The sequence below is a fragment of the Leopardus geoffroyi genome, chromosome B3 (genome assembly GCF_018350155.1).
Source record: "Leopardus geoffroyi isolate Oge1 chromosome B3, O.geoffroyi_Oge1_pat1.0, whole genome shotgun sequence".
NCBI lineage: Eukaryota > Metazoa > Chordata > Mammalia > Carnivora > Felidae > Leopardus > Leopardus geoffroyi.
Genome location: NC_059337.1, coordinates 138,230,122 through 138,369,946, shown reverse-complemented (window position 1 = coordinate 138,369,946; position 139,825 = coordinate 138,230,122). Strand labels below are relative to the sequence as shown.

Below are 139,825 nucleotides of genomic sequence, written 5' to 3'. Positions count from 1 at the left end.
TTTGATTGTGTTTATTCAAGCCTGACTCCGCACACTAAACGCGTAACCTATCCGTTCGCTAAAGAGTTCCCTCTGTAGGACATAAAAGTAATATTAAAAAAAAATAAAATTCCATGGCAGTCAGTGAGATTATAATCTTAGGAAGGTAATTTACAGGGAAGTCTTTGTCCAAGGCCCTCCTGTCGCCAAGAGCGGGGGGGTAATGAGCTCCACCGAGAAGACTGTCACAAATTCTTGTCATTTACCTTCAAAGAGGAGTCTCCATGCTTCTGGGGTAACCAACTATTAACAAGCGTCTGTCAATAAATAGGGACTTAGCTCTGCTCCTTTGTATCTTAGAGTGCTGGTGAAGAACATAGCACAAAACAGTCTAGATGTGGTCCGAGGGAACTGCAGGGGTTCTCTTTCCTGGGAGCTCTCCATGGGATTCTCACATCTCAGCCTTTTGACAAGCCTGACGTAGGTGACATTGGCCACTTTCCTGATGAGTCGAGTGGGAAGGGGAGGTTATTAGCGTCTGAAGTGTTACATGCCTGGGAAGAGTTGGGATGAGAATCCGGGAGGTGTGATCTTAGCTTCTGCCCAGTGCTTTGGCTGGTAAACCAATAACCTAACACTTCTTGTGACCAGTCCAAAAGGAATGGAGAAAGGGAATCCTTTGCTCATGATTTACATATTGCTTTTGAGCATGACGTCTGCCAGACGTAGGGGGTCCCTGAGCAAAGTTAGGAAGGCGGCCATTAGAACCCGGTATGATGGACAAAGGGGCTGGGAGGGAAGAGGGGGATCCGGGAGGGCTTTCGGGGCAGCGACCCAGGGAGGGTCACAGGTAGGGGAGTGAAGTGGCCCGTGAGGTGGCTGTGGAACGCCACCCTGGCTGAAGCTGGGACGAGGTCTTCGAAGCTGCGTGGACTTCCTGTACCAGCTCCTGCCTTAGACCCAGGCCAGACCTGCTCTCGGCCCAACTGCCCTTGGCCCACAGCCACAAAGAGACTATTCTCAGAAAGCAGGACCGGGTTCCCTCGGTCACCTTGTGTGTCTGCGCCTGGGCTTGAAAGCAGCTCTTCTCCCTTCCCCCCTCCCCCACTCACTCTCGCTCAAGGTGGCCGTCATAGCCTTCTTAAGTATAACTTAAAGCTGTTTTGGGGTTTACTAGACAATTCATAAGCAGAATATAAAATCTTTTTTTTTTTTTTAATCTATCGATTCAGCTACTTTTTTGACTGTCTAACCAAGATCTTTTTTTTCCTGTCGGTGACTGTCGGGAACAAAGTTGGAAGCTTCCTCGCCTCTGGTTTAAATTTACTTCAACCAAACCTTGCCAACACAAAGTTTATTCCCATGAACCCTGAGCACAATCTCCTCTGTCCAGGTAACAAGGGACTTGACCTCTCAAGATACACTTTCTCCCTAAATATCAAAATAAGCTATTTAACAAAGTTACAAGAATTCTCTCTCAAGCTAGGTGCTGTGGCTTTATTAATTACAGGAAAGCTGAATGTCCCGGATTCTACACATGTCAGTTCACTAGGGCCAGTAACAACAAACCCGAGAGACCTCTTAAAATCTGTCTGTCCTCAAGAATCTCCAACACTCACTGCTCAAATGAAGTGCGATGACATTTATGTAACCAGCTTAGGAAACAAAAACTACCTGAAATCATGCAAAGGTCTAAGCTTCTAAAACAACGTCAGCTACCTCTAAAGGGTCCATTAACACGGTACTTTGAAGCTGTGACAATAAGCCAATAAATCACAATGACACAAGCCAAATGTACTCTACTGGAAAGCTGGTGAAGCGGACCTTGCATTTCAAAACAGATGATGTGTGATATTGCTGTTTGTACAAGGAACTCTGGTGTCACTGTTGTAATTATCACAGTGAATTCTAATTATGCAGATCATTAAAATTATTCCCACTGACATAAGATAGCATCTTCAATTTTCTACTTGGTAAAGACTCGTTAAGCATATAGGGGAAAAAAAAGTATTAATTAACTTCTGGAAAGAACATTTCTGCTTCTGTAGCGCTTAGCGATTTCCTTAAACATTGAAGCTCTTGTGAAATTATTCAGTTGGGAACCCTTCCCCTGGTCCTCATATTCTGGGGGGCGGGGGGGGGGAAGTTCTCCCCACTGTTTCCATGCTAATCTTATCATTTCATTTTTCAGACAGACTCAAAGGGCATATAGGCAGATCTAAGGAAAAGCCAAAACAGGTAGAATTAGGTTAAGGTACTGGCTACACAGCACATCTGAAGGCGAGGACCAATTGCCATGTGTGAGCCCCACGGCCCCGGGGCTCATCCAGGGACAGTATGGAGCAATTTGCCGATGATCTTCTCTCCAAAGGTCAAGGTTGCAACCTTGGCTCTGCCTCCTCGTAGCAGCAGCACAGGGGAGACCTAGAGCCTTCCTCGTGTCTACACTTTGATTTGTAGAACAGGAAGGGTCACTTGGCTGAGCTCCAACCCCCTCTAGGGGGGTCTACGTAAACTCATTTTGAGCAGACACCAAGGCAGTGATGGGGTGGAGTGCCCAACTCATGTAATAAAAAACCTTGTGACAACAATCTGCTTTTCTCTCTCTGAAGCCCTGAGCTCAGAGACTGGCCAGGAGCCGCCCTCTAACCCGACTGGGCACTCTGGTCTCCAGTGCAGTGGGGGTGGGGCTCCCACTTTCCTTTCCTTTCTTTTGGGATCCCCAACACCTCTGCGGGAGGGATGGTGGCAGGAACTCAGCAGTTCCTACTTACGTCAGTCTGTTTTCAGAACTTTTTTTCAAGAGGCGCTCGAGCGGACTAAATACACAGAACAAGCTTCGAGACCGGCTCTGGGGAATGAGCCACACCGTCCTCGTCACTCCTGCCCTTTTCACAAAAACCTGCATTCTTTGTCCTTCCTCTGCCACCGGGAAAGATGCAATTCCAAGAGATGTTCTGTTTAAGGCCCTGGAGATGAATGAAGGCCTCTGGGGACACAAAGGCGCTTGGTGACAGGATGGGCTTTCTTCCCAGGAGCCACGGTAAAGCTCACCTCCAGCTCCGCCTCCAGCCTCAGGACAGAGACACATTGAGAGTCTTATAAAAAGATATCGTACACTGGAGGCATCTCTGCTAGGATCCCAATTAATCCCTTTTGTATAAAGACCTTTTTTCTTTTTTCATGTGCCAAAGCTTTTTTTTAATTCCAGTATAGCGAACGTAGTGTTAACATTAGTTTCACGTGTACAATATTCAACAGCCCTGTATATTACTCGGTGCTCATCAAGGTTAAGTATACTCTTCATCCCCCACCCCCACCCCATTTCACCCATCCCCCCACCCACCTCCCCTCTGGAAACCGTCAGTTTGTTCTCTATAGTTAAGAGTTGGGTTTGTTTGGTTTTTTGGGGGAGGGGGAGGAGGTCTTTTTTTTTTTTTTTTAACCCCTTTGTTCCTTGGTTTCTTAAATTCCACATAATAGTGAGATCAAATGGTATGTCTTTCTCTGACTTCGCTTAGCATTTACTCTCTACGTCCATCCACGTTGCTGCCAATGGCACGATTTCATTCTTTTTTATGACTAATATTCCATTGTATATCTATACATCTCCTTTATCCATTCATCTATAAATGGACACCTGGGTTGCTTCCATAATTTGGCTATTATACATAATGCTGCAATGAACACAGGGATGTATATATCCTTCCAAATTAGTGTTTTAGTATACTTTAGGTAAATACTCAGTAGCGCAATTACTGGGTCCTATGGGAGTTCTATTTTTTACTTAAGGAAACTCCATACTGTGTTCCAGAGTGGCTGCACCAGTTTGCATTCCCACCATCGGCACAGGAGGGTTCCCCTTTCTCCACGTCCTCCCCAACACCTCCTGTTGCTTCCTGCCTTGTTGATTTTAGCCATCGTGAGGTGGTATCTCGTGGTTTTGATTTGCATTTCCCTGAGGAGGTGATGTTGAGCATCTTTTCATGTGTCTGTTGATCATCTGGATGCCTTCTTTGGAAAAATGTCTGTTCATCTCTTCTGCCCATTTTTAATTGGATTATTTGTTTTTCTAGGTGTTGAGTTGTATCAGTTCTTTATGCATTCTGGATACCAACCCCTTATCAGAAGTCATTTGCAAATCTCTTCCCCTATTCAGTAGGTTGCCATTGTGTTTTGTTGTTTCCTTTGTGCAGAATTTGATGTAGTCCCAATGGTTTATTTTCACTTTTATTTCCCTTGCCTCAGGAGACATATCTCAAAAAACATTGCTATGGCTGATATTAGAGAAATTGCTGCCTGCGGCCTCTTCCAGGATTTTTACGGTTTCGCATCTCACAATTAGTTCTTTAATCCATTTTGAGTTTATTTTTGGTACCGTGTAGGTGGTCCAGTTTCATTCTTTTGCATGTAGCTGTCTAGTTTTCCCAACACCATTTGGTGAAAGGCTTTTTCCCATTGCATATTCTTGCATTCCTTGTTGGAGATTAATTGATCATATAATTGTGGGTTTATTTCTGGGTTTTCTATTCTGTTCCATTGATCTATGTGTCTATTTTTATGCCAGTACCATACTGTTGGTTACTATAGCTTTGTAACATAACTTGAAACCTGGAATTGTGATGCCTCCAGTTTTGTTTACTTTTTCAACATTGCTTTGGCTGTTCGGGGTCTTCTGGGGCTCTATATCAATTTTAGGATTGTCTGTTCCGAATCTGTGAAAACTCTGTTGGCATTTTGGTAGGGATTGCACTGAATGTATAGATTGCTGGGTTAGTGTTAGTGAGTTAGTTATTTTTGGTGCGATTATAGATGAGATTGTTTTCGTAACTTCCCTTTCTGCTGCTTCATTATTAGTGTATAGGAATGAAACGGATTTTAAATCCTACTTTTCTGAATTCCTTTATCAGTTCTGGTAGATCTTTGGTGGAGCGTTCGGGGTGTTCTCTATATAACATCGTGTATAGACCGTATTTTTTAAGAAAACACAATGCTCAGTGGATTCCTGTCTTTGGAAGACCGCTGGTGACGTCCCCCTGACGGTAGCGCAGCTACCAGATCTCAGGGGCGGGCGAGCGGGGCTGCCTCCTCCAGCCTCAGCCACCTCCCTTCTCCGCACGCCACCCGGGCGCCCAACTCGGCCAGTCAACACCACCCAGCACTCACAAGGCTTACCTTCCCTCAAGAAATTAGACCATCGCTTGATGGCAATTTTTATGTCAAATTTCACAGAAGAGTATGAGAATCACTCCGCATTTCTAAAAATGGAACGTCACGGGCACTCATAATCCACACTGCTACGGACTGAATGCCTCCCCTCAACATTCCTATGTTGACTCCAAACCCCCAGAATGGTGGTGTTGGCGGCGGGGGGACTTTGGGAGGTGAACTAGGGCAGGGTCCTCACGAATGGGATTTGTGCCCATTTAAGAGGGACCCCAGAGGGCTTCCTCATGAGGACACGATGAGAAGATGCCGTCAATGAACCAGGCACAGCCCTCACCTGACAGCTGGTGTGCTAGAGCCTTCATCCTGGACTTGCAGCTCCCGGAACCAAAAGAAGTAAACATCTGCTGTTCATAAGCCTGCCCAGACTGTGGTATTTTGTTACAGCAGGCCCGAGCAGAGGAAGGTGCAGTGTTCCTGCTATTCAGAATGAACGACTCACACACAGGATCCCTGGGTTGGCAGTTTATTTAAAAAAAACAACACCCCAGTTATCACATCTTCCTCCCTGTCCATCATTTTTTTTTAACAGAAGCAGCTACGAAAAATTTGGGGAGATATAATTATCTTTGCAGACTGACACATTTGCAGAGGATTCACGAAGAATGACTCAAAAGCTCCTCGTTTTACTCCTGAATCAGGCAAAGAGCAAATGACAACCTAAGAACAGATTTTGTTGACAGCAATATCGTAATACAACATTGAATCATTACAGTGCAGTGGTTCTAATGAAGTTCACAATAGAATATTTGCAGCCCCAACACCAGACACACCAAAATCGCCCAACTGCTTACAGACTGGAGAAATCCATGCAAGCAGCTACCGTCTGAAGAGTCAAGACCAGAATCAGTAAGGCTTGGCCGGCGGTGAGTCTGGGCACCAACAGCCCCTGCTGCTCAGGGAGGCCCCGGGCCGCCCTCACTTGGAGTCTTGGTCTTTCTTTTCATCCAGAAGGGCAGAGCGGATCCCCAGCTTTTTCAGTTCCTCCACCAGGTCCCCATTCTGGTGCATCTGCAACAGAATGTCACAGCCCCCCACGAACTCGCCGTTGAGGTACACTTGCGGGATGGTGGGCCAGTTGGAATAGTCTTTAATGCCTACGGGGAGAGAACATTTCAGTGTCATTTAAATGGTCAGAGCTGAACTTCTCGTGGCAAAATCTGTTTTCCACGCGCTCCCAGCAGGACATCCGGTGCTGTTCCCTTCTTGCTTCCCCCATCCCTGGGGGATGTGTTTGCCACAGACTCGGAGCTGCAGAGTCAACTGGGTCACGGTTCAAACCCCACCTCCTCCAATTACGAGCTGTGAGGCCTCGGCCAAGTCTTTCCACCACCCGCCTGTTTCCACCCCCATCTCGCAAGGCTTTCACGACGGGACAATCAGGTAGGCAAGGCTGTCATAGAATGTCTCTCACACACACACACACACACACACACACACACACACACACACAATCGGCAGGGATTGATGGCAGAGAACCGACCGGTTCATGTAAGTCACACAACACATACAGAGCCACATTCTCCATTCATTTGCCAGTCATGGTTTCAGTGAGACCAAACGTTAAAGAAATGCCAGGACTTCATTTCCAAGCGGACTACTTAATATGGGTCTATCATGGACCCACGGGTCCAACTCTGCCAAATGAGGCAGTCCCCGCCTCACGGTTTTTATGCCTATCTGGGTTGGTCATGGGTTTTTGCCTTTAATTCTTTGACCCAGAGAAAAATCTCTTTCCTAGGGCAGACTGCAGCCCTCGCCCCACTCAGCCCCTCGGATGGGCTCTCCACAGGGCAGGTGGATTCGGCTCAGCACAGAACTCGCAGCGACCAAGTCAAAGCAAGGAGAAGCCCGAAGCTCGCCTAAGGCCCATGTCCTGGGCCAGGAGCGGTGCCAGAGGGTGAGGGGGCCCCCCCTCCTCGTTCTCAAGCGCTCACAGAGGACAAGAAACCAACCAGCATGCACGGGATCAGTCCTGTGTGTGAGCGGTGTGAAGGACACACAGAGATGAGGCACATTCTAGGACAGTGAAGCCGTGTGGTTCTTCTGTTCAGCTCTGGACCATGAGGCCAATGGTCTTGACAACAAGGTAGGGAAAAAGCGTGGTTTCGATCTCAAGACAGAAGGTTGCTCTTTCCTCACATTCTTCGAACCATTCTACTTCCTTCCTACTTGTGAGCTGAGATGAGAAAACACTTCCAAAAACATGGCCTTCCAGCAAAACGTGTGTTGGCTCTATGAAAAACGGACGATGGTCAAAACCATGGCACATGACCATCAATCACTATATATTTGCCATGTTTACACTTCCATAGATATTTTCAAATGGCCAAAATGAGCAAACAAACAAAACAGCAAAGTCAACAGGCCGTTCAAACAAAACACAATACCGTGCAAATTAAAAGTCGTTCACGTGGGGGTTTTCATGCAAACCAATGAAAAATACTCGTGCTAAAAAGCTGGTCCTGGATACCCTATCATTTACCCAGCATTTATTTTCCAAATAAAAACACCAACTTGAGTGATGGCCCAAATCCTAAGATGCAATGCGTTTTTCTCTTTTAAATAAGTCACTGCCTTCTAAAAAACGGTAACTTAGCTCCTAACCACAGCACTAAAGACAGCCCCTAGCTGAGAGCTTTATCTTTCTTCCCCAGACTTCTAGGGAGATAATGGGTCCAGCGTTACAGGCCCCAGAAAGCACACTTAGTTTTTGTTTTTTTTTTGAGGTATAATTGACATATGACATATTATTTCAGGCATACAATATAATGATTTGATATGTGTATATATTACAAAATGATCACCACAATAAGTCTAGTTAACAGCTGTCACCCTATAAGGTTACAGAGGTTTTTTCCTGTGATGAGAACTTTCGAGATTACCTTAAAAGCTTACAAATGTGCAATACAGGATTGTCAGCTACAGTCACCATGCTGTACGTTATATCCCCAGAAAAGCACAGTTCTAAGCCACTTTGAGTGTCTTTAAAAAAAAAAAATCAGCTAGAGGTAGGGGGGTTACTAATAAAAGGAAAATTTCATTTAGCCTTCAGAATGTCTTCATAATACCAAATATCTAGATATGTTAGAGTATCTTGATGAATTAAAGTTTTTCATCATTCTGATACTTGATGCCACAGAGACGACTCAGCATAGGAGTTGTATTTAAAAAAAAAAAAGCTCCAGGGGCGCCTGGGTGGCGCAGTCGGTTAAGCGTCCGACTTCAGCCAGGTCACGATCTCGCGGTCCGTGAGTTCGAGCCCCGCGCCGGGCTCTGGACTGATGGCTCAGAGCCTGGAGCCTGTTTCCGATTCTGTGTCTCCCTCTCTCTCTGCCCCTCCCCCGTTCATGCTCTGTCTCTCTCTGTCCCAAAAATAAATAAACGTTAAAAAAAAAAAAAAAGCTCTGTCCTTAAATAGTCTATTAGAACGTATTTCACAAAGAAGCCAGTGATCCATCTTTTTTTACTTTCATGTGACCGAGAGTGGGTGTGGGAATTAAGAAATGTTTAAAGTCAACACGAATCTCTTGCAATTCTTTGAAAGCTTCTTAAGAACCTTCTGTATCGTGTGCATGTGCCACTAATGTGCGTGCTTTTACATCTGGGTCTTTTTCAATTGGTAATACATTGTGTGAAGCTTTCCAAGACAATGAATATCTACTGATTCTTTCGGTGAGTCCCTACAATTTTTGAAACGCACCATAAATGAGAGTAAATTTGCCATCTGAGGTCGCCCGAAAACCACACGCATCTGATCCCAAAAAGTAGTTTTTTTACATAAGATCTTTGCTAAGTAAAAGAATGATTTGCTTCCATCAATCGAATTTATAGCACCACACTCAATCAAAGCTTTAGGCTCGATTCCTTCATTAATTTCATGCTGCTGCAGATCACATGTCCAGGCAAGACAGAAGAGGCAGACACGCCACCATTAAAACTACCCAGCAAGTGGGCCTTCCAACCTTCCCGAACATCCCCCGCCCCCAGTCACGTGCGAGGGAGCTGGGACTCCTTCCAAACCCCAGAGTCACACTATCTTGCCCAATAACTTACATTTCAGGAACTCAGAAGCACCGCGCCTCGGAGCCCATGATGGCATTGTGACAGTGGCCAACGGGCCTACTAGCTGACAGTTGATCAAAACGAAACCTACCTGCTTCTTTGGCTTTTAGAGTAACAGAGGTTACAGGCAGCCGATAGCAAGGCAAAGCTTCAGCGTCTTAAAAAAAATACTATGTTCCTTTTTTTAGAAGTCTGATTACAAGTTTAAATATTTAACGAGATAACCAGTGGATTCCTATAGCACGAAGCGAGCAACTTCTGATAATGAGACCGCGGCTCACAAGTTGAAAATTAAAATGAATCCCATCGGCCCACCATTAATTGTTTAAACATGGCTACTTTCTCACACTTTTTAATTCTCAAAACCTGCAACATCCAGTGGTAGTTAACTTTCACTCCAAATAACTCAGGATCGGAGAAACTCGTGAAAATGAGAAAATCGTATCCAAGAGTGGATTTTAATGATAATGGTATTTTAAAGATGATAGATGACAATGATTCAATTTGGGACAAAAAGTACTGACTGCGAAGTTCTACAGTAGGGTGACACTAGGAACTTGGAGTGACGAAGGAGGTGGTCTTACAAAACCGGTTCTACCTCTACCGACTGCCCCACCAAAAAAATTAATATTCCAAAGCATCAAACCAGAGTGGAAAAAAAAGTACCTCCAGAGCTTTCGAAAGGGACTTTTCAAAATTCATCCCATTTCAGAACATTAGACTTCGTTCCCGGTTTGGACAACAAACAAATGATAAGAGTTTCCTTTTTTTTTTCCTGGTAGATTTTCACCATAGGAGCTTCAGAGTCTGATGCAGGTTAACTCTGCCTGGGGCAAGTCACATCACCTCCTCCTGAAGTCCTCCTAGGAAACAATGATGTCAGCACCCCCATGAGATCACCTGAGCAGAGAGAGCAAGGGAAACGAGACCCTCAACAGGGGAAAAGCAAAAGCTGGGGACAGAGTGAACAAAGCAATGGCTTTAAGGGCAGCCGGCTGTGGCTTGCTAGCTTGCAGATGTAGCTTCAGATAAATCTGCTCATGTCTCAGCCTCAGTCTCCCTACCTGGGAAGTGGGAAGAAATCCATGCCTCACGGATTTATTACAAAGATGAAATGAGACCTAATTGGTGAAAGGATTGAGCTTGCACATTCCAGGTGCAAGGCGGATACGCTCTCCTCTCCACCAATGCCCCCTACTCCACCCTTCAAGTCCTGCCTCTCTAGAAATATGTGCAACAGAGGACACCCAGGGAAGAATGCTGGAAAAATACCAATCAGGTGTGCCAGGCACTTGCTGATAGGGTTACTGAATTTCACATTCTTTTAAGTGTTTTCAATACATACCCTCACTTAACCTTTGTAAGAGTCCTTCCGGGAAGGCAATAATTAGTCCCTATTTATCAGAGGAAGAAACTGAGGCTCAGAGAAGTTCTTTAACCAAAGTCACAGTGCTGGCAAACGGCCAGGCCTGGATTTCCATCCGGGTTTCTAGGAATCCAAAGGACAGGTTCTAGACCTCCGCAGGTGGCCTCTGGCTGGCACGTCCCACCCCTGCCCACAAACCATACTTACAACTGACATGTGTCCGCAACACGTCGGGCCGTTTCACACCGGTAACGTCTGTATACACGAACGGCATTATGCCATGACTACCTTTTTTGCAACTTACTTCGTGACTGCACCGTGTAATTTTTGAGATTCAGTTACATGAGATACATCCAGAACTAGATCACTCTACCACAACTTAGTTTTCTATCGCCTGACTAAACCACAGTCTGTTAATCCAGTCTGCTAATAGGCCAAGATCCTCTCTTGCCAAGTTTTCATTATTACAAGCAGTGCTTCAGGGAATATCATTACATGCATCTTCTAACTCAAACACAGGGGTCTTCCTCGCTGGAGAAAGAGGTGGCAAACTACGGCCTTTGGGCCAAGTATGGTCCACTTCCTATTTTTTGCAAATCAAGTTTTATTAGAACTCAGCCACACCTACCTGTGTAGGTACCATCCCGACTGCCTTCAGGCCCCCAACAGCAGAGTGGAAGGGTCCTCAAAGACTGAAGTACTTACTCTCTGGCCCTTTACAAAGGTCGTCTGTCAACCCCCCCTTTATTTGTTTGTTAATGTTTGTTTATCTTTTGAGAGACAGAGAGAGAAAGAGCGTGAGTGGGGAGGGGCTCCAGGCTCTGAGCTGTCAGCACAGAGACCAATGCGGGGCTTAAACTCACAGACCACGAAATCATGACCTGAGCCGAAGTCGGACTCTTGACCGACGGAGCCACGCGGGAACCCCTGGCAACCCTCACTCTAGACTGTATACCCAGGAGGGAAGCAGCTGGTCACCTTCAACTTGACCCGGCACCGACAGTTACTCCTCCAAGGTGTTGGTGCGACTGGATTCTCTCATCCACAGCATGTATCACATCCATCACAACAAAGACCCAGAAACACCACCCCCTAATCTTTTCACATTTGCCAAGGTCCCAGATTTGTTACTGTTGCCCAAATTCCCTGATAGTGAAAAGGCTGTGCATATCTTCAAAGGCTTAATAAACATTCAACAATAAGATAATGGCTATTCATTCAACAGACACTTCTCCTCGTGAAAGCAAAGAACAATGGGGATCTGAACAGGCAGAAATTTAAGAGGGTTTGTTTTTGAGGAGCATGGAAGATGGTTTCCGATATGATAAATAAGAGAAGTATTTACTTATTCATTAAAATCATCACCGAAAGCTCGCGCTGCATAAGCAATATACAGGGTACTCAGGTAACGCGGTCAGACATGGTCCCTGCTCTCCAGAGGGCAAAATGCTAAGCATGGGCACGTGTGATCTCAAATGCATTTAAAAACAAAACAAACAAACAAAAACCCAACTAGAAACTAGATACAAATGTCAACGGTGTATGCAGAATTACAGGTAGTTTTCATTTATTACTTTCGGCATTTCCAAGTTTCCTCGGTGAGCATGTTACTTTTACAAAGGAAAATAAAAGACAGGCTTTGTTAAAAGGAGGATTTGGATATGCTGACATCTGTCTGCCGGGACCCGATCCCTTTGTGGCTCCCTTCTGTGTGTATTCCAGATAAACAGGAGAAAGAAAAGACCGGAGGAGGACCTCACAGTAGTCTTTGTTCCCCGGGTCACAGGTTGAGATCTCTCTGCATCACACCTTGGGAACCGGGCAGCAGGAACGAGACAGAGTCTGTGGGTGTTCTTCAGGCTCTGAGCCCTTTGCAAAGCTGTGGCACAGGGAGAAAGGAAAGGCAGTTTGGCAGCTGCCCCTCTCCAGTTACTAGCGGTGACCTTGGGTCTAGGAAAGGGGCACAGAGGTAGCTCTGACTAGCAAAAGCAACCATCAGACAGCCTGGCAGCTTCTCTTGGTAAAGTCAAAAGTGTAGAGAATAAAGAGATGAAGAGTCTGAATGTTTTATAAAGTCTTACCCTGGCTAAATGAGTCCCCACTGCGGGAACACGCACATACTACCCTGCTCCGATCTGCAGGTTAATATTTGCACGTGAGTTTATTTTTCTAAGCAACACAAAAGGTGGATGTTATGTTCAACATATATGCAACACATTTATCGACCAAGATGACAATCTGGTATGAAACAAAATGGGAATGGAAATGTTGAAACGCTACGGTCAAGAATTTAAAGGCTGGGGCGCCTGGGTGGCTCAGTTGGTTAAGCCTCTGACTCTTGGTTTCGGCTCAGGTCATGATCTCATGGTTTGTGAGTTCAAGCCCCACGTCGGGCTCCGCAGGGCTCTGCAGGGCTCCACACTGATTGCGCGGAATCTGCTTGGGATTCTCTCTCTCCCTCTCCCTGCCCCTCCCAGGCTCATGCTCTCTCTCTCATATATACACACACAAAATAAACAAATAAAGCTTAAAAAAAAAATAAATTTAAGGGCTAAATTCCTGTAGCTGTTGTCTGAACACCTAAGAAAGTGAGACTTAGGACACCTGGGTGGCTCAGTCAGTTAAGTGACCAACTCTTGATTTCAGTTCAGGTCATGATCCCTGGGTCACGGGATCAAGCTCCGTGTTGGGCTCTGCACAGACACCACGGAGCCTGGTCTCTCTCTCTCTCTCTCTCTCTGTCTCTCTCTCTCTGCCTCTACCCTGCTCATGTACATACACTCTCTCTCTCAAAAAAGAAAAATAAACTTGAGAGAGAAAGAGAGAGAGAGAGAGAGAGAGAGAGAGAGAGAGAGAGAGAGAGAGAGAATGTGAGAGATTGGAAACCAGACAGGTGAAACGGAAGCCAGGAATCCAAGTGCTATGAGTCAGCCTTCTGATTTCTGCTCCTACTTTGTCCTTACATTCCAGCATAGCCTATCTCCACTTGTATTCCACAGGAGAACAGAAACCACAAACCAAAGAGCTTCAAAACTTCGTACTAAACAAGCTGTTAACAACGCAACTTTTTATGAACGGCCATACTAGCAATTTGCAGGGGACCTGTGCTGAGGTCCCCACGGAAAGATTACAGAGTAGTTTCTCCTATCTTATCTTTTAAGTAGAGCAGCCACTGCTGGGTGAAGACCGCAGATACTCCCCGTACATAGAAAAACAAAAAACCAAAAACACCCCAAGGCCTAGTGACCGGTGGCATCCTAGCAGGAAAACAAACAGGGATCACGAGCATAATACACGGTAAGATCACATAAAGCTGGTAATGTTAACCTGCCTTCACTCCTCCTAGTTTCCACCCACAGAAACCAACAGTTTCCCAGGGATTAATTTGGGGGGGACAAATACTTTGAAAACCAAATATCCCAATAATAAAATAGCTACCATTTAGTGGGTGCCTTCTGTGTGCCGGATAAAATGAGGGGCACTTTTCTAAAAAGTTTGACTTTCTCTTTCTTCCTCATCAAAACTTTGTCAAGTCTGCTTTCCTCGTATCTTCATACGACTGAAAAGGAAAATGCAGGGATGGGATTTAAGGCTGCACAGCCGACTGGCTGCAGACGGATTACAACCCAAGACCTTTCCACCACAAGTGCCAGTCTCATCAAGCAGAAAGGACTACGACTGATCATTTCAACTGGAGAATAACAGTCGTAAATATGTAATAACAAAATGGGAGAATTCTAGTCTTGGGATAACAGAGAAGCTGGCCCCGTAAAACTGTTTCTGGAACACTGTCACTAAAGAACAGCCAGCACTAGGCTCAGGGAGGTGCCAGGATTCAGTCACTGGGAGTCTCCAACGGGAAGGCAGGACACCAAGCCACCCTCTAGGAGGTACATACAGCCTCCCCACTGCTCCACCAACTCTGACCCAGGACCTTAGCCAAGGGGCAGGTCAACACACTCCTCTGTCCTCTTCCTCCTCCCCCACAAAATAGGAGAAAGCATGTCAATAAGGTTCCTGGCACGGTGCTTATTAGAAGAAGTACCAATTAGCTGTCCGGGCCCTCCCGCCTCTACCTACCTGCTGCATCTGGCCCCAGACCCTAACTGGTCCCTGGTTCCTTCAGCTCCAAGCTTCAGTTACCTAGGGCATGGGGTTCATTCCTTATCTCTCTGTCCACAGGCCTCTCCATGCCCCAGCACGCCCCCCAATCCCAACCTGTCCTTGAGTAGCTAAAAACAAATTTCATGACTTTTTCTCCCACACCAAGTGATCCCAAGTAACACTAGTCTAAAAGCAGTGTCAACCCCCTCCTTGTGGCAACAACAAAGGATGGTTCCGGACAGCCCGAGCCTTGAAGCACCAGCCAGCCTCAGACAAAGGCAACCCCGGCCCTTCCTCCACCATCAACAGCACCGGCTCCTTATTCGTGAGGCAGGCCGACCTTCTCAACGTGTCCCCCAAAGTGCCTACCTCCTAGTGGTTCTTACTGTATTCCTTCTTGCCTCCCTTCCCCATCACTCTCCCCCCGACTGAGCCTGAGAGATTTGGCTCCGAAACGCCTCCCTGGGCTCAGCGTGGGGACCAATGAACAGCTGGGACTTACCCAATGCCCAAGTTGGCCAGAGAACCGGATGCCCAGATCCTCAAGATCCACTTCAAGCCAACCATGCCCCCCACTCGACCCCGAATACAGTGCAGGAACCCGCGCCCTTAGCCCCGCTCGAACCCCCCCCCCCCCCACCGACCTCTTGCGCGACACACCCAAGCCCCGCGGAGCGGCCCCGGCCCTTCGCCCCTCACCCGGCGGGCCCGCCTGACCTTGCCGGAGCTGGGGGTCGTCCAGCACATTGTAGGCCGCGTAGTCGCGGACGCCGTGCAGCCGCAGGATCTGCACCACTGCGTTGCTGAAGCCGCACTGGGGCTGCTCCGGAGTCCCCTTGAGGAAGACCACCACCTTGTCCTTCTTCACCAGCGCGTCCAGTTGCTCGGCTGAGCCGCCCCCGCCGCCGCCCGAACCCGCCGCCCGCACGCCTGGGCCCCAAAGGCCGCCGCCGCCGGAGCCGCGCCCCCAGCGGAGCAGAGCCACCGCCACCCGGCCCAGGGACCCGCTCATTCCCGCACGCTGGCCGGAGCCCTCGACGGCCCGGGACCTCGGCTCACCCCCGGGAGCCTTCCCCGGGCCCGCGGCAGCCCGGCCCGCCCCCCGGAGGCTCTCATTGGGCCGGCTCCGAGCTCCTCCTCGTGATTGGACAACGCTAGCCCGCACTTACTCGATCCTACCAATCGTATGACTCGCCCGGTCCCCGACAGGATGGAGGTGGTCCTTAAGCCCGCATCCTACAGCCCTTACTATTGGCCGCTGGCAATCGCTTTGTCAGTTGATTGGAGAGAGTGAATGTCCATCAGGGTCACGCTCCAAGGCGAGGAGAGGCGAAACCAGAGGGAAGACGACTTCCCTCCGGAGGGTAGACGAGCCTGCTGGGATACTCCCGGATGACTGCGAAAGGCAGTGGGCGGGCTCCGCCGTTCCGCGGCACGCCGGGAAGAGGTCACTTCCAAGGGAAGGTTCCGGTTCCGGCGTAGGCGGTGGTTGAGTTGCCGTGGCAACGCGGTAACCCGGCTCTGGGTTTCCGCGTTAGGGGCGGCGGCGGGGCTGGAGCCGGCCTGTGCCCGCCTTTCCCAGCCTGGGTGAGCGACGCCGGTACCTCCGTGCGGCCGCGGCGGAAAGCCGCCGTTCGTGGTGGGAGCGGGGCCGGGGCCGGGCGCTGGGGGCCGGGGCGCCCGCGTCGAAGCGGGCGGCCACGTGTCCCGGCTGTGCCTTGGCCGCGCTGCCCGCGTGGGAGCCGAGGCCCGGACCCGGCCCGGCGGCGCCCGCCTCTGGCGTTCAATTATATCTCGAAAATAACTTTTAAAATTGTGTAACGTGCTCTCGTGTGCATATCCCTTCCGGGTTTGGGGCTTCGTGGACTTTGCAGCCCGCCTCAGTCCTTTGTTGCCCAGGGAGCCACGAGGGAATTGGTTCCCTGGACAGACGTTTTCTGAGCGGGTGCTGCGAGCTAGGCACGGTGCCTGCGCGGGATGCCGGGACTTGGTGCCCAGAGCTCGTCAGCGGGAGAAGTGAGAAGCAGGTACAAAGCAGGGTGCGGGTACAGAGAGGAGGGCAGAAAGCCTCCCGGGCTCGTTGCTTTCTCAGTTTTCCATTGTACTTAGTGCACCTTGAAATATATATTCGCTAGCTCGTTTATTGACTCCCCCCTCCCCTTCCCGGCACTGGACTTTATTCACTACTGTAGCCTCAGTTCCTAGCACGGTGCTTGAGACGTGGCAGGTGCTCCTGTTGGTGGAATGAGCGATTCGGGGAGATCGGGACTCACGTGAAATCGAGACGTGATCTGTAGTCTTGGAGCCGCCCTGGGTTGGTGGTACCCTAGAGCACACCAGACTTGCAGAAAAAGCATACTCCAGAGGAAGCTGAGGCATGACTGCTCAAGAACCAGCCGTTCTATGTGCAATTTTCCTCTGATAGTTCCTGGGTGCTGTTGCCACGGTGATAATGACCGCGCCATGTCATTATCTATCGACGGACAGCAAGAGAAGCCTTGCAGTCGAGATATTGTTTAACAGACAGAGTGGTTTCTGTTGGACACTGAGTACTGCTACATTTTTTTTTTTTTTTAAACCTTACGTATTTTAAAAATGGTTTCGAGAGGTGACCTGTTTTGGAGGTTCTCAACTTTAAAATCAGAGAACGAGGCCGTGCTGGTAACAAGTAATCTTGCAACCATTCTGCCTGAAACTGGGACCCTGGTGAATTGAGAATAAACTCAAGATATTCCTCAGAAGTGCTCGTCCCTGACATATTTATTTCATCCTTATTGACGGTATGGATATGTGATAGTTTTCTGACATTGATCCGCTTCTTACAGAATCCTTTTTTCCCCCTCTCCCCAGCTTCATGGATTCCAGGTAAATCGGAGGCACAAGCATCATGAACAGAAGTATGTACAGGAAATGCCGTGGTGCTGAAGCCTAAGCGATGTTGCAGAAGTCCAGGACCTGGTGCGCTTACCAGTTGGGAATGTATTATTTCCCAAATCACCTAATTTTTCCTCATGCTTATAGTAAGTTGGGGTTTTTAAATAAATAAATAGATAGATTAAAAATATAAAAATATAAATATATATTTTTATATATATAAACATATATTTTTATATATTGGTATTGTATTGGTATATATGTGTGTGTGTGTGTGTGTGTGTATGTGTATCTATATTGGTAATTTGTTCCTGCAAAGCTAAAATTGTTCACTGCCTCCACGAAACTGACCTGTTTCTGCGTTGACTGGAATAGGGAGAAAAATTCGCAGACTTCTCTTCTGAGGATCCAGGGACGTAGAAAAATAACGCGAGGTGACACATCTCGTACCTAGTATGTAGCATTGGCTTGGAAGCTTAGTTGTCTTTCTTACTGTCAGATGTTTTATTGAGAACACAGCTGTCATCATAAGATTACAAGTAAACCCTGAGCAGGAAGAATACCCAGCCTGCGTTCTTGGAACTTACAGTAAGTCGAGTTGCTGTGGGCAGTAGAGCATAAGAACGCAGGTGAAACCTAAGGATATGAGAGAGCATGTCTGTGTTCATTCAGAACACTTGGTGGGGTGGCTTTGATAGCACGGTCAAGGGCAAGGTAAATCTAAACTTTTGGGTTAGGCATCGCAACCAAAGAAATTAAAACAATTTGAAGTTTTTAACAAAGCAGCCAAAAATACAAAATTTTATGGATGTTGAACATACTCCTTTCTGTCTTTGATTTGAAGCCACCCTTGTACTCTGGTTTCTCTTCAGATCAAATAAATCTTTCGCCTTCTCAAACCACCATTGAGGGCGCTTGGGTGGCTCAGTCAGTTGAGCGTCTGACTTGATTTCAGCTCCTGTCACGATCTCTCGCTCTGTGGGTTCGAGCCCCACGTTGGGCTCTGCGCTGGCAGCACGGAACCTGCTTAGGATTTTCTGTCTCCGTCTCTCTCTGCCCCTCCCCTGCTCACGCTCTATCTCTCCTTCTAAATAAACACTTAAAAAAATAAAAAATGAAACCACTCTTGGAGTATTGCCTCCAAACGTTGTGATTCAAAGAAACGAAGAACATGGTATGCGAGATATTTCTTGCGAAGCATCAAACTCTCACGTATGATTTGGCATTTTATTTTTGAGGTGTTTCTTTAGAAATCTGCTCTATTAATGCCTGAACCACTATATCGTACACCTGAGCCTGATGTAAAACTATACATTGCCTCTACTGGAATTAAAAGCAAAACTGTTTTCTATAATGAAAACATGACAAAAACCGTTGTCAGAGATCTGCTCTTATGCTCCAGTGTATTTTGGGCGTTTTGAGCACGTAAGTCAATGATCTTTATCAGTTCGTGATGTCTCCCATGTGAACGTTAGTAGAAGGTGGAGGCGGGAAGTACACAGAAAGTTATTTAAACCCTGGGATTTTGGTCACAAAATGTAATTAGACCACAAACTAAATAATCATGCCATGTACAAACATGCTGGCTCAGGCATCCTAAAAACGTTTTTCTCTCTGTGCTTATTTATAGATAAAGTTTTACTGTGTTCCGCACAATCTCTGCTTTCTACCCAGCCCTCCAAAAGCAAATTCAACATTGAACCTATGGTTACAAACCTGAACAAAGTTGAGCTGGTTTCTTCCCATATATCAGCCCTAAACGAAGAGTCCAGATTGTTGAACCTAAGACAATACGTTTTCGGAACGCTCAGCAGATTAGCGTTTCCAACTTCAGGTCTTAAGGTCCCTGCTTTATTCTTGCAAAGAAGGTGTGTTTCTATGCATAGGACAGGTGATACAGACATGTTGGTCCAAGCCGGCCAGAACATTCTGCAAGTGTCATTTTAAGAGAAAAGTGGCTGTTTGAGCCACCAGACATGCCTCAGCTAAAGTAAATAGCATCTGAGACCCCGAGTTCCACGGTCATGAGCTGGAACCTGAACCCTTTCGCCGTGGGGCACGGAGCGAGTATCCAGTAAGTTTAGAGCATCAGTGTGACCATGGAATTAAGTGGTTTCCCCAGCTGCCCTAAAAATAATGGAAAGTACGAGAAACCAAGACAATGCCCAGCCCTCTGAGAGAATTTTTGCTAATCCCTAATGCCAGACAGAAACGCCTTTGGGGGTTCCTAACCTCTATTTGACAAGACAGCTGGTTTTATAAATACTTCTCTGGCCATGGGAGTGGCCTCAGTTTTTCTAATCTCTGTTTCCCACATCTCGTGGGCTCAGCCTCGAGTCAGGGAGGAAGGCCTCGTTAGGACCCACCTCTACGGGTCCTGCTCTCCCCTGGGTGAAATGAAGAGAAACGGTGAGCTGTAAATTGGGTTAAGTTTAGTCCGGAACGGATGGGGAGACGCCTTCCCTGAAGAAGCATGCGTGGAAAGCTTGGATGCCACAGCAGAACCTGCTTCCCTCCTGGGATTTGGAATGTAGAGGTGTGACGTCACCGAGACGGGTTCCTTCTCGGCACTTTCCACCCCTTCCCACCTTCCCCTTCCCGGGTTTGTGAAAATTACGTTTGCGGTGTCTGCGAAGGCTTATGCCGATTTCAAGATGTCTCTATATGAGGGCTGCAGAGTTTTAAGGCCTCGATCTGTACTCCGTTCCTCTGCTTCAGAACATTCGCCGCCCCCACCCCCTGCCCCCAAATAATATCGTCTTGCGTGTGTCGCGTACCATTTTGTTCTTTCTGTGCACGTGAACTCGTTTGATCTGTTCGTTAACCCTAGGATAATGGTGCTCGGACGTTGCGGTTCCCAAATTACGTTCTCCAGTATTTGTAGATCACATCTTTTTGGCAGACTCCAGCACTTTGGGTTCCTCTATGTGTTTCGTTGCCTTGAAAGCACTTTTTTTTTTATTTTACTGCTGAATCATAGCCTCACAAGCAAGTCCCGCAGAAAATCAAATATTCCTGAATTATCTTTGCTGCATGTGTATATATTGGATACAGATGTGATTTTTTAGGCGCCCTGAAACTAAAATGGGAACAGTTTGACTCCAAAAATCCAATGAAAGAAAATATCAATATGGCTGTTCAGTTCAGAAGCTCTGTGCTCCTTTGTCCTCATGCTGCTGTTACACAGTGAGGCCCGAACTTGGGAGTAGCCCTTTAAAATGACACATATTAAAAAAAAAAAAAAAAAAAAAGGACACATATGCTGGACTTTGTTGAGAACCTCATTTTATTCAGAGGCAAAGAACCCAAATCATAACCTCCTATAAGGTAATAATAAGAATGCAGTGATGGGGCGTCTGGGTGGCTCAGTCAGTTAAGCATCTGACTTGATTTTGGCTCAGGTCATGATCTCATGGTTTGTGAGCTCGAGCCCCATGCCGATAGCGCAGAGCCTGCTTGGGATTCCCTCTCTCTGCCCCTCCCCTGCACTCTCTCTCTCTCTCTCTCAAAATAAACATTAAAGAAAAAAAAAGAAGTAATCAGAAACCGTGTTAGGATGAGATTAAAAGTGATAAAACAGGGGCACTTGGGTGGCTCCATTGAGCGTCCAACTCATGATTTCATCTCAGATCATGATCCCAGGGTCATAGGATCAAGGCCCTCGTCAGGCTGCGTGCTGAGCGTGGGGCCTGTTTAAGATTCTCTCCCCCCCCCCCCAACTCCACCCCATCCCTTGGTCACTCTTTCTCTAAAATATATTTTTGAAAAGTGATAAAAAAAATCTTGATTAATCTTGAGATAAAAGAATCTCAACCGTTTAATGAAATTTTTCATCTTTTGCATTATGTGCTTTTTTTTTTTTTTTTTTTGCCAGCAGATATTTTCCATAAGCTCAAACTGCTAACTACATTCCAACAGCTTCTGAGAAGCTGCCTGGACCCCAGACTGTGGAGAGCAAGGAGCCAGTGCTGTTGTGTGTCAGACCTGTTACGAGGATTTATCCGTTAGCAGAAGGTTATGTCTCCCTCTGATGATCACTGAGGTTGAGGCCAGACGAACATAGAGAAAATTTTCATTGTTTTCTCTTGAATGACTGCCAAGACGTTTTGCCAAGACCACAAATACTCTTTCCGATGAGTCAGAATTGCACTTTGTACTTCAGCCTTTGAGTCTGAACCCATGCCCTCGAAATTAAATCTTGCCATCACAGCGATCCAGTTCCGGCCTTCTGCAACCATCCAGCCAGCCAAGGAAGGGAAATTCACCCAGGGTTTGACAGAGGAAGGGGGTGGGGTGGGAATGGGAGGAGACATTCATTAACTGTTCGATTTCCTTTACAGGGAAAAAGTGGAGGATTTTAAGTAAATCCCCCCCCCCTTTTTTTTTTTTTTTGCTTTTATGGCCGGAAAGATCCCTTTTGTTAATTCTAAACTTTATACATTCTGACAGTGTAGCCTACCGAGATATAATTAATTGACATCAAATTTCTGTGCGTGGGAGCTTCAGAGTTTCAGGAAAAGACTGTATGAGAAACCAGTTATACTCTGTAAGAGAAAAAAAGGAGAAGTGCTTTGCAAAAATTGAGTGACCAAGAGTTGTGTATGAGAAACCTTGGGCAGAAGGTGACATATTTCAGGCCCGCCACCCTCTGCAGCTACACACGCAGCTGACCTGGCATTCTCACTTCTGCCGGGGGTGGGGGTGGGGGCTGTATCTGCGCAGCCCTGTCTGTGTGAGCCGGGTGGGGGTTGGGGGCGAGAGACCCCCACTGGTTCATCTCGTTTCCTCCCATGCAGCTGCAGCCCGGTGACAGTTCACACATCCCGCTGGCTGGCTGGCTGGGGACGGGGCCAATATGATACCCTTTTACTTGAAGGGATTTTTGCTCGTGTTCAAAAGTAACACACGTCTTTCAAAATCATTCTTTCTGTCTTTGGAGAAACTTGGAGCTCTTCCCTAGTGCCTGCCTTTCCCGGCAAGGCAGGTAGGGGGCACTAGTCCTTCTAGGAAGGCAGGGCAGTAAGAGCCAATACCTGCCGTCCCTGTCCCTCCACAGAGTGGGAAGTCTTCTTGGCCAGATTTTTGGAAGAGCCCCTCCGTCCTCCCAAGGCCTGCTCTTGTTTTAGGGAAGGCCTAGCTTGCTTGCTTTTCTCCCATTACAGCCACAACGCATGAGAAGCAGTAAACTTGCAAGGCTAACGCTAAATGCAGGAGGAAGCAAGGACTACAAGGCCAACAGGAGATTGCAAAAATTAAGAGGCCAAAGCTGACCGTCTTTGGGATTTGTTTTAAAGCAGCTTTCTGGGAGCATTTGATGTGAGTGGGGCCAACAGCCCTCACATGGCACTATGCCTTGAGCGTTAGAGCCTGGTATAAAAATTCCAAGTCACCAAGAAAAGACTTACGATCCATGTGCTTTGGTGAAGAAGTCAAGGAAACAGCATATATTAGGTTGCCAGCACAAATTATACACGCTGGCTTTATTAAAGGGGCGATGGTGAAAAACAAACCAGAATACTTTCTTCCTTCATTATGCCAGATAAACAGAATATTATCCTCCTTCGGTTATGTACCTCCTTTTAGTCCATGGTAAGCCCCTTAGAAATATTCCGTTGAATTAGATGGTGAGGGATTGAGTGATATGGGCGTACAGTTGGGTCTTTCTAAACCGTGAACCAACTGTTGGCCTTAAGAGAGCTGAGCTAACAGCAGGCCTGCAGACGGCCGTCCATACAACGGTTTGAAGTGTGCAATCCAGGAGGCAAACTTGGAGACGTCAAAGAACATAACCACTGCCCCAGCCCCGTTTTCTCGCTGTTGGGGGCCAAACCCTTCAGGGGTTTTGTACGGATTATGGTGGTGGTTGTTGTTGCTGTTTTCCTGCTCCCCTCCCCTGCCAGCCGACCATCAGCTTCTGGTCTGACAAAATTCATTATTTTGCCCCCCAGTCCTTAGCACTCAGTACACGCTCCATGCATAATTCTGAAGTGAAGAACCCGCACCACGGTGAGCGATACAGGACAGTATCTCAGAAATCCCAAATTGCATGAAACTCACACTGCCGACCACCGATGCCATAGGATGTGAAGACACATCCCCCCAGGGATGCTAAGCAGGGTTCAGTGGTCAGCAAGACACTCCCGCTCCCCAGGACCTCACAGCCAGATGGCGGGGTCAGATGCAAGAATGTCCCGGTGCTGATGCCGGTGGACACCCCCCCCCTACCCCCGCCGGGGCAGTGAGTCAGCACCTCTGGGACCAGAGAAAGCTTGGTAGAGGGGTCGGCACTTGAGCTGAGTGTTGAAAGAAGGGTGAAGAGCCGCTGTTTGAAAAAGGAAGGACGGTCCAGGAGAGGAAGCATCCCTGGCAAAGGCACGGAGGTCCGAGCTCGCTCTGGGGAGAGGAGGACCCGTGGACCTAGCTGAGGGGCTCGGATCTCCTCCCCAGAGTGAGAGAAGGTCACGGAAAGAGTGTAAGCTGCGGAGCTCTGGAGAGTTCCCCCTGGCGGGCACGTTGAACATGAAAAGGAGGTGGCAGGGTGGCAGAGGGGGGCCAGGAAGGCAGCGGGGTGAGCAGAGGGCACCAGTGTGAGGGTTTCCCTGAGGATTTGGTGACTGGCTGGGAAGAAAAGCCAGGGCCTTGGCTTGCTTATCCCCGGGTTTCTGGCACGGCAGCTGCTGTCTCCTTACTGAGGCTTGGGATACAGGGGAGAAGGGGGGGATTGGAGGGCGAGTTGTGAATTGCTTTCGGACATTCTGAGGGGACTCGAAATCATTAAGTTGTACCTAAAATATGGGGGCACAGAGGGCGCCTGGGCGGCCCGGCCGGTTAAGCGTCTGACTCTTGGTTTCGGCTCAGGTCACCATCTCCTGTCTCGTGAGACCGAGCCCCGCATCGGGTTCTGCGTTGACAGTGCTGAGCCTCCTTGGGGGTTCTCTCTCTCCTCTCTTTCTCTCTGTCCGTCCCGTGCTCGCTTGCTCTCTGTCTCAAATAAGTAAAAACTTAAAAATTAAGTTAAAATGAAATAAAAGACAACATGGGAGCACAACACTCAGACTACTGCCTCTACAGGTCTGGGCCCGATGGCTGGAGATTTGGGCGGGGAGAACAAGAAAGGGAGCTGCAGAAGAAATTGGGGAAGGCGTGCAGTCAGGAAAGAGCAGGCCATGGGACTGAAAAGGAGGCAGGAGGCAGAGAGGGCACAAAGGACCCAAGTGTCGCCTGGATCTGGTGGCAGAGGTGAGCATGGTTGGGGGCTGGAGCGGCCGGGGTGTTCCCTGGACCTCTCAGGGTCTCTGGAACACGGAGCCAGGCCAGGGGGTGTGGAAAGTGACTTCTGGCTGTCACCCCCTAGCGGACGTGCGAACTCAGAGTCTGTAAACCGAGTAGACAGGCCCCGGTGCTTTTGCCCAGAGTCGGCAGTGACACGAACAAACATTTCAGTGTGGATGGTGAACAGCCTTGACTCCCGAGGCGCCGTGCCAGCAAGGGCCTTTCTGGAACACCGGAGGACACCAAAAACGCGTGTGCGCGGGGCTGCCTCTGCCGAGTGTGGCCTTTTCATCAGCCGGGAGGGCGCACGGAGTGGCGCTCGCCGTTCCTCTCTGCATGCCAGCTCCACAACATCAAAGAAGAAACTGAGGAGGAGAGTTCTTTCAAATCTTAGGCCAGGTGCACCTCCTGCAGCAGCGGGAACTTGCGAGCAGACCGTCTAGAAAGCGCTCCTTCTGTGAGTCTGCGGTCAGCCGTTTGCTGCAGGATCCTTTTTTGTTTTTGTTTTTGTTTCCTTTGCGGCAAGAGCCTAATGCTTTGTGCATGAGGCCCTGCTGGGGAACATCTTGGGCCATCGAGAACTGTCCCCAAGAGCAGCAGGGTTTCGCACAGAGCGCGGACCTGCGGCTCAGGCACAGGGCCCCCCCCCAGGGCCGGCCGCTCCCCTGCTGATGGAGGGGGCGACGCGGAAGCCCCGCCTGGGAGCCTGGGTTCCGCTGCCCCGACACCAGTGCCGAGGCCACGCCCCCGCGTGCCTGCCAGGCGGGGCCCAGAGGCCTCCCGGCTTCCTGGGCATGCTGCCTATCGCACAGGACCTCTACGTTATCGCCTGCCTAGCACAGCCGAGCCCGCTGAAAAGCAAGCCGAGAACACTTCAGCGGGTCACAAAAACGTGTCTCCAGGGGGCAAAAGAATGAAAGATTTCTCTTGCCCCCGTAGCGGAGAAGTCTTCCTGACTCACAGCCTCTTCCTGAGCTGGCTTCTGTCCTCAAGTTTTGTTTGCAAGCATCGTAATGGCAGGATTTAATTTCCCACAATAGCACACATTTGCACAGAAAACGAGTCTGTGGCACATTCTCGCCATCCTGACGCTCATGGACAGCTCCTGCAGGGAAGACAGGGCGAAACTGGCCCCACTTTCTAGATGTGGAGACAGTGTGGGGGCGGGGGGGGGGGTACATGGCCCAGCAGGGTTAGCCAGCGGGGGTGGGGGGGTGACGCAGAGCCCAGAGGGACCCCACGTCGTCGGGAGATTCTCACCCAGCGAGCCCTTCATGCTGCCCGCCCACCCCAGGGCTGGCAGCAAGGGTGCCCTCAAGGCTGCATTTCCTTTTCAAAACGAAAGCGGACAAATAAGCCAGGTTGCTCGCATCCTGTCGCTTAAACCAAAATGATGAAGTCGTAAGGGCGAGTGGTCGTGGACGCTGTGACGGAAGACAAATCATACCCCTCGTACGTTTAGCAGCCACGGAGAGAGCCAAGCGTGGGCGTGGCTTTCGTGGTATACAGCGATTCAGAAAACACGAGAGCACGTTATCTGAAATGCACTCAGCCAGCCTGGGTGTTTTATGGTATAAAGCTGGGAGTTTGATGCGTTTCTTGCCGCACACACAGGTAATCAACATAACCAGAGCATTCAGTCCTGCTGTTTATGTGAGCACACACGGAGCAGACTTCTAGGCTGGTCCTTGCCTCTCACAGGAAACACACACACACACACACACACACACACACACACACACACAGAACAGGCTTCCAGGCTGGCGCTTGCCTGTCACAGCACACACGTGACATGCAGGGTTCTCACCTGTTACTAAAGCTGGCGCCGTTCTTTCCAAAGCACTTTAAGTTTTCATCTATAACCTTGACCCCTAAGGAATTCATCACACCAGGGAAGCCAGAGTTTAACATTTCAGGTTCAACGTAACTCTGTGTAAAAATATAACCTAACAAATGGGTGGGACTTGAATCACGACCAGGAAATGGTCCTCCGCTGTTCCTACCAGACAGACAGAATCCACAGCGATTAAGTGTGGCCCGAGGCCAGAACGCCTGGCTCTGTACCCTAGATGGGTCATACGATAGCTGTGTGATGACGGGCAAGTTATTACCCTCTCTATTCTGTCATTTGTAAAATCGGTTAATAGTAGCCACCCTAGAGGGTCGTGATTGGGGCGCCTGGGTGGCTCAGTCGGTTGAGCATCTGACTTTGGCTCAAGTCATGATCTCACGGTTCATGAGTTCGAGCCTTGGGCTCTATGCTGACAGCTATAGGGTCGTGATGAGGAGCAAGTGAGTTAATATGAGTAAAGGCTTAGTACCGTGCTTGGCACGTAGTAAGCCCTTAATCAGTGTTAGGTATCATCATTACCCAGAACGCCTTCCCCCAGACACTTGGGCCTTCACTCCTTCCATTTCTGGATTCCTCTAAGGTTCAATTCTGGACCGCGCAGCCTAGCATTTGATAACGTGCGGTGCTGTCTTGTTATTTCAGTGTCATTTCAATGTCCGAGTCTCACTGTTGCTCCCTCGATAGATGGCAAGTTCTCGATGGCAGGAACCACGTAGTTTGCTTCTGCCGGATTTCCACAACTCACAGCCCAGTCCTGGGCAACCGCCGCACACATAAACATCCCGGGAGCTTGCGCATCACTGTAAGCAAGTAGGAACCCACCTGGTGGTGCGGCATTACGGGCGGGTACTACAACCAAGAGCTGAAACACCCAGTGGGAAGACTTCTATTGACCCCCCAAACCCGTACTGAATGTTGACAGCTGCTCTACTCACAATAGCCCCAAACCGGAGACAACCCAGTTGCCCTTCGGCAAGTGAGTGGCTAGACAAACAGTGGTCCGTCCGTGCCATGCAATGGAGGGGTACGAGCTCTTGGTACAGAAACACTCCAGAAGAATTGCCAGTGAATTCTGCTGAGTGAAAGTAGCCAATCGCCAAAGGTTACACACCGTGTGATTCCATTAACGTGCTATTCTTGAAATGGCAAAATTATAGAAATGCGAATGGATTAATGGTTGCCAGGGGTGAGAGAGGGGATAAGAGTGGGGGAAAACACCTGCATTCTGATGGTGTCAGCCTCAACATCCTGGTTGTGATTCTGTGCTACGTAGGTAATGTCTTTTTTTTTTTTCAATTTTTTTTTTTTCAACGTTTATTTATTTTTGGGACAGAGAGAGAGCATGAACGGGGGAGGGGCAGAGAGAGAGGGAGACACAGAATCGGAAACAGGCTCCAGGCTCTGAGCCATCAGCCCAGAGCCCGACGCGGGGCTCGAACTCACGGACCGCGAGATCGTGACCTGGCTGAAGTCGGACGCTTAACCGACTGTGCCACCCAGGTGCCCCGGTAATGTCTTTTTTGCAAGACATTACCATTGGGGGAAACTGGAGAAAAGGTACAGGGATCATTCAGCCTAGTTTATTACAACTGCATAATCTACAATTATCTCCAAATCAAAGGTTTAATTAAAAAAAAAAACACACTTATGGGGTGCCTGGGTGGCTCAGTCGGTTGAGCGCCCGACTTCAGCTCAGGTCATGATCTCGCGGTTCGTGAGTTCAAGCCCCGCGTCAGGCTCTGTGCTGACAGCTCAGAGCCCGAAGCCTGCTTCGGATTCTGTGTCTCCCTCTCTCTGCCCCTTTCCCGCTCATGCTCTGTCTCTCTCTGTCTCTCAGAAAATGAATAAACGTTAAAAAATTTTTTTTTAAAAACCGCTTATGGTGTTCCCAGAAGAAGCAGAAAGACTAGATAGGGTTGCCCACGGATGGGAGAAATATATAGCAAGCCTCTTCTAGAAAGATTTTATTTTTTAGGAGTGAAGTTTGTCGATTGTACTTGACATTTTGTCTCTGTTAGTACTTAATCCTTGGAATATATTAACAGTCGTAATACGATTAAAATTCACGCAGTTTTTTATTATTTTTTAAAATTTATTTATTTCGAGAGAGAGAGAGAGAGAGAATGTGTGAGCACGAGAGGGGCAGAGAGAGAGGGAGAGAGAGAATCCTAAGCAGGCTCTGCACCATCAGTAAGGAGCCTGACTCTGGGCTCGAACTCACGAACCACGAGATCATGACCTGAGCTGAAATGGAGTCCGATGCTTAAGCGACTGAGCCACCCAGGTGGCTCAGGTTTTAAACTGAGAGGAGGGGCGCCTGGGTGGCTCAGTCGGTTGAGCGTCCGACTTCGCTCAGGTCACGATCTCACGGTCCGTGAGTTCGAGCCCCGCATCGGGCTCTGTGCTGACAGCTCAGAGCCTGGAGCCTGCTTCAGATTCTGTGTCTCCCTCTCTCTCTGGCCCTCCCCCCGTTCATGCTCTGTCTCTCTCTGTCTCAAAAATAAATAAATGTTTAAAAAAAAAAAATTAAAAAAAAAATAAATAAATAAATAAACTGAGAGGAGTAACCGGGAGGTGATCCTGCTCTAACTCCCTCGTTTCCAGATTCAGAAACTCAGAAGTGGCCCAACGTTACACAACTAACTAGCAGCATTAACCAGGACTGGGACCCAGTCATCCCAGGATCCAGTCCTGTGTTTCCAACACACTCTGTGTCTTTATTTTATAAAAGCAGCACAGTTCGTGTGTGTAGACGGGTGTCCTGAATTACTCCAGTTCCCATGCTTGGTGCCTGATAGGACTCGTGGCCCTCCAGCAGGGGTGTCCCTGCCCGGTTACAGGGTGGCTGCTGCTGGTGGGGTGAGCAACGTACTCTGAGAACGATCCAGGCTGGTGCCCGCCCTCCCCCCTCCCCCCCCAGCTACAAGCACATGATAGGACCAGAGTGGGAAAGACAGAAGAGCACTCAGAGAGCTGGCTAGAAAGAAAACAGAGGACGAAGCCGCTGAGAGCAGAGCCAGGATGAGAACAGCTCTCCTGCCCAGCTCAGGGCTTCTCTGAGGAGGCACCCCAGAAACGGCCACCCCCGTGCGAGCTTTTCATCGCCCTGCGGCCAATGGGACCGACTTAAGTCATCATGAGGGGAAAGCCAGGCTAGAGACAGAGAAGTGGCAAGAGAGGTTTCCGGAGCACCAATTACCACGTGGGACCCTGGGCAGGGCCCCTCCTTCCTGCCCCCTTGCCTCCGTTTACTCACTCATACAACAAGAGGTTTGGATGAGCCCAGAGAGCCCCTCCAGCTTTTGTTCTAAGCTTCTCATGGAGACCGAACACACAGACAATTAAAAATCATGCCTGCAGAACAAGACTTGTACGGATCGCGGTGGAGGCAAGCTAAGGAACCGCCAAGGCGTAACAGACCTGAATCAGTTTCCCCCGGCTCAGTGAGTCGGCCCCTGCTTCCCCACGGGTGGTGGTGGCGATGTTGGCTGCAGGGAAGAGAGGTGGGGGGAAGGAGCAGAAATTTCACTTTTTGGGAGACATTTTGTACGTTACACAAACAGCCCCCGCCCGCCAAGTGAGTCAGAATTTCCGAATGGCATAATTTTAGGGCCTTCTTGTGGTTCCCTCTCTGGGCCACTTCTGAAAGGGAGGCCTCAGGGCGGGGTTTCCTGTGCTCAATTCCAGAGATGACAGAAGGGCTCTCCCCCACCGTCCTTTGCCAGAATTTTCTTTCCAGATCAGTTTTCGTTTCCACGAATTTCTCTAGCAGCGGGTGATGCTGAACACGAGGTGAAGGCTTCATAGCCCTCCGAGTTGCCCACTCCCGCTTTCTCCCGCACCGATTCCTCAAGGCTTTCCCCTTCGGCACGGACTACTTTGGAGTGGCCGAGGATTGCCGCAGTATTCGCGAAAAACAAGGCCCTGTTTTTTACGGCAGGCTTCAGAAAAGCGATGGGAGAGCGTTCTCACAAATCCCCAACCCGGTAAAGCTAAAGATAATAACTGATGACAATAAAGCTACTAATACGTGCCCAGCATTTTGCAGCTTCTGTATATTTTTTTTTATCACATCTATTTTCACCTATGGAATATTATTGCTATCTCCACTTAAGAGATGAGAAAACTAAGGCTCTACGAGGTTGCATGGCTTGCTAGGGTTCATTCAGGAAAGTAGCAGAGCCGGGTCCCGAATGCGGGTCTGGAAGGTTTGAAGCTGGTGCTCTGCACTCTCTAAGCACCTCACGGCCCCGTTCAGGAGACAGCCCCCCGGACACGGAATCCTTGCACCGTGACTTCCTCCTCCCGGGGGGGTCCTACTCCGTGCCTCCCTCTCCATATCCCCAGGGACTAGCACATAGTAGGTGCTCAGGAAATGTTTGATGAAAGACTGAATTGCTGTTTACCGGAACCTGTGGCGATCACACCATACCCGGAACAGCTCACGTGAACCGGGTGCTCACACCGTCAGGCGCAGAACCATTCAAGATGGATTCCTGTTATTAGGCCCATTTAACAGAAAAGGAAACCAAGAATGAGTAACGAGCAGAAAGGTGCCAACTCGGGCAGTTTGGTGCCAGGGCTTGAACTCCCTACCCCAACTGTGCCCCGCCATGGCTCACCGCAGGAAGCCGACCGCTGGCGGCCAGCTGCTCTGTCTTTCCAACAGCGCCGGTGGGGCCATTTTCGCGCTCGGGCAAAGCCCCTGACCTCTGTGCGTCTCGGTCTCCACCCTCAGACAGAACCAATTAAGCTTTTCCTAATTACCCAGAAGACCTGTGCAGAGGTGTAATGGGGAGACACACGTGAAAGCCGTGGGGGAAAAGCAAAGAGCGCAATCCAAACACAGGCATCACGATCGTAATTGCCCTCTGGGCCTTTCACGTGGCTGTCGTGACCCCAAGGCCGGTGTCAGCATTTCAGATGGAGTCAAGATGATAATGAGGAACATAATAAGATACCTAGAACAGGTCAAGGGGAAGCAGGGGAGAGGCCCTTTGCTGGCAAGTCCTATGACCCTATGAATAATCACAGCTTAATGAAGGGAGTCCTGAGTCCTGCCTTAGGAGGTGTGGCTGACACTGGCATTCTAACTTCAGCTTGGTCTACCCCAGTGTTAATTCTGGCCTTTGGCATTCTTCTCCTTTGCCCTCAGTTTGGAAAAGACACGCGCGCACGCGCGCGCACACACACACACACACACACACACCATGACTATCTGGTCCTGTTTTACAATTTAATCTTTCTCTTAGGACACTGATTTTATACTGATTTATTCAACAAATACAGATAGAGGAAAACACCCTAAACACCCTCCAGGAAGCACTAGATTTGGGGCAGCTCCCTAACTCCTCAAGCCCAGCCTCCATTTCCTCATCTGCAAAATGGGCATAGCCACACTTAAGTTGCAAAGCCTGGAGTCCCCGTGGTACATAGTTCCACCAGTTGTGTCCTTAGCGGCTCTCATCCCCACCCAAAGGAGACAGAACCAATCAGGCAAAGATGTAATTAGTCTGACAAAGATCAGGGCCGGGGTGGAGAACAGTTCAAAGAGCCCTACCTAATGCGCTGGGAGCCAAAGGCACAGAGGCAGATAAGATTCAGACAGTCTGCCGTGAGGTTTAAGAGTTGGTGGAGTTGCGGATCAAACGTGGGACGGTAAGCCTGTTGGGCGGCGGTGGGGACAGAAGGGAGACACTTACCAGGGCCTTGCGGTTTGTGAGATATCCAGAATATGCTTTTAATTCACATTCCTTGGGGCTCACCCTCCCTCCCCCCTCCCCCGCAGTCGCTTCCTCTGGACATCCTCGGGGGCTCCCATCTGAGCCCGGGGCCCAGAGAGATTCCCCCCCGCGGTGGCTCCGGGCACTGTGGGGTAGGAGTGGCCGGATGGGGCGCCCCCACTGTCAGGCCAGCTGATAGGTGTCACTTCCTCCTTGGATTTCGCGCCTCCGGGAGGAGTGCCCCTGCCTTTGGCCGCGCCTCGGCTCTGAGGGGGGCCAGACCTGCCAGCCCCCCTCGCCTTCTCCCCAAATCTGGACGCCAGAGGATCTCCCTCCCCAGATCCAACTTTCCCCCGGGGGACAGGCAGCTCCGTGCCCTCCCGAGGATGAGACCCAGGCGGAGGCAGGCGGGGGTCCGGGGATCCGGACGGCTCCTGGGCCGGAGGGGGTAGCCCGGGGCGCGGAGCCCGGGGGTGAGGATGGGGAGCCCCCGCGGCGGCGCTCCTTCCCTCGGAGGTGGGCGGTCTGCGATTGGGCGCCGCGGGGCTGGGGCGGTGCGCCGGGGGCCTCCGCCTGGAGCGCGGGGCCGGGCGCGTCCTGCTCGGCCAGGCCGGGTGGCACGGCCCCGGGGCGGCTCCCGCGGCGGGTCCCCGAGGGGACTGGGCGGGGCCGGGGGCGAGTGTCCGGCCCCGCCCCGGCCCCGCCCCGCTCCGGAGCCGCCCGGGACGCAGGGAGGAGGGCGGCTGGGCCGGAGCTGCCCGCGGCGCCGCGCTCCTGCACGCTCCGGACCCGGTAAGTGGCGCGGGGCGCGGAGGCCGAGCCGGGGCCGGGAGGGTCGGGGCCGCGGCCCCCGGCCCAGCCCCGACGGGCCTCCCAGGGATCGGGGTCGCCGAAAGTCGAGGGGATCTGGGGAGGCGCGCCCGGCGCGGGGGCGGGGGCCCTGGCGTGACAGCTGCGGGCGGGCGGGTATTTTTAGTTTAAACCTAACCGATCCCTGCCGCCTGCGAAGTCCCCGAGCCTTTCCGCTCCCCAAGCCTGGAGGCGCGGCCCCCAAGAAAAAGCCCCCGAGCCCTGGACAGCGTGTCCCCGGCGGGCCGGGCGCCGCCTCCAGTCTTCACTCAGCCGCCGCTTGGGGCCAGCGGACCTGTCACCGCGGGCCCGCGCCGCCGGCTGTCCCGGGCCTGGGCAGCAGTCGCGGGCATCAATACCCCCTCCTGGCGACCACGCGTTCGCTTCCTAGTGCCTGGGACAGCCCGGAGCGGGCGCGCTGGTGGGGGGGGGGGGCGGGTAGCCCCGGACAGCCTCGGGTTCATTCAGACACCTCCCGGCTGTGCCGCTTTGGGCAAGCCGCTCGGCCTCTCTGAGCCTCATCCCACATCTCTCAAGGAGGGCGTAGTGAGGCCAAAGATCTCTTGCGGGGCTGAGCGAGCCCCCAATGGATGCTGACCACCTTTAGGGTCTTCAGATCTTGACTCTAGACAGTGGGCCCGGTGGATGTAACCAGGCAGGCAGCCGGTGGGGGGGGGGGGAGCCTGACATGCGAGGGAAGCATGCCCCATCCCAGGCGAGTGAGGGTAGGAGGAGACAGTGAGGGACAAGAGACTGCCCTCCCAGAAAAGGGAGTATGTCACAAAATCACTGCCATTCTGAGCTTGGCGGGACGGCCTCCTTCCTCAACCAAGAAGAGAGGAAACAGGCCCAGGGATGGGCAGCGATTTCCCTGGGGCTGCACGACTGAGAACAGAGTCGGACTCTCTGGAAGGGTCAGGCCCTGCCTCCTGCACAGCCAGCAGCCCCCAGGGGTCAGGGGCTGGGAGGCGGGAGGCACGAGCCGGTGCCACCAGGCTGTTTTGCTCTGTTTCCCGGAACTGGTCCCCGGCGGGGCTCTCTGACACGTGTGGGTCTGCACATTCCTCAAGCAGGACCTCTCTCTGCTGCCCGACAGCCGCAGCTGTGTCCCGCCCGCTGGCCCCAGGGCGCCGTTTTCAGCCAGAGAGGCCCCTCTGAGGGCAGCTGGAGGGGGGAGTGGGCTGGGAACTCCTCCTGTCTTGCTGGGGGTCCTGAGGGGAGGGGTGAGGATCCGGGCTCTGGTTTCTGCCTCAGGGTGCAGGCTGGCCCCCTGCAGACACCCTTCAGGGTGAGTTTGTCTCCATGGGAACAGCCCTGTAGCATAGCTGCTTTGCATGTTCTATTGCGGCCGCAGACCTGTCTGTGCCGGGTGCCCCCCCCCCCCACCCCATCTCCTGATGCAAAAACCTGGGGCAAGGACAGCTGTGACTGCCGTTCTAGGGAGGTAAGACTGGACAGGTCCAGCACAACCCCCTAAAAGCCTTGGGGCCCCCGAGAGCCAAGAGGGCTGAGGGCCTTCCCGTGTTGCCTAGCTGTTGAGAATGGGGGTGGCCACGTTAGATTACCTGGGTCCAGTCCTGCCTTGGCCTTGGCCTTGGCCTTGGCCGTGAAAACCTCCCTTCCCCTCTCAGAGTTTCGGTTTTCTTCCCCACGAGAGGGGGAATAACCGTAGCACCCACATCGTGGGTGCCGTGAGCATTCGATGAGACGGTCCACGAATAGTGTTTTGTAGGGTGCCAGGCACCGCACAGCGTTGTCACCGTGTAGGGTGACGGGACTCGGTTGGGACACCTGAGTGCCTCCCCCCTGCCCACCTCAGCTCTGCCCTTGCCTCTCTGCCTTGATTTCCCATGTCTGTCAAATGGTGGGTGGCCCTGGATGATCTCCCTCAGAGCCTTTCCATCACGGAAAGCTGGTCTTTGAGCCAGGCAGAGACATTTGAGAGGGGTCTGCCAGGGGATCCCCTGTGTCTGTGGGCTCCTAGGAAGCATGTTCTGTCTCTCACCTCCTATGACCCTGACGAAGGCCAAAGCTGGTGCCATTGCTGGCCCATTTACGGATGAGGAGACAGGTTTCAGAGGGCAGGGGTGGCTGAGTCGGGATTCGAACTCGAGGCCGTTGACTCGCTGCTTTTCATTATACCACACGGTGCGTCTCAGGCAATAGATAGAAATGACACTAATCACCAGGCCAACAGTATGGGCGAGGCAGGATCCCGCTCATCATTAAGACATTGGCATTTGCCGGGAAGAATGGATTCTGGACTTTCTTCCCCCGTTAACGTCTGAAAGTAGCCCAGTAGGGCCACCACGAGAGGAACCTGAGAGGGGGAGATGGAAGTTCTGGAATTGTCTACTGACCCTCTCCACCCCCAGGGAATCACGACTTCAGGACTTGGGGATGATGTTCCTGGGGCCGAGCCACCAGGAGGCACATGGGGGACAGTCCCCGCAGCCAAAGCCTCAATTTTGTCTTCTCTAAAGTAGAGATAAGAGGCCCCCTGTGGGGTTGCTGTGGGGATAAATGAGACAATTGGGGACAAGCCTCAGCAGAATGCCCCGGGGGGTGGGGACACATCATAGGAGGAGTTATCGTGGTTTTATTATTCCTAATCCACCTAATGCGATCGTGACAATGTACTGTGGCCTGCACCTCTTGCCTGGATTTCTAGGCTGCAGACTCTGTGCAGGGAATCCCAGCATCTCCGAAATGCTTTGAAAGGCAGGGCACAGAGCTGCTGATTATGAAAGCTCAAAACACAAACACGAACGAGGAGTCGTTTCGCGATGTATACACGAGAAGTCAAGCAATCGTGGAGCAGAGATGATCATGGGGTGGGGGGGGGAGGTGTGTGGGCAAGAGGGGACTGGTAGGGTCATGGGGTCCGTGATAGAAGAATTTACCTTGGAACTGCTGGGGACGCCATGTATGTTTTATGTGTGCCTCTCTATATGGAGTCTTTTTTTTTAATTTAAGCAGATTTTATGAAAAGCAGGGGAATGGTAACCCCCAAATCGGGGTGGGGAAGAGGGCACAGGGTCAAAGAGGAGCCAGGTCCAGTCTCGGTGGGATCCATTATGTTTTTCTGTCGAGTGGTGCAGTCGTGGGTGCTATTAAAGTATTTTTATGCTTCATCATTTACAAATATACATTTGTTTATACACATACATGCCTATATATTCCATTGCGTATATCAAATCTTACATGCAGATACAATTAAAAGGTAACGTGAGGGGCGCCTGGGTGACTCAGATGGTTAAGCATCTGACTTCGGCTCAGGTCACTAATCTCACCGTTCGTGAGTTCGTGCCCCACCTCAGGCTCTGTGCTGACAGCTCAGGGCCTGGAGCCTGCTTTGGATTCTGGGTCTCTCTCTGCCCCTCCCTCTCTCTCTCAAAAATAAACAAACATTAACACAAATTTTTTTTAAAGGTAATATGAAACATTTCACAAAGCTCTCATGGGAAACCAGACTCTTCCCACAGATTCAAGTGGTAGCCTGGCTGGATTTGATAAAACACGACAAACACAAACCCTACCGTGTGACAGACCCATGGCATCTTATGCGGACAAATCATCTCCCTCTTTGAAGACATACGACTGGGAGATGGTGTAAATGCTCTGCAATCTCAGATTATCTATGAGACTTTTTAAGGTCTTGGCGTGATGATTTATGCTTGTGAATCAGAAAATCCTGAAATATTTGAGCTGAGAGGAACCTCGGGTCCCCTGGACACAACCTGTTGGCTTTTGTGGCTGGTGGAAATGCCCCGGCCCAGGTCAACAGCAGGCCCAAAGGTAGGGAAGACAGCTTGCTCTGCGCTGCCACACCCGAATGCCTCTCGCCGCGACACCACTGTGGCAAGGGCCCCCTGGAGACAGGGCAACGGGTGGCCCTGAGATTAAACTAAGATTTCCGTTTATTTATTTTTTTACTCGTTTATTTATTATGTTATTTAAGTTTACATTTATCCGAGATTAAAGTGATCATTTTAATTGTTGAGCGTGAGAAGAAAGCTGCCGCGTGCAATGACCACACAACTTCCGGAACTTACACGAACGCAAACGTCACCAAAGGACCTGCATAAGCAGTGCCCACGCTCTCCTTTCCCATGAAACCGGCCTTGGGCAGCCACTCTTATTTTTCCTGTTCTTTGCGGGGCATGCTGGATATATTTAGAAGTTATCAGGACAACTTAACCGCTACGGGTATGGTTATCGCCATTTTGCATCTGGGGAAACAGGGTCAGAGAGGTTGAAGGCCTTGCCCCAAATCCTATGGCAGGTGAGTAAGCGATGGGGCGGGAGCTTCACCCAGAGGATGCGCTGAAAAGACGGGAAGCTTTTTTCGCGTGTGCTGTGCTGTGAACGCAGCCTTCGCTCCTCCGGAGCTGCAGTCCCTGTCGTCCCGGCCCAGCTGGCAGGTGGGGGGGACATGCCCTTGTCCAGGGTCGTTGGGTGGTTTCTGCCCAGCTGTCAGATCACAGGAGGCTCTCGAGCCACACCTTCTTCCTTATGATGGAGTGGGGCAGCGGTGCGCTGAGATTTGGGGAACCCATCCCATTTGGGGCCCTGGTGCTTTGAATGCTCGCTTCGATTCCTGGCCACCTGCCTTCTGCCCAAATCCAAGGTGTTCTTTGGGTCTTCCCTCTGCAGAGATAGCTGTCCCGGCCAAAGGGTCTCAGAGCACCGATGCCCCAGGACTGATGCATTTGGTGGTGGTTCTGATGCGCGTCGGGCACGGAGACAGCGGTTGTGTCCAGCTTGTGTGCCCCCCTGGGGAGTGGAGACCTGGGGCCGGGTCCCCCTGCTCTGTGTCCTGTGACCCCATTTTTTTCCTAAACGGTATTTTTTTTTAATGCTTATTTTTTGAGAGAGGGAGAGAGAGAGCGAGGGCGGAGGAGGGGCAGAAAGAGAGGAGACACAGAATCCGAAGCAGGCTCCAGGCTCCGAGCTGTCAGCCCAGAGCCCGACGCGGGGCTCGAACTCACGAACCGCGAGATCGTGACCTGAGCCGAAGTCGGACGCTAACCGACAGCCACCCAGGCGCCCCTTTGTGACCTCATTTTTCACGTGCCTGATGGGGCTGGTGCTACCTCCCAGTAGGGCAGGGCTTAGGACCCGCGGAGACGGATCTGCACAAGTCGGGCATCTTTCAGACGCTGGGAAACAAGCCCTCAGTGTATGTGCCTGCGGGGAATGTGTGTGCAGTGTTCTCGAACTGACAGCTGCAGCGGAGAATAAGAGAATGCCAGAGCCAGCCGGAGCCTTGGATTCCTCTCATCTGAGCCTCTATTTTTACCCCTGGGGAAACTGAGTCTCCGCAATTAGAATTGACCGGCCCAGGGGCACCTGGGTGGCTCAGTCGGTGAAGCGTCCGACTTCGGCTCAGGTCACCATCTCACGGTCCTTGAGTTCGAGCCCCGCGTCAGGCTCTGTGTTGATATCTCAGAGCCCGGAGCCTGCTTTGGATTCTGTGTCTCCCTCTTTCTCTGCCCCTCCCCTGCTCATGCTCTGTCTCTCTCTGTCTCAAAAATCAGTGAAAACATTTAAAAAAAAATTTAAAAAGAAAGAAAGGAAGAAAGAAATGACCGGCCCAGGTCTCTCTGTGGTGCCTCAGGGCCAATCTGGATCTGAGATGGTGTCTTCTGGTCCTTGCCTAGCATTCTTCCCTCGCAGCCACCTTCCCTAAAAGTCTGTTTGGTCTGTATTCATGCCTGACACAATGCGGGCTGGTCACGTGATGAAAATGGGGAGGCTTGTCTTTGGGGTCGGGCCCTCCCACTCATCACCAACGCCTAGATAGAGTAGGTGGGTCCCTGTGGCCACTGGCGGGGCTCTAATTAAGCCAAGAGTTTTATTTGAGGTCTGAAAAGGGCTGAGCCCCTCCCGAGCCCCTCCCGAGTATTATTTCGCTGAAATAATACAACAGGCTGACTCACTGGGGTAGCCTCTTTCCTTGTTGTTTCAAAGAGCTGGCTCTTCTGTGATGATGGGAGGTGCTGGTAGTTCCCCAGGCACCTCGACCTTCAACCTGGGCCAGTCTCAGGCTTCCTGCCCTTCAGAAGGGGAGGCCGGAATGAGGAGAGCTCTAAGGTGCCTTGAAGTCTGGGTGTTCTCTCAGCCAAGAACCACGGCCTCAAAGTAGGTGTTTGGGGCCCCAGTCTCTCCCGATGGCCATGTGCCACCTTTGGGAGAGGCCAGCTCACTTAAGGGGGTGAGTCCCTGCCTGTCCCCTCCAGTGGGTCCCGCCTGCCCTGAGGAGGAAGTCCCAGGCCCCCAGCCTCCCCTGCTGGCATTTCATGCTTTCTACCACCTGGTCCCACGAAGCCGCAAACTCATCCTGGTCTTTCCCACCTCCAGACCTGCGCTCCCGCTGTCACCTCTGCCAGACGGTGCACCTGCCCCCCGGCTCCTCCCCGCCAACCTCTGCTGCATATCTCCTCCTAGAAGCCTTTGGCAACCCAGTGGGGTCGCTGGTTTGTTTCCCAGTATACTTTCCACTCATTTCCGTTTTTGTGTCTGATTCCCCACTAGGTTGTGACCTCCTGGAGGGCAGGGATACAGGATTTTTCCTTCTGTCATGATTACTGTTTCACGAACAGGCTTTACACTTTAAAATCGGATCTCACGAACGGCAGGGGGACTGTGTCGCCCCAGCGAGCACCCCTGAATGAAGTGGACAGGACAGATCCTGGTGATCATCAGGACACGGAGGGGAAAAGTGGGCTCCAGAGTCATGAACCAAGGCTGGGGAGAGAGGGGGGATGCTTGTCACCTCCCTTTGGGGTCCTCTTTGGAGATTGCCCTTCTGGAGAGCTGTCCCTTTTCCGGGGCTCCCCGGGGCCGGTGCTGGAAGTTGAGGACCTCCCTCCGCCTGTCTGAGACTCAGGTCTGACGTCCATTTCTTCTCCGAGGACGCTGGGCGCCTCCCCCCTTCAGGCCTGCCTTCTTGCCCTTCCTCTGCCTACAGACTGCACCCCCGCCCCCCTCAGGGCTTTCTGACGCTGCAAATGCTCATCACTGAGATCCCGAGTCCCCGTCACAGGCCACGGGAGCACCTGTCCTTGCGCCCTGCCCTATCGCCCTGTTTCACTGTCTGTCTGACACTTGCCACCAACTGAAATGATCTTACATGTCTGCCGTCTGCTCTTGGGTTTATCATCCGTCCCCGCCACTAGCACGGACACTCCCTGAGCGCAGGGATTTTTTCCATCCCCAGAGCCTGGCCGTAGTAGCTGCTGAGTCCATATCTATGGAATGAAAGAAGGGATGAATGAAAGTGTAAACTGATGAGGAGGACTGGCTGCCACCTGGGGCGCCTCGCGCGCTTTAGCCTGATGGCTGGCGCCCCTCGGTACTCGGTACTTAGTACTCGGTACTTGGTACTCGGTACTCGGTACTCGGTACTCGGTACTCGGTAGGGAACGCTAGTGTTGCTTGAATGCCCTCTGCATTTTCCCCCTCAGTCCTCAAGACAGCTCAGGAGGCAGGCTCTGCTAGTCCCATTTTACAGAAAGGTTCCACAACCCGCCCTCAGCAGGGGATTGGAATTTAGCTCCGATGATCTGATCCCACAGCTCATGCAGGGAAACCACCAGTGTCCCCTGGCCTCTCCATGTTCTGTGCTGGGAGCGCACTGGGCAGGACGTGGTGAGTCAGACCCAGACCTCGAGCCTCCTCCCCCAGCATCCAGTTCTTTCTCCGCAACCCCCAGTGGCTCTCGCACGGACAGGCCGTTCCTCACAGGAAATCCTTTCTGTGTGGCCAATATCACACGGGGCACAGCTTTCCCAGAGCGGGGGCCCACCCCGGAGCGCCCTACCCTCACCGCCCTGACCACACCCTTTTCTCGAGTGGTTCCAGGGAAGTCTGCGGGCTCTGTCACTCGCTGCGGAGAGCGTGGTGACCACAAGCCGCGGTTGTAGGCTGGATGAGAGCCAGTCGGGGCGGCCAGGTTAAATTCCTTCATTCAGGACTGGGCAGCAGTGGAGCCTGGCTTATGTAATTTGCCTGTTTATCTGTTTGCTGATTTCAAATTCAACTTTGCTCAGGGATAATCTTAGAACATGAGTTTTTACAAAAATTCCATCTCGTGGTGCTGTCTTGTCCCCACTTCCTTCTGGGTAGAAGCACCTGAATGCCTGGGGGTGGGGGCATACGCTCCCAGCAGTCTTTACTTATGGATATGCTCCTTTGGGGAGGGGGGCGGTGGCCCCATAAGTCCCTGCCCTTGTCCCCTGTAGGTAGCAGCGGGGGGTTGGTCACACAGCTCCTAGCTGGAGCCACTTTAGTTTGGGAGCCAGAGAGGCACGCGTTTGTGGCTGGGAGGTAGCCCTTCCGCTCTGGAAGCCGCCTGGCTTGGGCCACCACATTCCTTTAACATGCTGACATTGACCAAGCTGGACAGGGGAGGAGGGCTCCAGGGCCACGTCCGTGCCCTGTGGATAGGAGGAGTGTGGTGGGTGAGGTGGGTGCTTGAAACAGGATGTCCCATCCTGGGGGCGGGGGGGGGGGCAATGGCTCAGAGAGAGGGGAGCCCAGGGGCACCAGGAAGGACCCTTTTATTTTGTTGGAGGGCACGGTCTTTGGGGACCTCAACTCCCTTCTCTGTGAGGTTGGGAAACATGTGCTATGCTCTTGACCATGCTGGCTGTGTCTGAGCATGTGTTGCAAACCTAAAACCCCCACCTGGAGCTAAGAGGCCATTAACATGGCCAGTTTAGCCCACGGACCAAGGTGGCACTGTCTTCCTGTGCAGAAGGCAGAGCTTTGGCAGAGTTCCTCCCCGCTCCTGGGCCTGAGGGGTGGGGCTGGCAGCCTTGACTGGTAGAATCAGACAGACCTGGGCTGGGACCCGGGTTCTGCCACCTGCAGTGTAATCTCGGCAAGTCACATCACCTGCATGGCCAGCTCACCTGTTCGGTGGGGCTGGTCACACCTTCCCCGCAGAGTTGCCTCGAGGGACCGATACGATCACAGGCGGACGAGGAATTCTTAGCTCCGAGTGGGTGCTGGGTCCCAGCATCTCCGGCTTTTCTATTTCCAGCTTCTCTGAGCACTCCCTATTTCCCCGAGGTGCTCCCTGGCTGGGGAGGTGACTTTGGTGGCAGTGCGGGTCACATCGAAGGGAGCGGGGGCACTTCCGCCTGCCTCTGCCCCGGCCCACACAGTAGTTGGATCCGCACAGCCGCTGGTGAGTCAGCCCCCTGGCACAGGTGTTCTTGGCTGAGGCCGTGCTCTGGCCGGGCCTGGGGTGCGATGGGCTGAAGTCAACTCAGCCAAGCCTGTCCCACTTTGGAAGACCCTTATTGAGGTGGACAGCGTGCAGACCAAATGCCTTGATCACCCGTTTCCCTCCCGGCCACCCCTAATGGCCAGTGGGACCTTTTACTTTTACAGAATTGACTATGGGAAAAAGTCAGCGTCACCCCACTAGGCTCTCCGGTCTTATCCCAGCCCTGAGCCTCGGGGTCCTCAATACAGTGCAGGGGTGACTAGGTCTGAGTTTGGACTGGGGGCTGCTGGTCACCAGCAGCTGCTGGTCACCTGTCATCATGGACAGGATGAATGTGGTGGCATGTGCTTGGAGCACGGAATGACAGTAATTCCCTACATAGAGTGCCGTCGTCCCTTTGACTTTTTCCTTTTATCCTTCTGACTATGCAATGTTTTCCTAATCATCGGGGCTCCACTTTAGGCCAATGTAGGAGTTTCTGGACCAAGGGCTGCTTATCTGAGCTTCTTAAAAGCTCCCTGGGTGATCCTGCTGCACGGGGCTCGTTGGGAACCACTGGATTTTGTCAGGAGAACGTCTCCGTGTGGGGCCGGTCTGGCTGTAATGTTTGCACATCCCTAACCGGGAGCGGGCCTCAGGCACAAGCTAGCATCGGCTTCAGATGATAGAAGCACCGTATTGATCCCTTATGTTGTGCTATACATGGCAGTCGATTCTCATCCTGGTGGTCTATTTGAAGTAAAGATAAAACATTCTCCTTCTGAAAGAAATTTAAGTTTAAATGGGTGGAATTAAAAAAAAACCAAAAAACAAACTAAGGAGGAAAAGTAAGCCAGGCATCCCCAGATGTGCCCAGAATCACGGATGTGATGCGCAGACGGTCGGCCCATTCTGGATATCAGGGACTGCAGACTTGTAGCTGAAAGGAATAGGATGGAATCTTCTAGATTTCCAGACCTCTCAGGAATGCTGTGCTGATAGGCTGGGGCCGGGGGGCGGGGGGGGGGGGCGCGGGGTGAGATATTTGTCTTGAGCTGATAAATGGAAGTGGCCAACCTTTTCTGTAAAGGGACAGATAGTAAATATCTTTGTCTCATGGGCCGCACAGGCTCTCATAATTCCTCAGTTCTGTTGTATCTGAAGCAGCCACGGACTCCCGTAACGAGTGGGCGTGGCTGTGCCCCAATAAAACTGCATACGGGACACTGGAATTTGAATTTCGTGTCACTTTTACCTATCACAGAATTTTACTCTCTCAATTTGTTTTTCAACCCACTTGAAAATGTAAATATCGTTCTGAGCAGGAGAGCGGTGCTGAAACAGGTCATAGTTTACAGGGCCCTGTTCTAGAAGCCTTTAGAAGCCTCTAGAAGCCGGGGAGGGAGGGGGGGGGCTTGCAGATTTGAGGAAGCCTCTCTAACCATTTCAGTTTTGAAAACTCTAGTTCTGAAACAGGTCCCGATCTTTTACACCTGCTGCTTAAAATAAAATGGTTCATTACTTACAACCTGCGTTCAGCACACCTCAAGTCTAGTGGCAAAGAGGGGAGGAACCCGGAGGGAGAAAATTTGTCCCGTGCTGGCTGTGGAGCCCTGGGCTGGTGGCTGACCCTCTCCGAGCCTCACTTCTTCCATCTGGGGAGGCAGTAATAGTGGGACCTACCACATCAGTGAAGTGATCAATGCGAGGGTTAACGCATACCTAGCGCATAGCACCCTCTCCACAGAGGTCGGCTATATTCTCTCACCTCTGCGAGGGTTCCGGGGTACAAGTGGATGAGAGTGCTTTTCCCTTCAACCAGCAGACCCCGCACAGTAGACCTTACTTAGCGCTTTATGGAGAAGGAGGCCCAGAGACCTTACGGAGCTTGTCCAAGGTCACGGCTGGCAATAAATAGCAGAGCTAGAAGACTGTGTAACTCGTAGGACCTAGCTCTTGCCATGCAATGCCCTTGCAGGGGACCAGAGGAGGCATTAAATCTAATTCAGCTCCATACTTGTGGAGGGGTTAATGCAATCAGCATCTTTCCCTTTGCAGCCAGGCTCTTCAAGCTCCTCTGTGCTGTGCCTCAAATTCTCTGGGGGATGAGCATCATTTGAGGGACCCCACAGACTTCCAGCAGCCCGTGGGGGACTCCAGGCTGAGGGTTTTCTGTCAGTATCCTAGGGGGAACTTTGTTGCTCTGCAGGGAGCTCTGGTTTAGAAATCCCAGCCTGGAAACGGGCATCTGGGGAAGTCTTTAAGTTTTTCTGACTCCCCTTGGGTGAGAGCGTCTGTGGGGTCTGAGTCTCCGCAGGGCTAGTGGGGAAGGCTCTAGAAAGTTCTAGAAGACTGGATTCAGGGTAGCCGCATTTGAAGAAAGGAATCATCAGGGTCTTACGAAATAACTACTGGCTGTGAGTTCCTAAAAAGTGTTATGCCTTGGTTTTCACTTCTGTGAAATGGACGTGGAAATGTCATAATCAGTTGCCTGTTGCTTGAGCACGTGCTTGTTGGACGCCCGCCACGGGCCTTGCTCTGAATGCACAAAGGACGCCTGGGGGGTGGGGGGAAGCCTGACCTTGGATCCCGGAGGCCTCTGGAGATAAAGCTCAGACAAGGGGAACAGTGAAGGGATCGGGGATTCTGTGTTTCTGGCAGAGCTGCGGCCAGGCTCCGAGCTGGGGAAGGTGTGCTGAGCCAGGGTTTTCTGTGCCCCTTGCACTTGTCTGAAGACTTAATCAGAGAAGGGAGGACACACGGGTGTTGGAAACTAGCCGGCCGGCTGCCCCATCTGGAACCTGGAGCACCTTCGGGTCCCTCTCAGTTACCTGAGGACAGGCTGCCTCAGTGCAGGCTGCTGGAAACCCAGCCCCCACCTGTGAGCGGCTGAGAGGTGGGGGTGGGGACAGGGGTGTCAGGAGTTGGGGGGAGGGGTCTTGGGCGAGAAAGGAAGATGGGGGCAGGTGTGACCAGCTGTCCCCGGTTTGCCCTGGATTGAGGGGTTTCCTGGGACACAGGACTTTCAGGGCGAAGACGGGGAAAGTCCTGGGCAAACCAGGACAATCGGTCACCCTTGGTCAGCGAGTCACGGCACCTTGACTGTGGCATTGGGCAGTCTGGGTCATGGCTGGGCAGTTTAAGAGGGGTCCGCTCTTCCCCGAGCCTCAGTGTCTGCTCAGAGCCCCTGTGTGTGAAGAACCACACTGACTGCTGTCCCTCAGGTCTGCGGGCGCATGATGGTAGAAACCAACCCACCCCTGAGGGGACTGGCCCACCCCCGAGGGGACCCACGCCTGCGGGTCCCAGAGCACAGAGCACTTAGTAAATGCCGTAGGGTGAATGGATGGGGGCTGAAGGTCTCCATCACGCTGGGGCAAAGGACTCGGATGCTAATTCATGCTTTGCCACTTTGCACCTGCTGTTCCCTGTCCCTTGTCCACCTCCTCTGCGTCCCATCCCTTGATCCTTCACCATAAACAGCGTCTCCCACCTCCTCTGTGTCTCTCTGAGCTGCACCTTTCTCAACTCCCTAACTGGGCGTCTTTCTTTATGCATCTTTCATCCATAGACTGTGGCTCCTTAGGGAAGGTCCCTAGTGTAGTATTTCCTCTGTCGCCTTTGGGGCCTGGAGGTTTCTTGAAGGAACGACTGGCACTGAACCCATGGAGCAGAGCGTCATTCGTGCCTTGCTGAGGGCCTACCGTGAACCGGGCACTGTCCCAGGAAGTGGGATGGGAGCCGTGGACATGACTGGCAGAGTCTTTGCTCTGATGGGACTTACATTCTAGAAGAATCTGGAATCATCCAGATTCAACAAGCAAGCAGTAACTAGGCAGCCCATATCAGAAGGTTGCATATGCTCTGAAGAAAAGGAAAAGAACGAGGCAAGTCTCTGAGCCCCCGCCAACTGTCAACAGGTGGGGGGTGGAGGCTGCAGCTTGGTGGTGGGGGTGGGGGGAGGTGGGGGATGGTTCCGGCCTAGCGCATCGTGGCACCTTCCTGTGGAGGCAGAAAGAGCGTACCTTCTCCTGGGTGGTCGCAGCCTTACTGATCACTGTGGTCAACTCAGGGTTGGTGGCGTGTGGGCCATCGGTCCCTTCAAGAAAATCTGTCAAAGCCAGCATTGTGTGAGTGAGGGAGAAAACACATCTTGGAAAGTCAGATGATGTTTTGTGCCTGGTGTGGGGGCTGAGTGTGCGTCTGCCCGTCTCCTCAGCGTGGGAGTGCAAAGTTCCAGGCTCACATGCTGGGTGGTGACCTTGCCGGGACAGCAACAAGAGGGGACATGAGCTCTGCCAAGGGACCGGTGGCAAGAACCCGGGAGCCCAGGCTTTTCCAGTGGGAAGGGGATCAAACTCGCTCCAGCCCAAAGCAGGGAGCGGGTCAAGGGGGTTAAGCTTGATCCCTTTCCATGAGTTGCACTTGACAATGGAGTACTATCCCCTGGGACTGATGGGGAGCTCAACCCCAGACACCGGCCCTTCCAGGAGGGAGGAGGCCGCCTCCTCTGCAGGGCCAAAGCACCCCGAGATTGGGGAACACGCTGCTCCCCAGGGCCCCAGGGGATGGCTTTTGTCTGCAGCCCCTAGTGCCAAGGTCTGGGAAGTTCAGGTGGCCCCTGAGTCTACAAGGATGTGACGCGTGTTGGTAACATCCTCATGCTGGGACCCTGGAGGACAGAGCAACGGAAGTCAGTCTACAAGCCAGGTGCCCTTGGCTGCCCACAGACCCATCCTAAACCTGGCGTCTTGAAGCCCTGGCAGGAACAGGCGTGTGCTGATTATAATATGCGCGGGCTGTTAACACTCGACCTTGGGCACCGGGGAGGTGAAGGTTCCTGGGGGGAATGTCCCCAGGGTGCTCCGAGGCTCACAGATACAAGGCAGGGGTTGGCAATCCAGGGCGTGGAGTCTTCTGGATGGCCCAGCGGATATCGCCTTGCAGCTCCAGAGGAATGGGGACAGTTTTAAGCATCTTGGGCTCCGCTAAGAGGAGAGGAGAAGGCAGCAGGTTACTTGCTGTGCGACCTTGGGCAGGTTATATAGCCGCTCTGACTCTTGATTTCTTTAGAAAAAGGCAAGCACTCCTACTTAACAGTGGGTGGGAGACCCCAATGAGCTGATGTGTATAAACACCTAACGGTGCCTGGCACCTGCTAGGTATTTAGCCATGTGAGTTCCCAGACCTCTGCTCGCTGAGAGATCCCGGAGTGCTTCCTGGAGGCAGCGATGGGTCAATGTAGCCAGGGAAAGAAGAGCGTGAAGGGGAGAAGCCCCAGGAGAAGGAGAGGCTCCAGCTGCAGGGAGAGGAGGTGGGAAGGGTAGGAGGCGAGGCTGCGGAGATGAACAGAAAGGGACTTCAGCTGGCCTGTTAAGCATCTCGGATTTTCTCGGTTGGGGGCCGTGGAGCACTGGACAGTTTACGTCAGAAAGGCCTTGACCCTGAGCCCTTAAATACCCTTTTCTGTCAGGAAGAGAGGACTCTGGTCCCTCTGCCTCCTGCAGGCTTCTGGGGAAAGGGACGAAGTACCCTGATGCCTGAGGCTCGGGAACAGGGCAGGGATTTGGCTCCGCGGGGCCATGGCTCTCGCCAGGGTTCAGTGAGCACAGCCCCCAGGGCGCCCCGCTTCCAAGAACCACCCCCCCCCCCAATCTGGAACGAACCCTGTTTTCCTTGGGCTGTTCGTCCCACAGCTGGAGTGCCTTTTCTTAATTGAAAAGCGATGTTCAAGTTGTTCTGTGTGGTTTTCTAAGCCAAACCTGAAAACCATGGGAAGGCGTTTTTCTTCCCCGGAAAGTAAAGTGTGCTGGGCTTCCTAGGCTGCCTTGTTCTTGGTGACGACCGGGGCCCCTGTGGGTCCCTGTGGGTCTGAGAGGCGAGCCCTACTGGGCCCCAGGCTCAGCGCCAAGCCTTTGTATGCCCCTCGGTGCCATTGTTAGTCTGGCTTTACAGACAAGGAAAGCTAGGAACAGAGAGGGTAACAAACTTGCCCAAGGTCACACAGCTAGTACATGGAGCAGCCAGATTCAGTCCCAGACTGACCGTACTTCAAAGTCTCTACCTTTTCTGTGCAGCGTAATGTGACTGCTGGGCTTAATACTTATTTGAACTTATTTTGAAAGTCGAACAGGACAGAGAAACCTCTTAATTTGTTATCAGACTGTATGTCACTTTAAAGCCCTTTAATTAAAAAAGCAGTTTGTGGGGCACCTGAGTGGCTCAGTGGGTTGAACGTCCGACTTCAGCTCAGGTCATGATCTTGCAGGTTGTGAGTTCGAGCCCCGCGTCGGGCTCTGGGCTGACAGCTCGGAGCCTGCTTTGGATTCTGTGTCTCCCTCTCTCTCTGCCCCTCCCCCGATGGCACTCTGTCTCTCAAAAATGAATCAAGGTTAAAGAAAAAAATTAAAAAAAAAAAAAAAAAAGAAAAACAAAGGATACATATATTCATTCAGGGAATCTTTATTAAAATATGGCTTTTGGAGGGGCGCCTGGGTGGCTCAGTCGGTTGAACGTCCGACTTTGGCTCAAGTCGTGATCTCGAAGCTCGTGAGTTCGAGCCCCACGTCGGGCTCTGTGCTGACAGCTCGGAGCCTGGAGCCTGCTTCGGAGTCTGTGTCTCCCTCTCTCTGCCCCTTCCCCACTCACGTTCTGTCTGTCTCTCTCTCAAAAATGAATAAATGTTAAAAAAATAAATGAGGGGTGCCTGGGTGGCGCAGTCGGTTGGGCGTCCGACTTCAGCCAGGTCACGATCTCGCGGTCCGTGAGTTCGAGCCCCGCGTCGGGCTCTGGGCTGATGGCTCAGAGCCTGGAGCCTGTTTCCGATTCTGTGTCTCCCTCTCTCTCTGCCCCTCCCCCGTTCATGCTCCGTCTCTCTCTGTCCCAAAAATGAATAAACGTTGAAAAAAAAAATTAAAAAAAAAAAAAAATAAATGAAAAAAAATTGTAACTATCCCCTTAAGGAAATTGCAGTTTTAAGTGTCCCTCTGATCCCCCCGCTCTAAGAGAGCTCCTTGTCTTTTTCCATATTCCTTTCAATCTTTGTCTGTTTTTGACACAGCCTTTGCTGACGTTGCCAGCAGGGCTTGGCACATTGCAGCCTACTGGCCGCATGCCACTTGTTTTTATAAACAAAGCTGTTGGAATACAGCCACGCTCATGGCTCACTTACTGTTACCCACGACTGTTTGCACACCACAGCCGTGGATCCGAGTGGCAGCGACAGAGACCACATGGCTTGTGAAACCCGAAATCCTCCCCGATCCTTTCCAGAGAAACGTTGCCGGCCCCTGGTCCAGAATGCACGGGGTGTCATGGCATGCTCGTTTTTCTTGTCAGCTGCAGCATCATGCCACGGTGTGACCCGTCCCAGTGTTCCTTGTAAATGGCCCAGAGTCCGTGAGATGGGTATCACAGAATTTTCCCGATCCTTTCCTTTTTGCTGGCCTGTTATACGGCACATCTTTTGTTTGATTTCGTCTTGTTTTTCCCTCGTGTCCGCATTTGCTAATTTATCATTTCTTTGAAACATGGATAGAACACCCACTGCTTACCGGTGCCGTTCTAAGCTCTTTACCAGTACAACTCACTTTATTCTCAGATCGGGGATAGGAGGTCTTCTTCTTACCCCCATTTTACAGATGAGAAAATGAAGGCAGGGGAGTTAAATGCACTTGGCTTAGATCTGAATCTGCTAAGGAGGCTAGCTCCGGAGGCTTACCAGCTGTTAGGAAGCTTCCAGAAGAAGCAGGCCTTTGTGATTGTGATGAGGTACGGCGGCGGGGGGGGGGGGGGGGGGGGGGGGGGGGGGGGGGGGGGGAGGGAGGGGAGGAGGGGGTCCAGTGACTCACCAGGATGAACCCTGCCTTGCCCAGCCCAGCCGCCCCACCTCACCCAGCTTTGACTCTTCTCTGATCATCCTTCTCACAAGCCCGGCAACCAGGGCCACGTGAGCACAAATTCCGTTTCTTTGTGGAAAATGGCTCAGGAAAGAGGGCTGGCCGCCGATGCTGAAGATGCAGTGAGGGGCCAAGAAAATGATGTCTCCTGGTCAGAAAAATAGCGCGTGGGTGTAACAGATCAAGGGCTCTGCTTTGTGGCCACAGGGATCCAGGGTCTTGCTCAATTGTTAGACAAGCGAGAAATGTGCAAATTCTCTAATCAAACTGCGGAGAACAACAACAAAAATGCAACGTTTTGGTCCGGCAAAATGGCAACGGTTCAGGATGGTTTGTGACATCCACCCCGTGGAATATTCTGGGTCGCTTACAATGAGAAATGTTCATGGTTAACACCATGAGTGGCGTGGGGAGGGCTTGGCTTTAGCCTTCCCCGAGCCAGGGGGGGTCCCGAGAGATCCGCGGACCTCGTCGGGACAACAAGCGGGCCCCAAACAAGACCTAAGTTTCCGGGTCCGTGGGGCCCTCGTGACCCCTCCAGAGCTCCTCGAACATTGTCCCGGGGGGTGGATTAAAATCCTTGGTTCACAGAGACATGCTGAAAAGTTGCTTCCCGTGGGACGCGTGAGCTGGTGGGTGGCAGAAGGGCTCGGGTAGAGAAACGCCTTGACCTAGAGATCCGGGTGGGAGAACTTGGACACCGTGCCCATCTCCCAGAAGAGTAAAGGGACGCTGAGCTGCCAGGCCACCCGAGGGTGCAGGATCTGGTGGTTCTCTTCCTCTCTGATCTTCACGCCGACCGACGACCGCAGCGTCTGGCACAGAGCAGGCGTTGAGACGAGCTTTCCCAGTAAAGGCACCGAGCCTCTCCCGGGCTGTGGAGCAGAGGAAGGCAGGCCTGCTGTGGTTCTCGCTTAGGAGACAGATGGGCCCGACCCGAGTCTCTGCCTGCTCACTCGGGGTCCTTGGAGGGCGTGCCCTGAGCCAGACACCCAAGAGACCCGCTGGGGAGGCGTCACCAGGCCCATCAGCGCCAACTTCAAGCCACGCGTGCCTCTCGGGCTTGCCCCCCGTCCCAGCCGCGCTCACCGTGGAGGGCTGGCCCCGCCTGGGCGCCTTGTCAGCCTGAGCCTCTGGGGTTCACCCCCGAGCTTGTCTGCCTCTGCGGCCGGTCGGGTGTGGGATGGGAAATCCTGTTCTGACTCAGAGAGGAACCCTCCCCCCGCTTCTTTTGCCTACCTGACTCACTTCCTCATTTTGCAGACCAGTTTGTACCGTGGCATGGGTGATGGAGACAGACAGGCCCGGGCTTGTTCCCAGCTCTGTGCCTCAGCAGCTGTCCGACCTGGGCGGCACAGGTGGCCCCCCTGGGCCTCAGTTTCCCCATCTGTAAAGGGGCGCAGTCACCCCTGCCTTGGTGTTGGTGGGTGATGGATGGAGAGCATCTGGCCAGTGCCTGGCAGACAGCAGGTGGCCTCCCACGTGGGCACTTTCGCTGACATGTGCCCCAACCCAGAGCAACCTCCTTTGGCACCGAAAGGTCAAGATCCGTGGTGAACCTGACACCCGTGCCCCCCACCCCGCTCCCAGGGCCACTGTAGGTCACAGCTGAGCTTGGGGTGGGGACAGGGTAGAGCAGGCAGGACACCTGTTACCCACCACGGTGCGTGGCTGCGTGCTTTGCTGGCCGAGGGCCCACGAGGGCAGGCTTCAAGCATAAACACTGGGAGGCGGGAGGCTGTTCTCCGCAGCTCATCAGATGTCTGCACGTTCAACTGGTTGTCGAGGAAAGATCTTTCGACTTGAACTCTCGCCCTTGTGTTTGAAGAGCAGGCTTTGGAGGAGAAGGATGCCCTGGGTTAAGTGACACTTTACGAGGCGCTTCCCCGCATGTGGATTGACGTGCCGGGTGGCAAGGAGCCCGCTCAGTCCAACATTGTTTTCAGGTGGTCGGTCAGATGCTGTCTGGCTGCTTGCGGGTCCGTCCCTGACCAGAGGATGCCACTCCCTCGCTCGCGGACCCTCACTGGCTCCCTATTGCCTGCAGACGAAAGTCAGTGCACCCCTTTAATCCCGTGCCGTTCGGGCCCCGTGCAGTCTGCTCTCTGACAGCTGCATCTTTCTGCCTCTCTCTAACAGTTCCCAAGCCTGCGCTGCAGCCTGAACTTGATCTTCACTTCCCCACCTCCCAGCTTCCGTGCACACCGGGCGCATCTATTTGTCATGCTCTCTGCCACTTTGCGTCTTATCCAGACCCTGCTTATCCTCCACATCTCAGCGAGGGTGTCCCCTTCAATGTGAACCCCTTCCTGGATCTTCTGATCGACGTCATTGCTCTGTTCTCTAGGCTCCACGAGCTTCTAGGGTGCCTCTCCACTTGGGCACCCATAACAGCCTCATTTAGAGTTCATGGTCATGCAGACCGTGAACTTAATAACCTGCAGGGTATGTGGGGCTCCGTGCATGTGAGAGGGTCTTAGATTTGACTCCTTGTCTCCCAACTGTTAGCTCTGGGACCCTGGGCAGGCCACGTGGCTTCTCCATCTCGGTGTCCCGATCTAGAAGATGGAACTGAAGATTGAGACCGACTCTTAAGTATAAAAAATATTTTTATGGTTAACTCAGCAGAAGCCGTCGAATCGAGTAGCTTCTCACAGGGAGGGTTTGTCCCTCTCGGGAATTCCCCAATACCAGATGGCGTGTCCTTGACTTGCAGACCCTGTCGGGATGCTTCCGCGGGCCTCACTTCTTAGTTTCCTCTGAGATTGCTCAGCTTTGTAGCCCCAGGATAGGTTACCTGGAATAGGTAGTGAGCCACCCGTCACCAGCGGTATACAAGAATCTTGGAGGCCTCTGGATGGGTATATTTTTAAGGAAATTCGGGCAAAGATGGATGCTTAAGCTAGGTCTTTTTGAAAAACCCTCTTTTCGGATTCTTACTGTTTCTTAAAAAACAAAAAACAGCTCTGTTGAGATATAATTCACCACATACAGTTCCAATTTGGGGCGCCTCGGTGGCTCAGTTGGCTGAGCCTCTGACTTCGGCCCAGGTCACGATCTCGCAGTTCACGAGCCTGAGCCCCGTGTCGAGCTCTGTGCTTGACAGCTCGGAGCCTGGAGCCTGCTTCGGATTCTGTGTCTCCCTCTCTCTCTGCCCCTCCCCAGCTTGTGCTCTGTCTCTGTCTCTGTCTCCCTCTCTCAAAAATAAGCTTAACAATTTTTTAAAAAAATTTGAAGTATACACTTTGATCCCTTTTAGTACATTCACAGCGTTGTGCAGACATTACCGTGATCATTTTTAGAACATCTTTATTACCCCAAGAAGAAACCCTGCCCAGCCCTCGTCCTCCCCCCGGCCCCAGCCCTCGGCAACACCAGTCTGCTTCCGTGTCTATAGCGTTGCCTGTTCTGCACATTTTAAGTACATGGAATCATGCCATATGTGGTCCTTTGTGATTGGCTTTTTTCATTTAGCATCATGTTTTGGGGGGTCATTTATGTTATAGGATCATCAGGGCTCCGTCCCTTTTTCTTGTTGCAGTATATTCCATGGTATGGATATAACACATTTTATTTATCCACTCATAGGTTGATGGACATGTTGTTTCCACGTTTTCCGCATCTCTTTCCATACTTTGTTATTGTCTGTCTTTTTGATTCTAAGCATCGTAATGAGGGTGTGGTGATAATCTTGTGGCTTTAACTTGCATTTCCCTGGTGGCTAATGATGTTGTGTGTCTCTTGATGTGCTTTTTGGCTATCTGTACGTACATCTTCTTTGAAGAAATGTCATTCAGTTCCTTTGCCCCTTTTATGATTGGGCTTTTGTCTTTCTAGAAAGAAGTCCCTTGTCAGATAAATCATTTGCAGATTTTTCTTTCATTCTGTGGGTTTTCTCTTCACTGTCTTGATGGCGTCCTTCAAAACACAAAAGTTTATCATTTTGATAAAGTCCAGTTTATCTAATTTTCCTTTGTTGTTTGTGCTTTTGTTGTCACATCTAAGAAGTCAGTGCCTTATCCAAGGCCAGGAAGATTTATGATTTATGCTTATGTTTTCCTCTAAGAGTGTTATGGTCTAGGGGCGCCTGAGTGGCTGGGTCAGTTGAGCGTCTGACTTCAGCTCGGGTCATGATCTCGTGGTTTGTGAGTTCGAGCCCCGTGTAGGGCTCTGTCCTGACAGCTCAGAGCCTGGAGCTGCTTTGGATTCTGTGTCTTCCCCTCTTTCTCTGCGTCTCCCCTGCTTGGGTGTGCTCTCTCTCTCTCTCAGAAATAATAAAATCAATAAACTTTAAAAAAATACAAAAAAAAAAAAAGATTTTTATAGTCTGGCTTTTACACTTTGGTCTTTGATCTATTTTGAGTTACTTTGTGTATATGGTGTGAGGTAGGGGTCCAAGTTCTATCTTTTGCCTGTGGCTATCAAGTTGTCCCAACACCATTTGTTGAAAAGACTTCTCATTGAATTGCCTTGGCATCCTTGTTGAAAATTAACTGTCTGTAAATATGGTAGCTAATTGTTTCTTTATCTGTGGGTCAATTTGAAGACATGCACATTACCTCGGATGTATTTATACCAAGATAAATCCTGGCCATAGCTCTGCCACTGAGCAAGATCTTGGGGGGGTCTCTTTCTTTCTCTAAGCCTCAGTCTCCCCATCTATAACATGGCACAGCTAGATAAGATTCCCAAGAGGTGGTCCGATGATTATGTGCTGAGACTCAGGGAGGTCTCTGCAGAATCTTTCATTGGCTTCTTGGGGCATCCCATCATCCTGTGAGCCCAGCCCTGCAGCCTGAGGTCGTTGAGTTGTGCAGGCATCCAGGTCCCTTCTGAACCCAGCCTGTCTGGGAGCTGCAGGAGCACGGCATAGGGACCCCAGGGAACCCCCGTTTCAGAGCTCAGAGAGTCCTTCGCACAGTGCGTGCTTCTGACTGTTGGTTAGAGGTGCTGGCTTTTGTCCTCAGGGAACCTCCTGTTCAAGGAGTCGGATGGCAGGGCCCTTGGAATTGGATCGGGTTCCTCTTGGCTGCGTGTCCCCCTGTCACTCAGCTCCTCACTCTTCTGGCCGTCAGCCCACAGCCTGGGAGCTGAGCCACCCGCAGCCTTAAAGGAGGAGGGGCTTGGGAAGTGCTCCTCGGAGCCTGGGAGCTTCGGACGGGAGTTCTAAGCACAGATGAAAGTCAATCAGGTGGTTGGCCTTTGGGGACTGCAGATTACAACCACTAGGAGCTATCACGGCCCGCCTAAAAGAAGAGTTAAGTTTGGAAAACTGGCCATGGGAGGGTGTGCGGGAGCCAGAAACACCCTCACACATCGCCGGTGGGAATGGACAGAGGTGCAGCCGCTTTGCACAACAGTCTGGCGGTTTCTGAAAAAAATGTCAACGCACACCTGCCATCGGAGCGAGCCACTCCGCTCCTAGGTATCTCTGCGAGAGACATGAAAGCCGAGGTCTACACACCAAGTGTTCAGAGCAGCGTTATTCATAATCGTCGAACACCGCATCAGTGGGTGGACCGAGGGAACCACCTGTGGTCCGCACAGACCGTGGGATATTACTCAGCACAGAAAGGGACGAGCCATCCATATGGGCCACAGCATGGATGCATCTCAGAGTAGTTGTACCGGAAAAAAAAAAAAAAATGTTGTGCCCAGTGAAAGAAGCCAGGCCAGAAATAAAGAAAGGAAGCATTTAGGGTGTCATGCAATTTATGTGAAATCCTCCAGAAAACGAAAAGCAGTCTCCAGGGACGGTGCGCACATCAGCGGTTGCCGGGGACGGGGTGTGGACAGAAGGGAGGGATCAGAAGTGGGATCAGGAAACTTCAGGGGGTGATGGATGCGTTCTTTATCTGGACCAGGGTGATGGTTTTATGGGTGTATATGGCAAAACCTACCAATTGTACAGTTTAACCACGTGTTTATGTATCAATCATACTCCTAGTAAAGCTGTTAAAGGTAAAGGCGGACCCATCTTCCAGTTGATTCATCAATAAGATGAACCCGACCCTGCCCTCCTTCAGAGAACTCCTGTCTGTGCCAACAAATATGAACAATAAAATACGAACAGCACTGCCGAGCTGCGGGGTCCCATCCTGGGTCCATGGCTTACTAGCCACACCATGCCTTCCAAAGCCCCCATTTTCTTTCTGTGCAATGGAACTGATAATTGCAACGACCTCCAAGGTCGGGAGGAGAACATGGGGAGATCCACACAAAGTGCTTAGTAAACACGCAGCAAATGGCAGCGTGCACACGTCCCGTGGGCGCCCAAGAAGGGAGCGTCCTTGTGTGGAGAAAGAGGAAGCTGGGAAGGTCTCCACCTCTCAGTGGCTGTAAGTGGACCTTGGAAAGGGGAACAGGGAAGAGTGTGAGGGAGGAAGGTATGGAGGGGTGGGGTAGGGAAGGACTTAACCAGGCAGAGCTACGCTGGGGGTGGGGCAGCATCCCGACTCTAAGCTTCTGGAAACATCTGTGCGGTAAGATAAGACTGGGGTTAGGTGGGAGCTTCATCCCGGAGGGTCCCAAGGAGCACTGGCTTCATCCTCCAGTCACAGGGTTTCTCAAATTGGGGTCTGAGGAAGATCTTTCTGGAGAATGATGTGGTTTGGGGGTGTTGGTGGGGGGTTCAGAGTCAACAGCCAAGAAAGAATTCTTGAAGATGTCTTTTGTGCAAAAAGGTGATTTTAGGAAAGCAAGGGGGGCAGGACCCGTGGGCAGAGAGAACGGCACGGGGTTGTGCCGGGTAACTGGTTACATGCTGTGGAGTTGGGACTAATAAAGTCAAGAGAAAATTTCTTTCTTTTTTTTTTTTTTTAAATTTTTTTATAAATTTATTTTTGAGAGAGACAGAGACAGAGGGGCAGAGAGAGAGGGAGACACAGAAGCAGAAGCAGGCTCCAGGCTCTGAGCTATCAGTACAGAGCCCGACGTGGGGCTTGGACGCGGGGCTCGAACTCCTGAACCGTGAGATCATGACCTGAGCCGAAGTCGGTCACTCAACAGGACTGAGCCACCCAGGCGCTCCAAGAGAAAGTTTCTTAAAGGGATTTCCACACACTAAAGAAGATTTACGGATTACTGGAGGCCTAGCTAATGTCAAGCTAAGGTTGTTTTTCCCTCTAGCCAAGCGTTATCATTAAGACAGTAGGGGGTTCCCAGAGATTAGGCTATTGATGAGATATTTGTGCACTGACAGAGACTCTGATCAATTTCACCAGTTGTTTTCCATCCCTTCCTTTATTCTTGGGCGGCTGGGAGTCCCCGAGGAATATCACACATGACCCACCCGGGGTGGGGGGGTCGTTTGCGCAGGGGTGGGGGGTGACCTTGCCTTACGCGCCCTCATCAGAGACCGCAAGCTCTCTGAGACGTTCTACAATTTTTGTCTAATAAAACCAAAGGCAAAGTTAAAAAAAAGAAACAACAACCTGCCTATGTTGGTGCGATGCTTTCGAATTGAAAGACATTTTCATCTAAGTGGAAAGCTCTCATTTCTAAAGTCAGCGTTGCTAAGGGTGCGTTCTGAGAGTACGTTCCGGTGCAGCCGTGGTTTTCTTTAAAGACGTTTGCTCACGCATATTTATTAGGGACCGTGTTCCATTAGGGTCACTGTGACCCAACCCGCTCCCGTGGGCTGGGGTGTCGATGGACCGGAAAGTCCAGGGAGGGCGCCCTGGTTCCGTGGGAGGTGAGGAAGGTGGGGCCAGAAGGCCAGGCCGGTCTGGTGAGTTCAGGAGGGACTTGGGAGTCACCCCTCTCTGGGGATGATTCCTGCCCCAGAGCAAATGTGAGCTGCTGGGGGCCTGGCATGAGGCTCTGCTTCGCAGGGCCGGTGAGAGGCCTGGCGGGGGAGGAACGCCTGTCGCTGCTGTCCGTGCTGTCGCGGGCGCTGCCGTGGATCGCTTGGGAAGGGCGGTCTGGGCAGGTGCAGGGACAGAGGGCTGACATCCCATCCTGGCTTCCACCCCATTGGGTCATTGTCTCAGGGAGGTGCGGTGGGGGCTGGGGCGGCACCTGAGGCTGGCCTTGTCCGGGGCCAGATGGAGCGCTGTCCTCCTGGCCCAGGGCCTTGGGAATGTCATCTACGAGACACGTGGGAGTGTGGGTGGTGCTTTTATTGCCCGGGCAATGAGGTTGAGTCACGACCCGCAGTGTGAAAAACCAACACCGACCTAAGGCCCTCTTTTGAATCAGAGATCAGTAGGACTGAGTTGACTGGCCTGCACACCCTTAGGCCTGTGGTCTGAGGTCCTGTGTCCCAGCCAGTTTCGACCAGTGCTGACGCCCTGCCCCCAGCGCTCTCTGACCTGCATCTGACGGCCAGTCCCTGCCTCCCTGACCTCTGACCACCCTGCCCACACCGCCAAGCACACCTGTGCCCTTGGAACTATGTCCCCACACCTTGAAGCCACCTGCCCTGCCCCAGGGATGCCTTCTGCCCGCAACCCCTCCCCCGTTCTCTTAGGTGCCCTGTGCATTCTCTCCCCTCGCGGATATTTATATTTGACCTTTGACCCTGCTTGCCAAGGTGAGCGTTCCCTGGGTAGAAATCCTGGCGTTCTCCACGCTGTGCCTTTTTGATGGAGAGCTTGGCTTCGGTCAATTTGGAGTGATTGGAAATGCCGTTTTACAGTCAGAGTGTCTGGGGCAGGAGCAGGGCCAGAGATCAGCTGGTTTTCCTTGCCAGATACCATTTATCCGTGATGGAGAGAGAGCTGTTTGAAAATCCCTCTCCGAGCCCTTGTTGTGAAGCCAGGGCTGGCCCGTCCCCTTGGTGGCTGGAACTGTGAAGCGGACCCTACAGCCCCGTTACTACGCGGGGTTTCCTGTGTAAGCGTTTACAAGGCAGTGGGCAGAGGGTGGGCTGGGGCGCCCTGCCGGCTGTGTGGCTTTGGTACGGTCCCTTAGCCTCTCTGAGCCTGTGCTTACCTCTGTGACCGGATAAAGCCCAGTGATCGATCCCAACTCTGGACTCAGCCACCTTCGAGGGTCGTTAAAAGATCAGCCAAGATGGCGTGAGGGTTCTTTCCCTGCTCTTTGCACGTTGCTGTCAGCATCATCTTCTGCAAACGCCACGCGGGACAGAATCCCCCAGGAGCCTCGGGACGCGCCGGGCGATGCTGTGGACAATGGCCTGGCCACATCGTTGCCTGCTGTACGTCAACAAAAGAGCGTGTTCCCAGAATCCACTTGGAATAAGCTTTGGGATTAAAACCAGCTGCCCGCTGGTTCCTGAAATCCATCTGCGTGTGTGAGAGCAGTGGGAACGAGCGAGGGTGGAAAGGGCGGCAGGGCAGGAATGAGTCACGGGGAAGCTGAGGGAGTCACCGGAGGGGAACGCGCCCCGTTCCCTGGGCGCTGGGTCAGCGTGTGGTGGGGGCCCCTGGCCAGGCTAGCAGAGCAGGTGCACCGGCTGTCCCTGCGTATAGGGCCCGCCAGGGGGGCGGGAGTTTACCTGGGTCCGCGTCCTGAAGCCTCTGGGTTCCGGAACAAATGCCGGTGGCCAGGCACTGTACGACTGAGGCTGTGGGGGGGGGGGGGCTCAGGTTATTGTCTCTGACTCCAGATTCCTGAGCAGAGGCCCAGATCTACCCCTGCAGTGGCCTTCCTGCAACCTGGATGCTCCTCAAAGACGATCCAAAGAGGGCAGGCTGCCTCAGGCTCCCCGCACAGCACGGGCCGCTCCCAGTGAGGTTTGGGGGCACACGGGCAGGGGTGTGGAAGCCGGGTAGGGCTGTGGTGTTTAAGAGCAAAGGCACCTGAGCGGCTCGGTTGGTTAAGCATCCCACTCCTCCTATCGGCTCAGGTCATGACCTCGCCGTCGTGAGATCGAGCCCTGCGTCGGGCTGTGTGCTGAGCATGGATTATGCTTGGGAGGCTCTGTCTCTCCCTCTCACTCTCTTTGCAAAATGAATAAATGAACACTAAAAAAAAAAAAAACAAAACAAAGAGCACAGACTTTGGACTTGGGCCATCCCGAGTTCGAGTCCTGCCCCTGCTACTTAGAATCCCTCTGACTTTGGGCTGTGTTCTTAGTATCATTGATTGCCAGTTTTCTCCGCAATAATGTAGGGGCAATAACAAGTCTCTGGGTGGGTCTTTGGAGAAGAAATGAGTTAACAGCTATAAGCCCTTTATCCTAGAGTCGGGTACACACACGATGCCAGATATATGCTGGCTGTTACGATTATTATCGTTAATCCTACACCAGCCAGTTTTGGCAGGCTGTTTTCCTTTCTGAATCTATTTCCGTCTTTTTTTTTTTTTAAGCTTATTTATTTATTTTGAGAGAGAGAGAGAGAGAGGGAGAGAGCAAGAGCGTGCACACGTGCAGGGAAGGGACAGAGAGAGGGAGAGAGAGAATCCCAAGCAGGCTCCAGGCTATCAGCACAGAGTCCGACGGCGGGGCTCGAACTCACAAACCAGGAGATCGTGACCTGAGCCGAAACCAAGAGTCGGATGCTTAACCACCTGAGCCACCCAGGTGCTCCGTTTCCACCTTTGTAAATTGATACTAGCCACATGACAGCCACTCTGTGAACCCGACTTTGCCCCCTCTCTGCTCGGGAGGGGGCCGGTGTCATGTTCTGGGGTGTTCCCTAATGGGATGTGGTCGGGTCCTAAGCAGGATTCTTAGAGCATCTGCATCACCACATGGCAAGCTGGATTACTGTGTTTGCACATTCCCAGAGTCTGTGTTGGAGGGACCGAGGCAGGGGACTCTCCCAGCCTGGTCCTTATGGTGTCTGCCCCTTACCGGGGGCACCGCAAAGCCAAATAGGGGTCTCCACCGTGCAGCCTCAGCTTTGTAGGTCCCAGGAAAGGGAAGGGAAGGGGGGAGTGGGGTCTGTGCCGACGGACCCCCTTCAGGAGATGGGGCTTGGAGCCCCAGTAGGCAGTCACTGGCAGGCAATTTTGTCACCGCCAGGACTCAGCACCTGCTGCTCGGGGCTCCCAGCCCGGGTCTGATGACGTCACCTTCGTCCCTCCAGTTGAGTGGTGGGGGTGGCCGGCCTCTGGCTTCCCTTTTGTCTCCTGGGAGCTTCTTGGCCCCTCCCCCCACCCCCCCCCACCCCCCCGCCGGCAGGTCCCTGGGGTTTGTGGCTGGACTGAGTGAATTCAGCTCGCCTGCTTGGATCCTGTCCAACACAGACAGGGTCACTGCCTGCCCCGGGGCGTGGTGTCGGATGCCCCATCGGGCAGGGGATGGGACCCGGGTTTGGAGGCCGTGTGGTTGGTGAGACAAGCACGGGCTATGGAATCTGACAGAACGAGGTTCACACATCAGTGCTGAAGCCACGGGCCCATGTCCCGGGCGGCTTGCTCCATGGCAGTGCTCTCCTCTGTGAGTGGACGGGGTGGTGGCAGCCCGCCCTCCGAGCACCTGTCTGCCTGGGTAAGCGCCCGAGGGGTCTCCGCAGCATTCGAAGAAGAAGGGGCTGGTGGAGAGGAGGAGGCTGGGCTGAGATCCCCCACCCCCACCCCCAATCAGCCGCAGCACACGGCACGAGTAGAAGCCCCCCGCTCTATCTGCTGCCTTCCGTGTTACCTACCCCTCAGGTTCAGGTGCCACGGGGACCGGAGCCCAAGTGCCCAGCATGGAGTGGGCCATTTATCATGGCAGCCGGGTTAGTGCCCTTGCCTTTCCTGGATGGTCTTTTTTTTTTTTTTTTAAGGCTATATCACATCTCCAGCACCCTTTGCCCACTGCACGTTTATTTCTTTTTAACTTTTGTTTTGAACGTTTATTCATTTTTGAGAGACAGACAGAGCGTGAGCAGGGGACGGACAGAGAGAGAGAGGGAGACCCAGAATCGAAAGCACGTTCAAGGCCCTGAGCTGTCAGCACAGAGCCTGACGCGGGGCTTGAACCCACAAACCGCGAGATCATGACCTGAGCTGAAGTCAGACGCTTAACCCACTGAGCCACCCAGGTGCCCCTTTAAACTTTTTTTTTGAGTTTATTTATTTTGAGAGAGAGAGCCAGTGGGGGAGGGTCAGAGAGAGAGAGAGAGAGCGCGTGCGAGAGGGAGAGGGAATCCCAAGCAGGCTGTCAGCACAAAGCCCGACGTGGGGCTCGATCCCACAAACCCTGACATCATGACTTGAGCTGAAGTCGGAGGCTTAGCCGGCTGAGCCACCCACCGCCCCTCGCTGCGCCCTGATTGAGGACTTTTCCGCCCCCTCCCTTTGTCCTCAGCCTCCCAGCGAGGCTCTGGTTAAGCTCTCCGCTTTTGATCTTGGTCAAGCCTGCGAATCTTGGCCGGGCTCCTGTCACCGTGTTCTTCTCACCGACCTGTGGCTCCCTCTCAGCTCCTGATCTGTCTTGATCCGGGCTCTTCCTCTGCCCTGGCCCCGCTTGTCTGTTGTCAAGGCAAAAATGTCACCTCTCTTCCGGCTGTCATTTGTGATAACCACACAGGATGCTGGAAACCAAGGCAGTTTATTTGCTTTCTCTCTCTTTCTCTCTCTGCCGGCAGACCAGCACCAGCCAGAACTGCAAAGGGCTATGTCCTTTTGCCTGGCTGTCTCGCTGATTCATTAGGACAACCCAGAGACACACGGGGAGGCCCAGTCTCTGGCCACCTGTAGCCACACCGCAGGGCTGCTTCTTGGACTTGGAAATGGAAACAGCATTTTTTTTTTTAACCCTGAGCACATTTTCTTTCTTTCCTTCTCCCTCCCTCCCTCCTCCCTCCCTCCCTTCCTTCTCCCTTCCTTCCATCCTTCCCTCCTTCCTTCGTCTCTTTTTCTCTTTCTTTTCTTTCTTTCTTTCTTCCTTCCTTCTTTCCTCTCCCTTTTTCTCTTTATTTCCTTCCTTCCTTCCTTCCTCTCCCTTTGTCTCTTCTTTTCTTCTTTCCTTCTTTCCCTTTTTCTTTCTTTCCTTCCTTTCTTCCTTCTTCTCCCTTTTTCTCTTTTCTTCCTTCCTTCTTTCCTTCCTTCCTCTCTCTTTCTTTTCTTCCTTCCTTCCTTCCTTCCTTCCTTCCTTCCTTCCTTCTTTCCGTCCTTCCTCTCTCTCTTTCTTTCTCCAAAATGTTTGGAAAATACGTAGTCCCATTTTTCTTAATTTTTAAGTTTATTTATTTTTTCGAGAGAAAGAGAGCAGGAGAAAGGCAGAGAGAGACGGGGAGAGAAAATCCCAAGCAGGCTCCACACTGTCAGCACAGAGCCTGACACAGGGCTCGAACTCACGAACTGTGAGACCATGACCTGAGCCGAAATCAGGAGTCAGACACATAACTGACAGAGCCACCCAGGCGCCCCTATGTAGTCCCATTTTTTAATACTATGTCCGTTCAACCCGTCCAAGGACAGACAAACAAACCTGCCAAGGCTGAGAACTCTCCTCCGGAGAGGCATGCCTGCGTGCTCCCTCCCTCGTCCTTCCCTCATGGTCCTTGGCCTCCCGCAGCTGTCCCTGTCTGCACTGACCCCCAGCCTCCACCCCTGCCCCCCCACTGTATTTCCCCTCCCTACCCTCCCTGGCCAGGGTCACCTGTTTGAAGCCTGGAATAGTTGTGTCACCACCACCCGAACATTTGCTGGCTCCCTCTTGTCCCCAGGGCCCTGGACCTGGCTCCAAAGGCTGTGATCTGGCCCTTGCACACCGCCCCGCCCCCACCAGTCTCCTCCAGTCACCTCCTCCCAGTTCCCACGTTCCAGCCTCACCATCCCCCAGGAGCCTCCCACAGCCCGCAGCAACAAACACCTCCACTCGGCCCTGCTGGCTCCAGGCCGGGTGACAAGCCCTCTTTTGTGGCCCTGTGGTCGGCGTCTCTCAAAGCTCACGTGGGTCTGTCCCCATTCCCCCCCCCCCCGCAACTCCCCCCCCTCCCCCAGAGCCACACCTCTGCCCCTGGCTTCCACAAGACAGGTTCCCAGGAAGCTTTCAGTGAGGGATGCCCTCCTGGTCCTTACATCAGTTGTGGGTGGGCTTTTCTTGAGCTGCCCATTTGATTCTTGAAACTCAACCTCGTGTAACAAAACAGGCTCCCCTTCCTATGTGAGAAGGCATAGAGCAGGCTTCCTCCCCAAGGTCCGGATCTGAGAGGCCATTTAGGGGCCAAGAACTCGGATGGGAAACCGTAGTCTCATCGCCTCGCACCCTCTACCTGACGGCGGTTCCCTCCATTAGGTACGAGGCAAAGCCAAGGCGAAGCCCTGTCTCGCCTTAGCGGTGCTGGTAACTCCGTCACACCTATTTTCCCGCTGCAGTGAGGTTGTACGTATCTTGAGATGTCGTGTCTGCCCGTCGCTACTTCGAAATTCTGGTGGTCATTAGACCCAGCGTTAGCGCTGGTGATTTAACGTGTTAATAAAGAAGCCTGTGCCTGTGCGTGCACGTGTGTGTACTTCATTGATTGAGTTCAGTCTGTTTGAAAAAAAATTTTTAAACGTTTTATTTGTGTTAGAGAGAGAGAGGGAGAGAGAGAGGGAGCACGAGGGCGGGAGGGGCAGAGGGCGAGGGCGGGGAGAGAGAATCCCAAACAGGCTCCACGCTGTGAGCGCAAAGCCCGACTGGAGGCTCGAACTCACCAACCCTGAGATCCTGACCGGAGCGGGGAAGGGCTCTCCATGCCTTTCGGTGATTAGGGCAGCGTTTCCCCGCCACCGTTGTGCCATGTGAGACTCTGGGAGACTCGTCCCTGCCCCTCCCGTTCCTCGCTCGGTCAAGTTACGTAAAAGCCGAGCTCTTGGAAGCCAATCAAGTCCCACACTAGACAAGTGATTAAAGTCACAATGAACCAATTTAAACGCCCGCACAGTCTCCCGTGCTTTACAAACGAAGCATTCAAAGACTGGGAGTGGCTTCAGGGAACATATTAAATGGTTAGCAAAACTCCAAACAGCTCTGAAAGGAGAACAGGCTGGGAGACGGAGCTCTGAGCCGCAGGCCCAGGTCTCCCTCGCCGCCGACAGCGTCCCCCGGCGGTGACAGCTGTCCCCTGCAATCTGGTGGCAGAGCCCACCCAGGGCGGTGGGGGCGGTGTTCAAATCCTCTGTCCACGCTCGTTGGACCACCGACTGCCGATCCAGAAGAGAGGGCCAACGCGGTTCAGCCGGGGTCAAGAGACTGTGTAAGTTGAAAGTGATGCTCGCTCTTTCTAGAAAGTTCACAAGACGCCTAAGGAAAAATAAGGACACAAAAACTCCCAACTGCGTGTTCCCACCATCCGCACGCAAATCGTCCGTAATCAAGTGGCCTCCGAGAACACTGTGCCCGGAAAAGAGAGGCCTGAGGATGTGACTCGGGCCACTTCAGCCCACACCCCTTGTCACGTGGACACATCGTGGCAAGACCGCCCAACCTTCCCCTGTGAGGGTAGTCTTTTGTGGTTTTGTTTGCTTTTACTGGTTGTGGAGAGTCGTGTCTGCTAAAGATACAATTTTGCCTAATTTGGGGGTGTCATTATATCATAAGGATGCTCCCTTATTAAATTCATTTTAGGCATACTTTTCAGTGGCTTCGTGATCGCATCGTGCTTTCCTCAGCCAACCCCCCATTGTTGGGCATTTGGGCTGTTTCTAGCCTTGTCCTGTTTGCCATTTTTAACCAATGCTGTGTTCATCAGCATTACACTTTATACCGATGCTGGGCCATTTCACCATGGTGCGAGGCGTTGCGGGAGCTGGAAGATAAGCCACGTACAATCCCTTCCCGTAAGATGCAGATATAAATAACTTTAATCCAAAGTAGGTGATAGTTGCCATAAGCAGACAACTGGAACCGGAATGTAGGAAAAGTCTTGCCTGGGCTGCACGGGATTCTAAGAAAGTTACCCGCGAAAATCTGAGCCTCCGCGTCCGCAGCTACGAGGTCAGGAGAAGGGAGCTGTGGGCAGCGTAGCCAAGGGCTGTTTCAGCTGCAGGATCCAGGCCAGCAGGCAGGCGTCGCTTAAGGGGGCAAAGCGGGTGGGGATCGTCTCACATGCAAAGGCAGTGCATCGTCAGTGACGTCTGCCGTGGACCCAAGTTGGTGGCGAAGTAGCGAACAGGCACCTGGCTGTCATGGGCACCCCCAGCCCTGAGATCGTGATATCAGGCGTGGTTTCGGGGCTGGCATCTCTTCAGTTGAGGCTTCTTCTTTTTTTTTTTTTTTTAAACGTTTATTTATTTTTGAGACAGAGAGAGACAGAGCATGAACGGGGGAGGGTCAGAGAGAGAGGGAGACACAGAATCTGAAACAGGCTCCAGGCTCTGAGCGGTCAGCACAGAGCCTGACGCGGGGCTCAAACTCACGGACCTGAGCCGAAGTCAGACGCTTGACCGACGGAGCCACCCAGGCGCCCCCGGTTGAGGCTTCTTGATCCATGCAGCTCAAGATTTGCTATCCGTAGTGCCCATCTCAGACCGTATATGTGTTTTGGGATCCCCTTGCGGAGGGGCTTCAACCCACAGAGACGGAGGAGAATTGCCCCTGAGTCTCCAGCAGGGGAGCTGAGAGGCCAGCCCAGCGGCCTGCCCCTGGTCTCCCTGCTCCCACAGGAGAGACCTGTCCTTCCTCCCGGGTCCTTTGGCCCTTTGACGACCACAGTCGCCCCCAGCTGTGGGGCCAGGCGGACGTGCCTGCCGGGAGGGGCACTGGTGCTGTGTGGGCCTGTCCCCAGCGTTGGCTCCCCCCCCCCCAAACCCCCATCCGGCGTCACCCTGCTTTCTCGTCTGCTGGCCTGATCTCACGTGTTCCTGCCTTCAGCCTCTGCAGGTGCCATGACTCAACCGCCCCAGGAGGGCTTCGACAGGAGCGTGGAGGAAGCCCGGCAGTGGATGAAGGCTGTGCAGGAGCGGCTGCAGGTCAACGACAACACCCAGGGGCCCCGGGCGGCCCTGGAGGCCAGGCTGCGGGAGACCGAGGTACTCAGAGACCGCGGCTTCCATAGCCCTGGGGCCTCGGCCGTGTCCCTCCCTCGGGCCTCGCGTTTCCTGACTCTTGAATGGCAGGGGCGGACCAGGCTAGTGTCTCTCTCAAACTCTGATGTGTTTGAATCTCCTGGGGATTTGGGTTTGAGGGCCGATTCTGATCCAGGGGGTCAGGGTGGACCCCAACTCTGGCATGTCTAACACGCTCCCTGGTCCTGGGACCACACTTTCATAGGAAGGGGCTAGAGGGGCTTTCTGGTTGTCCTGTCCTGGCCAGGCACCTTGCGGCCGGGGTGGGGGGGGGGTGGTGGGGTTGGGGGGTCCCCAGCCCAGTCCTTCCTGCCGCTTCCCGGCTTCCCTGGGCCGGGTCTGGGTGGGCCCAGATTGGCCTTCAGGAGGGTGGAGAAGGGTTCTGCCCCGTGAGAAGTGACCCGTCAGCTTCTCCAGGGCCAGGGTCTGGCCTTGCTCCCCACCTGGCACGAGGCAGGGCTCGGGGCGTGTGGTGCTATGCCTACCGGAAGTGCTGGTGTCCCGTGCCTGGCCCGGCATTATGGTGCCCCCATCTGAGGGCATCTGCTTCAGGCCAGGGGGCCAGGGGGCAGAACCTGGGTTATAGGCTCCATGCTGCTGTGAAAGTGCTGTGTGACCTCGGCCAAGTCCCTATCCCTCTCTGGGCCTCCGTTGCCCACGTGTAGGCAAAGCCATGACTTCCGCATCTCTGGGGTCACACCCATTGGGATAGACAGCTAACAATGGTCGCTTTTAAGGCGGGCGGGTGGGGACCACCTTCTCGTACACAAACTGATCTCCTGACCAGGCTAGAAGGGGTGCTGGCCCCACACCCAGTGTCCTGCGTGCTTTCTTGGGTGTTCTGTCTCACTGATTTTGTGCATCTTATTGAAAATACCTAATCCTCTTTTCGCAAACCGTCAAAATGAAGAAAATTTGTATCATCTTTTCAGGGCCGATGGTTTAAGGCTCACAACCACGTTACGAAGGGAAAGCCATGGTCTGCGTTTTATGCATGGGGAAACTGAGTCTCAGAGAGGTGACTTGTCCACGTTGAAAAGGTCTCCGGGTGGGACATTCCAGCCTGGAATTTGAGTCTTCTGATTCCTTGTCAGATGGGCTTTCTGCTTCCCTGCCAGGACATGTGCCTCTCAGATGATCGGAGACGGGCGTTCACAGTAAAACCGTGCCCGGCAGGGCAGAGAGTGGGGGACCACTTTTAAGTCATACGGCCAGAGGCTTCCCAATTGGACAGTGGAGTGAGCAGAGAACCCGGGACTCTCTGAGGCAGCCTGGGGCATCAGGCCTCTGGGGACAAGTGACTTTATTGCTGAAGCTGAAAGACAGCCGAGGTAGCCAGGCTGGGGGCCGCAGGGGTGAGGGTGGAGAGGAGGGGGCTCTAGGCGGAGGGAGCAGCAGAGGAGAGAGACCCAGCAGGTGGGCATGGCCCGAGGCACGTGCTCAGAGCCCCAGCAAGGCTGGGTTGGGGTAGCACCAGCCATCAGGCAGGAGCCGGGGACAGGGCCAGAGGGGAGGTCAGGGGTCAGAGGGTGACGGCCTGGAACACTGAGCCGGGGAGTTTGGATGTCGTTGCTGCGACAGGGGGATGGTAGGTTGGAAACTTGGAAGGAAGGTCGGGGATTCAAGGAGAGGAGTTGGCGGCCCGGAGCCCCTTCTCTTATCGGACTTGGCCTCGGTCATCATCCGCATTGTTACTGTCACCAGGAGGCATTTATCAAATGATTGGTCCTCACAGATCAGATCAGACATTCATTCGGCACCTGTTTGTCACATGCCCAGGGCCGCACCGTCAGCTTTCATGTTGAATTTCACAAAAGCCCTGTGAATGTGGTTTTATGGTCCCTAGTTTTCAATAATAGAATGTGATTCCTAGACGCGGTGATGGGCCCAAACTCTAGGAACCGATCTTGTCAGGACCTGAGCCCAGGGCTGAGTCCAGAGCATCACTGGCCATCCCCGTGGGGGGTCCTGGGGCAGTGGAGACGGCGAGGTTCACTTTACTCTGGGGCTCACAGCATAAAGGGGAATGGGGGATTATACGCATAATCCAGGCCGCACAGGATCTCGTGATGTTATTGATGTTTATTCTCCTCCTCTAGAACCTTCCGTGGCTCCCCATTGCCCACAAAACTAAAACCAAGCTTCACCTGGCACCAAAGTCTGCCACTGTCTACACCACCCCATCTTCCAGCCTCAGCCGTCCCGGCCATCCCGTCTACCAAGCACAGATCCTGTCCTGGTGGCAGACAGCCTAGATTTCCTGTCTGTAGGCCTCTGTCCTGTGCTGTTGCCTCTCCTTGGGATGCCCTCCCGTTTGCTTGTGTGTATGTGCTTGTGAAATGCAACCCTCCCCCTGCCCCCAAGCTCTGGCCCCAGCTCCTGATAGTCTGTGTCCCGGAACACCACGGCCCTGCGTGTGTACTTGCTGTTTCAAGGCCAAGGGTTGCTAATCCCTTTGAACCTTGCACCCTTCTACCGGCAGGCCATTCCCCTCCGGTGGTGGGTCGGGCTGCAGCCAAGGCAAGAGTGGTCCTTGGGAACAGCCCTCGGCCAGGCCAGGGTGGAAACCGGAGGGGAGCACGCCCACCGGCCGAGCCCCCAGGGACTTGACTCAGGGCCTAGGCGGAGGGGGTCACGTCCAGGGGCTCCGCCTCTGGCTCTCCCATGGGGCTCAAGCATGCTATTTTCTGGGCCTTGACATTTCAACACCAATTTTGCAATAAGAAAGAAAACATTTCGCTCCTGCCATCTGGTGAAGGGAGCGTCTGGTGACTTTTCCACCTCCGCACTCCGCGGGGCCTCACTCTGGGGTCGGGGTCTCGTGCCCCCCCCACCCCAGCTCAGTGATGTGCGTCCAGGGTGACTCTTCTCCAGAGTGGCCGGGATGTGAGTTCCCATCCAGCTCTGATGCCGCATAGGTGCGTGGCCAGAAGCGAGTCCCGTGCCCTCCTGCGACCTCACTTCCTAGCTACAGAGTGTGAGCAGCGCCCTCTCCCCCTTGCGTACAGAGGGGCTGTTGGCGGCTCCGGGGCCCTCGTGGTGGTGAAAGCCTTCTGTGAAGGGAGACCGGGAAGAGGGTTGCTCCCGGGGTTCGAGTCCCCGCCGTGGCTGTGGCGCCTTGGGAGCGTTTCTGGAGCACCTTGGGTTTCAGCTCATTGGGGGTGGGGTGGGGTGGGGTGGGGGTGGGGGCGATGGTTGCCGCCTTGCAGGAGGGACGGAACATGGGGGCGAATGACTTACTGGTGCGCTTGGCAGAGCGTGGCACCCTGACAGAGCCAGCCCGATGGATGGTGTTGTTTCTTGCGGTTTCGATGCGGGGACACACGCACGCCGATCCTCCCTGCCCGCGCCCGGGCCTCCCGGAGCTGGCCCCCAGGTCCCAGCCCTTGTCCTCTGGTTTCCAGACTTGCGGCCCTGCATTCGGGGCCCGGCCTCAGCCAGGCTGCTTCCTGACCGGCCTCCAGGCCCCTCTGTGGCCAGAGACAGGCTGCCTTTCCTAGGACGTGGCCTCCGGACACAGCCGTTGCTCAAGCCCCATCTCGAAGGCTTGCGCGTCACTAAGGCTCGGTGCCGACGTCACCTACTGCCCACCAAGCCTTGGATTTCCCCACATCCCTCACTGGAGCTCCAGTAGCTACTCCGTGGTGTCGGTGGCTCTATTAGTCATTTGTGCTCTTCTCTGCAGACCCCAGCACAGCCTGCAAGCGCTAGGTTCCTCCTGGACCCCAGTGCCCGACACAGTACCCAGCATAGTACCCAGAATAGTATCTAGCATAGTACCCAGCTCAGCTCAGTACCCCATCCAGTATCAAGCATAGTACCCAGCACAGGACCCAACCCGGTACCCAGCACAGTACTGCACATAGTACCCAGTGCAGTGCTCAGCTCAGTACCCACCCAGTACCAAGCATAGTACCCAGCAGTGCCCAACTAGGTACCCAGCACAGTACTGCACATAGTACCCAGCATAGTACCCAGAATAGTATCTAGCATAGTACCCAGCTCAGCTCAGTACCCCACCCAGTACCAAGCATAGTACCCAGCAGTGCCCAACTAGGTACCCAGCACAGTACTGCACATAGTACCCAGCATAGTACCCAGAATAGTATCTAGCATAGTACCCAGCTCAGCTCAGTACCCCACCCACTACCAAGCATAGTACCCAGCAGTGCCCAACTCAGTACCCAGCACAGTACTGCACATAGTACCCAGCACAGTGCCCAACCTGGTACCCAGCACAGTACTGCACACAGTACCCAGTGCAGTGCTCAGCTCAGTACCCCATCCAGTACCAAGCATAGTACCCAGCACAGGGCCCAACCCGGTACCCAGCACAGTACTGCACATAGTACCCAGTGCAGTGCTCAGCTCAGTACCCCACCCAGTACCAAGCATAGTACCCAGCAGTGCCCAACTAGGCACCCAGCACAGTACTGCACATAGTACCCAGCATAGTATCTAGCATAGTACCCAGCTAAGCTCAGTACCCCACCCACTACCAAGCATAGTACCCAGCAGTGCCCAACTCAGTACCCAGCACAGCACTGCACACAGTACCCAGTGCAGTGCTCAGCTCAGTACCCCACCCAGTACCAAGCATAGTACCCAGCAGTGCCCAACTCAGTACCCAGCACAGCACTGCGCACAGTACCCAGTGCAGTACTCAGCTCAGTACCCCACCCACTACCAAGCATAGTACCCAGCAGTGCCCAACTCAGTACCCAGCACAGCACTGCACACAGTACCCAGTGCAGTGCTCAGCTCAGTACCCCACCCAGTACCAAGCACAGTACCCAGCGCAGTGCCTACCTGGTCTTGGCTGCACTGATGGAAAGCCCTGACTAACGCCCTCCCTCCGGCTTTCCTGATCTATCTTTTCTTCTCTCCCCAAAGTTTTCCCTCCATCCACCCCCCACCTGACTGTTGCCCTCATTGGCTCCTTCCAATCAGAAGAGTTTTGTACCCCGTCCCAGCTGGCTCGTCCCTCCTGCCAAGCACTCCCGGATCCTGCTGGTGATCAGCTCTAAAGGAACCTCACACCAGCCGAAGAGCGTAGTCATGACTGCGGTGAAGAAAGGTGGAAACTACTTCTGGAAAGCTGGATTTGCCAGCGTAGCCACGGCCTCTGGCCTCCTGGCCCCCCGGCCTCCAGCAAACATCCCATTGGTTGATATTTCGGTTTGGGGGGGCAGATGTTTCTGCTTTGGGCCAGGTAGGGCTTGGTGTTCTGCCTGCCTTTGGGGCTGGCCGGCTTTTCTGTCTCTGGCAGGAAAGCAGCAGACTCACTCCCCTGCGAAGGGCAGGGAGTTGGGCGTCTGCTGTGTCTGCCCAGTCCGGCCTGCCCGTCTCCGAGCAGAAGTCAGGAGAGCAAGAGTCCAGAGGCCTAGAGGAGGTCACACAATCAGGAAACGAGGCTTTGGGAAAGGGGCCGTTGTCCTCATGGGGACTTTCCAGGCCCAGCTGGCTCCCTCTGGGTGTGGCAGAGAGAACGAATTCAGCTTCTTCCCCAAAGCCGTTGGCTCCCTAGATTCTGGATTCTGACTGAGCCTCCTCTGGACAGCAGGCGGAAAGGAGGCCTCTCTGGCTGCTGCAGAGAACAGCCCTGCAAAGCTCAAGGTTTCTGTGGGTTCCCAGCGCCCTTGTCCGTTAACTGCGATTTCGTGGCGTGCGTCTTCCTAGCTTGGAGGGTGGGTCTGCAGTCTGTTCCTCAGCGCTGGGTGTCAGAAATATCAGGTCCTTAATGAAACTGAATGTCGCGGGATGGCAAGAAATTCCTCCCCAGCCGCCCTGTGGGGCTCCCGCTCCTGAGTGGTGTGAAATGTTCCATGTGGCGGGTGGGTAATCTCGCTCAGCCCAGAACGTCCCGCAGTGGCCCTCGGACCTTTGGTCCACACTAATTGCCATAGCACCTTTGTCTTCTACATCGCTGCCTGCTGCTGAGCGGCCCTTGGGGTCTCGGTCGGATTCTCGTCGCAGCCGTGACCCTGCGGGGTCCTGCTACATCCCTCCGCTCGGCCGGGCTCAAACAACAAACAGAACGGCTTTCCCCTTCTTGGGGTATCTCCCCGCTCTCCACTCTCATCTGCCCCCCCACCCCCAAACACACACTCATAGACCGCAGAGAGCCTGTGTGGAAGGAGCTTGTTTAATTTCACTCTGATAACACAGGTAGGAGGGGACGTCCCTCTCTACCATCATCGTCACCGTCATCGCTAACCAGTCTCACGTGAAGCAACAGAAAGGCTTGACACCCTTGCTCACTCGCACCTCTCGGAAAAGGATCTACACCTTTTACAACCCACCGTTTACGAAGTATACTGACACATCGATGTTTTAACTAACTGTCTTTTCAAAAATGAATGTTAGAACCCTATGGGGTAGACAAAGCAGGCATTGTTATCACAATCTCAGGGTAAGAGAGGGAGGTCCAGAGCGGTCAAGCAACCTGCCTGGGGTCACACGGCTATCAATGAAGCAGCATTTCGCTCCCCCCTCCCCCACCCCTGCGCCATCCACAGAGAGGGGTCAGAGACGGCCGGCCCACTGGGACTTCATTCAGGGAAGGCTGGCTGCCAGCCTCCCAGGGAGACAGGCTGGGGAATAGAGCTTGAACTTCAGGCAAATGTGCTGTCAGTAAAGAGGGCTCAAAGGTACGAAAAGATGGTACTGAGAGCGAACACTATTAGTGTTGGGCCAGGCGGTGTGCCCAGGGCTCTCTCGGCTTCGCAGAACATTCCTGGAACCCTGGGTGGTGTAACTGCCCTCTTCCCCCATTTCGTAGGCCTCGCGAATCGAAGTACTGTGACAAAGGTCAGGCAGGTAGGAGGGAATGGCTCTGGAATTGGAATCCAATGGTACTTTTCCTACAGAGACCACGCTTGAGTTGCCAAAGAACTAACTAACGGCAGGTAATAAGGACAAGAGCTGATGTTAATCAGAAATATGCTACTTGCTAGACGTTGTAAATTCGTGTTGGTCCTCCCAGAGCCTGAAGCCAAGATGAGACTAAACGCACGAGATGTTTGATAGGGAAACTTCCACGAGAGAACAGGTTGGGAGCCCAGGAAGGCTGGGAGGGGTGAGGTCAGCCCGACGCAGGTCTGACCCCCAATCCAGGAGATCAGGGAGTGTCTGAGACCTCGGTGTGGCTCTGTGGGAGTCTGGCAAGGCCGTGGGGAGCCCGATGCCACAGGGGAACAGGCCTGCCTTCCTCTTCCTGCTTGGTCACTGGTGGGAGCAGCTGAGGGAGCAAGGCCTCGGTGTGAACTGCAAATTCAGAGAGAATTCCGGAGCCTCGGCTGGGGCCCTGGGTCAAGCCCACTCCCTGCAGGAGACCTGAGAGGCAGATTCTCACAGCCCCACACACCGCAACGTGCACCTTGCGTTTTCTCATTTATTTTTTTAAAAATGTTTACATTTATTTACTTATTATTGAGAGAGAAAGAGAGAGCGCAAGCAGGGGAGGGGCAGAGAGAGAGAGAGAGAGAGAGAGGGAGAGACAGAATCTGAAGCAGGCTCCAGGCTCTGAGCTGTCAGCGCAGAGCCCCAGGCGGGGCTCGAACCCACAAACCTCACCCACCGCGAGATCACGGCCTGAGCCGAAGTCAGACGCTTCACCGACTGAGCCACCAGCGCCCCTACGTTGCATTTTCTCGCTTCATACTGAAAAAGATCTGGGAGCTTGGTACTACGAATAACCCCATTTTACAAACGAGAAAACCGAGGCCAGGGAGATGGCGAGACGTGTGTGAGTTCACACAGCCGGAAGCGGCCCAGTGGGAAAGGGACGGGACTTACGCCAGCAGACGGCTCCACGGTTCTGTGTTCCCCTCGTCAGTGCCTTGCTTCCGACCTCAGGGCCTTTAGCTGGCCACCCACGGTCACAGGAGAAACCTGCAAGGGCCACCATTCGAACCCCAGCCCCTCTGGCCTCAAAGTCCCGGCTCTTTCCATCATGCCACCGTTAACGCCAAGGCTCTGCCTGCTCGTGGCTTTGTCTAACCCCTGGAAACCGGCTTTTGTGTCCACGACAGAAAATATGCCAGCTGGAGCCGGAGGGGCGCGTGAAGGTGGACGTCGTGCTGCGGGCGGCGGAGGGCCTCCTGGCGTGTTGCCGTGATGGCCAGAAGCCCGAGATCCTGGCCCAGCTGAAGGACATCAAAGCCCAGTGGGAGGAGACGGTCACCTACATGACCCACTGTCACAGGTAAGGCGGCTGGGGACCCCCGCCGGGCCTTCGCAGCCTCTGTTGACCCTCCTCGTCCAGCACCGCGCTGTCCTGGGGCCTCTACCCCGGGGACATTTCTCCGGTCCTGGAATTGCTGGGAACAGGATGTTCTCTTGGGATGTGCGCCAGCCCTGCCTGCCTCTTTCTAATTATAATCGAGCTTAATGATGATAATGGCAGTGGGAGCCCATCAGGTTTTGCCAACACTAAATTCTTAGTAGACTCGCCATGTGTTCGTCCCCCAGCAGAATGGCGGAGTGGCCCTGTTGCCTGGCTGGCGACGTAGCCTAGATCCTGTGCTGCCCCTGAGAGCCAGGGAGGGATGGGGGGTTAGGCAGACCTGAGATTGCTGCCTGCTTGCTGTGTGGCCTTGGGAAAGTTACTTGAGCTCTCTGAGCCCCAGGCTCCTCATCTGGACAACGGGTATAATCAAGCATTCGATGAAGGCTGTCAGGAAGACAGAAGAGGAGAAGCAAATGTCAAGAGCGAGGCACAGTAGGGCCCTCAGGGACCAGGAGCTGCCAGGGCCCCCTCCATCGCTGTGAAGCCGGAAGGTTGAGTGGCCGGGGCGACTTTGCACTGTGCTTTCCGCTTTTCAAACCCTCTCACTTGGAACTGCAGTCGTTTGATGTAGGCTGGAGAGATGGGGCCGTCTCCGTGTTACGGACGGGGAAACCGAGGCAGGCGAGGAGGCAGGGTTATGCAGCAAGCTCATGGCGCCTCTGGAGGCCACACGTAGGCCCCCCAGCCTTCTGCCCCACCGAACAGCCACAAGCCCCCCAGACACTATTGCGCTGTGTCGATTATTAGACACACTCCCACCACACTGAGGTAGGGCCCCGAACCTGGAGGGTCGTCAAGCTGCCCAGGTGACCCTGAGGACCAGAGAGAGTGTCATTTCATTGCGCTCCTGCCCACAGCCACCCCCACGAGTACTGGGGAGGGGGCGGCTGCCCAGCCCTAGGGCCAGGTGGGCGGGTCGTTCACGGCCCCCTGCTCTCTGTCCACAGCCGCATCGAGTGGGTGTGGCTGCACTGGAGCGAGTATCTGCTGGCTCGAGACGAGTTCTACCGCTGGTTCCAGAAGATGATGGTGGTCCTGGAGCTGCCCGTGGAGCTGCAGCTGGGCCTGAAGGAGAAGCAGTGGCAGCTGAGCCACGCCCAGGTCCTGCTGCACAACGTGGGCAACCAGGCCGTGCTCCTCGACCGGCTGCTGGAGGAGGCGGCCTCCCTGTTCAACAGGATCGGGGACCCCAGTGTGGACGAAGACGCCCAGAAGAGGATGAAGGCCGAGTACGCCGCGGTGAAGGCCAAAGCCCAGGTGCGTGAGGCGTGGGGGGCTCTGTCTTCACCTGTGCGTCCATTAGCCGCCTCTGTCTCCCCGTGCATCCATTATCCACCACTGTCTACCCATGTAGCCATATTCACCTCTGTCTCCCTGTGCGTCCATTAGCCGCCTCTGTCTCCCCGTGCATCCATTATCCACCACTGTCTACCCATGTAGCCATATTCACCTCTGTCTCCCTGTGCGTCCATTAGCCGCCTCTGTCTCCCCGTGCATCCATTATCCACCACTGTCTACCCATGTAGCCATATTCACCTCTGTCTCCCTGTGTGTCCATTAGCCGCCTCTGTCTCCCCGTGCATCCATTATCCACCACTGTCTACCCATGTAGCCATATTCACCTCTGTCTCCCTGTGCATCCATTAGCCACCTCTGTCTCCCGTGCAGCCATTATCCACCGCTGTCTACCTGTATAGCCACCCATTCGCTCCCCATACGTCTATCCCTCCATCTACTCACCACCTGCTGAGCAACCACCCAACACCCACTCACCCACCCAGCCACCACCTCCGTCTACCCACCGTCCTGCCCCCCACCATCTACCCCCACTGGACTACCCTATCTGCCATTCACCATCCAGCCACAGCCATCCACTTACCTGCCCAACCGTCTCTCTGTGCCCACGCTCCCATCCGCCTCCTCGCGCCTCCGGCTCCCTCCCACCAGCCTCACCAACCTCTCGTTCATCCGCACAGCCACGTAACCACCCACCCGGCCATCTACACGTTCACCCACCTACTCGTCAACCCGTTCACCCGTGTGTCTGTCTGCTGTCCACTGCCCATCCCCTGTCTCCCCGTCACCTGCTCGCTATCCCCCCGTCACCCACCCCCGAACTACCACACGCCTTTCATCCACTCCACCACCGACCCCTCCTTCTTCACCCACCCGTCAGCCTGTTATCTGTCGTCCGCACTCCCTGCCCTTCCTCCGAGGCTCTCTTTTGCCCTTCCCCCTCGTCCTTCTGCCCGTTCTTTGTCCCCATCCCCCCGCCCCATTATATCCTTGATTTTTAACCGGTCCTCTGAGTTATCAAGTTCAATTATTAGTATCTTGCAAAGGAATTCTAATCGGGTTTTTGTGACACTCACCGTTCTGTTTCGCATCGTGTAAAGTTTGCCCTCCTTCCGGGTATGGGTTGTATCTGTAATCATTCCGAGTGGACGTATTTCACATCAGATTGTTCAAGTAGCTGAAGTTTCGGAGCCTGACGCTGCAATTTATCGGGTCTCCTGTCGTGGTGGAGCCTTAGGGCCTTTGTGGTTCTGGACTGTGAGCTCGTGCTAAGCAGGACTTTATCTGCAGACCCCCGTGGCTGGGGCCTGACGCGCCGAGTGGCTGGCGTTTCCCTCAGCCAGGCTCCCCTGGGAATTCACCTTCATGGTTCCTATGCTTACATCAGTGTGTTCTTGACTTGGGGATTCCTGCGTCTAAACTTGAACCCCAAGCCAAAATTATGCGAGAGGCCCCTGGCTCCACACTCTGAAAGGCGATTAGTCTTTCATTTGTTTTGTTTTGGGTTTTGCCCCAGAGCCCGCGCTGAAACCCAAACTTCTTTCCTGGATTGTGCATAGGGGGAGATTTTTCTAGTTCATCCTTTGACGGTGGGGGACGCAGCCCCTTGAGGGTTCTGCCTTTTTGCTTCTGGGCCCAAAGCCTTACTTCCTCCTCCAACCGGAGCCTTAAACCCAGGGAAACCTCAAGCACACAAGTGAGTTTAGCAACTGTAACATCTTTGCGTGTCGTCCACGTGACGTCACTTACCTCGGTGTGTGCATGTAAACAACGCTTGTCAAATTTTATGCAGCCGTTTTGGCCGTCTATCGTGGAAGGGTGCCCAGGCTTTCTAGTCTGCCGTGTTGCTGGCTCCTTCGTGATTACAGTTTAAGGGCAACAGACCTGTAATGGACAGAGATCTGAGAATGCACTAGCAAGAACAGGACTCTGGTCCTTGAATGCTTGGGAAGGGGCCTGGGTTCAAGCCAGGCTCTGCCAGCTTTCCAGCTGTGTGGCCTCAGGGCAGCTCGCGCTACCTGCTGGCAGTTCACAAGGGAGTTCTTTGAAAACTGGCACCTGGTTTCCCCACATAAAGGGCATCTCGGCCCCCAATAGCAGTGAGAACCAATAGCAACAACAATGGAGCTTTGAGCAGGTGCTCAAAGCTGTTTATTGAATGAATGAGAGCCCCGCCCTTCAGCTTGGAGGCTCACGAGTCCCGAGTCCCGAGCCCCGCCCCCCCCCCCCCCCCAGGGAAGCGGCAGAAGGTTCTGGGGCAGCTGTGCAGGGGCCAGAATGGACAGGCAAGGCGGGTGTGGACTTTGGCTGTCACATACGCAGCCAGCTGGCCCTCACCAAGTCCCGAGTGGCAAGGGCAGGCTTAACAGCGATTCTTTCTCCAGGTCGGCCCCTGGGGCCGGGCCGAGAAGGTGTCTGCCCCCGTGGCCTCATTGTGACTTCACAGGAAACAGGTGCACCTGTCAATCAGCAGAGAGCCTTCCGCGAAATGTGCGGAGGACGGGAAATGGAAAGTAGTTTGGCCCGTGTGTGTGTGTGTGTGTGTGTGTGTGTGTGTGTACATGTGTACACGTGTGTGTGGAGGGGGCGTGCCAGGGGCACCGGGTGAGCACCAGTCCTGGCTCACGTGTGCAAACGATCACCTCAGAGATTCTCACAGTCGCTGCTAGGGGACCCTCCCCTCGCTGCGTCCAAAAAATCATAGACGTCACAATTCTTGTTGACGACTGCTGTCTTTTCCAAGTCTCTTCGTGTCTTTGACCTCGTTTGGTCCCCCCAGCCTTCTCGTGTGGTGGAGAGCGAAGGTTTCGAACTGGGCCCATTTTGCGGACCTAAAAAAAAAAAACCCATGTAAGTGGCAGATGCCATTGTCCCGCGAGAGAGACCCAGAAGTTCTAGGCGACTCGCAAGGTGGGGTCTTCCCTCAGTGGTGCCTCAGGTCCTGTCCCCTGTGCCCGTCAGGGAGGAGCCCGGACCGCCCGAGCTGCTGTGGGTCCGGCTGAGAAAGTGGAAGGCAGCGGTGAGTGGGCAGTGTGGAGACCCTGGAGGCGGGAGCACATTGCTTCCAGAGGTTTCTAGGAGGCAGCGACCAGCTCGCAGGGCAGGAGAGTGGGGGATCCAGAGTGTAAGGACGGCGTGAGTGCATTTTGCTGGGGAGAAGAGCCACAGCTTCCTTCAGATTCTAGAAGGGACCTTGACCTTCAGAAGACTGAGTTGCTACTGAGAAAATCTAACTTTGGCGTTGTCCTTAACGAGATTTAACTGCCAACCCCACGGTCCTCATTAGTAAAATGGGGTAGAGCCCCAGACCCCAAGCCCCTGGTCACAGCCCCTCCTGCCAGCCCTAGACCACAAGAGAATGCTCGAACTCCATCCTAAGCAGGGTAGGGAACTCTGCATGTCCGCTGGGGCCCCCGAAGATTCTCCGTGGCCCAGATGCCTCCTAGTCACCTGCCTCGGACATTTGATGAAGGCCTCACCTTGCGCGAAAGGCTCTCTCAAGGCAGATAAGATGGCCATCCCGAAGCAGGCAGCTGAAATCCCCCAGCCCAGGGACAGGACTGGGGCCATGTAAGAATCCCCAGGCATCCAGGCCTGTCTCAGGGTGGCTCTCTGTGGTGTTGCCTTAGTCCGCTCAGGCTGCCGTAACCAAACACCATAGACTGGGGGGCTTAAACAACAGAAATTTGTTTCTCACAGTTTTGTAGGCTGGGAAGTCTACAAGGTATTGGCAGAGTCGATTCCTGGTGAGGGGCCTTTTCTTGCTTTGTAGATGGCTGCCTCCTTCTCCTTCTCCTTCTTCTTCTTCTTCTTTTTTGATGTTTATTTTTAAGAGAGAGAGAGAGCACAAATGAGGGAGGGGCAGAGAGAGGGAGACGCAGAATCCGAAGCAGGCTCCGGGCTCCGAGCTGTCAGCACAGAGCCCGATGCGGGGCTCGAACTCACGAACTGTGAGACCACGACCTGAGCTGAAGTCGGACCCCTAACCGACTGAGCCTCCCAGGCACCCCTAGATGGCTGCCTTCTTGCTCTCATGGTGGAAAGATGGGGACAGGGGACAGTAGGCTGTCTTCTGTCTCTTCCTATAAGGGCACTGACCCCATCATGGGGACCCCACCCTCATGACCTCTCGTGATCCCGGTCACCTCTCAAAGGCCCCACCTCCAAATACCATCACATTAGGAGTTAGGACTTGACCCTATGGGTTTAGGGGACACAGCTCAGTCCGTTGCAGACCTTGTGTGTATTAATACCTTGACTTTCACCAACGAGAGAGCCCGTTTCAACATTTCTCAAGCCAGTCAACGGGCCATTGTGTTCACCTCTGAGAATCCACTTGTGACTTCCGATATGTTAACTAGCAAAGCCTCTGGTGTGGAGGGGCACGGGAGCCCAGGAGCACCGTGGGGGCCACCTCCGGACCCGTGGCCTCTGTGACCACCCGCGGCAGGGAGATCCGAGGACTAGATCAGTGGGCCAAGCCCGGGAGTGGGGGGGACAATAGGGCTGTGTCAGCCCCAGACACTGAGAGTCAAGAATAGAGCAGGCTGGCCGCCAGTGGGGTCCTGTTGGTGTACTCTGAGTGTTTTTAATCCACCAGGTACGTTTTCTGAAGGGCCAGGCACACAGCAGCCACCTCCTCCCCCTCCCTGCCTCCCCTGGGCGCCTGTCAAAGGAGGCGGGAGCGTCTGGCATCTGGGCCATGAATCAAACCGGCCGGCGCAGGCTTGCGGAGACATCAGTCCTCGCCGCCCTTGTTAATTGGTGGGGTTTGGACGTTCCCGACAACCCTGCCCGCCACAGATGGTTTCGTTGTTTGGTCTGATGAGGGCAGGTGGAGGACCCCCCCCCCCCGCCCCCAGCCATCCGTCACCCCTGTCATTCTGCGACGTGGCCGGCCGGCAGCGGCTGAATTGTGCGCTGTGATCGCTACGCCTGGCACGGGGCTCGTCTGGACGCCTGCCCTGCCGGGCCACGCTGCTCTCCGAGGGCCTGCTCACGATCACGGAGGCTTTTATTTACTCTGGGCTTCCCGAGTGCTGGCACCTCATCGCTCACACACGGGGCCGCCGGCCAGCGCGTTCCGGGGGAGCCTTTGCTGCGCGACGACATCTATCACCAGCAGCGTCGACCAGGGGCCCGGTGCTTATTCTCTGCTTGTTATTCCTGACCCACTTCGTTTCATAAATGAGGCTTTCCCGGGGACGGCGGAGGCTCTGGGAGGGTTTGGACGGACGCAGACAGCCCCGTGGGAAGGGGGGGCCGGCGCGGGAGTCGCGAAGGAGGTGGCGGTGGCCTCCGTCTCTTGGTCCGCGTTTGGAATTCGGACCCCGCGGGGCACTGCCGTCGCTGCTCTCCGGGCCACGCTCCCCTGAGTGGGAGGTTCCCAGCTCTGCGCTGAAGGACTCGGTCCCGTGCCTCGGTTTCCCCATCTCCAAAGCGGGGGTGTCTTCTCCTCCCTGCCATGGCTGTTGCAAATTTAAATGAATTAATCTGTGTTTTCAGGTTTGGTGAGGACTTTCTCAAAGGGCAGGGGAGGCGTGTACGAAGAGCGGGGAAGTTTTCCGAACCCGCGTGTCTGTCCGCGCTTCCCTTTGGAGCACTTTTGACCAGGTTTTGTAGTAGAGGGCCAGCGAACTCCTGGACACAGCCTGCTCCCCGGCTGAGAGCGGAGGCCAGCTACTGATGGCCCGTGGGCCAACTTGAGCCCATCTCCTGATTTTGCGTGGCCTGGGAGCCAGAAATGGTTTCTGCCCGCTTAAATGGCAGGAAATAAAACGCAGACTCTTCCAGGACGTGGAAAAAATGCTATGAAATTCACATTTCGGTGCCCATATTTCCGTTTCACTGGAACACAGGCCTGTTCTACGTGGCAGCCTGTGGCACAACGGAAGGAACGCATCACCGGCTGCAACAGAAGCCACATGGTGGCTAAAATCGACAACGTCTCCTCTCCACCGCCAGTCAACCCCTGGATCAGAGCAGTGGTTTCGGAGTTGGGCACCTGCCATTTAACTCTTGTCCAGAAGGCCCTTCAAGAGCTACGTGACCTCCCAGCCTCGGCTTGGACATCTGTGTAGCGGGAGGGCTTGGCATCGTGGTGACGATTAAGTGTGAGATAGCTTGTCACGCTCCCGGCACGTTGGCAGGTGCTTGGTAAATGGAGGTCCTCCCTTTCCCTCTTCTTGACCCTCCTTGAAAACTTCCCTCCAGCGGCCACACTCAGTGTTGAATCTTCCTGCCATTTGGGAAGCACTCATTCACAGAGCCTGGGGGGGGGAAGTCAGCAAGGGGCCGCCTGGTGTGTAGGGAGCTCTTGACTTTCCCAGCGGATGGGGAGGCATGGACAATGCCAGAAGGGAACCACAGGACAAAGGGAAGGCTGCTAAGTCAGCCTGGGGCAGCGGGCCAAGTCAGAGAGGCTGTGGGGCCCGGAGGTCAGCGTGGCCGGGCAGAACTGCTCCCTTGCCCACTCGAGCTGCCTAGTGCGGTCCCGGGGTCATGTGAGTTCTGACTCACTTGACTCCACTGCGCCATAGTGAAGTGGGGTTGTTATTAACCACACGTACAGAGAGACGCGGGCACATAGCAGGCCAGGGTTCAAGTCACCGGCAAACCCTCCAAACCCAGGGTGTTGACTGCAAGGCCACAGCCACATCGCGGGGTCCTGCCCTTGACCAGAATGCTGCAGCACTTGGATCCGGGCCTGCGGGCAGCGGGGAGCCATGGAGGGCTTGAGAGAAATGGTGTTGCCATCAGGGGCGTGTTTGAGAAACGGTTCCTGGGCACACAGGTCTGATAGAAGGGGCATTTATTTCTCAGATGACAGCCCCGCTCGGGACGCCATCTTGCCCCTGTGTGGCGAGGACTAGAGTAGGGTGGTCTGAAAACCGAGGTGACTCCAGCCCATGCCGCCAGCAACACCGCACCCGTGAGGAAGGGGGGACGGCCTCCTGTGTATTTGCATGCGCTGCACACACCGCCGGTGTGGGGGCACAGATGCCGTTGGCCCAGTCTGGCCTCTAGGTTTGAATTTGGTCCTTCCCTACCCAGGTGAGCTTGGGCAAGTGCTTTCTGAGGCGCCGCTCTGTGCCTCCGTTTCCCCATGTGTCAAACGGGGATAATAATGGTGCCATCTGATTGGGTGGTCAGGAGAGCGCAGTGAGATGACAATGTACGGAAAGTTCCTTGGGTGCTCTCGGCACCTTGGTGAGTGCTCCAACGATAGCGTTGTGTAGCAGGAGTTGTTAAATGTTCCTGTCATGTTTATTTATCGTTGAGAGGGATAGAATGTGAGTGGGGGAGGGGCAGAGAGAGAGACAGACAGACAGACAGACAGAATCTGAAGCAGGCTCTAGGCTCTGAGCTGTCAGCACGGAGCCCGATGCAGGGCTCGAACTCACGAACCATGATATACGACCTGAGCCAAAGTTGGATGCTTAACCGACCGAGCCCCCAGGTGCCCCTGTTCCTGTCATTTTTTTAATGTTTATTTATTTATTTTGAGAGAGAGAGAGAGAGAGAGAGAAGAGAGAATCCTATGCTGTCAGTGCAGAGCCCGATGCGGGGCTCGATCTCACAAACCGTGAGGTCATGACATGAACCGATATCAAGAGTTGGACGCTGGGGCGCCTGGGTGGCGCAGTCGGTTAAGCGTCCGACTTCAGCCAGGTCACGATCTCGCGGTCCGTGAGTTCGAGCCCCGCGTCGGGCTCTGGGCTGATGGCTCAGAGCCTGGAGCCTGTTTCCGATTCTGTGTCTCCCTCTCTCTCTGCCCCTCCCCCGTTCATGCTCTGTCTCTCTCTGTCCCAAAATAAATAAATAAACGTTGAAAAAAAAAAAAAAAGAGTTGGACGCTTAACCAACTGAGCCACCCAGGTGCCCCTAAATACCCCTGTCTTGAGTCCCATTCCCCGGACACGGCAGGAAAGAAAGCCAGCTGTAGAGTGGGCGGGCCCAGTGTGGACATGCTCTGACGGATGCCTTTATCTTCGGCAAAAGGGCAGACGGTCGGCTGTATCTCACACCCCCTAAACACACACATACACACGCACACGCGCACACACACACGTAGGCCTTGAAGGCCAAGGGCAGCCTGGGCTGGGGACCTGCATAGGTGGTGACCGTCCTCCCCCCACCCCACAGGACAGAGTGGGCCTGCTGGAGCAGGTGACCCGGGAGCACGAGCATTTCCAGGCAGGCGTGGACGAGTTCCAGCTGTGGCTGAAGGCGGTGGTGGAGAAGGTGAGCAGCTGCCTGGGGCGGAACTGCAAACTGACCACCGAGGGCCGTCTCTGCGCGCTGCAGGTAAACTTGACCGCGTCTCTACCAGAGGGGTCCCCCGAGGAAATGCTCAGCTACTGGGCTTCTGTGTTGTTTATTTACTGGGATGTGCTGGGGGCCCCAGGGGATACAAGAGCCACGGCACGCAGAGCGCACACGAGGAGACGTGTCGAATCTAGCGCAGTAGGTGTGGGGCCTCAGCTGCTTTACAGAAATCTCCGAGCCAGCGGGGCACTTGGAAACCCAAGGTCACAGCAGTGTGGTCTAGACCAGTGGGTCTCAAACGGGGGACACTTGGCAACGTCTGGAGACATTTTTTGGTCGTTACCACAGAGGGCGGAAATGCTATTGGCATGTAGCGGGTAGAGGCCAGATCCGATGCTGTTATGCACCTTGCGACGGGCAGGACCGCCCCCCCAACAGACCTGTCCGACCGCAGGTGTCGGTCGTGCGGCGGGTAAGGAGCCCTGGTGTAGGCATCAGGCCTGCAGTGGAGACAGGCTTGGTCCACTCCGGCCTTCCTGAATGGCTGTGACCTTGAATGAGCTTCTGACTTCCTCCATAAAGGGACTGTTAGAGTATGTGCAGTAATTCGGGGACTACTTTATAAATTTTGCCACAGATCTACAGCACCTGGACCATTTATTTAATATTTGTATGTAAGTTGACTGTTGTTTAAAAACCAGTGAATAACGACATCCCACCCCCCAAAATCTTATGTGAGTAGTGTGAGAATGTTCGTCGGAACTTTATTTGTAATAGTCCCAAACGGAAAACACCTCAGATTTTAATCAGCAGAGTGTTGGATTCACACATTGTGGCACCGGAGATAGATATCGATGATACAGATATAGATAGAGATTAGCTATAAATCACATGTCCATGTCTGTATCTATATATAAAGGAATACTACTCACAACAAAGAAGAATGAAGTGCTAAGACCTACGACAGCATGGAAGAATCCAAAAAAACGACGTGGAAAGAAGCCAGTTTCAAAAGATAATATATCCAATGCTTTCAGATACATGGAGTTCTAGAATCTCTTGGGATGTTAGAAATGCTCTATATTTTGGTAACAATGTGCACTACGTGGGTGTGCATATTTCTCAAAACTCTTTGAATAGTAATGCTTAAGATCTATGTATCTTACTCCATGCAATTGCACTGCGACAAAAAAGGAAAATATTTGGAAGGCACTTGCGAATAAAATAGACTTGCAGGTGCCTATATACATTTTTTAAATGGAAGACTAATGAATATTTGTATGAAAGGAAAAGTTCTGTCATTGTCGTGAATGGAAAACCGCTGCTCACTCGGCATTCGTAGATAACCCTACAAATAAATATAACGAAACCCAACCGGGTCGTTAGGTTCTATTTGGCTCCATACTTCCTCCAGCTGAAGGCTCCCAGCCCGAGGCTGCCTCTGTCTTTGTTAAAAGGGAAGATCAACAAACGTCACAGAGGGTTAAAGGCAGAAACACCCAACCCAGATTTTCTCCTCGACTTAATCAAGTGGCCGTAAAAGTCGCGGGAAGGGAATTACATCCTCTTGTGGCAAGTCAGTGCGATTAAGGCGGACAGTCCACCCCTTGGAAAGGCGCGTCTGGCTCTCATCTAGGAGTTCGTGTTTAGCATGACATCTAGGAGTTCGTGTTTAGCTCTGGAAAATGCAGCACGTGATGTCTTTTTCCCCTTGTACGTGTCTCCATATGTCCACCCACCCCCCCCCCCGCCCCCTTCAGGACATCGCCGGCGATTTTCCCCGGGGTAAGGAGTCTTTGAGGAGGCTGGAGGAGCAGGCTGTGGGCGTCATCCAGAACACCTCTCCTCTGGGCGCGGAGAAGATCACCGAGGAGCTGGAGGAGATGCAGAAAGTTCTGGACAAGCTGCGAGCCCTCTGGGAGGAGGAGGAGGAGCGGCTGCAGGGCCTGCTCAAGTCCATGGGAGCCTGTGAGCAGCAGAGGCGGCAGCTAGAGGCCGAGCTGGGAGAGTTCAGGAAGGACCTTCAGAGGCTGGCCGAGGAGGGTCTGGAGCCCGCGGCGAAGGCGGGGACCGAGGACGAGCTGGTGGCCCGCTGGAGACTCTACTCGGTAAGTGGGGTTTGGCTAAGACAGGGACTGTCCAGGTGACATGTGTACCTCGGAGCTCCTCTGCACGGGGAGAGAGTCATGCTAAGCTTTAACCACGTTTACTCTGGGCCTTCTAGATCTTTGGTGATCTAAGTTCCCTGGGTGTAGTACACAAGTTGGGTGTTTGTACCCATCTTCCAGATGAGGAAACCGAGGTCTGGAGAGGTTTCCCTTACCCTCAACATCCCCAGGACCACGCGAGGAGTCTGTGGGTAAATAAGACCAGAGGTGGCTTGCCTTTCGGTCTGCCATTCCCTTGCCCCGTGGTGGGATGCGGGGTGGACTGCTTGAGCCCAGAGCAGGGAGAGTTAGGTCAGAGGGAAGGTGCTTCGCGTGGAGACGATGGGGTTCTAGGGAGACCAAGCCAACGGTGCCCATCCTGGGAGGGCAGGGCGGGTTCCAACCCAGACACAACGTCCGACCAGAGCACGGTCGCCTTCCTCCCACGCATGTGCACACCCGGGAGGTCTGACTTACGGACAGAGAGGTTTTTTTTCCAACAAGGGTCAACATCCTCCCTCACGCCTATCTTCACTTACTAGCTCAGCGGATTAGCCCCACGTCAGTGCCATCAGGGAAACTGTTTTCAAAGAAAAGCTACCCGGATCCCACCTCCGCTCTGTGTTGTTGTTCTGTTTTTCTCTCTTCCTTCTGATGCTTGCCCAAATGCAAACATATTTTTTGTGTGGGTAGAAAGAAAGCAGTTACCCTTTAGGGCTCATTGAGCCTCGTAGTAGACGAGGTTCCACTGCGGTGATCAACTGAGCGCAAAGAGAACTACTTCCTGTTTCGGACTGTCCACCCCGGCTCAGGAAGAGCTGGCGTGTGCAGCGGCCAAGGGCAGGGGGACGTTGGGGTCCAGATCCTGCTCTCTCTTCTTGCTAACTGGGCGGCCTTGGGAGAAGTACTTTAACCTCAGTTATACACGGACAGGGATGAACCGCTGAAAACTCAAAAAGTGCTTAGCACAGCACCTGCCAAAGTCAATGCTCGGAAAGTGCCGGCTTTTACCACAAGATAAGGGATAAGGGTCAAAAGGTGCAAACTCGGGAGCCAAGGCCCGGAAGGCCCTGCCACCGTTCCACTGCGACAGCTACTTGTCTGTGCCCAGCTGGGTTTCAGGAAGCCTTTCCTGAGGCAGAGGCGACCGCATCCCTGCGGAGGCTCTCTGCCCGCCCCGATGCCAGTGGCCCCTCAATTATGATCAAGCCACGACTCACCGAAATCAGTGAAAGAGAAGCTTGGGATTTGTCACTGAAGACTTTGGTTCTTAAATGAGCATTTGCACAGTGGCTGTTTGCACTTATGATGTGGTTTATAGCAAGGAGCAGACACCTCGCCTGCTCCAGCCCAGCCCTCGGAGTGGCTGGGTGCCCTGGGATGAGGCCAGGTCTGTGGCCGCCAGGCAGCCCGACCTGCTTTGGCTGGGAGCCCCCGTGGCCCAGCCAGAGCAGGGGAAAGGTAGAGCACAGCCTTTCTCTCTTGCACCAAAAAGGAAATTTGGACTCTTCCCTCTTTTGAGAAACAGGCAAAGTTCGAAGAAGCGGGTGATGTCAGGACCGCGGTTGAAAGCGCGACTTGTAAAGAAAGCATCTGCGAGAGATGCGTTCGTCTTTAAAACCGACATAGTGGGGTTGTTCTTACCCAGCCTGCAATGTGCCGAGTGCTGTATAACCCTCTGCGGGGGGAGGGGGGGCAGGCACTGCCACGATCCCCTTTAATATATGGGGAAACTGAGGCACTAAGGAGTTTAAGACTTGCCTGTGGTGATGCACCCTACAGGTGGAGGCGGGGGTCTGAACTTAGCCCCAGACAGTCTGACTCAACATGACATGCCTCTAACTGCCAGCTCAGACTCCCGGTTTTAGGAAATTAGCATAAAGAGAGTCAAGGACCAGGAATGAGGACATCGGGACTCAGTCTGGCCGTGACCACCTCCTGATCTCCCTGCCGACAGTCCCAAGACCCTTCCACACGGAGAACTGGGGGCCGGGGGTGACTTGTGACATCCTTACGCGGACCAGGCCGGGACCGTTCGTGCACTTCAGGGAGACTTTCGGCAGCTGAGGTTGAGGTCAGAGCGGTTCTGTGGCTAAAGCAGAGTCCATGAGAGTGGCCTCACAGAGCGCCCCCCTCGGGCCTCCCAGCGATCCAGAAACTAAAGACGCCTCCATCATAGGTGCAGAAATGGCACGGCTGCACTGGAAGGGGCCCCTCTGATTCCATAAGGAGGCAGCCGTGTCCAGAGAGGGGCAGTCCTTAGCCAGGCCAGCACAGTGGGCCAGCAGCCTTCCCGCTGCGGTCCCCAGATGGTCCCTCCCTGGTCCCTGGATATTCCCGTGACCCGCACAGCCCCACATTGACGCGTGACCTCTCTGTGGTCCGCACGGGCCTTTCTCTTGAGGCAGCCCGTGATCCTGGTCCTCACCGCAGACCCCTGCCCTGCCTGGGCCGAGGGCCTGCCTGTCTGTAGGCTGGCCCGCCTTCCCGGGCGCTCTGGTGTGGAGTTTCTTTGTGAATGGTTTGGAAGGAGCCGGTTCACACGCACCGATCGTGTCCTCATCTTCTATGAAACCCTGTACAGATTTGATCACATTTCCCTAATAACTGAATGTGGACAAGGATATTTTTGAGACTGAATAAGACCGTCCGGGCAGATTCCACATTCTGTTGCCTCTAGAGTGTGCCAGCCTGCCATTGACCGCTGCTTGCAATCCCTCTATCGGAGCTTGCTCTCCAGCTCCAAACTGGTGGCAGTTCACCTGTGGTCCCTCCATCACCGAGTGTGGCTGGAGCTGCCTCTGGTCCCTGTGAATGGGGGGTCTGGACCAAGGCACGAGGTTGCACGTGGGGCAGCTGGGGAGGGGCTCGGCGAGGGGGGGGGGTGGCCCCATCTTACCAAGGAGGGAGCAGCCCGAGGTCGCACGGCTCAGAAGGGGTCGAGGGGGGTTTCCGGCTCAGCCCGTGTCATGCCAAAGCCAGAGCACTTTCTGCTGCCCCATCTCGCCTCCTAGTGAGCGTGGCACCTGGCAAGAGTCCAGGCCAGGGTCAAACTCCGCACTTCCCAGGGCGGCAGGAAGGGGCCGTGTCTGGTGTCGGCCCCGTGGTTTGGGAGTGCTCAGCACAAAGCATCTTTAGATCACTGTTCCCTCTGGTGCTGAAGAGTCACGTGAAGAGCCAGAGGGCCCAGCTCCCTGTCGGGTCCGCCGTTTACTTGTCGGGTCCTCCGATGGAGGACTCCCAGGTGGCGTTTCCTTGTGTAGCAAATGGGGACGTGGCGGATGCCTTCCTAGGCTCTTCGCCCTGCTTCGATGAATGGGACGGCCAGAGCACTCAGCACGGGGTTGATGTTCCCGAGACATGAGTTACTTGTATTATTAGGTGGAGGCACTCACGGCACCACTGGGAGGCCAGTGATCATAGAGAAAAGCCGGCTCAGCCAGAGCAAATGCTGAGTTCGAGGCAGGAGGCCGGAAGCAGGAGAGCGGGTGCCGAGCTCCCAGGGACCCCAGTCCCTGCCCTTGGTGACAGTTTTCTCCCAGGCTAGCCCACTCCCACCGGCCATGCCCACGCCCCGTCACCGAACCTCCCGCACCCCTCTGGTTTCCTCCCTGTACTGCAGGCGACGCGGGCGGCCCTGGCCGCGGAGGAGCCCCGGGCGACCCGGCTGCAGGCCCAGCTGAAGGAGCTCATCGTCTACCCCCATGACCTGCAGCCGCTCTCCGACAGCGTGGTCGCTGCTCTCCAGGAGTACCAGAGGTACCCGGGCAGGCTGGGGGCGGCGGGACTCGGGCATGCCTTGAACCTGACGCTCACGGGGCCTTCCAGCCTCATCTAAAGCCATTTCTGGGAGGTGCGCTTGCTTCCTCTTGCGATCTGGTAACTCTTGTGCCCCTCCACGACTGGCATTTGGTTCCCAGAAGGAGGGCTGGACTTGGCTGGGTTCCATGCAAGGGTGTTCCCTTCCCTCCAGCCCCTCTTGTTGAGGTTTTCCGTGCTGGCCATCTATGACCGGGTGCTGGACATCGTCTCTGAAAGATTATTTCTAACAAATGATTTGGATCTAGGACGATGGGTCTCTTACTCAGGAAGGGAGTTTGCTTTAGCTTCTGCACAGGTGCCTGGGGGTAGGCGGTTCCGGGCGAGGGGCTCCGTGATTCCTCTTCAAGGCCTGAGGTTCTCTGGCCACGAAGCTGGGCCGCATTGGCTGGCGCCCGGTGGGCTTTGATCCAGAGGGAGAGACCTCCGAGCCCCCAGAGCCACTCCCGGCAGCCCGTGGGTGGGGGAGAGCCCACCGTGGGGACGGTGGGTGCTGGGTTCCCTGGGGGGTCTCGGGAGAGGCCTCAGTTCTGGGCCGACCCCGCTCTCTCCTCTCTCGGCCTCTCCGTGGCTCCTCAGCATGAAGGGGAAGAGCGCCAGGCTGCACAATGCCACGGGGGCGGAGCTGTGGCAGCGTTTCCAGAGGCCTCTACAGGACCTGCAGCTGTGGACGGCCCTGGCCCAGAGCCTCCTGGACATCACCGCCAGCCTACCGGACCTGCCCTCCATTCACACCTTCCTGCCCCAGGTCGAGGTAACTGTGAGCCTGCCAGGAGGGCTGGCCGGTGCAGGGGGGCGGGGAGGAGGCCAGCAGCCAGGCGTGACGCCGGAGCCGTTCTTCCAGGGAAAGGCGTGTCCCTGGATCCTCCCGGTATCTGGGTAAAGGTCACTGCACCCTGCCTGGCAAGTCTTAAGTTTGCACAGGAAATGTTACCGTCGTCCTCAGTTCCTGGGTAGAAGGCAAAGGCTGGTCCCTGGTGTCCCCCTAGGACTTGCTACTGACCCTCCCACAGCCCGTCCTTCAGGACCCTCCTGCCGACGGTCCCCGGGTGGAAACAAGAGCCGTTCTGAGAGAGAGCATGTTAGGTCATTCCCTTTGCTGCGTGCGTATCAATTGGGACGCATGTGGCAGAAATTCTGACCAACGGTAGCTTCAAACCCAAAGACTCCCAGGTGGTCCCAGAGCTGGCTTGATGGCTCAACAAGCGTCTTCCAGGACCCAGGCTCTTTCTAGCTCTCAGCCACATGTCCCCTCATGGCCCCAAGATGGCTGTCACCACAGCAAGCCTGCATCTTCACACGGACAGCATCTTGTCGAACGGCAAGGGGGCAAAAAGGCTTTCTCCGTTCACCATTTCCAACGGGGAGGCAAGCCCTCTTTCCCAGAAGCCCCAGCAGACTCTCCTTACATCTCATTGGCCAGGCCAGGTCACATGACCACCCCTGACCCAATCACTGGCTGAAGGTGATGGGGTTGCCGGGATTGGTTTATACCAATCGTAGTGGTAATCCTGTGTTAAAGTGATCAAAGAAGACAATTTAGATGATACAAACAAACTTTATTTAAGACTTCATGAGGTGGACAGCCTCCTTTTGGAGAGCTGCAAAATGGGGCAGAAGGCGGGAAGGTTTGATAGGATAAAGAATAAAGAAGGAAAAGACAAATAGAAAATACCTGATTGGCTGATGGTCAGCCTTGTTTGGGGTGAGAAGGCCCAGGGTTGGCTTGGTGTTTGGGCATCGTGGACTGGATATCCTGCGTTTCTGGCCAAATGGAGCATTTACAGGGACTGGAAACTTAATCTAAGTTTCGCTTTGTTGCCTTGGCATCTAGGGGAGGAGCAGCCCCATCCCGAGCCTAGAAATTTATTTCAGCACCTGTAACTGGGCGCTTTGTCACCCAAACAGAAGTGCTGGCCGTTCGGTGATCAAGAAGGAGGAATGAGTGTTGGGTGAGCGGAGGGTGGTGTCTGTGGCAAACGCCAGTCAATATGGCAGCTCTGACTGGCCCGCGGACGCTGCCTTAGGGTTTCCTGGAGCTCTGAAGTCCATCAACTTTGGGGTCTAGGCATGCTAAGACACACAGAGTGGGAGGAGACACAAAAGCGTATAGATGTAAGCCTTATTTTACATTAACTTTCACTCTGGTTATAAAAGCCATGCCTCCGTGGAGAACGTAAAGGTTTGTGAAGAAGGCAATAAAAAGTGCCCACGGTCCCCCAAGCCGTAGGAGCCCTGTTAACATGCTGAGGTACACGACATCACGCTTTCTATCTGACTTGGTATTTCTGGGGAGGCCCTTTAACCAGGACTGGCCTCTCCTCACCCTTGAACACACTGCTCAGCCACACAAGGGTGCCTGAAGTTTGGAGTGTCTGCTCTTGGGATTTTCCCTGTGGGGCTCACGCTAGAACAAGGGTTAGTTTTCTCTGTCCGTATTTCTTCATTTGCAGGGCTTAGCCTTTCCTTCTGGGGTTCCTATGGGCCTCCTTCTCCCATGCTCTGAAAGATGACTGTCCATCTTTTTGAGGGACTCCTCAGGGCTCCCCAAAGTGAATCTTACACGTGTCGCAGAAATCTACTTTAGGTCCGACAATCCCAAATATACCCTTCATACCTGATGAAAACCCATCTAGCCATTTCCATGCAATATTGTCACCAGGAGACAAAAGATTTCACTAATTCTTTGCCATTTTTTGCGTATTTGGAATCGTGTTATATAGCTGTGTATTCTGATATTTTCAGTTGGCACTTACAGGCTTCATTTAAAATGGTCCCCGGGGCAGAGGGGTTGCCTGGGTGGCGCAGTTGGTTAAGCGTCAGACTCTTGATCTCCGCTCAGGTCCTGATCTCACAGTTTGTGAGCTCGAGCCCCGCATCGGGTTCTGAGCTGACAACATGGAGCCTGCTTGGGATCCTTCCTCTCCTTCTCTCTGCCCCTCCCCTGCTTGTGCTCGCTCTCTCTCTCTCTCTCTCTCTCTCTCAAAATAAATAAATAAACTTAATAAAAATAAATAAAATAAAATGGTTCAGGAGGACAGTCCAAGATGGCAGCGTAGAAAGATCCTGAACTTAATGTCCTCCCATGGATACACTGAATCTGTCGCTACATGTGGAATAATGCCCTCTGAGAAAGACCTGAACTGTGGCAGAACAGTTGCTTCCATCCAATGGTAGAAGGGCTTCACTGAGATGCGTCGGAGAGGCAGAGATGCTGTTTGGCCAAAACACCTCACCCCCGGTGCAGTGACCCACCGTGAGGAAGGAGCTCACAAATTTGGAGCTTCTCCTCGAGGAGTGAGGGGTTTGTGCCCCACCTCAGGCACCTGATCCCTGGGACTTAAAAATAAAACCTCAAGGGGGAAAAAAAAAACCCTAATGAAATGGAAATAAGTAATTTACCTGATAAAGAGTTGAAAGTAATGGTCCTAACGATGCTCACTGATCTTGGGAGAAGAAGGGATGAACACAGCAAGAACTTCCCAAAAAACCCCACGTAAACAATAAGAAAGTACCAAACAGAAGTCACAGAACTGAAGAATGCAGTGACTGCACTGAAAAATACACTGGCGGGTTCAGCAGCAGACTCGAATCCAAAGAAGGGGTCGGTGATCTGGAAGACAGGGCAGTGGAACTCACTCAGAGCAGCGAGAAGAAAAAAGAATTTGAAAAAATGCAAATAGCTTAAGGGACCTATGAGACCACATCAAACCGAGTAACATTTGCATTGTAGATGTCCCAGAAGGAGAAGAGAGGGGAAAGGGGGCAGAAAACTTATCTGAAGAAATAAAGGCTGAAAGCTTTCCTAAACTGGGGCAAGAGACAGACATCCAGGTCCAGAAAGCACAGAGATGCGTGTTCAAACAAGACGAAGAAAAGTGACCCATACCAAGATGCATTATACTTGAAATGTCAAAAGTTAAAAATAAAGATAGAATCTTAAAAGTAGTGTGAGAAAAACAATGTGTTCCATACAGGGGAACGCTCATAAGACTACAGGCAGGTTTTTCAGCAGAAACTCGGGACAGACAGTTTTCCAAAGAAAACATACAGGTGGCCAACAGGCACATGAAAAGATGTTAACGTCACTCATCAGCAGGGAGGTGCAAACCAAAACCACGATGAGCTATCCCCCCACACCTGTTAGAATGGCTAAAAGCAAATGGCAAGAAATAACGAGCGTTGGTGAGGATGTGGAGAAAAGGGAACCCTGGTATGCTGTTGGTGGGGATGTAAACTGGGGCAGCCACTGTGGAAAAACAGTAAGGAGGTTCCTCGAAAAATTAAAAAGAGAACTGCCATGTGATTCAGCGATTCTACTTCTGGGTGTTTGTCCAAAGAAAACAAAAACACTAATTTGAAAAGCTATATGTAAAGAGAGCCCCATGTTCATTGCATCGTTAGTTACAAAGCCAAGGTATGGAAACAACCTAAGCGTCCACTGAGGGGTGAACGGATGAAAGAATGTGTGATTATGTCTGTGTCTGTATCTGTTTCTATATATCTATGTCTATATCTGTATCTGTATCTATATCTGTATCTATATATCTGTACCCGTATCCATATCTATATTTATATCTGTATCTATATAGATATATATAAAGAAATGCCACTCAGCCATAAAAGAGAACGAAATCTTGCCATTTACAATAACATGGTTGGACCTTGAGGGCATCATGGTAAGTGAAATTAGCTGAACAGAGAAAGACAAATACCACATGATCCCACCTCTATGTGGAATCTAAAAACCGAAAACCAAACCCGTAGATATAGAGAACAGAATGGAGGCCGCCAATGGGGAGGGGTGTCGGGGGTAGAGAACCCCCGGGGGTTCTTGTGGGGGAGGGGTGTCGGGGGTTAAAGGGGCTCAAAAGATACAAACTTGCAGTTATAGGATAAATAAGTCACGGGGTCGTGATGTACAGCATGGCGACTACAGTCGATATGGTAGCCCCCCGTAAAAGTTGCCAGAAGAGTGAATCTTAAAAGTTCTCATTGTCAGAAGGAAAAAAGAAATTATAACTTTGTGTGGTGACGGTCGGCCCCAGATGTATCATGGTGATCATTTCGCAGTGTGTACAAATATCGAATCGTGTCGCGCATCTGAAACTGATATAACGTTACGTGTCTGTTATACTTCAGCTAAAAAGTTTTAAGAAAAAAGATAAAATGTTGCTGAAAAGTCATCACTTTAAATGGCTGCACAGTATTTCGCAATATTTTTTGTTCCGTTCGTATGATATTTAGGTTGTTTCCAGTATTCCTGGTCATAACTTGTATATGGTGGATATCTATGTACACAGATTTTGGTCTGCATTTCTATTATTTTCCTCCTCATTTTGCTGAGGAGGGACCAGAACCAGAGAGAAGTTAGGGTGTTTGTTCAAGGTCGGGCCACTCCAGAGGCGGGGTTGAGGCCAGAATGGCAGGCTCTAGACTCTCATCTTATGTTTCTTATTCCTGCCGTCACCCTGGGTCCTGGGAACAGGGTTGCCATGTACATTGTGGCAGTTTTATTATTATCATTTGACTGTTGAGGAAACCATGTCCCAGAGAGGGAAAGGCACTGGTTCAAGGTCACACAGCGACTAAGTGGCAGAGCTGGCTTTGACCCAGGTCTGGTTGACTCCACGGCAAGTGCTTTTCCCACTAGATCAGATTGTATTTCCATCCCGTCCTTCCCACGGGGGGCAGAAAGCTAACCAGGACCTGTGCCAGGCGGGAGGGAGAGGTTCCGTCTTTCTAGAGTGTGACTCAGGACTCCCCGGGGCAGGAGTTTCGCGGATCAGTGGGTTGGAACAGGTGGGCAGGACTATGGCTTGTCCGTGCTCTGTGCTGGCTGGGATCACGTCTTGCGTTGCGCTCACGAGCCCTTCCCAGGCCGGATGGACTTCACGGGCCAGGCTCGAGCCGCCAGCCCTGTTTTTCTTGGCTCAGCTCCTGCACCTGGCTAGCCTCAGCGTAGCCTATCAGACCTGCAAAGTTCCTCTAGGACTAAGGCATCAGGCCCCAAAGCTGGGCATGGCTGAGATGCTCATTTCCAAGGACGACTGTGACAAAGTTCCAAAACCAGATGGCTTAGCGCGATGGCGACTCACTGTCACACAGTTCTGGAGACGACAGGCACCAAGTGAGGAGGACCGCGCCGTCTCTGAAGGCTCTGGGGACCATCCTTCCCTGCCTCTTCTAGCTCCTGGTGTCGACTGACAGGTGTTGTTGTTCGCTGGCCTGTACACTGGCCCGGCGATCTCGGCCTTTGCCGTCACCTGGACAGCTTCTCCCCACGTGTCCTCACGTCGTCTTGCCTTGGTGCCTGTGGGTCGGGGTGCAGATTTCCCTTTTGAAGAAGCACACCGGTCCTAACGGGATTGGGGCCCACCCTCATGACCTCATTCCAACTTGACTGTCTCCGTAAGGACCCTGTCTCCACATACAGTCACATTCTGGGGCAGTCGGGGCGGGGATGCTGTGACTTCACATCTTTTGGGGGGACGCAATTCAGCCCGCGGCGGCTGGTTAGACGGTACCAGAGAGACAAGCCATCTGTTACTGTGTGTTCCCTGCGGGCTGTGCGCCAGGCTACAGGCTGCATGGGCACCGCCCCCTTTCAGCCCTCACGCCGACCCCGGGAGTTGGGCGTGGCTCCGCCTGTTCTGCAGATGAGGAAACTGAGGCTCAGAACTACCCAAGGCCTCCGGATCGCAACTTCTCAGCCTGAACTCTTAACTGCTGCACTATTTGTCCAGGCTTTCTGGAAAGGGAGTGAAGGGCACCCTCCCTAGCAAGGGGCTTGTCCTCTCACACCACCTGCCCCCATCGCGGGGGACGCCAGTTCGGCTCTGCCGGCCGCGTCTAGGCTGCCCTTCCTCCAGGGGCCCCCTCTGCTCTTCCGGGGCTCTGGCAACACCGCCTGCTCTGGGGAGGCTTCTCGGATTTCCCCAACTAGGGGCGTTCAGCTCCGCCTCCAACACCCAGAGGGCTCTGTTGTCGACACTTGAAGGGAGATGATCACTTTCGGCCTTGGATCGCAGGTACCTACCTGGGTTGGGGTCTTTGTCCCTTCCCAGCCCTGTGCCCAGCTTGGTGTCTCAGTAACATCACCAGGGATAAAGCGGAAGGACTCTGGACAGACGAACACAATTCCCTTGGCCTCCGGGACCCTGGGCCCTCAGATCAGCAAGGCGTGCTGACCCCAAACAGCTCGTTAGTCAGCAGAAGCCGGAGACTGGCACAGGGCTTTGGGGCAGGAAGAGTGAGTGTAGGCTGGGGGTGTGGTCGGGGCCGGCTTCCTGGAGGAGGCGGGGCCGGGGCCGCACAAAGGCGCAGGGAGCCAGCTGCTTGTCACGTGAGTCTCCCTTAGGTCCCTCCTTCACCTGGCACCTCCATCACCTGAACATCACGATTCCACTCAGATGTCACCTCCTCTAGGGAGCTTTCCTGAATTCCCACGTGCTCCCATAGGCCCCTATGTCCCAAACAGCACCCAAGGGGTAGCCCTACTGCTGTCGGTGATGGGGGATTATCGAGTAAAGGATCCAACTGGTTCGGTTCAGGTGCAGCCGCAGTGTGGGCGGTCGATTCTGGGGGGACGGCTGTTGGGGGGGGCAGGGGCGGCCGCAGTGTGGGCGGTCGATTCTGGGGGGACGGCTGGGGGGGCAGGGGCGGCCGCAGTGTGGGTGGTCGATTCTGGGGGGACGACTGCGGGGTGGGGGGCAGGCAGTCAGGGGCTGCTGTGATCCAGGTGAGTGAGGGTCTGCCGTGGACACCGGCAGGGGGGATGGCTGGACAGGAGGTACAATCCTGCCCGGGCTTTGGTGATAGGATAGAAGTGGGGGGTGAGAGAGGAATCAAGTTGACCCTGAAAGTCAGGGCCTCCCTGACGCGTCCCCGCCAGCCCGTTCCTCCTGGCGCCTGCCGCTTTCTCAGTTCCAGGCACGAAGGTGCGGCGTCCCGGGGAAGTTGAGGCAGGACGGATGTGCTCTTGGTACCGCTTCCCAGCCCGGTCCCGCCCTGCCCTGCCGTGCCCTGGGGGTCACGGAGGCCTTGTCCCCTGTAGGCGGCCCTGGCAGAAAGCTCGCGCTTGAAGGAGCAGCTGATGATGCTACAGCTGAAGAAAGACCTGCTGAGGAGCGTCTTCGGCCAGGACAAAGCCACGGCCCTCCTGGAGCAGGTGGCGAGCTCCGTGCGGGACAGAGACTTACTGCACAACGGCCTCCTGCAGAGGAAAAGCAAGCTGCAGGTGGGTGTCGCGGCTGCCGTCCTGGGGGACAGCCTTCTGGGGAGGGAGGCAGGAGGCCCAGACTCCTCCCTCGGCCCCACCACTTGTCACCGGGTGGCCTTCCCTCGCCCTTTGTCCCCCGGGGTCTCAGCTCCTCGTCCGTGAGCCGGTGCGGTTAACGTGCGATCCTTCCAACTGGCATCCTGGGCACCTGCTGTGCCCACCCCTGCCCCTGAATCTCCCTCGACACTGGAACTGTCTTCCTGAGGAAGCCAGGGTTGGGGGCGGGGTGGGGGGGGGGGCTGTCTAATGAGAAAATGCAGAGAAAATTGCCTGTGAACTTTCGACCACCTAGAGCCGGAAGCTAATGTTATTAGGAGCACATTTCTGAATGACTGCACTAAATCGAAGGGGCAACGTGGCATGTCGAGGACGGTGTGTTCTTTTACGTAACAAATGTTGGCCGAGCATCTGATGATGACGACGACATAACTCTCGGGCGCTGGGAGGGACCGGGCCCTCGCCGAGAGCTCCATTCACATCCGGGATCTCATCTCCCCCAAGTAGCGAACGTTTAGCAAATCCCCTAGGGTTTGTGTGGCAGACAGTTTCGGCTGCGGCTCCTCGGGTCTACCGAGGCACGAGAGCGGCTAGAAGTGAGTGGGCGTGGCCGTATCCCAATAAAACTTTATTGGCAAAAATAGGCCTCCGGCGGGATCTGGTGTGTACGTATTATGAGATGCAGTTCTGTGCTAGGGAGCAGAGCAACTGTCACGGTGAGGACGCCACGGTGATTCCAAGGGGGGGGCGTCCAACCCCAGCAAGGGCTCCGGGAAGGCTTCCTGGAGGGGGTGATGCCGGAGTGGACAGGAGCCGGCCGGGAGAAGGCCGGAGTTTGGTGTTGAGTGGCCGGTCGTACAGGGTGCCTGTGAGGGGATTTCTTAATCTGTGTGCTGTCCGTTGTGTGTCTCTGCAGAGCCTGCTGGCTCAGCACCAAGATTTTGGGGCTGCTTTCGAGCCCCTACAGAAGAAGCTGTCGGACCTCCAAGGCAGGGTCCGAGCTGAGAACGGGCTTCAGCAGGACCTTCCTAGGAAACAGACCCAGCTCTCCAGGTTGCAGGTAAGGGCTTTGTGGGGCCCCGGGTGGCCCCGTTCAGGTGCTCAGCTGTGTCTCTAGGCAGCTCCCCTCTTGCGGCAGTAACTGGCAAAACAGCGGCCACCGAGCCCCTCGCCTGAGGTCTGACCTTTTGTCCGGATCTCTGCTAGATTGATCTGGTGGCTTCTGGCCTCTGCGGGACCTTTAGTACCTGCAGACCGCGAATTCTTGAGCCTCAGGAAAAGATCAGCTACACTTCTGTTTACTCTGTCGCTGCAAAATGTCATGTTGGTATTCGGTTTTAAAATTGCTCTGCTCTAAAAGTGTTCCTGATGAGTACAGAGGCCTTCAGTTAAATGATCTGATTTTGGAAGCGAGAATAAATGCGTTAAAACACAGGCAGACTGGTCAATAATGATTGGCTTGATAAGGAGGTTGCGGGATTTTAAATGCGTGTGATACAATTACCCTTTTAAAAGTCAAGCACTTTTCATACGTACATTGAGAGGGTTCTTGGGAAGATGTTAAAAATGGTGTGTCTGGGGGCTTTAAAACTGAAGTTGGGGCGTGATTCTTCACGAGGAGAGGGGGTCATCAGGTAAGAATCCAGGCGGGAGTTTGACCAACCCCCCCCCACCCCTCCCCAGAGATGCCTTCCAGGCCGTAACCGTTTGTTTCCAGGGTGTCCCAGAATATTTCTGTCTCCTTTTAAAAAGTCTCACCAGCTCTGAGAGTAGGCCCATCAGATGGCCATATGGTGCCGCCACTGGGGTGGGGGAGCCCCATCTTGCCGGGACCTTCCCAAGCTCCCCCACTCAGAGCCCCCCTCCCCCCATCAGCTCCCATGACAGGAGATAAACAGGACGGCCACAGTTGCTCCTTTTTGCTGCAGGGGCTGCAGGAAGAGGGGCTGGACCTTGGGGCACAGATGGAGGCCGTGAGGCCTCTCGTCCAGGGGAACCCCACCCACCAGCACAAAATGGAGCAGCTTTCTGCCGACTACCAGGCCCTGCAGAGGTCTCTGGAGGTAAAACCAGGCGCCTGGGATCCTACGCTCTCTGCCTTTTCTTCCTGCATTCCTTCAAACCTTTCTGTTTTCTTTTTCCCTTCCTTTCTTCCCTCACTCACTCATTCAGCAGAGGAGTAGTGAGCATGTCCCCTGTGGCGGGGGTGGGGGGTTCTGGGCCCTGAGGATGAAGGCTGGTACCAGGCCAACAGCCAAAGCCCCGCTCCCCGGGGTTATATTCCAGTGGGGAGATGGACAGTGAGTCCGCAAAACAACAAGCTCATATACCATTCCAGGTGTGCCCGGAGGACAAGGAACAGAACAGGCTAACAGCCCCGGGTGCAGTGGGCGTGGGGGTACGTAAGCCACGTTAAGAGCGGGTTGAAAGTTGCACCCCGGCGGCTGGGAGCCTCCTCTGCGGCGCCCTCTAGTGGCCACCCGGGCCCTTTGAGCCCTGGGAATGGAATGGGGCGGGGGCTGGCGCAGGCTTCTTCAAAACTGGCCTGAGGACAAATTTAAGTGATTCAGATGGGGTCCCGGAGTCTGCATTTGTAACAAGTGCCCTGGGGATTGTGGAGCCGCCTCTCGGGCAGCCACACCTCAAGAAAACCTAGGCTGGGGGCACCTGGGTGGCTCCGTTGGTTGAGGGTCCGACCCTTGGTTTCCGCTCAGGTCATGATCTCACGGTTGGTGAGTTCGAGCCCCGAACTGGGCTACACATTGATAGCACGGAGTCTGCTCGGCATTCTCTGTCTCCCTCTCTCTGCCCTTCCCCTGCTCGCGCTCTCTCTCTCCCCCTCTCTCAAAATGAATACACTTTAAAAAATAAAAAAGAGGGGCGCCTGGGTGGCTCAGTCGGTAAAGCGGCCGACTTCGGCTCAGGTCATGATCTCGCAGTCCGTGAGTTCGAGCCCCGCGTCGGGCTCTGTGCTGACAGCTCAGAGCCTGGAGCCTGTTTCACATTCTGTGTCTCCCTCTCTCTGACCCTCCCCCGTTCATGCTCTGTCTCTCTCTGTCTCAAAAATAAATAAACATTAAAAAAATAAAAAAGAAATTAAAAGCCTTGAGCGACACAGTAATAAAAGGGGGACAATGCTTCCTTGAAGAAGTATTTAGGCAATAATTAAAGAGCGCGATTGAACTGGAATGTTAGCGTTCTGCAACCGCTAATCATACTCAGTTAATGTTCCTTATTAACTATTATCACGATCAATCTGGCTCATCATTGGATAGAGGCATTAAAGCTGGTGTTTGCTGTTTCTCTGGGCTCTGTGGGCCCCCAAAGGGCAGGGATGGTGATTTCCTAGTTCTCTACTCCCCCACCTCCACCTTGAGACCACTAGCTGCTAATTTATTAGGTGGAGTTAAATCAGTTCATCTAGACCTCCACGCATCGCTTAGACCGACGGGCCTCCCTCGGTGGAGCCACGTTTCCTGGAAGCTCATAGGGGGTTTTGGTTGCTGTGACCATGATAGAGCAGGGGTGACCCCTGCAGATACAGGGAGAGGGACAGGTGCCCTCATCCGGACCCCACAACGCAGAACTGCCCCACCGCCCACAAGATTTCCTGAGCCACTCAGGTGCCCCACTCAGGGCTTTTTCAACCTAGTAAGTTCTAATAAGTCCTTTCCCCACAGCCCAGGCCATTTTCCCATCTCCCCCGGGGGAGACAGACCCCACTAAGCAATCGGAGGCCATTGAAAGCATTGGGTTTGACATTGGTGCATGGGGACAGGGGTCGGGGGAGGGGGGGGACTATGGTAGCGACAGTGCGGAGAGGTGGACTTTTAGGTAACTGTTCAGGCTCTCATCACTGGTTTGTGGCAGAGAGTTGGGACGCACCCTCTCTGTCTCCCCAGTTCTAGGGGGCCTGGTGTCCAGGGGCGGGCGTCAGCCGGTGTCTGGAATGAAGGAGGGCAGGGCCTGTGGTGGCCCAAGCCAGGGGTCACAGCAAGACCCTGGGGTCTGACTGGCCTGCAGTGGGTGGGGAGAGAGGGGCTCAGAGGGCCCCAGGTTGGGTGACCAGGAGCACAGGCCCCTTCCTTTCCTGAGGACGGAGAAGAACAAGGCCCCAGCCTGAGAGCTGGGAAGGGCTGCCCCAGAGGAGAGGGGGAAAAAAGCAGGACCATTTTCAAAAACTCTCTATCGAAGCATCATCGTATGTAGAAAAAGAGAACATCTCCCTGTGCGGTTCGATGCATTTTTTTTTAATTTTTTTTTTTTTTCAACGTTTATTTATTTTTGGGACAGAGAGAGACAGAGCATGAACGGGGGAGGGGCAGAGAGAGGGAGACACAGAATCGGAAACAGGCTCCAGGCTCTGAGCCGTCAGCCCAGAGCCCGATGCGGGGCTCGAACTCACGGACCGCGAGATCGTGCCCTGGCTGAAGTCGGACGCTTAACCGACTGCGCCACCCAGGCGCCCCTCGATGCATTTTCAAAAACTGGACACATCCACGTTCTCAGCACCCAGATCATGACACAGAAAGACACTGGCTCCCCCAACCCCCAGGCCCCTCGGGGCCCCCCCCCCACAGCCACTCCTGGTGCCTGAAGGCAACCCTGATGTTTGACTTGGAACACCCTGGGTTGGGTTTGCCTGACTTTACACGTTATTTTAATTGAATCGCACAGAATGGTTTTCTGTGTGTGTCTGGCTCCTAGCTGTCTACACGCCGGCTGTAAATTCACCCGCAATGCTGTATTATAATGACTGTTGCATAGACCGCTCGTTCCTGCCGTAAAATATCCCAGCGTGTGAATATACCTCAACATATTCATCCATACTTCTGCTGACGGGCACTTGGGTGCTTTCCTGTCTCTTCCTGTTACAAGCGACACCGCGTGTGGGCCTTTTGGTGACGATACATTTGTATCTGTTAGGTGTCTGCCCAGGGGCGACAGGGTTGGGTCGTAGGGATGCCTCTGTGCAGTCTTAGTAGATACTGACCTCTGGTTTCCCCAAGTGGCATATGATTTACCACCCACGCCAGTGGTGGACAGGAGGTCTGATCGTCCACACCCTCGTCCAGACATGGTAACATCCACATAAAAGTTAAGAAGGCTTAGAGGCACTTTAGGGGCACCTGGGTGGCTCAGTCGGTGAAGCGTCCAGCTTCAGCTCAGGTCACGATCTTGTGGTTCGTGAGTTCGAGCCCCGCGTCGGGCTCTGTGCTGACAGCTCAGAGCCTGGAGCCTGCTTCGGATTCTGTGTCTCCCGCTCTCTCTCTGCCCCGCCCCTGTTCATGCTCTGTCTCTCTCTGCCTCAAAAATAAATAAACATTAAAAAATTTTTTTTAAATAGGAGGCTTAGAGACACTTTAAACCAGAGTTGGTCTTGCCAGAGTAAATCCCTGTCCTGTGTACAAGGGAGGACCAGCGTCTCACGTTCCCGCTGGCTGGGAAGCCCTGGGGGCCGTCTTGCCCCAGGGAAGGTCTGGGGGCCCTGCAGGATGGGGTGGCCCGGGGTCCCACCTTGCCTGCACTCAGAGCGCCCTGGGCCCCCTGGGCTGTGCTGCAGGACCTCATGGACAGGTGTCAGCAGAGCGTGCGGGAACATTGCACCTTCAGCCACCAGCTGCAGGAGCTGAGACAGTGGATCGCCGTGGTCACCCAGAAGCTGGAGTCACACGAGGAGGAGGCGGGCCCGTGGGACGCCCAATCCCGGGAGGTCGAAGTCGAGGTGGGATGGCTTTCCCCACGGGGATGCCCGTGCCTTCACTTACATCCCCAAAAGCAGGCTTGGGAGGCCAAAGAGCCCACACTGGGGAACAGAGACCCCTGTTCCAAGAGCTCACTGAGTGTGTGTGCGCGCGCGTGTGTGTGTATGTGTGTGTCCTTCAGAGGCTGCTGGCTGAATTCCCGGAGAAGGAGGCCCAGCTGCCCCTGGTCGAAGCCTATGGCCGGCTGGTGATGAAGAAGTCTTCTCCGGAAGGGGCTGCTCTGGTCCAGGAGGAGCTGGGGCAACTGGTAGAGTCGTGGCAGGCTCTGAAGCTGCTGGAGGAAAGCCTGCTGAGGTGAGGGGCCCCCGCTCCGAGCCTGGTCTCAGGCGACACCCCCGTTTCGCCAGGGGGAGAGCTCAGCGGGCCCGTAGAAGCATGGCGTCAGGTGCCCCCGTGTATCTCCAGTCTGGCCCAGGGGCGATTCTAGCGGGAGCAGTGGGAGCAGGGAGGTGTCCCGGCTTGGGGGGGGGGGGGGTCAGCCTGCAGCCCCTCCTGGCTTGGGCCTCCCCCGCGCCGATGGGCGTGCTCACTTTAACGGCAGGGTGACCCGGGTCTCAAGTAGGGAACTGGAGCCTCGGGAACGTTCTGACGAACCCGAAGGATGGTCCCTGACTTGCGAGGCCCAGAAGTCGGCTCCTACCCCGTGGTGCCCCCAGTCTGTTGCTTCTGTGACCCGGGGAGTCCCCATCGCAGCGCCACGCTGACTGGGCTGGGTGTCTTCGCAGCCTCGTCGGAAACCGGCAGCTGCAGAGGAGGGAAGTGGACTCGGGGAAGAAAACGATTTTCACCAACAACATCCCGAGGACTGGGTTTCTCATCGATCCCGCGGAGCCTCTTTCCGGGCGTCACCGCCGGGTGAGTCTGCCCAGGGGGGCCTTCCAGGGAGACGGCAGACCCGGAGGGAGGGACGGTGGGTGGCCTTCCCCCAAGCCCCCTCCCTGCCTGCGGCCGCGTGCTCAACTGGGGACTTGGCCGTGTCCTCTCCTGGGTGTGCCGCTGGACAGAGGGGCTCAGAGGCCCCAGCCCCCGGGCCAGGGGGAAGGTCAGAAGTGTCGCTTGGGCAGACAGGTCCCCACCCCTCGGAAACCTCGCCCCTCGCAGGGCTGACGGCTTCCTGCTGGCCCCACACTGCAAACTGAAATCGCGCGAGTGGGGTACCTTTTTTGTGTGCCATAAGCCGCATTTTGTTCAAAAGAACTAACCCAACCGTCTCGTATCGCTCACCCCTTCTCCTGACGGCTTTTAAAAAAAGGAACCGCGTTGAAAAGACCCATCCTTCCTTGTCCTTCGAAAACGACACCTCCACTCCCATTCTCCCATGTATCCTTGTGTCGCCCCTTCCCAAATCGCTGAGTGTTACTGTGCCCTGAGGCCCGCACTTGGGGCCGGGGTGCAGCCGGGAGTGAAACAGAATCGCTTCCAACCCGCGGGAACTTCCGACCCAGCGCAGAGCTTTGCACGCGGTAACGTGCACCCCGATCGTGGGAGAACGCACCTTCCGATCAGCGGGTCTGGGGCGGGGCCCAGGATTCTGCATTTCTGGAAGCTCCCGGGTGACGCCCATGCCGCTGGGCTTCGGGGCACATTTTGAGGAGTGAGGAAATGGGAACCGCAGGCAATTAAGTCAGGGTTGACAGAAAGCGCAGTACGCACTGGCAAGGGCCTCGCTGAATGGACTTGCGTTTTAGACCGGCCGCTCTGGCCACAGAGCCCGGAGGGGGACAGGTGTGGAGGAAGGGGAACCACTGTGATAGCCTTCCTGGTGAGGAACGGTGGTGGCTGCCGCTAGGAGACCAGCAGGTGACCACGGTGATCCGTTGTCGCGGCTCGGGGGGGGGGGGGGGGGTTGGTCCAGGAGGGCGCTGAGCACTGGCCGAGGCAGCGCAGGACCCTGGACCTGAATTAGAATTAAATTTCTAACGTGGCCTCGTTGGCCTAGAGAGACATTCCTCCCTCTCCAGGCTCCAGGCCCCTCTCGTCACCTTTGGGCATCCTCAGCCCTACCTTCTGCCTCAGAGGGAAGCCACGGGATGCGTGGCCAGTAGGCTGACCTCCCCTCTGATGGGTCGGTCATGCTGTGTATTCCTACAGGCAAATCTACTCCGGGAAGAAGGCAGCCTGGAAGGTTACTCCCAGCTCCTGAGGGACTTTGAGCAGTGGTTGGAGGTGGAAAACGCCAAGCTGGTTAGCGTCATCGCGATGAGAATGGCCGCAGCCAGGGATCTGAGGGCCAGGGAAACGAAGCTACAGGTTTGTTGCCACAAAAAGGCCCTCCTTTTGCACCCACGGATGTGTTCGCCACCAGGGGGTTCTTCAAAAAGAAGCACACACGCGGCTTGTGAGCCATTTTCATCCGTGTATAAGTAATAGTCTCTGAACTTTTTTGGTTCACGTATTTCCGAAGGACTTTCGGAGAACCATTCATTCCTTCAGCCTCCTTCTGTATTCCCCAGCTTGGACAATATCACTCCTCATCACGACTCCTATCCATCAGCGAGCCGTGGCTGTGTAACAAACCCTTCCATCAGTATGAGTTTTCAAACAGCAAACGGTTATTTGACTCATGGTTCTGAAGGTTGGCAATTTAGGCCGAGCTCATCCGGGCAGAGCTTCTGGTCTTGGCTGGGCTCCCTTATTTGCTATCAGTTATAGGTCAGCTGGGTGGCTCTACTTTGGGGGGATGGCAGGCTGTGGGAGATGAGCATGAGACGGACCGCACAGCCCTCATCCTCTTGTGGGACAGCCCAGGCTTCTTGTGGCAGAGGCGTCGTCTCAGAGGGCAAGTGGGAGCACTCGAGGCTTCTGAGGCCTCGAGTAGGAACTGGCGTATTACTTGCCCTGGATTCCGTTGGACAAAAAGGGTCACAGGGCCAACCCATGTTCACGGGGAGGGACAACAGACTCCACCTCTTGGTAGAAAGGACTCAAAGTCATATTGCAAAGCTCATGAATACGGCGGGGAGGCAGGATGGGGCGTCATGGCCATTTTTGCAGTCCTTCTACCACAGATCTTTCTCCTTCACACCCATATCTAAATAGTCACCAAGCCCTCCTGGATTCCACCTCCTGGGAATTTTTTGTTTCTGTCCCCTCTTACTACCACTATGTTAATCTAGATACTTTTGGCCTTGATTATGGCAATAGCCTCCCAGCTGGCCTTCTTTCTTCCTGATGGGCCCCCATCCAGGGCCTGGCTCATTCTGCGGCTAGAGTGACCTTTAGCATCATGAATGTGACTTTATCCTTCCCCTGATGTAAACCTTTCGGTATAGAGTCCAGCCTCCCAAACGTATCACACAAAGCCTTTCTCATCCGGGCCCCAGCTTACCTCTCTTTTTCCTTATTTCTCTGCAGTTTTATTAGGATATGTTAGGGTTTGGATGTCTTTTTAGTTTTCTTACTTGGGATTCATCTGGATACTGGAATCCGTAGTCTAGAGTCTTTCCGGAAAATTCTAGAGAATTCTCTGATACTAACATACTGCCTTTGCCTTATCCCCTTTCTCCTCTCCTGCTGTGATGCTGCTTAGATACATGTTATTCCTTCTCTCTGTGGGCTCTATGTCTCCTACCTTATCTTGTGTTTTGTTCATCCTCTCTCTTCCTGTTGCATTCTGGAGAGTTTTTCTACACTACCTTCCGGTTTACTAATTCTCTCTTTCACTGTGTCTCATTCACTATTACACATGTCTGTTAAGCCTTTCGCTTTTGATATTGTATTTGCCAGTTCTAGAATTTCTACCTTGTTCTTTTGAAATGCTACTCTGTCACTTTTTGTGGCTTCCAGATCCCTGCTGAGTCTGGTTTTTAATTCTTCAAGCACGGTAGCTGTTTTATATAATGCATCTAATAATTCTCAAGTCATTTTAGGAACATTTCTTTTGCATGTTGTTTCTGCTTGTTCTTGTTATCAGTGTCTTGTATATATGAGGCTGCTTTGATTGTGTGCTGGGCATTGCATTTGACGAAATAGATGTAGGGGTAATTTGAGATTCAGGATCACCTCTTCTCCAGAGAGGATTTTGTTTGTGACTGCCAGGCAAGGAGGACTTTATTGTTCTGAAATCAGTGAGTCCAAGTTCAAAGTTTGAGGCTCCCTGGACCACTGATGACCTGGGCTGGACTTTAGTCCACTCAAGGTGTGAATTTACTTCTTTTTTCTTTTTTTTTTATTATGTTTCTTTATTTTTGAGAGGCAGGGAGAGAGAGAGAGAGAGAGAGAGCACAAGTGGGGGAGGGACAGAGAGAGAGGGGGACACAGAATCTGAAGCAGGCTCCGGGCTCTGAGCTGCCAGCACAGAGCCCGACGCGGGGCTCGAATTCACAAACCGTGAGATCATGACCTGAGCTGAAGTCGGACGCTCAACCGACTGAGCCACCCGGGTGCCCCAAGTGTGAGTTTACTTCTGATTCACCTTTAGGAATCTCAGCCGAAGGGGAAGCAGATTATCAAAGTCTCTATCCCTGCAGAGCCCAGACCTTGACCTTTGTCTCCATAGCCCCATGAGGTTTCCCAAAGCGTGATCTGTTTCACAACTGTTTCTCCCAGATCGACAAATGTCCTGCAGACAAAAGCCGGTCTGAACACCGGCCTTACTTCTTTGGGTTTCACCCTTTCCCAGGGTTTAGCCTGATGCGTCTTGCTCTCTTATTAACTCTTTGATGACTCTTAAGTGTTTCTAATACTTTGCCCTCGGTGAGAAGTTTGGTCCAATTACCTACGATGAGGAAGTCCTTGCGTCCCTCTGGTCTCTCATTTGGCTGTGACGCTCATTTCTCGCCACCACCATCCAACTCCAGCCGTATCAGAGATTACTTGCGGCTGCCCCCATTTAGGCCTCCTTGCTCTTAAAGAGTTCACGTTCTAGTCGGTTCTGAGAAGCTGCGCAACCTGCCCATATCACACCGCCAGCAGGATGGGGTGGAGGCAGGATCCTTGGCCAGAATTTAAACCCACACGCTCAGATTTGCAGCCCTGCTCCTACCCCCACATCACTACCTCTCAGGAGTCCTGAGGATAACAAGTGCCACCCTGGGGTGACACAGTACTATATTGTGATAGAAAAATCTGCCGGCTCCCAGTAGCACTCTGCCAGGCTTAAGAATGCCAACATAAAAGCATGTTCAACCGTGGTGGCTCTTATCCTGAAGGTGACTCTTGTGTCAAACCCTCCGAGGACTTGGTTCTAGAATGTCAGAGGCGGAAGTGACCACGGAGGTCAGCAGCGTACCTGCCCCCCTCAGGCAGGAGTTCCTTCTGTAGCATTCCAGAGAGCGACTGCCTGGCCTTGGCTTGAATTTGCACGATGGGCTTCTCACTTTACAGGTTCCTTCAGCTGCCTCTCGAGACAAATTCGATTGGCTCCTCCTTACCAGGCAGGTGGGGCCGTCTGGGCCATTTGGAAGGTGCACGTGACACTGCCTGTCCCCACAGGAGCTGCAGGCTCGGGTGCCAGAAGGTCAGCGTCTCTTCGAGAACCTCCTTCATGTCGGGCCAGCGAGGGGGTCCTCGGACGAGCTCGAGGACCTGCGTTACCGGTGGATGTTGTACAAGTCCAAGCTCAAGGACTCCAGCCACCTGCTGGTAGGTGCCAAGGGCGTGCAGCTCCCAGGCCCCGGGGGGAGGGCTATGGCTGAGCCCAAGCTCGTCTGGGGAGACGTAGCTGGGCCACATCCTCTCTGCCCCACACGCTAAACTGGGGAGTGAGTGATGGAGGCTCGCGGGTCGTAGGTGCTTCACTTCCAACATGTCACCTGGCCATCCTGCCGCCCCGTGAGGCTGGCGCTCCGGTAATGACAGCAGTGACCATCACGGTTCACGTTCGAGGAGCGGCTCAGCTGAAGTCTTTATGACCCCATTTATGTCCTTACACCAGTCTCCAAAGGGAGAGCGGAGACTGAGGGCCGGAACTCCCACGGCCGTGGCGCTAGTAAGCCAGCATTCAAACACACCCTGCCGTGGGAGGCACCATGGAGGGGCACGCCGGACTGGGGCCCGGGGCCCTGGGATCCAGCCCTACTCCTCCACCCATTTGCTCTGCGATTGTGGACCATCACCTTCCCCCTTTGCGTCCCCGTGCGTCCTCACACAACACGGTGATAAAGCTAACTAGTAATAACAGCCTTTATTAAATGCCGTGTCCCCATAGCAACCCTACAGAGGGGGCACCGTAGTCATTCCCCGAGAAGAGAAGCGATGGGGAAACTGAGGCACCAGGGTTAGCCCGAGGAGGGGGGCAGTCGAGATGGCCTCTGAGGGGGCCCTCAGGCCCCAGACGCCAAGCTTCAGCGCTCTAGCTTTGCCGTCCCCGCCACGGCCGCCGTGGCCACTAGGTGTCAGCGCAGTCCCAGCCAGGTGGCCGCTGCCGGCCCAGGCTTCCCAGACGGAATGCCACCTGGGCCTGAAGTGCGTTAAAAAGCTCATTAAATCGAATCACCTGCTGGTTCAGCCTGTCCAGATGACCAGAAGTTTTAAAGAAACACTCCCCTGACAAAATGAATATTCCATTACAGGCTCTGCTGGGATTTGAGTATCACTCACTTAACTTCTTCCCCCCCCCCACCCCCCTTTTCCTCTCCTTCCCGAAAATAACAGACACAGAGTTCTCCAGGGGAGCCGACTGGATTCCAAAAGGTACGGCGTCCGCCATCTGCTCCACACGCTAGAGGGCAGGGCGTCTGGAGGTGGGTAGGCCTGTGACGCTGCAGCCAGACTCCTGGGCTTTCTGGAAGGTTCCGCGAGGTCTGAGGAACATTTATGGGGAATGAGCTGCGGGCTGTGTTGTGCTGTGCCGGGCCCCGGGGTCCTCGGGAGGCCTCAGGAGTGTGCGCAGAGCGTACTCAGCTGTGACAAACGCATGACAGAGGAGGGACCCTGGAATTTTTCATCGCACGCCAGGATGCGGTGGGGAGCGAACAAGGACGCTATTAACGATTACGTTGTGACAACAGGTGTCAACCAGGACTGTCCCAGGAGACCTGGACCACTCCAGGCCAACTGGATCGTGTGGCCGCCTGAGTGGTGGTCGGGCACACGGGGGCCAGTGGGGGAGTAACGGGGAAAAGGGGGGTTGTGCCTCGCGTGCTCTACGAGGAAGGCGTTTCCACTTCCGCCCGCTGAGAAGCGCTCAGAGCCACTCTTGTGGCGTTCGCAGGCCGAAGTGGTAACCGTGGGAGCGGCACTAGTCCTGAGCACGAATCCTTACTACTTTAGACGCTCTGTGTCGTCCCTCCACCGTGTGCCAGAAAATCCTGCTGAATCATGGTGAGGGCATCTCATTTAACGGTACCATCAACACCCAAGAGGCATCACCGCCTTCACGGAAGCGTGGGGAAACTGAGCGATGCAAGGTCGGAATGAGTCCTTCAGCACAGGCATGTGGCTTCCGGGTGGTCTCTGGGCTGTGGCCCCAAGGCCGTCATCTGGACTTTCCACACCGTGCCTTGGAGAAAGCATCCCTGGGGCCTGGCGGGTGTCCCTGCTTCCGGGAAAACCCGATGTGAATGGATGTCTCCTTTTGCAAGGGAGCTCTCGTTTCAAGCCCTGGCCCAGAACAGAGTGAGCCTTCAGCAGGCTCTGCTCCAAAGAGCCCTGGGTTCCTCGAGGTCCCTAATGCCATGGGATCGGTTTCCAGGCGCTTTGCACGCTGGGATTTCTTCTCGGTCTCCAGCGGGTGTTTGTGTCTCACGTCCGTAGGAGAGCGGGTGTCCTGTGGACTGGGTCGGGCGGTCACGAGACCAACGCTGTGCTTGGGGCCCAGCGTCAACTAGCTTGGTGGCTTTGGGCAAGTGGCTTTGCCTCTTGGGGCTTGACTTTCCCCATCTGTAAAATGGAATTATCAGTGCCGACTTTCGTCGTGAATGAATTCTGAAGACCATGTGAACTGTCATTTGTAGAAGTCCTTCAGGGAGACTGTAGCCCTGGATCCCCCCTCATTTAGAATGACAGAGAGCCTCCTCGAGAAATGTGCAAGACCGTCAGGAAGGACAGGGTGGCTCACACAGTCCAGCCCGGTGGCTTCCGGGGGCTTCCATACTTTTAAGCCCTGCACTGGGGAGCCCCCATCTGGAGCTCCCAGGGGGAACCCGGAGGAGTCATGTCTGGGTCCCCTGATCCCTTGTACACAGTGAGTGCTCACGAAATGTTTCTGAGCCGGGGGACACTTGGCTGGGGGAGGCCAGGCCTCCCGAGCAGGCTGTTTCCTGGCAGCCTGCGATTGGCTTAGCGTGGAATGTCCACAGCCCTGTCATTCGGGGCTCAGCCACAGCTCATTTGCTGTCCGTCATTCGTTCCACAAGTATTTACTGAGTGCTGACCGGGCCAAGGACTGATGTGGGCACTTGGGATCCATCAGTGATCACAAGAGCAAAGTCCTGCCCTGGTAGACTGCGAACGCGTCCTGGCTGGGAGGAACGGCACGTCTCTGAGGCCGGGGCTCTAAAGGGCAAAGGTGGACTGGGGTCCTCATAGCTACAGGTTGTGTCTTGTCTGCGGCTGGCAGATACTGGGCACGGCTTTGTGGGGTATGCGAAACGGGCAGGCTCTAAATGGCTAAAAAACACGCTTATCCGGGCTCTGTGTAAAATAATCAGATGCGTAGGGGCGCCTGGGTGGCTCCGTCGGTTAAGCGTCCAACTCTTGATTTTGGCTCAGGTCATGATCTTGCAGTTCATGAGTTGGAGCCCTGCTTGGGATTCTCTCTCTCTCTCTGTCTCTCTCTCCCCCTACCCCGTTCATGCATCTCTTTCTCAAAATAGGTAAACTTTAAAAAGTTAAAAAAAAATAATAGTAACATAAAATAATCAGATGTGTAACAATCTGAGTTTGCGGCTGGCCACCTGGCTTTCGTGAAGCCCGCCCACGAGGAAAGAAGCAACCTGCAAGGCCGTGTGCGGAGGCCATCTCGGGCTCATCTAGGCGACAGCTTAAGCACAGATTTCTGGGTCCCACCCTGAGTTTTTGGTCCACTAGGGCGGAGACGGCCCAAGAATCTGCATCCCTAGCAAGTTCCCAAGTGACGCTGACGCTGCTGGCCTGGGACCCCACTTCGAGAACCACAGCTTGACGCACCGGATTTGAATCTCGGATCCACCATTAGCGTGCGTGACTGTTGACGAGCCACTTAGCCACGCTCTCCAAGGAGCACGACGAGGGTCCGCCAAGCTGATGGTAAACAGAGTCCTTGTAACTCTGCGCATAGTAGGTTCTCGATGGCCAGGTAAATGAGGACCCTGAAGACCTTGCAGACGCCGCCCCTGCTTATATCCCTCGGAGAACAAAGGGAACAATGACCCCCCTGGTGGGGGGGGGAGACCCCTCCCTTGGGTGTGCTTCTTGTGTTGTTTCTGCGGCCCGTGTGTGTGCACACAGACACATATACACATACACGCTGACCGGGTGACAGTGCTGTCTTCAGAGGCTGTAATCTGGCCACCTTAAAAAACATTTCATATTGGGGCGCCTGGGTGGCGCAGTCGGTTAAGCGTCCGACTTCAGCCAGGTCACGATCTCGCGGTCCATGAGTTCGAGCCCCGCATCGGGCTCTGGGCTGATGGCTCGGAGCCTGGAGCCTGTTTCCGATTCTGTGTCTCCCTCTCTCTGCCCCTCCCCCGTTCATGCTCTGTCTCTCTCTGTCCCAAAAATAAAAATAAACGTTGAAAAAAAAATTAAAAAAAAAAAAAACAAAAAAAAACAAAAAAAACATTTCATATGTTATTTTTAGTCCAAAAGAAAAAAAAAAAAACAAAAACTGCCCCAAAGCTAATTATTTATGAGCAGTTGGTTCTCTGCACTTTTTTTTTTTTTTCTCTCTGCACAAAGTCACTGGAAGCTCCAACTACGTCAATGGCTTCAGCCTGTTTGTTTGTATAAACACGGTAATTAAGATTTATTAAATTTGCAGCCTGCCTACGCCCTCACCAGCTCAGTGCCCCCGGATACGTTTGCCTGCAGCATTCAGCACATGAAATGTAACTGCTTTTTTTTTTTTTCTTTCTTAATTTTTGTAAGTGTTTATTTATTTTTGAGAGAGAGAAACAGAGTGTGAGTGGGGGGGAAGGGCAGAGAGAGAGGGAGACACAGAATCCGAAGCAGGCTCCGGGCTCTGAGCTGTTGGCACAGAGCCCGATGTGGGGCTCGAACTTGGGAACGGCGAGATCATGAGCCGAGCCGCAGTCAGATGCCCAACGAACTGAGCCACCCGGACGCCCTGTAATTGCTTTTTAAGTTGCAAGTGGGCCGTGAGGGGACCGTCTTCCCGCATCCGCCCAGGGCAGTGGCGTCCAAGCCACTCTCAAGTCTACTCGAGACAAACTTTGCGTCCAAGCACAGATTTGCAAATGTGTCTCTTCGGCCTGGGTGAACCGGGCCACAGCCAGCGTGCCGTTTTGCAGGAGTGGAGAGCAAACACCGCCCTCCCACGCACGCTGTGGCCTCTCGGGATGGGGACCCAGATGGCGAGCATTTTATTTACTGGATCGCATTTCGTAGGTTCTAAGGCTCATCGTGACGTTTCACATTTTCACATTTCTGGAATCCGGGTGACTTATTACGATCGAGTTCTTCCCGTGAGGATTTGGGTTTGCTTCCCTCCACCACCCAGGAGGACACTAGCCACCTGAGATTTCTCGAAATCGAAAATCTTTGCTGGCAGGGCGGCATTTTGTTGTGTTTTCCTTCGGCCCACGGCGACCACGTGGATTCCGACACCCAGCCCCTGGGAGCTCCAGGGGCTCACATTCTCCGGGAAGAGTCTTACCCCCCTCCCTCCACCCAGTGCCAAGATAACGCGTCGCATTTCCTCGCTTCCCCTTTCCGTGAGGTGGGACTTGCTCTCAATCTCCCTGATGTTGAAGGCGCAGCCCCCCGGCTTCCCAGCTTTGTGGGGGGCTCCAGTCGGACGCTCCGTTACGGTTGTTTCCTTTCTTAGCGGCGTGTGAAATCATGACCCGCCTCACAGTGAGTACCTTCGATCACGCGAAATATTCAGATACCACCTCTAAGGAAGCCTTACTGAGTTTTCCAGGTTAGATGGGAACTCTCTCTCACGATGACTATGATTTTTTAAAAAATCTCTCCTGGGTGCCAGGCGCTGCTCTCGAACACTCATGTGCCCGGTCTTTGCCCCTCACGACCACCTTCTCCTTTTTGGTGGGAGCACGGCCTCTTGCCCCCTTCTCCATATGTGACAGCGGGCCCAGTTGGGACTGGAACAGAGGAGATGTGACTTGACATTGTTTCTCTTGTGATTCACTGTGCAACTTTGGGGGCTGAATTTGGCCCTTCCTTCGTCAAAGGGCTGGGCCTTGCTGGGGCAGTGCAGTCTTTGAGCTCCCACAGGAGAGAGCCCGGGACAGGCCTCGACCCACGTGCTGTGTTGTCCCAGGGCCCTGTGTGTCTGTCCGTCTGCCAAGCCTAGAAGCCACTGGCCATCGCTGATGTGTGAAAGAATCAGCGTTAACTCTTCAGACATCAAGTGTTTGAAACTTGTCTTTGACTTCAGAAATCCAGACAACTGTCACCTGTATTTACTCTATGTCTTTATCCTTCCGTCACCCAGCCCGCCTGCCTTCTGATTCCCCGCCCCCCACTCCTCTGAAGCTCACCCCCGTGAGGTAGCTGCCCGTTCAGTAGGCCCAGTGGCTGTGTTTCTGCCCTCCATGCAACTGGCCTCTGGGCAGCCTGGATGGGTGACTGCACTCCCCGCCCACAGCCGCTCTGGCCGTCCTCACACTCCATCGTGGGGGCCTCTCTCCTTGTTTTATTTTTTCCGTGATCAGAATCCGTGTGGATAAAACTAAGTGTTGATGACATCCGATTACTTAACACAGAGTCCCTAGTCAAGATTTGCAAAGGTGCCTCAATGGCCTTTTAAAAAATTAATGGGCATTTTGGTTTTGGAACAGTTTTAGGTTTACAAGGAGAACTCAGCAGATCCTACAGAGGGTTCCCAGGTAGCCCCTCTCCTCCACCCCTCTTCCGTTTCCCTTACTATTCACATCTTGCCTCAGTCTGATAGATTGGTTACAGTCGATGAATCTCCACTGGCTCATCACTGTTAACTAAAGCCCATAGTTTAGGGTTTTCTGGGGTTCATTTTTTGCATCATACATTCTATGGATTTGGACAAACGTGTAATAGCACGTATCCACCGTGGTGTGTCACACGGAACAGCTTCGCTGCCCGCGAAACTCCTCCGTGCTCCACCCACCCATCCCCTGGCAACCGCCGATCTTTTTACTGTCATTATAGTTTCGTCTTTTCCACAATGTCATACGGTTGGAATCAGTCCGTAGCCTTCTCAGATTGGCTTCTTTCACTCAATCACATGCATCTGAGATTCCTGCACGGGTTTCTTTGTTGCTCGAGAACTCCATTCCTTTGGTCACGGGGTAATACGCCATCGTCTTCGTATTCCATTTCGGGTCTTTCTTATAGGCTTCTCTTCCCAGGGAGGGATCCGATCCAGGATCACCCATTGCATTCAGTTGCTACATGCCTTTTCTTTCCTCTAGGCTAGAGGTATCCCTCAGTTTTTCTTGACCTTGGGCACGGGTCAGAGATGTGATGGAATGTCCCTCAAAGTATGTTTCCCTGATACGTGCTTGTGATTGGAGTCAGGTTGTGCATTTCTGGCAGGAACGTCACGGGTGATGTTGGGCTCTTGGCGCATCTTCCTGGGAGACCCCCGGTGTCGGTAGGGCCCCAGCATCCCTGATGCTAACTCTGAGCACGTGATTAAGGGGGTGGCTGCTGGGCTTGTCCCCTGGACAGCGCCGTCATTTCTTTCGTAATTAACAAGTAATCTGCGGGCGCTGCTTAGAAACACTCAAGTACAGTGCCTCTTTCTTCAGTGGTTGTATGTATCATGGGGTTTTCTGCAGCCTCTTTCTCCCCATGACTCGTCTGGATGGTTCCTTCTGCTACCGTGGCTTTGCTCCCTGACTCTGGGCCCCTCAGGTCCATCTCTCCAGGCCAGGTCTCCCTTCTGCCTTCAGCCCCAAAGTCCCAACCACCTGCTGGACGTCTACCCAGGAGTCCTCTAGACCCTCGGACGCAGCATGTCCAAAGCTGACCTCACTGTATTCCCTGCACCCGAACAAACCCCAGTCCCCGTATCAGTGGACAGCGTCATGACCACCCACTTTCCCAAGCCGGACGCCTCCGGGTCATCCTAGACCCTCACCGACCTTGGTTCTGGTCCTAAGCTCAGAGCCTGGTCATGATGGATCTTAGATGAGAAATCGTGAGGGTAGGAAGGGAGGGAAAGGGAAGAGAAATGAGCCATATGGCCATACATCTGTTCCCAAATGAGGCTCTGTCCTTGCTTGAGTAATAACAAAATCTCCAGTCATTCCATCCAGAGGAACTTCCCATCAATTACCTAAACCACCTCCAAAAGGCCAGCTCAGACGGCCTCATCTCCCATCGCTCTCCAAAACCAACTCAAGGTTCTGGAAAAAATACAGTTCTATGGCCTGACTGTCACGTGCAGAGCCACCCCAGGGAGGAGATACAACGAACCCAGCCCCACCCCAGCCACTGCCATCTTGTCCCCATGTGGCAACTATCCAGAACCTCTGAATTCTCACGGGAGTGAATCTTGGGCTCCAGGACTGAGCCATTAGTGAAGAAATTATCACAGGCATTGTGAGCGGGCCCTGGCCCGGGGAAACCCTGGTCTCCCTAAGACTCACTGGTGCAGCCAGGGAAATGCAGTGGGCCCCACACACAGCCCCCTCCTGAGGGGAACCCAGGGAGGAAGCCAGCCAGCACGGGGCGCTGCAGTCCAAGAGGGTCTCAAGAGGGACCTTCAGGGACTAGACAAATTGCTAGTGAGGGCTTCCTGGAGGCCTAGGGACTGGCCCATCTTGAATTGCCAGAGAAAAGCTGGCCCCTGCCCATCACTCTGGGTGCTGGCCCAGCACACGAGCCCCAGCCAGCTCCCAGGAAAGCCCCTGAAAGCCCCAGAGGTGACACAGCGTGACTTCTACCCACGGGGCCCCAGGTCAGGGTGGGACCAGATCCGACAGGCCCAGGCTGACTGACAACTCAGGCCCAGGGTGACTGTCGTTGTCGGTGTTGTTGCTGAGTTGTTTCTTGTGAGAACACCATGCAGGATGGTGGGCGGAGCCCGGGCACCGGACGATGTTCGTGAAAGATCCTTGGTGAAATGGACGCAGGGAGCCCACGTCCCGGAGCTGTGCCAGAGAGCAGGGAGGCCGTGGGCAGGGAGGAGAACCGATGTCTGGGCCTGGGCGTTGTGGTCAGGGCGTTTGGTGGAACAGCCAAACAGCGAGAACAGCCAGAGAGAGCGGTCAGCGAGCACCTGTGTGGTTACACCATGGGCGCCAAGGCGGGGAGCAGACGGTCAGAAGTACAGACAGGGAAGGATCCTTTCCTTCGCTCAGCACATACCTGTCGGACACCGCTGGGAATACAGCAATGAGCAAAGTTAATGTGGACCACGCCTCCGAGGAGTCAAGGGGAACATAGACTTTAATCAGTAATCCGGAGGAAGGTACTGGGGCTGTGAAAATGTGTTAACGGGGCTGTTTTGGTCTATGGCAAGGGAAGGTCCCCCTGAGGAAGCCACTCACAAGCTGAAATGAGAGTGTTTGGCAGGAGTTAACCAGGTGCACTGGAGAAAGGAGAGAAATTAGTATTTCAGACAGAGGGATGGCCTGTGCAAAGGTCCAGTGGCGGGAGGATGCGAGGGCCTTGGAGGGGCCAAGAGCTGCCATTGAAGGAGGGCAGTGCTTTTCTTTCCGAAGGGCCTGGGGAGATTGCTAGTGTCTGATCCCTGGCATCTGGTGGAGGGGGGAGCTTGTGGGGCTCAATGACGTGCCTGTCTGCCCCTGTATCCATCGGCTAGAGGAGGAAGGGAGTGAGCATTTATTGAGCGTAGCGTGCATTGCCTCATTTATCCTCATGACCTCGGTAGGCAAGTTTCATTCCCTCTTTTCCCCAACAGATGAAGGAACCGAGGCTGAGAGAGGCTGAATGCCCTATCCTAGGTCACACAGCTAGGATGCCATCGAAGCAAGGTAGAACCAGGACTCCAAACCTTTTCTTTTCCTCACCTTTCTTTCCATCAATGGTAGAAGATGCTAGAAAATCAGGTCCCATTTACCGTGATAAACTCATCTTGCCTGAACTCCTCAAAACTCTAGAGCCTCAGATTCGTGTGAGATCCCGAAGGACCCCCAAGCATTTAGTTACCCAATATTACGTGTCCTATTTCCGCCCCACTGCATGTGCTGTCTACCCTCTGCCTCCATACCCTTAGGGATTAGGAGTTTATCGCTTCCCGAGGAAGCCCCTTCTCTCTTTGGATAGTTTTAACTGGGTGGAACACACGTAGTCCTTTCTGTGGGCAAACCGAGGCACAGAGCAGCTCCCAGATCTGGGAAGAGCTGAGATTGTCGACTTCTTCGTGGGCTTCTTGAAAGGTAGTTCATGCCTCTGTGTGTGTGTGTGTGTGTGTGTGTGTGTGTGTGTGTGTTTTCTAAGCATTTGAGGGTCGTATTAAAACATGTCTTTTATTTCAAAGAGCATTTTAGAATTCAGGTCCCTCCAAGTGAAGATGTGAGCTCTAAATGAACAGCCCCTGGGCAGGCAGCAGGAGTCTTTTGAAACAGACCACCCCCTCGTCAACACTTGTAAATGCAAACACGCTTTGGGCCTTCAGAGATGTTTTCCCCAGAGGATCGTGGCCAAGACACCGCTCCTGGCTTCAGGAAGCCAAGGGTTAGCTCTGAGAATGTAGGCGCAAACACAAGGACCCTGTAAACAGATTCCCCGTTTGTGAGACCATTGATTACAGCTTTTCAATTTGGTGCCAAGCCAGGCTAGTGTGAACCTGTAGCTTCTTGTGGTCGCTCTTTCTTTCTCCCGGACGCGTCAGAGATTTGGAATCAGGCGGCGTCAGCGTGAAATGTCAAGGAGTCAAGTTAGAGTCCACACAGGCTGAGGCAGCCCCGCATGAACCGAGCAGGTGGGCAGGAGCATGCACCAGCCAGGTGTGGCCCGGCCCAGTGGCCGTGGGAACTCACGCTCACTCAGCTGTTCAGGTGACTTACTGCCCCCCGCTCCTGAGTCCCTGCTGAAATCCGTGCGCCCAGCAGAGTCCTCGCCACAGATGGGGGCAGGTCTTCTATCCCCAGTTATCAGAGAAGGAGACAGGCTCAGAGAGGTTATCGACCCTCCCCAGGGCACACAGATGCTGTGTGACAGAGTCTGCACTGGGACCGAGTCAGCCTGGCTCCTCCCAGTCAGGCCCCTGCCCTGCACCACGCTGTGTTTTGGCCGGGGTTGTGGTGGGGGGGGCTCTCCTTTCCCGACTTTCTCCTCTCCTGCACTCCTTGGCGGTGAGGACATCCCATGAAGCCACAACCTCACCGGTCCCTCTGGAATTTCGGAAGTGGCCTTTGGCCACTTTCGTGGACTCTAGGCATTTGGACCTGGGAGTCTGGCCCTCGGGTGATACTGGTGGTGTGGATGGTGAAGAGGGTGGAGGAGAAAGGGGAGGAGGAGGGAGCGATGGTGAAGAGCACGGTGGTGATGACCCTGACTTAGGTAGGGATCGTGTGAGTGATCGTACTAATCGTGGCAGCAGCCTTGGGCGCCTGCCGTATCTCCCGCAATCCTCAGAAAGACCCTGTCAGGTAGGTACCGTTCCCCCCCCTGTTTAGAGATGAGAAGTTTGATCTTTGGAGGACTTGAGTGACCTTCTCAAGATTTACAGCCGGGGCTCTCACACGCCAGGCAAGGATTTATGTAAGAACAGGCAAAGCCTGGAGCTCTGTGTGTTTTTCCCTACCCTTCCTGCCTTGAATGGTTTGAGCAAACCAGACACCTTGGTTTCTGGCGAAACCGACCTTAGCCCCACTTGACAGTCGGGAAGACTGAGACCGGTACGGCCGGCTTGCCCTCCCCTCCCGCTCAGAGCCACCCCCCCGCCCCCCCCAAGCGCACTCACACGTCCTGCTTTGGTTCCACAGGCTCCGCGGTGGCGAGGACTCGGGCCCCTCTTCCGGAAGGTGTGCTGTGTGGCTCTCCCCCTGCAGCTGCTGTTCCTGCTGTTCCTGCTGCTGCTGTTCCTGCTTCCGGTCGGGGAAGAGAACCGCAGCTGCACGCTGGCCAACAACTTCGCCCGCTCCTTCAAGTTCATGCTGCGCTACGATGGCCCCCCGCCCACCTAAGCCGCCGGGCCACGCAGGTGACTCTCTCCTCCAGCCCTCCATCCGCCCCAGGGCTCCTTCCGAGGGGGCCCAGGAAACTGGAAACAGAGGCAGGCTGCGACCGGCACAGCTGCCTCGGTGTAAATACTGCATTGATGCCCCCCAAACAAAACCACTTTTTATATGGTGTCGTCTTAGCCTATTTATCCTAAAGGTGCCCTATGTGCGACTAGGGAGTGATGCATAGAATGTTTATATCCTCTGTGTGTAGATACGCTCAGTCCGTATAGTTTCACGTACGGCGTCTATTTGTGGGTGGGAAGGTTCCTAGCAGCTTGCGGGTCCTGTGGGATTTTTGCCTGGGTCTGCGGCCCCCCCCCCACCCCGCCCTGGGGAGCGAGAACAGGAACGTGTCACTTTTCTGGCAACCGCTTAGCGGGAAGCCACGTCCCAACCCCAGATGCTAGTGGAGAGGCCCCTGAGCTGTCAACACAGAGGAGCAACACCAGCCCTCACTCAGCTCAGTCGCTCTCGCTCTAGACACAGTGAGAACAAAACGACAGCAGGTTAGATGCTGTGGGTCAGAAGCAAAGGGTGATGCTTGAAGGCAGGGCCAGTGACGGCAGCGAAAAGGGACGAGTGATAGCGTGCTATCCCTGAAGGAAAAGAAAGATGACAAGCAGGACCCAGGACTATACCAGCGCACAGAATTTTGGGCACCCTGTGCAGGGGCGGGGCGGGGGGGGGGGGCGCTCTCCCCCCCCCCCCCCCCCGCCCTGCCCCACCTCCTCTTGGCCTCTGATGGCCCAGAGCAATGCAGAAGGCCGTGGCCGTGACCCTGATCTGCAGGTCTGGTTAGAGCATGCTCACTGTGTTCTGGGAAAGGAGAAGGGGAGGGAAACTTCCTTGCCAAGGTCTTCATTCAGAATGGGGAGCATGCTGTGCCGGGGGAAATGTGTCCTTCCGTCCCTCTTGGGCTGTTTTCCACTGTCTACGACTGGATCTGAAGGGTCAGAGGAGGGGGAGCACGTGGCCCTCCAGGGACCAGGGATCGAGGGTCCAAGACAGAGATGAGAGATGGGCGTTGGAGTCAGCCTGTCTAGGGGTCTCTGCCTCTTCTTCCCTGGAGAACGGACTTCGGAGGGAGGTGGGTCTTCTGGGCTGAGAGTGTCCCACATGTGTCCTCACGAGGGGACCCGAAGGAGGCTGCCTGTGGGCACCCCCAGGAGAGGCCCCCCCCCCCCCCCAGACCGGATGCGGGGCCCTGAGGCCAGAAACGTGTCCTTTCCTCCTGAGCGCATTATAACTGGATCGCAGTTTCCCTAAATCAACAAAAACACTAAGTTTCCTTTTGGAAAACGCCTAGTGGCCCCTCTTTACAAACTGATTTTGTCCGCTCACCTACAAGTAGTAGACCGAGAGGGGATCCTGCAGGCCTTTGGAATCATGAAGTGTCCAGCCTCAGAAAGGCCCTGCAAAGAGGGAAACGGAGGACCCAAGAGGGTCCTGACTGACGGCACCAAGCCCCGCCCCCCAGCGCTCCGGCAAACACGGCCCCTCCCTCTGCAGAGCCCAGGCCCCCCACCCCAGGACTGGGCCAAGCTGGACATTCCCGGGGCAGGAAAAACGCAGCTGCGGAGAAGTTCGCACTCAGAAAGCACACTTTTCTCCAGATACTAGGAGGCGGAGCCACTAGACGGGTCCCCGCAGGCGACCACTGTCCTGGAAAATCAGGGCTGGAGGACCCAGGCATTGGGTCACGTGGCCGAGCCCAGGCGCTCCCCGGGCCGCGCGGGTCCGGCGCTGGAAGGTCAGACTGTGGCCGGGCCTTCGAGCATCTCCGACTCTCTCACTTCGCGGGCGAGGAGGCCGAGGTCCCGAGAGGGGAGGAACTTGCCCAAGACCACACAGCGAGAGGCAGGCGCCCCGAAGCCCCGGCTCACCGTAGGGTGACCTGTCGCGTCGGTAGCCGTGCTGCGTGTAGCCCGCGTCCCCCGGCAGAAAAACTGCAATACGCAGGCCGGGGGGGTGGGAACGTCTGTACGTATTTTTTAAATTTTGATAACGAGGCCCTAGAGCCTGCCTGTTTGCATCACTTTTTTAAAAAAGAGAATGGGTATTTTCATTACTTTCATGTAAATACAGTTGTGAAATAGCCCACGGACTGGTGCTTTTCACGTGTAATCTCTCCTGCTTACAGTGGATGCAGACGGTTAGGATTTGTAGGACTTTCTAGCTTCCTGCACAACTACAAAGAGCTTGAAAGTGCCGTGTGAGAAGGGTGCCCAGTGGGACCCGCGTGTGTTTGTTTTTCCTCTGGCCCCAGGGTGAGTCGTGGAGACACGTGGGAAGATCACGGCCTGGCCCACCAGCTCGTGTGTGTGTGTGTGTGTGTGTGTGTGTGTGTGTGTATGTGAAAGAGACAGAGGAAGAGAGGGAGAGAAGGAAGGAGGGGGGTATGGGAGGGGAGAGCAGAGGGAGAGGGGAGGAGGGGAGAAGGGAGGAGAAAAGGAAGAGGAGGAGGAAGAGAGAGGGGGAGGAGGGGGAGGGCAGAGGAGAAGAAGGAGGAAGAGGAGGGTGGAGGAGGGGGAGGGGGGAGTAGGAGGGGAGAGAGGAGAACACGGTATGATCGCGGCGCTGGTCGCCCTCCTCGGCTGCCTCCCACCCCTGCCCTTCCTCTTAGCCTGACCTCCTTGCAGACCGGCCCATACAGGCCCCGAGGGTGTTTCTAAAGAAGCCAGACGAGGGGTGGGATGTGCAGGTGCCGATGACAGAGGAGGCCCAGAGACTCAGGGAGGAGCTGAAGGGACAATGGCATTGAAACCAAGAGTGCCTTCCATGTGGTGCTTGCGGGTGCCCGGCCCCTGCGTGGGCACCAGAGAAGCCATACTTGATTTAACCCCCACGACAGCTCTCAGGGTGAGGCATGAACTTTACCTCCATTCTCCAGATGGGCAGGCTGAGACCTAAAGACAGAGACGCTTGCCCGCGCAGAGGTGGGATTCGAACTCAGGTCTGCCCTGGGCCAAGCCCACACTGGCGGGAGAGGAGGGGGGTAGGGGCGGTTCAGGCTGGCTCTGCCAGGGTGCGGCCTTTGCAGATGGATCTCAAGTGCCCCCTGCTTGGCAGGACGGGCCAGCTCCCACATGGGCCTCCCTGCTGCTCTCGCCCTGGGTTCTGGGAACAGTCGCCCCAGGGGCACAGTCACAAGGGTCCCCTCCGCACACATTCACAGCGGTTACTGCCCGCTGCAGAGGGAAGCGGGGCTTCCTGCCCGTCTGGGGGCTGAGCCCTTCTCTGTCCACCTGCGAGGTCCAGGCATGGCGGCCGCGAGTGTGAACCCAGTGCCCAGCACAGGGTGGGGGCCTCGGCTGTGGTTGTCCCATTGCATGGAAAACCCCAGAGGCGAGCGTGTTTGGTGACCCTCCCAACCCCCCTCCCAGATACATTGGAGATGAATCCTGCTGGATGGGACTCAGTTGTCTCTCACAACCTCTGATTTCTTTGCTTCAGGCCGCAGCAGGGACCAGGATGTCTGTCCCTGCTGGGGGTGGAGGGGAGAGTGGGGGGGACTGGCTCAGGCTGCCCGAGGGTGCGGTTAGGAGGGGATCGAATCTTCTCCCGGAGCCTGAGCCGGGGCCTGAGCCGGGGAGGCTGAGCGGCCCTGCGGAAACTTTGGGGATGTGCCCGTGAAGCTGCCCTGGTGAGAGAGGGCGGACGGAACAGGTGAAGGAGCAGAAGACAAGTGAGGGGCAAAGGCAGGAGGGGACAGAAGACCTGACGTCACCAAACTTTACACTTAAAAGTGGCAAAGATGGTAAATTTCACGCTCTGTGCCTTCCGCCACAATTACAGAGGGAGCGAGGGAAGGAGGGAGGGAGGGGCGTCAAGCTGTACCTTTATAGGTCTCGACTTTTATCTGAGGACAAGGACCCGTGGCCAAGTTTTCACTCCCCAAAGACAGAATGAAAATAACGGTACTAATAAGGGCAGATGCCTGGAGGTTTGCGCTTTGTAGGATTTTATTTCATCTAAGTGCCGGCTCTTTATTCTCAGAGTATATCCTTCCTCTTGTTGGGCGTCCCGTGGCCTCTAGGAACGAGGGAGGGGAGAGAACAGCTGTATCTTCCTGTAGGCATGTTTTCTGAGTCTTTAGAAGACAAAAATGGCCAACTCTCTGCTGTTTTCCCCAAATGCAGTGTTCTTTCTGGAAGGACAGGAGAGCCCTGCCAGAAAAGGCTGGGAGAAGGGAGGGGCGCAGCTTGAGAAGTGCCTTGGGCTGGACTCTCAGGGAGGGAGGAAAGAGAAGCAGGCTGAGGACAGGGTGGGGGTTGGGTGCAGTTTCTTGCGACAGGGCCGAGGAGGGGCCGGGAGCCTGCCAGCTGTGGCCTTGGAGAGACGGACGGAGGGCCGCTAGCACGGCACTCCCGATGGCCGTTCAGGAGCCCGTGTCTGTCGCTTTCTGTCTGGCCAACTGGGCAGAAATGCCCTGTGCTTCCTCACTCTTTAACTCAATGCAACAGGTGTTCTCAAGTCCCTCGTCCCTCGTCGTGCTGGAGAATTCAGGTGAATAAAGCCCCAGGCCCGCCCTCCAGGAGCTCACAGCCCAGGGGAGGGAGGGGAAGATGCCAAACCAAGTGAAGTCCTTGCTCTTGGCCTTGCCCATCTGCCCTCCCGGAGCAGGGGGGCAGACCCACCGTCACCGAACCTGGTAGGGCACGCAGTGGGATAGCCGAGGACGTGGTCCTCGTGTGCCTTGCCGTCCCTTGGAGGTCACCGTGCCGCTGTGAGCCAACCTGAGCGGAAGGGCGGGTCAGGATCAGGGTGGCAGGATGAGGAGAGGACGTAGGCACGACAGAAGGAGCAGGGAGGAGAAACGGATGGCCTGGGCTCAGGACGGAGGCGTGGTCCCGTGGGCGGTACTTTATCTTGGAGAGGGCTTCTAGAAGTTTCCGGCGAGGCCCAGGGCTAAGGCCAGGGACGTGCAAGCCCTCAAACACTGCGTGTTTATTGTTACTTCTGTTACTGGCACAGTTACTCGTCTGCAGTCATGGGTCACGGTAAAAGTCTGTGGTTGGAGATACCAAACTGAGAAGCCCACTCTTCCCCGCTGGAGGTTTTCCGGCTTGGTAGCGTACATTCCAGGCATCAGTTTGGCCAAGAATTAGGATAATCATGCCCTCCCCCACCTCCCACCCACTGTTAGTCCCTGGAGCAGGGGAACTGAGCGGCCCCCGGAGGGAGGCTGCGCCTGGGGCAGAGGGGGCGGGGGAGGGGTCCTGCGCGTCCTGAGGTGCCCACAGCTTCCTTTGAAACCTGTTACTGGAGCGGCTCTCGCTGGCAGTGGCACGGTGACCTCCAGTGAGCCTCTCGTATCCCTGGCCCAGCCAGGACGGTGCCCTAATTCTTTCTCTCGTGGGACCTCAGCCACTCCAGCGGGCCTCCCCCGACTCCGCTCCTGTCACCCAGTCTGATGGTCGCCAGGCCCGGTCAGCACCACGGGAGAGGTGGCGAGGCCGTGAGCTGTGAGCTCAGCACAGGCCCAGCACTACATACGTGGGCTTCTCTTACTGCATCCATGGCAGACATTGAGAGTTGATCACCGAGCCGTTCCCCTCCCCCTGTCTCTCCTGCACAGACCTCACAGTCCTTCTGGAAACCACCCAGGCCGCTGCTGCCAATCAATCCTATTTGTCACGTGAAAAATACGTGTTTGACCTCCTTGTCCCTGATACCAGCCTCCCTCAGCAAACTCTCAACTCTGGCCTCCACCCCCCCCCCCGCTTTTTTAAATTTTAAAATTAGGACGTTCTCAGGGCGCCTGGGTGGCTCAGCCCGTTAAGCGTCCGACTCTTGGTCTCCGCTCAGGTCATGATCTCACGATTCGGGAGATCGAGCCCCGCATGGGGCTCTGTGCTGACAGCTCAGAGCCCCCTTGGGATTCTCTCCTCTCTCTCTCCGTCTCTCAAAAATGAATAAACATAAGAAAATATTAAAAGCAAAATAAAATTAGGACGTTTCCGATCAAAAATCTCTCTCCTTAGTTTCGTACATGGGGGATACAAGGTAACCCCAGAGAGCAGGGGAGGAATTACCGCATAGAACTTTTAGGGGAAGCAAAATGGAGGAGAAAATGTGAAATTGCCTGTGTGTGTGTTTTTTTTTGTTTAGGCTGTCAGAGGTTGGAGGGCTTTTATAGACTCTCTTATTCCAACCTGTGCCCATTTTACAGATGAGGAGGCTGAGGTCCCGACAGCTCCTGTTTACCCAGTGATGCAGGGGGTGAGTTAGTTCTACAGGTGGGGAGAGGGCTCCCCGCATCAGGTGACAGAGTGCTCAGGGCTGGACAGGTTGCAGAGGGAGTTCTGCTGTTAACAGCCGGGTGACCTTGGGCGACTTCCCTGCCACCGTCCTTGCAACCACAAAAGGGGAAGTTGGCCCTGGAATCCCCCGTGCTGCCTGAGATGTTCGATACTCTCAGAAGGTGGTGAAGGGCTCCTGTGTGAAGGGAAATCTCGAGATTCAGCCCCACGTAGCAGAATCCCTCCTGCTTTGATGTAAACAACCAGGGACTTTGCTCTTCCCTGAGCCTGAGAAATCTACAGCCAGGCAGCCTTGGCAGCTGCCAAGGTTTCTGCAGCTCTCTCCCTTCCCTCGAGGTTACCTCATGGCCCTAGATGCTTGTGCTATCTCCGACGTCGCGTCTGCGTTCCAGGCAGGAAGAGGGCGAACGGGCTCCCGAACCGGCCCTCGTGGCCCTCGTTTTCCTCCCCTTTCCCAGAAGCCCCGCCCACAGACTGCTGCTGCCCCCTCATTGGCCAGGCTGTGTCACGTGGTGCCTCACCATCCGCGAGGAATCCGGGGATATGCCCCCCCCCGCCCCGGTCCCCGACAAAACGGGCGTCTCTTAGCAAGAAAGAGGATGGAGTGGATTCAGGTGGCCCTTAGGTGCCTGTGCCTCTGATATGTGGACCCTCTCTGTCTTGGTCTCCAGCTCCATCAGCAGAGCTTGGAGGACATCGGTCAGTAGAGAGCATGACGCGCCGCCACGCGCCCGCCACCGCCCGCCCCCTGCGCCACCAGGTGGCAGGGCTCCCTGGGTCCATGAAGCCCTTCCCCTCCCCAAGGCGTTCCTTCCACACCGAGGGCGCTGCCAGGCCCACCGTTTTGTAAGACCTGGGACAGGCAAGTAAGTCAGGTGCCCCTGCCTGGCCACAGCGAGCAGAGACAGCCCCTCCCCTGTCCCGGCCCCGGGGCCAAGCTTTTTAACACCTTTGTGTTTGGAATTAGCCTAGAAAATTCATATTTGCTTTAATTTCTTCCGGAACGTGAGTTTACTCCTGGGTGCAAATCCTGGAAAGAGGGGCCCTCTGGGCTTTTCCTGGGCGGCCCCCCACTTTCTGGAAGATCAGAAAAGTGCAGGGATGCAGCCACAGGTGGCTCCCATCATGGGGCTGACAGAGCAAACGGGTGCCTCCAGCAGAGGGAAGATTCAAAGGACTCACACCAGCCGTCCTTGCTCCCTCGGTCTCAATTGCAAGATGAATGCCTTCTGTCTGTCTCCAAAGCGAGAAGGAGGGGGAATTTGTTTTTAAAAGGGAATTAAAAAATCAAACCTCGCCGTCTAAAAACAGATCTTCCAACAGAGCACCCAGAGCTTTAGAGAACAGTCAGCCAATTCAGCATCCCCCCCCACCTCCGTTGGTTGTCATGGTAACATACCAGCGCTCACTGGTTGGTACCCAACCACCTTGTCCAGACGGGACAGTGATCCTACAGAGGGATCTGTTTCCCCAAAGGATCTGGGCTTCCTTTCCAGGATGCTTACTTCCAAGGTCAGCAATCAGGCTGTAGGCCTCCAGCCCCTCTTCCTGTTCTGATGCAAGGGGAGGGAAGAAACCTCAATTCAGAGCCTACAAGATGTCCCTGGCTTCTTTTTTATTTAAAAAAAAAAATTTCTTTTTCTAATGTTTATTTATTTTTGAGACAGAGACAGAGCATGAGCAGGGGGAGGGGCAGAGACAGAGGGAGACACAGAATCTGAAGCAGCTCCAGGCTCCAAGCTGTCGGCACAGAGCCCCACGTGGGACTCGAACTCGTCAACTGTGAGAACATGACCTGAGCCAAAGTCGGACGCTCAACAGACTGAGCCACGCAGATGCCCCAGGCCTGACTCCTTCTAAATGCCTGTGTCAGGGTTATGATCCTGTTGAAAGCGGAGCCCGACGGGGGGTGGGGGTGGGGGGGGGGTGGTGGTTAGCAGTTTGCCTACAAGCAACCAGAGAGTGGCCCCTTTGGGACTTGAACTCAGGAGTGAGGGGGTCCAGGCCTCTCCATGGAACTTCAGCCTCAGCTACCTTTCTTCTCTCGGTGGCCCCGGGCTGCCGCTGCCGTGGCGGCCGGTTGACTCGTTGAGGGTGACGCTCCAGAGCAGGGCTGCAGGGCTTTCCCCCATGCCCGCCCCCTCCATGGAATCCTGAACCTCCCACCGGCATCGGGAACTGGGAACAGCAGCATGGGTGCCAGAGGTTGGGGACAAAGAACGGCGAGAGGCCACCTCTCACAGGGCGGGTGGGGGACAGAGTGGGCGGGTGTCATTGCCTGTAAAGCTGCTCTGATTTCTTCTCCTGGAGAAAAAAAGAGGCATTTTCTCTCTAGGGGCAGAGGCCATGCATGTTCTAGAAGTTTCATTGGCAAGGAAGAAATGGACAGAGGAAGTTGTATGTGTGTGTGTGTGTGTGTGTGTGTGTGAGTGGAGTGTGTGCACACAAGGCCCAGAAGCAGAGGGGGCAGCCTGGCTCTCAGCCCTGGGCTTCTGGAAAATAGACACACCAACAGGGTCTGGCATTCTCAGGATGACCATGCTGGACCCAGGACATTTCCCCTGAGAACAGCATTTTATGCTTCTCACGGAAGTAGCTGTTTGTCCCCCTGTCATTCTCCACACAAAAGGGAATGTCAGTCGACCCCCGGGATTCTCTGCCATCTGGAAATTTCCATACGCTGGTCTGGAAATGATGCTCTCTCTTTTTTTCTCGAGACAGCATACAACCAGCTGGTGAAGAAGGACTTAGCTCCACGGGTCCTAGATTCCTTCACATCTCTCTTTGCTCTGTATGTCTGTCTGTGTCTTTGTGTTTTAGAAGCCACTGATGTTCGTAGAATTTGTTGGGTACCTAAGGTGCCAGAGGCAGGAAAAAGGCAAGTTTCCAGGATCAGCTTTGGAGGAATGAAAACTTTGCAAGCCCATTTCAAGTCCAAGAGGCCAATCCTCTTGTGCCAAAGCATGTGAGCCTGATGTGTTTGTTAGTTTGCCTTGTCCTCTCTCCCAAGGGAGGGCTCAGGAACCAGAGGGGTCCAGGCCTCTGCGGAACCCCACCTGGAGGCGTTGGCCACATTCCTGCCCTCTCTCTACCCTCAGCCAAGTCCAAAGACTGGCTGTTTACACTGCTGGTCTGGTCTGGTTGACGCAGGCGACGGTCTGGTGGAATAGGGGTGGGTGTGTGTGTGTGTGTGTGTGTGTGTGTGTGTGTAGATGCCACATAAGTGGGTTTTGGCGTCGAAAGCAAACTTCAGTGTTTAAAATGTTCTGTTATGTAAACAGTATTTACAGGGACCATATCCACTCCCGTCATACTAGTTGGTGATTGTCAAACATGCGTTTGCAATAAATTAAGCTTTCTGGGAAGGCAAGCAGTAACAGAGCCAAATGAGTGTCCTGGAACATGTGTGTTTTATCTCGGTTCATATCAAGTCCACGACCAGCCCAGAGCCTTCCCCGCTCGGGAGGGAGGGAGGGAGGGAGGGAGGGAGGGATGCGTGGGTTCTTCTAGCTTCTCAGTGCTATGGTTTCAAAGTCACCTTGAAGTTTACAGCCCCTTTCTGTGGCTGGAGTTGGAAGTAGCCGTGTTCTCAAAGACGGCTGGATGTTTTTGTTGTTGCTTTTTTTGCATTTAAAAATGTATCGCTTTATGTCTGGAAATAAAAAAATCTCTATTTTGGTCTATGAAGCATCGTGTGGTTCGGAAAATCTTTTTTTTCTGGAGTCAAGGGGTTTTGTCTGAAGAGGTTATGAGGAGAAAGAGGGTTATGGGGCTAAGGCTGACTGATTTTTAAATTCTGGCCTCCAGGCAGCAGCAACGCCTGGTTTATGCAGAGGTTGAACTCAGGGCGATAGCGGTTCTCGGCTCCTCGGAAACGTCAGGATCACCTGGGATGCATCTTCAAAGTCATTGCCGGCATCTCCCCAGACCTCGTGGGCTGCAATCTGGAGGATAGACCGAGCGGAGTTTGAAAATTCCAAATGCGCTCTGAGGAGACAGACGGCCCCAAACAGAGGCAGGCACCAGGCAGATAACAGAAGGCCCTTGGATCAAAGCCCCACTTTGATGGTTTGTTTAACAAACCGTTCTTAGGTCTGAGAATCTGCTTTCCAAAGCCACCGGGTTTTGGAAGCTGTACCCAGAGAGAGCAGAGGTACAAGAGAAGGGGGGATACCATCCCACGTTCGAGGAGAGGTCGAAGAAACCAGCAGCGAACCCCAGACCCACTGCCTGTCAGTCAAGTCTCCTGGCAATGGCCCTGGCTTGCCAGGAGAAATGTGTGTCCAGAATCTTCCGCTCCCAAAGCGTATGTACTTCAGTTTCGAACACTTTCCATGAGGTTTTAAAATAGAAAGGCTTGGACTCCTGCATTATTTATCCGCCCATTCCCAAATTTTACAAATCTGTTATTTTAATAACGCACGCAATCCTTTTCCTACTCTGTTCTCTGAAGACACCCTCGTCGCTTATTAAGAAGAGAGAGACAAGGACCTCTTAGGTGAGAAAAACGTGTCTTTAATCCCTCACCCTTAAGTGACTGGTAAAAGGGAGAGACCGGGTTTTAGACTCTGGGTAAAACTAAGTGGTGTCCAGAATTGTGAGTGTGAAGGACTTGGAACCTTCTGGATGCAGGAACCGGTTCCCTGGCACGTGCCCTTGGAGTCCAGCACCATTCCCGTCGCTGAGCCTCGGATGGGAGAGTCTGTTCTGTTAGGAGGGGGTCCTCGGCTTCCACAGGTCAGCCTTAACGGCAGGTGAGACCGCGGAGTCCTCGGTGCCCCAGCTGGTCGCTTCTGGGTGTCAAAGGGCAGAACAACTCTCCGCCATCAGCCCGTAACAAGAGTAGTGCTTGTTCTCTATAAGGAATTCACTTCCAGAAGTGAGTCCGGGGGCGCCTGGGTGGCTCAGGCGGTTGAGCGTCCGACTTCAACTCAGGTCCTGCTCTCACGGTTCGTGAGTTCGAGCCCCGCATCGGACTCACCGCTGTCAGCACACAGCCTGCTTGGGATTCTCTGTCTCCCTCTCTCTCTGCCCCTCCCCTGCTCATGCTGTCCCCCAAATAAATAAATATTACAAGAAAAAGAAGAAAGACGTGAGTCCATCAGGTATCTTGGGACCTAATGGCTAACATCTTAAGAGTAGTACCCGAAGCCCTCGTGACTCTTGTGACCTGCGGTCAGGGGGCTCCTCGACTCCTGATTAGCCGTCTCCCAAAACAAAACAAAAGACAGAACTTCGTCCGCTGGGACACTCTACCCTTGAGGTGTATGGAGGTCGTGGGGTCGGCCCTACGTAGCTGATTTTAAAAAGCTTTCATCTGCATAACGTGAAGGTGGGCCAGGCATCACGTAGAGTGTGTGCTGTTTCTAGCGACCTGGGGTTGGGAACTTCGGCGTTAAAACATCGCTTCGGTGGGAAAACTACAGGTTCCGAATCCTTACGGAGCTCTCATACTCCTGACTGGGTGATTAAGTCATTTTTATGACTATGTGATTTTCCACTCCCCCCTCCCCCCCCCACCCCCCCACCAGCCCTAGTCATGGAAGTAATTATCTTACCTCTGTTTTCATCTGAGGCTTCCCAGCCTGGCCGTGACATGTTTAATTGGAGAGATTCATCATCTTTCGTGGAAACCCCTTGGTGAGACGCTATTCAGCTACTTGGCCTTGGCCTTTCCTGTCACCGTCTGGCCGGCTCTGGCTCCCCACCGCTTCTGCGGTGACCTTTCGCCACCCTGCTTCCCTCGATTACGCTTCAAGGGGAGCGCCCCCGGCCCGCTCTGGGTTTCCGCCGTGGGGATCCTGGATTGCCGTCGCGCTTTGGCGTGCGTCCTGGTCGGTCCCTGCTTCCAGCTCCTCCTTGGTCTTCGCCGTGGCCTTCTGCTAATTTCTAACAGGAGGCCTCTGCTACCAACGGACAACAAGGGAAATTGCTCCAAATTGTCCCGCGACAGTCTCTCTCCATCGCGAGTGTGGGTTTCCCGTCCTTGACCATGTGCAAATAATTGAGGCCCTTTTGCTTTGGAATAAGGTGATGGCATGACAAAAAGAAAAGTTAAAAAAAGAAAAGAAAAAAGCAAGCTCCTTGCGATTGGGCGTCCTGGATCACATCCTGGAACGGTAAAGGGACATTAGTGGAAAACTCAATGGAACACAAATGAAGTCTGTGGTTTCCTGAATAATGTCACGCCGGTGTTCACGTCGTGGTTTTGACGAGAGTCCCACGGTTCCGTGAGCGGTTCGCGTCAGAGGAGACCCGGCGACGGGAACTTGGTGCTATCTTGGCACCTTCTCTAAAATTATCCCGAGGAAAAATTTTATTTATTTATTTATTTATTTTAAGTAGAGACTTTTATGGCCCTGGGGAAAAGGTGAGAGTTCTCTCTCGCCTCTAAATTGCTCCCTTAAAAACGGGCTTGGATCTGTCCTGGGAACAGGCTTGGAGTCAGCCCCATCCACGTTTGCCTCCCAGTCACCGCATCTCCAAGGTAGCAACCTTGGGAAAGTTCTCCAGTCTTCTTGAATGATACTTACCACAAAGGGGTATGGCCGGGAGCGAAAGCAGCCAGCATGCCCAGCGCTTGGCACGTAGCGAACACTGAGCCGGTGTTCTGGTCCCATCCCAGCCGCCTCCTCGGCCGCGCTCAGCACGTTCGGAAGACACGTCTTGTTTCAGCCCTCTGAACCTGGGGTTTGTGGGCTACGTAGGCCGACCCCAAAGTACGGCCTTGCAACTGTGCCAGGGGTCTGCGGCGTCCCCCTACGCGCTTCGCAAGTGTCCCGGGGATCCTCGTTGAGCAGGGGGCTTCTGGAATCAGCCAGGGGTCAGTTGCAGACAACAGAACCCACTCTAGCCCGTTTAAGGAGAGAAAGATTAATTACAGGGTGCTGGGTGGCTCACAAAATTGCTGGCAGGGTTGAAGGAGTCGACCTCTAGTCTGAGATTCCAGAAATAAGCCCAGCCTGAGGACCACTCTGGCCTCTTCCCTGGCGGAGACAAGAGGCAGCCACCACTTTAAGAAGCTGCCAAGCCAGGAAGCCGCCGCGGTTGCCTGAAGACTCTTGTTGTCTCCCCCGGTCACCCACAGCAGCCACCCAGGTGTCCCACGTCAGGCCGTCTCATGGGCCTCCCTTCCATACCGCGTATCGTGGCAGGAGAACCTGAGCGGGCAAAGCCTAGGTCACATCCAGGGCCCGGCAGCAAAGGAGTCTAGAAATGTCGTTTTAGCTTTACCCTCTCTGCATCACAGGAGGGCGTCTTGCAAGGGGTTTACTGGGTGATGAACCGAGCACCCCACAGTCCACGCCTTTGGATGCTTAATATTCACGCACACCCCTGTTTCCCCATCTAAACCTCCAAATGAAAACAGCAGCAGAAACACTCAGCTCCCACGCTGTGCAATGCGCCTCCCGCTCGTACAAACAGGTGCACGCTTAGCAACACGTCTTACTAGTCAGTATATCCATTTCCGTGCTCCGTGAGTTTCCCTTGGGTTCATTCGCAGTCTTAACTTGATAGCCTGAAGTCTGTGAATGAAAATCACACGGTTAACGACCCAGTCCCCGCCACCACGCCCACGTTGTCCATGAACAGGCACCGGAGTGGCTGGAAAGAGGCCGTGTGATTGCCCAGCTGACTCTCAGGAGCCTCCTTTGTATAGATGGGCTTTTGGTGAGCAGACAGCCCCACGTAGCCTGGCACCCGAGATCTACTCCAAGAGGACTACCCACAAACCTCTCCTTCAAACTTCCTTGTCATCCGTCCCTAACCTTGAACTTTTCAAGCCCTTGACCATCCTTAAGTCAAGAATGTTTAAGTAAAGAATATTTCTGAGTTCTTACTGTATGTCAGGCATGAACAAAATGGTGAAGGAGAACAAACCCAGGCTCCTGCCTTCATGGAGCCTCCTTCCTGGAGCTGGTCGCTGCCCACCAGTCCACGTAGATCTGTACTCCCAGTCACTTCTGTTATCGGGCAAAATGGATTACCAATGGACAGCTCAAAGCTGGCCCCTGGGGGGACTTCCCTTCCCCTTGCCTTTCATCACCAGCCTTCAGGAGGACTTCGATCCCATAGCACTGAACTTCTGGCTGGTTCTGTCATATCATCCAAGGCCAGGTGGAAACTCAGGCTCAGAGTCTTTACCTCTAAGACAAGGGTCATGGAGCCTCAGGGTGAGGCCATGGGGCAGGCAGAGGGGTTGGGGACTGTGCAGCAGGTGTGGGTGACCTGGAGTGTGAATCACCGGGTGACCAAATGAGAGAACTGGCAAAGACTTCAGGCCTGGACACTCAGCCAGAACTGGACACGGCACTGGGATCAGGCTGTGTGGGGTTCCCGCCCATGGAAAGGTTGCACAGGCAGATGGTGAGGTCCTCTTGGCCGCCATGACTCCCGACCACTTGAGCATTGCCCTCGCCATGGACTTCTCTCCATCCACCCCTCCTGGTGCTGCTGGGAGACCCTTCTCTGACAACATCTGGGACTCTGACATGCCCCTGCCCCACCAAAGCCAATTTGTGACCATCGGTTTGCTCCTTCTCCCCCTCCATCGCTCTTTCTTTGATATCTGCTCCGTTCTCTCATTCCCTGGCCTTGACTCTCTTGAGTCTCTCCAGTTTCTGGTTCCATCACTTGAGAGCTATCTGTTTTGATGTTTCCATCCTCTAGGACTGGGCTGGCCTGCAGGTCAAATCCAGCTGCGACCTGCTTTTGTGTAGCCCAAGATGACCAACAGGATTTAAAATTTTTAAAAATGGTTCCATGTTTAAGTGGTCACGAATTAGGGGCGCCTGGGTGGCTCAGTCGGTTGAGCGTCCGACTTCGGCTCAGGTCATGATCTCGCGGTCCGTGAGTTTGAGCCCCGCGTCGGGCTCTGTGCTGTGAGCTCAGAGCCTGGAGCCTGCTTCTTTGGATTCTGTGTCTCCCTCCCTCTTGGCCCCTCCCCTGCTCACGCTCTGTCTCTCTCAAAAATAAATACACTTTAAAAAATTTTTTTAACAAAACGATCACATATTAGGTGGTCATATAAGTACGTACATTACATCTTCAGTTTTGCCTCTTAGCCTATAAAGGCCTAAACCATTTCCTACTGGGCCCTTTCGAGAAGCATTTGTCAGACCCTGCTCAGGGCTGTCGCCTGCACAACTTCTGGCCCAGCCACCCCTTGTATCCAAGCTGTTCACCCCTGGATCCCAGCCAGGTCCTTCTGGAAGACCAGCTCCCTGCAGGCGGGCCCTGACCCCCCTGAAGGGGGCCCAGGCAGAAAGAACATCGGACTGGGTGTCAGGAGAAATTGCTTCCAGTCCCAGCGGTGGCCACCAGCTCCCTCTGTGTCTCTAAGTAACTCGAGGGCCCCCTCTGCCTCTGAGCCCCTCGCTGCCAAGCGGGGGATGAGCCATGAAGCGCGTTGCAAAGCTCCCAGAGCCGTGCCAATCCTCCTGGGACTGTCATCCACGTGACCACCAGGGACACACCGAGAGAGGGACACAGGCGGAGCGGAGGACTCAGGGTGCCTGTGGTTAATCCTTCATGCTGGGGCCTCCCGTGATGAGCCCTGCAGGTGCACGTGCACACGCACACAGAGGTGCACCCCACCCCCCACAGATGCGTGCGCCTGCTTGCAACACACACTGCACACACGTGCACACGCGCGTGCCCACGTCTAACACGCGTCACGGGCACAGACACACCTGCGCCCCATACGCACTCTGTGCAGACCCACATCGCAGACGGACGCACACAGCCCTCCGTCCAGCCTCTGTGGCTGAGAGCCCCACCAGAGTTCAGGGGCACATCCCTGGGGGTTCCCTCCTAGACTCTTGGCCTGACGAAGTCTCCTCGGGAACCAGAAAATTAAATTCGGGGTCATTTCTCTGTGCCGGATATTGGGCATAATTTGAGGATTACTGTGGGCAAGGAAAAGAGAATGGACATTTCTCTCTCCCTCTCTCTTTCTTTCTTTCTTTCTTTTTTTTTTTTTTTTAACTGAGCTTGAAAAGAAAAAGGCTGTTGTGTGGGGTAATGAGCCTTTTGGTGGGTGAGGTCAGGAGGAGGTGGGGCCCGGAGCAATCAGAGCCAGCATCTGAAGACGCAGCAAGTCTTGCCTTTTGGGGTCAGGGAAGGGGGTCAGTAATGCGGGGGCTATAAAGAAAGAGATTGCATTTAATTGGACAAACATCTTCTTACAATCATGTTTTGGCTGAAAGGCATGGCCGACCCTGACCAAAGGCCCAGGGGGCCGAACACAAAATGTGTATAGTCTGGGATGCCAGAACACCTCCCACAAGCAACATGTATCAAAACCCGAGTTTATGCAGGAGTTGGGGGGGGGGGAGCCAGGGAGGGAGCCATTTGTTTTATGAGTAATGCATTCGAGGTGTAATACCCTGATAACGCAATATTCACAGTTTGCTAGGCATTTCCACCGACATGATTTCCTTTGGTTCTCACAATAGATGTCAAAGGCATTATTGTATCTAACCCCCAAGACTATGTCTTGGGTACGGAAGAAAGAAAGGAGAAGAAAGGCCTCAAGGTGCAGAATACAGCAGGGCTGGAGAATGTTGAACCAAATCACTCAGTCCAGAGGTACCGGATAGGTTCACCTGGGTGACTGCCCCAAAGCACTGGGTTGAGGACCCTGAGGCCTGAATAAGCAAAGAGCTCCAAGATCCCTGGGTGTCCACCATGGCCGTGGTGGTGGTGGTGGGGGGTGCATATTTGGATTCCTTCCCTTTACCTTATTTGTCTTGTAAAGGGAGAGGATTGCTCTCCAGCTGGGTTTACGAATTCCCATGCTCACAGAACCCAGGTAGGAAACACAAATGAGAGACTTGGTCACTTGCAAAAACATTGCGGAAAAAAGTTTGGGGGCCCTGTCAGTCGTTGCCAGGTGGGTGTGGGCGCTCCGGGTCATACGTCTGACAGTTCTTAGATCACACAAGATTTCAGATTTTAATGTTGAGAGAAAGTCTTTTACGTGGCAACTAATTTGAATAATTAAAAAATACCTGTGCCGTGTGTGTGTGTGTGTGTGTGTGTGTGTCTTTAGGCTGGATGTGACCCAAAGGATTGCTTTGCATCCTTTACTCTAAATAATCCCCCAAGTTCCTTTTGGTTCAAAATTTCTGAATTCTGGG

At 54.0% G+C, this 139,825-nt stretch overlaps 2 protein-coding genes, 2 long non-coding RNA genes and 1 other non-coding gene across 11 annotated transcripts; 3 read left to right on the top strand and 2 right to left on the bottom strand.

The window, feature by feature from the left end:
- Positions 1–5,655: 5,655 nt before the first annotated feature.
- GLRX5 (glutaredoxin 5) lies at positions 5,656–15,834 on the bottom strand. Its single transcript, XM_045451985.1, has 2 exons — positions 15,458–15,834; positions 5,656–6,302 (listed from the first exon to the last, which is right to left on the bottom strand). Exons 1-2 carry the CDS (start codon positions 15,750–15,752, stop codon positions 6,124–6,126), a joined length of 474 nt encoding a protein of 157 aa, XP_045307941.1. The 5' UTR covers positions 15,753–15,834; the 3' UTR covers positions 5,656–6,123.
- Positions 9,710–11,483, bottom strand: LOC123584276. Of its 2 annotated transcripts, XR_006705295.1 has the most exons (3): positions 10,844–11,483; positions 10,616–10,759; positions 9,710–10,170 (listed from the first exon to the last, which is right to left on the bottom strand). It is a non-coding gene; the product is annotated as an uncharacterized LOC123584276 (long non-coding RNA). The 2 variants fall into 2 exon arrangements; XR_006705294.1 differs by having other exon boundaries at positions 10,616–11,483.
- A 262-nt stretch (positions 15,835–16,096) lies between the features above and the next one.
- Positions 16,097–18,612, top strand: LOC123584275. Its single transcript, XR_006705293.1, has 4 exons — positions 16,097–16,767; positions 17,591–17,760; positions 17,990–18,202; positions 18,487–18,612. It is a non-coding gene; the product is annotated as an uncharacterized LOC123584275 (long non-coding RNA).
- On the top strand, positions 17,029–17,303 carry LOC123584695. The gene has a single exon (XR_006705641.1). It is a non-coding gene; the product is annotated as a small Cajal body-specific RNA 13 (non-coding RNA).
- Positions 18,613–32,282: 13,670 nt separating the features above from the next.
- On the top strand, positions 32,283–133,039 carry SYNE3 (spectrin repeat containing nuclear envelope family member 3). Of its 6 annotated transcripts, XM_045451980.1 has the most exons (19): positions 33,136–33,253; positions 67,125–67,282; positions 75,352–75,524; positions 76,556–76,865; positions 85,050–85,211; positions 86,933–87,280; positions 90,942–91,078; positions 91,718–91,892; positions 99,195–99,377; positions 100,333–100,476; positions 101,345–101,479; positions 104,980–105,141; positions 105,303–105,475; positions 105,907–106,036; positions 107,273–107,431; positions 110,615–110,764; positions 111,776–111,814; positions 122,182–122,399; positions 132,492–133,039. In XM_045451980.1, the coding sequence occupies exons 2-18, from the start codon at positions 67,139–67,141 to the stop codon at positions 122,380–122,382; spliced, it is 2,925 nt and encodes a 974-aa protein (XP_045307936.1). In that variant the 5' UTR covers positions 33,136–33,253; positions 67,125–67,138; the 3' UTR covers positions 122,383–122,399; positions 132,492–133,039. The 6 variants fall into 6 exon arrangements, with proteins under 6 accessions (XP_045307939.1, XP_045307936.1, XP_045307937.1 ...); XM_045451983.1 differs by lacking the exons at positions 33,136–33,253; positions 132,492–133,039 and adding an exon at positions 32,283–32,396 and having other exon boundaries at positions 122,182–132,371; XM_045451979.1 differs by lacking the exon at positions 132,492–133,039 and having other exon boundaries at positions 33,137–33,253; positions 122,182–132,371.
- Positions 133,040–139,825: the final 6,786 nt, after the last annotated feature.

Coding starts and splice junctions, on each gene's coding strand:
- SYNE3 (XM_045451980.1), top strand. CDS start 67,139: ATGACTCAACCGCCCCAGGAGGGCTTCGACAGGAGCGTGGAGGAAGCC. Junction 106,037..107,272: donor TTTCCGGGCGTCACCGCCGG/GTGAGTCTGCCC, acceptor GTATTCCTACAG/GCAAATCTACTCCGGGAAGA. Junction 107,432..110,614: donor CCAGGGAAACGAAGCTACAG/GTTTGTTGCCAC, acceptor CTGTCCCCACAG/GAGCTGCAGGCTCGGGTGCC.
- GLRX5 (XM_045451985.1), bottom strand. CDS start 15,752: ATGAGCGGGTCCCTGGGCCGGGTGGCGGTGGCTCTGCTCCGCTGGGGG. Junction 6,303..15,457: donor CGACCCCCAGCTCCGGCAAG/GTCAGGCGGGCC, acceptor CTCTCCCCGTAG/GCATTAAAGACTATTCCAAC.